Here is a 144,179-nt window from a genome sequence, read left to right on the forward strand (position 1 = left end):
TACCCTGGCTGCCGGGTAGGGCAGGGGAAATTAAGGGTATGCTTTGATTTAACATCATTCTTTGCTGACTCTTGTCTCCCCGGAAAATTGTCTGTGAGAAGACATCATGAGATACTCTTTCTGTTAACTCAGGTTTTCTTAATTATAGTAGTTGGGAGATGACTTAAATCATATTGTGAGGCTCCAGATTATTATTTTTTTTTTCTATCTCCCAGGCTGCAAAGGAATTTCTTGCAGACACAGGTAATAGTTTTTGCTGAATTGTTAGTTACCTCCTTTATCCTGTGTGTGTGTGTGTGTGTGTGTGTGTGTGTGTGTGTGTGTGTGTTTTACCTCTATTAATTAAAATCCTTCCAAGGTTGTGTGATTTATACATCATTTTAAATCAGCCAACCTTCCTTCCTTGAACTGTTACAGCTCCAATAGGAAAGGTGTCCTGGTAGTCAGGAGCCAAGGAATACAACAAAGTCACACCGCACAACAAACCTCGCACAGCGGATTTGTTGGGAAAGACAGAGAGGAAAGCCGCTTCTGCTTGGGTGAGAAGTAGTAGCAGGACCTAGCAGAAGGCAGGGTTTATATAGGGTTTCTGGGTGGGGGTGGGGGGGGCGGAGCTTTCCAGGGTGGGCTGGGATTGGAGGAATCATGGGAGGAGATAGTACTGTAGGGAGTGAAAGGGGAGGTGGGCCTTGAAACACTCGTTATAGACATTTAGTGCTTAACTATAGAAAACTAGCACACGAGCAACACCACGTGTACGCCATGGAACAAGCATGCAGCCACGCTGTAGTCACAGGGAAGCTGGTATAACTTCATTCATGGTTGTACAGGAATTTGTTACGCAGGCTCTGGAGGAAACTCCCTTCAGATCCAGTATAGAGAACAGTGGACTTCCTTCATCTAATAGCAATTGAGCCATCATACAGCCAAACTCATTTCCTTATTTCATGTCTCCCAGAATGCTTCAGGCCGTGGTTTATAGGCAACTGCCATTTATTCTTTTATTTATTTGTTTGTTTGTTTATTTTTGAGACTGTAATTTAACTGAACTGTTTCTGTTCTGCTGGCACATCTGCTCACCCTTGTACACACTGGGAAACCCTGTCTGCCCTGCTTCCCCAATCCCACCTGCACTGGGAAGCCTCCGAAAAAAGGAAAGGCAACCAGGGCTCAGTTCCTGCATCCTTGGCTGCTGTCACAACCTCTTCCCCTGACGCTGCCAGCCACCGAGATCCAGCTCTTGGTCACAGTTGAGCTTATGGCTGACGTCATCACCCTTCCCCTACAGTCCATAAAACGTCCCCGCCTTAGCCCGGCTGCTTACTGACTTCGTCAGTCCTGCTCTTTGGGACTGAGAAACTCCTCCGGGAACAGCGCCTAATAAGCCTGCCTTTATCCGCTTTTAATCTTGTCTAATCTGGCCTTATCTGCATCACCGAGAGAGAAAAAGCCCGTTAGTTTTTCTAGTCCCTTCCTCATACAAATAGTCCCATATACACCTTTTCACTCCTCTTCAAAATTCGTTGTCTCTTTTGTCGTTAATTGTTATTGCGTGATTTTGGTTAGCGTTTTTGCTCTGGTTGATTCACTAACACTGTTATATGCGTAGTTAGTTCACAGCTTTTTATTTCTGAATTGTACTCCACCACAGTCTGTCCAGTCGCCTGTTGAAGACACCTCGGCTGTTTCTACTTTGATATGATTATAGATTAAAAATAAGTTAATTAAAACTTAAAAAAAAACATTTACTCGTTCTCTCCTCCCCCCCCCCTCTCTCTCTCTGTGTGTGTGTACATACAGGCATTCACACATGCCACAACTTATGGAAGTTGATTCTCTCCTGCCATCATGTGGGGGCCCGGGGCAAACTGAGGTCTTCAAGTTTGGCCACAGTCATTCTTACCTGCTGGACTATCTCACTGGCTCAAAAATTCTTTTATAACTAAAAGGCATTAGAAGTGCTGGAGAGATGGCTAAGCAGTTAAAGAGCACTGGGTGAGCTTCCATAGGACCTGGGTTCAACTCCCAGAATCCACACGGTGTCTCAGAACCATCTGTAAATCCAATTACAGGAAATCAGATGCCCTCTCCTGGCCTCCTTGGGTACCAGGCGTCAAGACGGTACACATACATGCAGGCAAAACATCCCACACATAACATTAAAACAAATAACACATGAAATAATTAGAGGTATGTTTTAGTTTTTCTTAAGTATTTACAATTGGAATTGCTAGCTCACATATCAAACACTTTCTATAGTGGTTATATCATCTTATAGTCCCTCAATCAGATGCCAGAGTTCTGTTATTACCAATTATTACTGATTTTTTGTTTATTATTACTGATAGAGAAATGCCCAAACCGCCACCTAGCATTACAGAGTTCCATAATTTCCACTTAGCTCTCATTTTTTTGCAAAATAACATTTTTCTAATTAATTCTTTGGGAATTCACATCAGGCACCCCGATCATAGTTGCTTCCCAGTCCTTCCATGTCTGATCCCCAACTCTTGTGGACCACTGACCCCATGCAAAAATAAGCAAGTCCAATTTGTGTTGTCCATGTACTTACTGGGACATGGTCTAACTCCCAGTGGCCCACCTCGTAAAGAAAACTGAGTCTTCCCCACCTGCACCATGGCCAGAAGCCCTCAACTGCGGAGGCTACACTTTGACTCTCATTGTTAATGGAAGCATCTGGACTACTCACTTACAAAGAGATTGTTGAAGGCTAAAACTGTGCATAGTGTGTTATTTGAGGAGGCTGAACACATGTATGTCAAACCATCCATAACCTCTCGAAAATGGACATTTCCCACTATTTGTCTTTCCCTGGGCTCCTTAGAAATTAATATAGTCTACTCTTCCTTTCCATAAGCAGTCACTGATATTCTGTCATTACACATCAGTTTGTATTTCTTTTTCAAATCCGATTCCATAGCTGGGCTGGCCTCAAACCCCCGTGTCCCGCATCATCTCCTATGTATTGGCATTACAGGAATGCAACACCACATGGCTGGCTGTTTTCAGTTTCTAAGGTCCTATGTAAGTGGAACCATGGCGTTTTCTATGGGGTTTTTTGGTCATCTTTTTTCATCATAGTGATTTTGAAATTTGTCCACTTGGGGTATTTATTTTGGCCGTTTCTTTCCCCTTTTTATGTGTAGGTACTTGCCTTAGTTAGGGTTTCTTTTCTGTAATAAAACACCATCACCAAAATCGACTTGGTGAGGAAAGGGCCTTTTTAAGCTTATAGTTGTAATACAACATGATGGGCAGTCAGGGCTGGGGCCCGAAGGCAGGGAGGGAAGCAGAGGCTGGGAGGGAAGCAGAGGCCGGGAGGAGTGCTGCTAACTGTCTTCCTCACCATAGCTTGCTTGGCCTGCCTTCTCACATACCCCAGAACCACCACCTGCCCAGGGGTGGCACCTCCTAGAATGGTCTAAGCCTTTCTACATCAATCACAAATAAGAAAATGGCCAATAGGATTGCCCGCAGGTCAATCTGACAGAGGCATTTTCTCAATTGTGATTTTTCTCTTCTCAGATAACTCTGGCTTGTACAATGTCGGAAAACAAAACAAAACAAAACAAAACAAAACAAACAAACAAACAAAAAAACCACCCAACTAAGACTGTCGTACTCCATTGTGTGGCTAGATAGGAATGGCTCTGTGCCTTTACAAAGACGGACCTTTGGGTTTTGTTGTTCTACACAGAACCGCAATATATTATTACACAAGCTTGTGTATGTACGCATGTCATCTCTCCTGGGGAAAGCTTGGAAGAGGAGCCACTAGGTACTGCCTGCAGTGGGCACTGCCTTGTCTTTGATTGCCAGTCTGCTCGCCAGTGCCTGGTGACACTTAACAGTCTCCCCAGTGGTTCTGCGGGTGACAGTCTCTTCCTTTACACACTCCTCTTTGCAGCAGCTTGTGTTTTCAGTCAGTGCGTCTGGTGTGGTTTTCACTTCATTTATTTATTACCCACTCTTATGTCTTATGTTGTGACGTTTCTACTTGGAATTCTTGCTTCATTAAAAGAATTTGTCCTCTCACCCCCGTGCAAACCCCTCGCTGATGTTTTGTGGCATAAGCATTTTGGCTGCAATGGGGATTTTGTTTGTTTGTTTTTAAAAAAAATTCTGCTTATTATCCCTGTGGGTATGTATGATATGAGCGTGTGCGTGTATATGTGAGTGTGAGGAAGTGTAGATTCATGTGTGGAGGTCAAGGAACAGCTTTCAGGACTCAGTTCTCTCCTTTTACTGTGGGTTCTGGGAATCAAACTCAGTTCAGTAAGTTTATGTGGCAAGCACTTTTACCTACTGAGTCATGCTGCTGGTCTCAACCAACCAACCAAGCAACCAAGCAACCAACCAACCAACCAAACTTTCTTTGAAGTAGAATATTTTTTATTTATTTTTTGATAATCTCATACATGGAAACAATGTATTTTGACCATATCCCCAAACTCCCCTATCTTAGGTATCCCTGATACCCCTCACTGCCCATTTCATACCCTCTCCTGTTTTGTTTGTTTGGTCCATCCACACCAATTAGTGCTGCCTGTTGTGATGTCAGCTGATGTTGTTGGCTCAGTCTTGTGTAGATCACCATAGCTAGGGTGAGCTTGTGAGAACATTGGCCATGTCATATCCACAATTCCTTTTGCCTGGTCTCTTTAGAAGAGTAAACAGTAAAAAAGATTTATCTACTTTTATTTTATGTGTATGGGTATTTTTCCTGCACGTGTGTCTGTCTACCATAAGAGTGCACTGAATAGTACAGAGGCCAAAAGAGGGTGTTGGATCCTCTGGAGCTGAAGTTATAGGTAATTGTGAGCCACCGTGTGGGTGCTGGGAACTGAACCCTCGTCCTCTGGACAGGGTGTCAGCACTCTTCACTGCTGAGTCATTGCTTCAGCCTCAAGAGTAAATATTTATAAGTTCAATGATGTGTAATTACGTTTATGGATTATTTTTTACTATTTACTGCTTAACATGCTTAGGATCATAAGATTTTCACCTACATTTGTCTTAGAGTTTAAGAGTTTTAAGTTTAAGAAGTTTAAGACTTCAGAGTTTTAAGTCTCTATTCCATGTAAGTTAACTTTTGTTCAGGCTATAAGGTAAATATTTATTTTTCTCCATAGAGAATTTTGTTGATTTAGCACTATTTCCCCTCAAAGAAGACATTCCACTGGAAAATCCTATTTTTGTCAAAAATCATCTAGTGCCTTTATGTATAGACAAAACGATGCAGGTGTTATGGCTTGGCTTTGAAATTTACTGGCTCCTCAGCTATCAGCACTGTGTTGGTAAGTTGTGGATGATCTCGACACGAACCCGAGAACGGATCTGGTCTTCCTAAGCATTAAGCTGACCCCACCACAGACTGATCGAGCCCTCCATATGCTTCCTGATCCAACAAGATGTGGCAAGCCGTGCTGCCAGCTCCCAGGGCCAGGGACCAAGCCAACATCTAGACATTCCAGGATGGACCAACTGACTGCACCCTCTAAGCAGCAAGTCAAAAGGAACCTATCCTCCATGGTTTCTGTAAGATAATTTGTGGTGATCACGAGAAAAGTAATTAAGACATGAGGTGTATTCAGATGCTTTCTACATCCCAGTGTGTTATCTGAACAAAAGGGTGGGACATTAAAAGTAGTTATTTACCTGGTTAGGAACCTCTGTTTTTCTTCTAAGATAATTTGCTTCAAATCATTTCTGTATGCCTGTTCCAGAATGAATAAAACACTGCCTTTTGATGCTAAAACCACTTGAGTAGTCAGATTCACAGAATATAAACAGAAATCATCCTACGTGCATTATATGTGTGGGTACTGTACCCAGATGTGGTAGTTTACATCTTTAATACAAACACTCTGGAGCAGAGGCAGGCTGATCTCTGTGGTTTCAAAGCCTGCCTGGCCTACATAGAGAGTTCCAGGCCAGGTATGACTGCATAGTGAACCCCCACAACCCTGCCCCCGCCACTGTCTGTCTCTGTCTGTCTCTCCCCCCCTTTCTCTCTCGTACGTGTATATATATGTTAATGTATAGGCATTTAATACTGAAAAAAAAAACAGTTTCAGATATTTAATTTAATGATACCACATGCTCTAGAATTTTCTTCAATTCGAAGGTACTGGGGTAACACACACACACATGCACACACACCCGCACTTTCCTAAAAAAACAATCAGATCTATAGCATATGTAAATAAGTCATAATTTGACTTTCTATGAGCCAATATTTAATTCTGTGATAAAGACAGACACAAGGAAAAGAAACCCAGTGGCTATGAAGAGAAAGATCTAAAAATTTAATGGCTTGTATATACAAGATGGTAATGAGCAATACAAATTGAACAGTTTGGTTTTGACAATGTGGAGTGTCATCACTCAGGTTTGGGCAAGGCAGCCATCACTCAGCAGGTAGATACACATCGTGTAGTAAGGTCTACAAGCATTACCCATCGTGACTTCTTCCAGGGTGCTGATGCTGCAGGACCCCCCTTCATCCATACACAGTGAGCTGCATCCAACAGCTCAGCTGTTCATCTTCTGACAGTGTAGAACTTTGAGAATGACAGTTGTAGTTTGTTTTGAAAAGCACCCTATCTTTTACAACTTCCACTAATTAAAAAAATATAAAAATAAAAAGTCACACTGAGATCGCAAGTTCTTCTTAACCTCCCCCGGCTTTTGTAATTTGGTTGCTTAAAACAACATTAACTCAGTCAAGACATCCATGACAAATAAAAACACATTTCCAAATAGGCTGGAATGAAATCAGTTCCACAGAGAGAGACTACAAGAAACATGTTTCTCTACTTGGTCGTAAATGACTAGAGAAGAACTTTATCCGCCCACGATGAATCTGGTGGCTCCAGTGCCTGGGCTGCAGACACACAGCAGGTGTGAAAGGACAGACCACAGGATTGATGCTGTGACCATGTGTCACATGGTGATGCAGCTTATCCACAAGGTCCATGGCCACTGGGGGATGCAAAGATCAGATCTCTGCAGTGTCGTCTGCATATGTTAAGTTTTTAGAAGGGTGTAGAATATACAGAGCAATGAGAGAGCAGGATGGGGCCTGGTGGCTCCCCAGTTCAGTCGCTAAGGAGCTAGCCATTTTCTTTAGATAATCCAGGTAGAGAGGCCTTTAGTTAACCACTGACAGTTAGAAACAACCCTCCTTTTTGTCCACAATCACAGTTTTGATATATCTTCATGCGTTCTTGCTGCAAAAAAAAATTTTTTTTTAAATTTGGCTCTAAAAATATCCTTTAGAAAACCTCATGGCTGAGTCACTCACAAATGCAGCTCCAGGGAAACAAGTGTTCTCTCTTTATTGTCACTTCCTTTCAGAGTTGAAATAGCACAGTCACTGCTGACAACATGGCCTCTTAGCACAGCACATGTCCCTCGCCTCTCTCTAGCACCCGAAGCACCAGACCTTAGGTTAACATATACTTTTTGAAAATCTCTCTCTCTCTCTCTCTCTCTCTCTCTCTCTCTCTCTCTCTCTCTCTCTCCCCTCTCTCTCTCTCTCTCCTTTTTCAAAGAGAAGTGGAGTTTATTTGCTACTGTGTTAAAGACAGAAAGCTTTGGAAGAAGTTTCAGACATGAATAAGCCATATTGTGACTTGTTATGTAGGAGGTGAACACTTGGCAAATACACCATGAGTTCCAGATTTGGGTGTGCTGGGCTCAGATCACTACTACTACTACGTGTAGAACGATATTACAACCAAGTGGTACAGTTTTCTACACAACCCAAACAACGCAGCATTAGAAGGCGCTAAGGTGCTCCTTGATTCATGTTTTTAATGGAATGTATCAGGCACACATCTACAAACACAGATACATAGGCACACGCAAACGTGGACACATTTCTGTACAACTTACGTTTTAGATACTTATACGGTTATATAAGAACCACACAGGGGGAAAAAGATTTCCCATTTCAGCTCCCTGAATTGATGAAAATCGACCGACTCACAAAACATTAAAATATTTCATTTTCGTATAAAATATTTACAAAAATAGATAACATTTACAAAAACCAGATACTATTTCCAGTTTTCCTTAGTAATTAGGTACTCAGTCTCTTCTACCACCTTTTCTTCTCAGAAGGTGGCCATCTCCAGCAAGGAACGCTTGAACAGCTGAGCATTTCTGGACAGGTCTGTTACCTGATGCACCATCTCCTGCAAGGCGGTAGTGCTGGGGTAGTGGAGGGCGGCCATCTTGGTTGCCATCACTATCGTCTTGAGCTGTTCGCAGAGCTGGTTGCTGGAGTTCCTGACTTTATTTCGAATGTCCTGGGCGGCCACCTGCCTTGTCAGAGTGTCTCCAATGAACACCAGTTTGTGTGCACTGAGAATAACAAACTTGCTGTGTGCCACAAAGATCCGTGGGGGCTGGGCTGAGCTGACACAGCTGAAGAGAGCATCGATGGCGTTGAGGAGGGATATGAAATGGGTCTCACATTGGTCATAGTAGAAGCAAAGCAGCTGCCTATCCTGAGCACCCACGCTGTTGTTTGTGGTTGGGAGGCTCTGTGAGGGCTTCCATTTGGAGATGTCATTCTCCACGGGCTTGGTGATTTCTTGTTCCAACAGCTGGAACTGACTTAGCTGGAAGGAAGATAAGAGACTTCCTTAAGGGTAAGACATGCATTGTAAAGGAAAAGAAGTGTGGGTGTAGAGTCAAAATATACGTTTCCTCCTTAATAGATGTCCGGTACTTAGGAGCTATGAGACATTGGCCAGGTTGCCTTGCTTCCTAATTTGTAGAACATGGACACAGGGAAGATGATACTCAAGGGGTCCTCCAGCCAAGACCTTCTGTTATGACACCATTTATTCTTTTTTTTTTTTTTTTTTTTTTTTTTTGCATTCTGACTGGAAGGCGACAGCCTTGCCTTCTATGCCACTATAAGGGTTTGATAAAATACTGTTATTCACAATGTGAATGCTATTATTCTTCACAAAGTGCTTAAAATACATCTGGTGAATTGCAGGCTCTATGTAAGCCTTTTTTTTTTAAATGGTGAGAGGCAGTAAGGGAAAACCAGATAGAGTGACTTTTTGTCAAATAAATCACCAACAGTTTGCTACTTCATGGGCAAAGCCCTGCCTCCCTCTTTCTTCAAGATGGAAAATTTATGAAGACTCTCTCTGTAGTGAGAATTTTGTAGTTAAAAAAAAAAACCATGGCAATATTATAAGATCATGTTTTAGCTTTAATCCCAGGTGTGGGGATCCAGGGGCTTGCTTCTCAGCAGCTGAGTATGACTTGCCTCATCTCTGGCAGGTGCATGGTTTTGTCAGTTGCAGAAAGTTTCTGCGAGGGTATGATGTTTGGATTCTGGGGACTTTTCAGAGGATATATAAATGTTAGAGCCCTGATAGGTGTTGCTGGTTGTTGGTTGGATGCAGTTGGTTGCCATTGGTTGTGGTTTGTTAAGCAGTAATGCCCAAAGAAGAACAATAAGAAGAAATGAGATGTTCTGGCGGTGAAGATCAAACTTGCCCCAAAGAGCTCAACGCTCCTAATCAGCAGGAAGTAGTCTAATCATAACGTCATCCTCTTTGCCCTCTATCCTTTTCCTCTTCTATCTAGTACTAGGGGGTTGAAAAGGAAGAAGAAAAAGGGTGGAAGAAAGAAGAGGCCAAAGAGTAGCAAAAGATCTCTACAAAAGATGTACACATTACCATCCTTTAGCACAGGGAAGTCATAGAAATGCACACTTACTTAGGCAAAAAGGACACAGCAAGAGATCTGGGCATTAAATGCTTATCACAGTTTATAGCATGCATCTGTAAGTCCAAGGACAATTCATGGGAGTTGGTTCTCTTCTCCTATTGTGTGGTTTCTGTGATCAAACTCAGGCTGTGGGCTTGCCAGCAAGTGCCCTTACACTGAAACATCTCAGAGGCCCAAGAGACAGCTTTCCTGATGCTCTCATTAGGCATCCCTAGCGGAACTGCTCTTTCAAGTTGAAATGATAATTTCTAGCTATTTTCACTAAGAATCCCAAGTTTGGGACTCAGTTAATTTCTCGCCCTGATTCAGAGCTGAGTCAATACAGGGACAACGTCATCCTGATTTCCTGATGAGACGTGCATAGTCAGTGTGGTATTCCACAGAACCTACTTGCTTCCTAGGAATTACTTTTGTGTCTGCTAATTCCCTCAAACTCCACTGTCTTCCTGGGCCAAGTGCCAAGGTAAGCACAGTGATAAACGGCAGCGTTCCAGCATTATTTGATAGTAATGAGTTTGATTTCAAATCATGTGTCCATAGAGGGCAGAACAGTCCCATGTTATAGAGAAGGAATTCAAGTTTTGGCCTATGACGTCACGCTCAAGCCCACACAGCTGTTGGCTAGAAAAGAAGGCTTTGAACTCAGGTTTCCCAGAGGCCTCTTGTCACCTCATGTTGTGGTGTGCTATTTCATTTCATCTTCAAGGGCATATAAATCTTCACCTCGTTTCTCTTTGTTTTCAAGTCCTCCCCTTGCAATACTATCCTTACCTGTTGCACTCAGTAAACCTCTGAGTGAATGTCCCCTGCGCAGAGCCCTTCGTAAATGGACTCAGACGGGTCTCACAAACATTGGATCTTTCCCTTTGACCCGTAGACTTTACCGTGCAAAAGACAGGTGCAGAAGAGGGATGAGGTTGAGAGGAGAGTTACAGTCAAACTCTTTTGGGGATTTGATAACCAGAGGAGAGTTGACCATTAGCTAAGGAATCTCAGGTGAAACGCCCCCTACAGAGAAAGCTTTGGAGCTGGGCACAATGGCACACACCTGCAAACCCAGCACTCAAGAAGTTGAAGCAGGAGAATACCAAGTTTGAAACCAGCCTGGGCTACACAGTGAGAACCTATCTCAAACCATTGCACAATACAGCACAACCCAATAGAAAAGGCTTTGAGTGGCGGCTTTTGAGTTTTGCAAAGTTAGATGGGAACTGAGCAAAGAGGTGACTGGAGGAAATGTTGGACAGTGGAGGAGAACAAAGCAGATAACAGAGAAACAAGAAGAGTAGGCCGCCCATGTTCCTGTCAGTGTTGGCTGCATCTTCATCCTCCTGAATTCCCTCTCTATGGCCTCAGTGGAAAACCAATTTGCTTGGCCCAGCCTGACTGGGTCTTGTGTCTTGAGACCAAAAGCATTAGGTCCTAATGTGTTGTATCTTAACAGGCACAGCCTGTTTGGATGCAGCCCAGGCATACACAGCTGTGGTGACAGGCCACATAACCTTTGCTTTGTTCTTATGTCCTGTTCTGTGCCTGGGGGTGCTGGCAGGACCCAGAGCTTTTAAAGTTGTGCGTTCCCTGTTGGGTGGAGCCACTTCCACCATGGACGAGCCTTTGCTCTTCGTGAACCTACCTGATGATGCTCCAGCTGCGCCTTGCTCTGCTTGATGATGTTCTCTTTTTCCAGGAGCTCCTTCTGCTGTCTCTCAAACTCCTCCTTGCCCTGTCATTTGCAACACAAAGACCGTGTTACCTCACTGCTGTGAGTCACTTACATGACCAGCTTCACCAACATGTGCCCTCACATCCTCCCCATCCACTGGCCACTTCCCTCATGTCCAGTTAACACTGTGAAGCACAGACAGGGACTTCCGGAACGACTGTGGAGACAGGTTGAAAAGCCAAGCCTGTTTCCACACGGGCTGCCATGGTTGCTGCTCTTTCGAGCTTCCCATGGTCCTTTTTACACTTGCTTAGGAAGCCTTATTTTTTCATTTTTTTTTTTTTTAAATGGAGTATATGTGAACCATGAGCTTTCAAACAGAGGTTAAAAAAATGGGTGCATATTCCACTTCCAATTTGTTTGAATAACCCTGTTCTCCAGTGTACAGCATGAGAGGACCGGTAAAGATGAAGGTTAAATACCTCCTCTAACCCAGGCCATTCCTAAGGCTGAGCTGTGCCTCTGTTGATCCTTTCTACCCTCTGGTGCCCGGGGGTGTTTGGTATTGTCAGAGTTTCTAGTATAATTTGTGTCTCTCAGTCAAATGGAAAAGGATGGCAGAATAAGATACTAAGTAATGGATTATGATAGAGTGTTGGAACTCCTCAAAGCAGACAGGGAAGCTTTCACGATCCCTGGTCAATTGGGAACTAGCACAGTTTATTCTAATAGGAAGCCGCTTACAGAGTTTAACATATGTGGGCCAAGCTGTTGGCCAATTGGAAAATGATCATAGAGAGCTCCTCTGGGTCCGATGGAGCTATGTGTCTTTGTAAGCAGTTAATCTCCATCTCTCTCTGTCTCCATCTCTGTCTCTTTCTCTCAGCCTAGAGCAGTGGTTCTCAACCTTCCTAATGCTGCAGCCCTTTTTAATACAGTTGCTCATGTGCTGGTGACTCCCCAACAATAACATTATTCTCATTGCTACTTCATAACTGTAACTTTGCTACTGTTATGAACCATAATGTAAAAATTTTTCCAATGGTATTAGGTGACCCCTGTGAAAGGGTCATTTGATCCCCCACCCAAGGGGTCATGACCCACAGCTTGAGAACCACTGGCTTAGGGTGTACCTTAGAAACTCTCTAAGTACAGATATTTTTGACAGTTTTTTTTTTTCTTAACAGTGATACGTTTTTCAATTTATTTCTGTTATGATGGGCTGTTCAATGGAACGGTGCCATAATGTACAAATAGAGGAAGAATTGCTACCATGACTCAGGAACCCAGTGGGCCACACTGATGAGTCTCCTCCAGCTTGCCTGGGGTGTATCAGTGAGAATTAATACAACTCCTTCGAGCTAACACTTTCCAAAGTAAAATTAAGGCCCAGGGAGGTTAAATAAAAGGGCCTGTACAAGTATGTACGATCTCACGCTCCATTCTCAGAACATCCCAATTCTGTCCTTTGGCTGTCCAGCCCAAGGGCCTTCTGGACATCAGTCCTGGGATCCCCGCACGTGAATGTGGGTAGCTTATAGGTCTAGTCTCCTTACCTGTAGGTGAACGTAGTCATAATCATCCATCCAACTCCTCTCGGAACCATCACTGCTACTACAGTCTGGTGGCGGTTCCTTGCCTAGAGTGGGAGGCAATGGCTTATTGTGGACCTGGGCCTTGTAATCACCAGGGTGCAGCGGCTGTACCTGGGAGCCCGGGTGTGTATACTCGCTTGAGTTCATGATGCTGGTGGGCCCATTCTTCAGATGGGAACTACTGGCACCTGCTCTGAAGAGGGTCTCAGCATAGGTGCTGATGGTGGTGGTCAGTTGCTTGGCATCATCTGGCACTGTCTTGGCCACCATCACAAACCGGTCCAGATCATCACACTTATTTTGGGGCTTATTGATAGCTAGGATATTCAGGGACCAGCTGCATTCATTCAAATCATGGCTGGTCTGGCTTAGAATCTGGTGGGAATCTTCCACTCTTTGGAGTTCGCGCTTCATTTTGTTGTGGAGGACCAGTTCTGGGAGGCAGGAGGCGTTGGCTAAAGCTCCCTTGGCAAAATGGAGGTATTCCCGTAAGAACAGCTCCACCTTGTCCACTGTGGTGCGGATCTCATTGATGTGTCTTTCCATGTATCCGTAACACCTCCAGTCTGTGGTGACCAGGGACATGAGGCTGCAGACGCCCATCTCCAGGGTCTGCTGGAGCCGATAGAGCTTCTCAATGGCTGTGTCTGGGTCCAGCAGGAGCCTTTTGCCCTGAGATGGCGAGGCTGACAACGAGGACTCCTTTGAGGAAGTGGAAGATGTGGACATGTTACTCCTGGTACTGCCAGTGCTGGAGAAAGACAGCCGGTTGATTCCATCCACCAAGTCCCGAGAGCCTTTGGCGTCTGCTGGGTTGTGCAGAGGGACGTCGTAAACACCGTCCCTTTCTTCCAGGTTTGCCTTTTCACTGGTTTCTGTTGGTGCCTCCAGGAACTGAACTCCACGGGGTATGTCATATGCATCATTCTGAGTGCCCTCAGAATGTCCCAGCTGAGAGGGCGGATGGTGTAGGGAAAGGCTTTGGTGTCTTCGAGCCATCAGTTCTGCGGCTCCTGGAGCATCGCAGGTGAATTTGCTGTCGAGGTCCTTCCCCGCTGTCTTGGTGCTGGCTGGAGGGATGTCATAAACCCCCTCGGGTCTCATGCCTGGCCTTCCATCTTGCTTCATCGGAGGAGGGAAATCATATTCCTTTTCCCTAAGCCCTGCCTCATCTCGGCAAGCTGACGGTGGAATGGCATAAACCTAAAAAGTAAGTAAAAAAACAAAACACTTTATCTGTTCAGTTGGATCTTGGACGAAGGCAGAAAATGAACAGCCCATGAAGGTGTGGTCCAGAGTTCACAGACCTGTCCCTCCCAACATTGACTAACTTCAGATGTTCCCAGGGTGCAGCATGCTCTTTAGAGGATGTATGCCCTCATCCTTACACATGAGCATCCTTTACCATACTCAGTGCTGGATTGGGTGCAGAGCCTTCCTAGCTGGGTTGCAGTCTCGTGTTTCCAACCATTTACTGACTATCCTACCAGGCTGATCCATGCTGAGAGACACAAGACAGACTACAGTGGGCTGAGGGACCAGAGTTCTCTTCTTGGTCATCAGACCACATGTGTGACACTGCCTGAGTCTCCTTCATATTCAGAGGCACAGTTCCCTATCTGCTCAGAAAGCTAGCTGTACTCAAAGTGCAGGTATGCTCAGAAGATAACAGACTATCAAATGACCTACATCTTCTGTATGGACCAAGAAAGCTATAGAGCCATCTAGAAATATGTGATGTATTAGATACTGCCAAGCTGAATTCACTGTCCCCCTTTCCACTTGACTGTCACTATTGATGTCTCTATATTTTAGAGGACCCTCTAAATTTGTAATTATAATTTATTCCTTATGTCCCTTGCTTCCTTCCCTCTCTCTTTCCTTCACGATGATCTTTTTTTCCCTTTTAGAATATGCCATTTTTGTTTTATTACATTGAACAAACATATATTCCTCACCCTCAACCTCCATATACATAGAGATACTCATCCACACATTGTGCTTTGCCAGTTCACTTACCCCTTGGGTAGGGGGAATGTCATACACCCCTTGAGGTTTTATTTCTCCCACTGGAACTGAAAACACGGGGCCCTTCACTGATGAAGGAGGGATGTCATATACCTGAAGAGAAACACTTGAGTTACCCAGAATGGAAATGTCATATTTAGACTTGGTTTTTAGCAGCATTCTATGCCATCAGGCCTTTATGGAAGTTTTTTGAAAATAAATTTTTCATTCTTTGATTTAGGTTAAATATGAAAATGATCTTATATGAGTTATCTGTTCTATAATCTAGATCATAAAGATTGGACATTTTCAGAAATAAAATAACAAACTGATAAAGCAAATAAGACTTCTTAGATAACAGACTAGACTTTCTGATAAGGGAAACACTGACTAAAATGGTCCCCAGACAGGCAGCTTAGAGGTTGTGGCTGGTAGTCCTCTTCTCCTGTGTGTTCCAAAAGAGATGCTGCCCCCAAAGCCAGCTCCCATGGTGATGTCCCCAATGCCTACCCCTTGAGTGGTGTGGGAAGGAGGGACATCGTAGACATCCTTTTGGTATCTGGATGGGTACTCATACACATAGCCGTGGCCTGTCCTCACTGGGGTGATCACCTGGGGATGAAAATACACAGAGATGTCAAATGACAGCCCCGAGACCTCAGCATACCTATTAGCCTGTATTTAGGTACACACACACACACACACACACACACACACACACACACACACACACAGACACACACCTAACCAACACCCCATAGAACAGAGAGAAAAAGAAGGAAAGAAGGAAGGAAACAAGGGAGGAAGGAAAGAAAAAAGGGTAGAGGGAGAGAGAGAGAAGGAAGACACAAGGTCAAAATATGAAGGAAGTGTCTAAAATATCTTTATTTCCCTTCCTGAGGATTTTCCAAAAAGTCCTATTGAAGTTCATCAATAAGAGTATCAATTCTCTGTCTCCAAGGAGATATTTTTAATTCTGGAAGTGAGGCTGGAGAGAGGGCTCAACAGGTAAGGGTACTTGCTGCTCTTACAGAGGACCTGAGATTGATTACCAGCACCCACATGGTGGTGTACAACCATCTGTACTTCTGTCCCAGGGGAACTGATGCCCTCTTCTGGCCTCCAATGGCACCAGGTATATATACATACATGCCGCAAAACATTCATACACATATGTATAAAATAAAAATAAATTATGAAAGTCTTCTCTGATCCTTTTGGAGTGGCCAAAGCACAGCACTACAGTTTTTACAAGGCTTCAGAGCTTTTGTGAAGTACATAATACAAATAGTTTGGCCACTTAAAATTCTTCTCATACCTTCCCCGGTATACCTCTTCATTTGAAATTATTATGATTATAACTGAAATTCCACGGGTCACTAGTCCTTTCACAAAGCCACTGCCGAACAGTCCTGTTCTTATAACTGCCCGAAGCGTTCTCTGTAATAATTTTTGAACCGAGGGAAACAGTTTCCCTTGGTGTCTACAGGAGAGCGGTTCCAATGTCCTTGGCTGCTCAAGTCCATGGGGTGCAGTGTTTTGCATGTAACCTCCATACATCATCCGGCATACTTAAAGCCCTCTCCAAATTACTTTATAGTCTACAGTGTTTAACCAACACTACATCAATAGATGGTACCCAGTGCTGTTTAGGGAACAATGTCACTAGGCTACGCATGTTCACTATAGATGCAATTTTCTTCTAAGTAGTTTTGGCTTGCAACTGGTTGTCCCCTCTAATGTGGAACCAGTGCCGCAGAGGATGAACTGTGCTGGGGAGGACCTCAGGACTCTCAGCCTTGAAGTGGATTAGCTAATTTCTAATCATTTCCTATTTCCACTAGTGAAGCAAATATCGCCAATGGTGCCCATGTCCAGTGAGTGTCAGACATCAATTACATCCACCATGGACTTTGGCATCTGGAGCCAAGGTTAACAGACTGAATCTTACCTAGTGGGCTAGCCTGTTTACTTTCCATTTTTCCTCCCTCCCTCCCTCCCTCCTTCCCTCCTTCCTTCCCTCCATCTATTCTTTCTTTTCTATCCTCCCCTCCCTCCCTTCCTTCCTCTGTGTCTATGTGGATATACTTTCTGGAATGTGCACATGTAGAAGGCAGCAGTTGACCAACCTCATGTATTTTTTTCTACTTCTCTCCACTTTATTTTATTGAGACAGGGCCCCCTCACTGACCTAGAGCTCACCACTTAGCTAGATCTGGCCAACCGCTTAAGCTCTGGGATTTGCCTGTCCCCCTGCCCATACCAGCACTAGAGTTACAGGCATTTCTTTTCCATGTGAGTTGGGGATTTGAACTCAGGTTTTTCCATTTGTACAGCAAGCACTTTACCCACTGTACCTTCCTATGTTCACAGCTAGGCACTGATTGGTAGTTCTAGGCAGGGTAGAGACACTATTTCAACTTAATTAATTTAATCTTCTCGGGGCTTGGAAATTGCCTCAGTCTTATTTTTGCCCAGCCCTCCAAGTCCCAAACTATTAACAGTGTCCATGTCAAAAAACTGTCCACCACGTCTTTGAGAATCAATGCCCCAAATTTAGGAGGAGCTGTCTGTTCCCGGGAGGCCTTTATCTTTGACCCTTTAACGTGAAAACTTTGGCATCAGGCTGCCTACAAAACTATGTGAAAAATGTTCCACGTCCGTTTCAAGCTGAACTGAGTGGAACACAGCCAAGTGCACCAGTGTCCATACCCCAGGGGCTCAACCCCCCCACCCCCGTTCAATTTTGTTTAAAATTCCTGATGCTTGCAACTGATTACTTCTTACACTGAAGGTAAAAGAGATTAGTATGCCACGAACATTTCCTTCCAGTCTCTCCATTGTTTCGTGTTTAGAAAAGGAACTCAGGGCTTTAAGTTTGTTGGCATGGAGTGACGGAACCATTTTATGAAGCAGCCGTTGTACTGTGCATAGCAAATGTTTCTTCATAAAGCAAGGGGGCTGTTTGCTCAAGACCTTTAATGCCATTGCAAGGTTTTCTTTCTTTCTTTCGTTCTTTCTCTTTTTCTTTCTTTCTTTTTTTACACTTGCCTTTGTGCAGGAGAGAGATGAAGATCTTGTAGACTTTCTGTTCATAGCCCTCTACTTAGCTTTGTAATAGAACCTGCTCATGAGCATGAGCCAGCTTTTGCTGAATGTGGAAGCTTCTAAGAATGGGAGCTGTGCAAAGCGGTCGACTTAGGGATGCCACTGAACTAACTGAGACCAGGCTGAAGTCCTGCGTCTCTCTTCATCTTGGAGGGCAGGGAGGGAGGGGGAGCGGTGCTGGTGTCCTGCATCTCTCTTCATCTTGGAGGGCAGGGAGGGAGAGAGAGCGGTGCTGGTGTCTGAATGTGGGATTGGGGAAAGCAGGCAGGGCATGACCCCTTAAAAAGGGATGGGGACCAAGCCATCCCCTGCCTTTGCGGTGGTTCCCTGGCTAGGCACACATGGGCTTCTTGGCATTTACCATTCCACTTCCTGACAAATGTCATGGAACCCCAACTTGCTCTCTCTTTCTCATTTAGAGGATGCCTGTGGTCATCTGGTGTTTAAAACTTTGCATTCCAAACCAGTCATTTTTCCTTGTTTATGCAGTTAAAGAAACAGATGGTGAAAACCGCGGGAGGAAAAAGCCAATAAAATACAGCCTTCCCATCCCAGCATTCCCGATGGTAAACTCCAGCTCACATGGATCCACCAATGACATTTAAGTGGGACCAGAGCTTTGCATCTGGCAGGACGTGTCCAGAGCACTTAGAGATTCTTGTGTGATTAAGAAAGATGGACAAAGCTTTCTTCAGAGCTAGCTTTGCCTCCACCCTGGCAGGACCCCTCCCATGCCAATTGTGTGCTCTCTCTTTAAGGAAAAGTGCTCGGCCAGCCTGACCTGTAGGCTCTTTGTTCCTGCTTAATAGGAAAACATTAGAAAGCACTCTGTCGCTGCACTCAGCCTCTTAAAGCCACTGACCTTCAGGCCTAGAGGCACACCAAGAGCTCACTAAGACCATGAGTTGGGAAGAATTCTCCTGGTATTCATGGAATCACTACACAAGGGCATTTTTCAAACTAATTTTTCAATGGGATGAAGTCAGGTTTTTCACGTCCCTTTTCTCTCTGTTCGTTTTTTCTTTTCTGCATTCCTTTTATTCTATGTATTATTTATAGTTACAAAGGCTTAGCCCTAGGAATTACCAAGATGACCTCTGAATTCATTACTGCTTCCCAGGGAGGAGCTAAGCTGTGCGATGGGCTGGGGCCCTGAAGGTCCAGAGCTCCAGCAGCAGCTTCCCTGATTATGATCACCCTATGAAGGCTCTGCACACTCACATGCGGATCTGCCTCTGTCCTGATGTGGGGATCCTGTTTGTGTCAACTAACCAGAAAGCCCCAGGAGAGCTGTGAGGCTGAGAGCAGACTGCGATCACTGGGCTTTTTCCTCTTTTCCTTTAAACATTTAAAAAATATCAACTCTGATCAGTTGTTATGTGTGCGTGTGTGCATGTGTGTGTGTGTGTGTGTGTGTGTGTGTGTGATGTGTATGCATGTGTGTATACATATGTGCGTATGTGCTAATGAGTGTTTGAATGTGTGTGTAGGGCAAAGACTGATGTCAGGTGACTTCTTATCTTCTTCACACTTTTTAAAAAATATAATAAAAGATGCCCATAATCTGTTTGCATTACATATCAAGGTACTACTATTATTGGGTGTGGCACTACACATCTGTAACCCTAGCACTCAAGCTGAGGCCTGAGGATTAAAGCCAACCTAGGGTACATAGCAAGACTGTATAAAGACAAAGATGAAAGAAAGCAAGCAAGCAAACAAAAACCCACTCTTCCCCCGAATAAAACCTTCCCCCCCCCTTAAGTATGTCATGGTTTTGTTTAAGAAGTTTGAAGAACAGGTTAAGCCTTTAGCTTTGAAGGCCAAATTTATGCTTTAAATAATGTTTCACATGAAAGCTCTCTATGCAACAAGGGGACTGAAAAACATTTAATATTGTATATGTGCATATGTGTATGATGGGCATTCAGTACTCAGAGGCCAGAAGAAAGTGTCTCCCAGAATTGGAGAGATGGACCATTGTGAACCACCGTGTAGATGCTGGGAACCGAACCTGGCTCCTCTGCCAGGGCAGCCAGTGATCTTAGTTTATCTTTCCGGCCCTCATCTTATTATTTGAAATAGGAGCTCATCAATTTGGGTATGCTGGCCTGCCAGTGAGCTTGAAATCTGCCTGTCTCCACTTTCCTAGTGCTGGGGTTACAGATGTACAGACTCCTGTTTGGTTTTTACATGGGTGCTAGGCTCCTGACTCATGTCCTTATGCTCACTGACTGAGCCATCTCAGTAGCTACCACTGTACGTATTAAGGGGCCCCAGTGTGGCAGTCTCACACATGCACACAATACGGCTGACTGTAAACGCTCGCAAGGGAAGAGTGCACTGCGTCAATCTCTGGGGCTGGGCCCTGGCAGGTAGAATGAAAAGACCAAAGTCCTGGGGCGTGCTAGTCCTCTAATTAATGTGTTTACATTAGAACAAGGAAAGCACCTCAGCTGTTCTGCCTTGCAAGTCAGTAGTGTTTGGTTCTCCCTGCTTTGAGCCTGGATGCTGACTGCGGGGACTGCTTTTGAAGATGTTTCTAACACAGCCTGTCCTTTGTAGCTGCACATTCTGAACCCACAGATTTAGCCAAACTCGTGTGTGTGTGTGTGTGTGTGTGTGTGTGTGTGTGTGTGTGTGTGTAGGGGAGGTGCATGAAAACAATTCCACCTGTACCGAGCATATGCCAACTTTCATTTCTTTGTCCTTCTTTGCTAAACAGTACAGTCTAACAAGTACATGAAGAGCATGTAATTGCACCGGGTTTTTTAAGTTACCTAGAGATGATTCCACGTCTGTGTGCAAATGTGTGCAGGTTATACATGTATTATGCCATTTTCTGTGAAGTCTTTGGAAGTACTGGAGTGAATTCCCAGAGATTGTAGAGAGGTCTTCCTACTCTCATGATTCCTAATTTGGAAAGCTGTGCATACTGGAGTTAAAAGAAAAGTCCATTTGGACAGCAGAGGGCTAGAATCTGTGGACAGGAGGAAGGAACCTTGGGTTCTTTGTTGATGTTTTCCCGATCAGTTTGCCTGGGTTTGTTTCAGAGCAGAGCGAGGACCCTGCGCTCAGCTGCTTGAAGGCCCAACCTATAATAGGCAGGCTTTGTACTTGGGAGACAGTGCGCATGCTAGTGACAGGTAGGCAGCCATGCTTGCGTGTCAGTCCACTCACTGGGCTGTGTCGTCAGATCTTGCATGCTTTCAGAAGCCACAAGTATAGAATTCTGGTTTTCAAAACTGGCTCAAAAATTGAAAGCAGTGCATTGGCTGAATAAACCACATCTCCCAGCCCTAGATTGCCTGACTTGCTTTCACCTGTGTTTTTCCTTTTCTGTGTATTCTTTCTCCTTCCTTATTCAGGACCTTGAAAACTCCAAGTTCTGACCAATACCATCTCTATCAAGACTGAAAGAGGCTGGTTTCCTTAAATGCCCCAGACACCTGCACATCTGCACCTTCTTTGTCTATTCAACTCTTCCCTTATCTTCAGATTTTTATTGTGTTTTCAGAGCTGAATCTAATGCCTCTCTCCCAGGAAGTCTTCCCTGGAAGAACAAATCACCCCCATCCTTGTAACACTCCAAGTGCTTTATTTCACCTCTGATGCACTTAGGCTTTGACCCTCTCAGTGCATCTCATGTCTTGTTTGTTTGTTTTTGTTTTTTTAGTATATTGGCACCATTTCTTACCCGTTTGTTTAAATATAAGCATCAGGGCCCATCACTATGCCCTGGATAAAGTAGATTTTAAGAAAGATGGTGCCAGAAGGATGGCAAATAATGTCTGCCTACATAGGATAAGCTGAATTTCCAGGTTGGCCAGCTCTGGAGTGAATGCCACCCCAAGGCTAAAAGACAGGACTCCTCCGCCATGGGGATGGTGAACAAGTGAGAGAACCAAGAAAAAGTAAGTGTTTGACGTGGATGAGAGGTCAGCAACCACTGACAACCACATCAGCAGCTGTTCTGGGAGAAAGAAGGCGCTGGACTCTCCTGTGTCTTTGGCCACAGAAGGAAACCATAAGGCACAAGAACAAGCACTGTGCTTCAGTTCCTAGGGCATGTGGTAGCCTCCTCATAAGAACTGTACCAAAGGCTGGACAGCTCAGTGGCTCTGGAGAAGGAGACAGGCGATGGCATAAGCTAAGGGTGGGTAGTGCTGGACCTGGTTGTGGTTCTACTATTTAGAAGCCATGAGGCCATGAGCAGGGTTGGGACCAGGTTGTAAGCCTCATATGAGGGACAGAGAAGAGCATGAGTTTAGATTCACCTGGGCCTATGAGGCTGGCAGACAGAAAGGACATCCTCTCTGGAGATAAAAAGCATGCCACAGACCCCAAGTTATTTTTTACAACAAAGGAGATCTAAATGACAGGGTCCAAGTCACCCAGAGAACCATGGGAGATGACTCAATAGTGACAGGAGGAGAGCTGGTTCTTGCTTGCTTGCTCCTAGGGGTGTAGTCCATATCTCAGTTCAGAGTTTTCAAGGCTGTTGGCTTTCAAAGTATTTCGTGATTAAACATGAAGATAAAAACAAAAATCCCTAACTTCTATGTTTAAGCTAGATGAAAAGAAAGTTATCTTTACACATGTGTAAAGCATTGAAAAGGAGGCCCAAGAGGCACTGGGAACTTCAAAGCAAAGCCAGAAATGACAGGGGACTTTGCTTCTTAAGAGCCACCAGCAGATCTGCTCAGGTTATTATTATTTTATCAGTAGTGCCAGTATCATGATTGTCATCAACACAGGCCAAGATGCTTCAGTGGAAAGCCCCGCGGCGATGAGTGCTTTCCATAGTGATTAGAGATGAAGGGCTTTTCTGAACCGAAGGATGACGATGAGGGCCTATGCTCGGGACACGTGACTGAAATTATCATCAGTGGGGGACCACAAGCTGATGCTTTTCAAGAGTATCTTACCAAGAAGTAGGGCATGGAGCCTGCTCTCTGCAACGTGTATAAGCAAAGCATTGCCCTAGAGATAACTTCTCACATGACGTCACTGGGGCCAAGGCCTCAGCAAGCCTATTTGGGCTCTATCTTCCCTTGGGTATCTGCCTCACCCCCTAATGCAGAGCTGGAGTTAGGAAAACTTCAGCCTCTCATCCGCCTGCTGCTGGCTCATTGGAGCACCAAGCAAAGCAGGAAGTAGCCATCTACCAATCAGGAAGGCAAGTTCCCATTATCCCAGCCCCCAAATCGTCAGGTTCTCTGCATCTCTCCACCCTTCCTTCAGTGCAACGCCTCAGCCCTTCCCTACTTCCTCGTGCTACAGCAGCCACGAGGAACAAAACAGTGGAAGCTGAAAAGCTGATCTCGTAGAGGTTGAGGGTAGAACAATGATTAGCAGAGACTGGCAAACGGGTGGGGGTAGGGCTGTGCAGAGAGCGTAGCGGATGTTTACAGGCCGCCAGTTGGATAGAAGAAAACAAACTCTAAAGTTCCGTATCACAGAACTGTAGCTAACTGTAGTTGGTAAGCATTAAACGTGTATTTCAAAATAGCTAATAGAGAGAATTTCAAATGTCTCGAACATCAGAATTGGTGGCCAACCTACCCTTATCTGATCAAGTACAGAAATGTTCTGTAAATATGTACAATCACTATGTACTATTTTTAAATAATGTAAATTTGGTATATACACATATACAATAATATAAATTACACACACACACACACACACACACACACACACACGGCACAGAAAAATATTTGAGTATGAGAGAATTGAGTAGAGTGGAGAAGAGACATGGAGATAAGCTGGGAAGAGCTTAGGAAACTTCAGAAGTGCTGTTCATGCTCTAGTTGTTTTCTACTCCATTATTTATCTATATATTTACCATCTATCTACTGTCCTACCTGTCCACTCTTGTATATAACAAAAAGCTGGAGTTGAGGGTGTAGCTCAGTGGTGGGGTACTTATATAGCCTGTGTTCCGTTCTTAGCACTGTCAAAAAAAAATCTTTACAAAACCACAAAATATAATTCTAAGAAAAAATTTAAAAATAATAAATAACTCCACCTGGAAGCATTTTCTTCTAAGAGTATCATAGGGCACATGAAATCACCATAGTTAACAAGCCTAACTCTTGATTTTGCAGCTAATCCGTATCTCATCATTTTCTGCCTGAATCACTTTAGAAATGATTTAGAACTTTTCTAAATCAGCCTTAAAAATAGCACACATTGTGTATTCCTTTCTCTCTGATATTTAGATGTGGGCAGGTGAGATGGCTCAGTAAGTAAAGGTGCTTGCTGCTTAATCCTGAAAACTTGAGTTCAAGCCCTGGGACCCACATGGTAGAAACAGAGAACTGACTCCTGTGAATTTACTCTGATGTCCACACACGTACCACATGCTACAAATGTGCGCGCGCGCGCGCACACACACACACACACACACACACACACACACACATGATATTGCCTAAGCTACTCACCAGGATGAAACTGAGCAGAAAGCTGAATAACCAGGCTCTGATGTTTGCCCTAATAACTCTACCAGAACTAGGACACTCAGGAAATACACTGCTCAGAGAGCACAATAGGCACTAATGAGAGATTAAAACATGCCACTGCAAGGACAGGCCCACACTGCCTTGCCATTAGTGAGCCCTTAGATGGTCTAGTGACCAAGTGTATCATGTGACTAGCATCTATTGCTTTGACTTGGCATGGGTGGGAAATATAATTAGATTGCTCCCTGCCTCTCTAATCCCAACTTGATTTATTTATACTACACCTCTTCGGGGTTCACGCATTAACAAGACTATTTTGATTTCTAAAACTGCTTAGGAACTGTTTCACCCAGATGAAGTAAAAAAGTAAAAAAGCGCTAACAGAGACACCGCTGCCTTTGTTGGGTTTTATAATAACCCTTTGTTTTAAATGAACAATTTACCCTCTTCCATTTTCAAGAAAACCCTAGGAAAAGAAACATTACCACCATTGCCTGCCCACTAGAACTAAGGCTCAGCTTTCAGCAGCTAAGAGCTACAGTGGGCAGTCTGTTTGAAATCCAAGATTATGTCTTGAATTTCTATGAAGAAAGGAAAAGACACATGTTGTCTATTTTGGACTTATTAATTCTCTATAAATTCTCTCTGCCCAGCTTGGGTGCTGCAGTGAGCTCACTTATTTACTTGCATAGCAACAATATATTGAAAACAAAGTCTGGCCTTAAAAAACACTCCCAGGCTTAACCCAACCTGATGTTCCTCTTGTGTTCAAAGAGACCTTTTTTCACTCTATATTGGGAATGTGACTTAGTTTCCTTCAAGGACATTTGAGACTTGATTTTGTGCTTGAGTTAAACGTTTTGCAAGCTAAGACACAGCCAGTGTCTCCCTCAACTCGAGGAAAAGGCAAAGGGACGGTTCAGACTGGAGCAGTGCTCTGGAGTCACTTTCATTTGACATAGCTTTGTGTGACAAACCACTCAATGGAAACAGTACCCCAATTGTTAAGCCCTAACATGTCTCCCCTGCTGGCTCCAGGAAGCTCTTTGTACAGTGAGCACTAAAGCAATATTTAGTTATGGACGGACCAACACCAAAGAGCAGCGAGAAGCACTCAACATCAAACCATGGTGGGAAATGACGTCTGGGTTCCCCAAGTGACCGAGGTCTTTCATGGGACAAAGCTGAATACAGTCTGTGACAATTAGGTATTGAAAGCCAATTTTTATATCCCTTTCGGTTGACTGAAATGTTCCTTTGAATGAAAGCATAAAGGAACAGGCATTTGGATTCTTTTGATATCTAAATAAATTCAACAGGACCGTATGCATTACATCTAGATTTAGAAAGATGCCCTAGACTACCCTGTTGAACGATGGGTGGGAGGTGATGGAGAAGTAGTCTGGATTCCAAATGCCTGTGGGTATCATTCCTCTGTGAGTATGGAGGCCTTCACAGCTTAGCGGGAGGATGGATAAAATGGATGATATAGTGATGGATACACAATGATGGGTATAGTGGCTCACATGGCACAATGTCACGCCAGTTCTGAAGGTGGCGGCCATGCTGAGAGGCAGCCGGCCCATCTCTCTACCCAGACCATGAGGCTTACACAGGGGAAGATGGTGGAAAATAGCAATTGCAAGGAGGTAGGTAGGTGTCTCCCTGTCTTGTTAATAAGACACACAGGAGATTCTCCAAAGGAGGGGCTTCCTGGACGGTTTCATAGGTATATTATCTGCGCCTCCATCTGCCCTTGCCAGCTTCTGGAAGGAGTCGTGCCAGTGTACACAGCAGTTGTGAACAGGAAGGGGAGATGAGCCCTAAAGAAGAGGAGGAGCAAAGTGCCAATGTTTAAGGGTTAACTTGAATTTTTTTTAAAAAAGTGATTTTTGAGGGTAGGGCATTAATTGGAATCTTTCAAGTGATCCTGGGGGGGGGGGGGAAGGAATCTGATAAGGTCATCTGGTTCATAAAATTTTGGCCAAGGCCATCAGAGAGAATCTGGCTTCAGTGGCCATTTCACAGTTGAAAGAACTAGACTGAGGGGAGGTCAATGAGCCTGTCAACAGAGGGGCGGGCAGGAACCTCAGTGAGTGCTACAATCCTTTTCTCAGTGTCCTATTGCCTATATTAATGTCATATACCAGACATTTTCTAGAAATTTGGGAGGAAATGCTCTCAAAGAAAGTGACTCCCACATACAAAAGACACAGCTTGAAAGCTAGGTATCTTATGCTTTGGGGGTTTCCCTTGTACAACTAGTCCAATCTGGGAGACTTAACCCCATTTGATTGCATGAAGTTTTGCAGCAGTGATGTCTCTCGAGAAGATGTCCACATGACCACACTCTCAGTGGCACTGCAGATCTGCCATCTCCCAAAGGAGTGCTTTGGAAGTTACCAGCTGGGTGGCTGGAAACCTCTGTGGCCAGGCTTTCTTCTCAGCTTTTTGGCTGCTACGTGGCCTTCTGCAGCAACATTAATTCATCCTGGCTAACCCAGGCCTTCTTAGCTCCCAGGGTTCTAGTGAGCTGGGGTTGCTAATGAAGTAAATGCGCCCTCTTAATTTAGGCCTGGCAATCCCACCTATGTGTGAGCTGGGATATAGAACGCATTAGCATTGGAGTCAGACAGACAGGATCTCAAATAGCAGGCCTGCCTCTTGTAAGATGCTGTGAGTTAACTCTGCTAGATTAACTTCTCAGACCTGGGCCCTTCCTTTGTGGGGGGAAAGAAAGCTATAGTATGTGTGTTGCAAGCTGCCAGGAGGGTCAGGTGGCACAGAAGACACAAAGCCCTCAAAATGGAGCAGGAGCTCGGAGGCATTCTAAGGTCCGAGGCCACGTTGCAGAGTAAGATGGAGCAACTTCACAGCACCATGTCTTAGCCTCAGAGGTTCCGTGAGGTTCTTTTGAAGAGTGGACCCCTTAGGTCTCCCCAGAAGTTAACAGAGACTTCTGAGGAAGCCATTGTCCTATGTGTGAGCCACCTGCACCTCTCACACAGGTGGGCACACCGTCTAGTATCAGCCATGTGCAAACTGCAATCTGTGAGCTTCAGACAGCTACGAGTGTCACCCAAGATGGTTATACATGGCACGGACATGCTGCAATGTCAGGCTGGGCATGCCTGCTGGCTGTTACCCCAACATGATGGTTAAGATACGACTACTTAAAACAGAGTGCGTTTGGCCTCTGACACTCCTGCATTTTGTGCAATATGCCCTGACCAGTTTTCTTCCTTTCTTTTGTATCTTAAAGATGTTATTCAAACAAGATTATACAAATTTTATCATTAAATAAAATAAGCAGTTTTCCTGTCCTCTGTCCTCTCTCCCTCCCTCCTTCCCTTTTTCTCTTCCTCCCTCAGAAAGCATTATCTACCCAGCGAGGCATCCTGTGGCAGGCAGTATCTGACTCACTTGATAAGCAGTCACTTAACATGCAATCAGCGGGAAGGGAAGGCTAACCCCTGTTGTCTTGGTGTGGGTGTATGCGAAGTTATGAACATACCCTCAGAAATACGTATTATCTACAAGCGTTATGACAGAGTGCTGCTGGCTATGAAGATTTTGGCGTTGACCAAACAAAAAGGTCCTTTGTTCAGTTAGGGAGGTGTTAGGGTTTTCTCATTCCCTTGGCATTGGCGCCTGTCTGGGAACACTGCCTTTCAGAACAGGGTGAGCTCAGCAAGGCCTCCCTCTTCTTGGCTTGAGGACCTCCAAGGCTGTGTAAGAGGTAAAATGCACCTTGATTTTTCAGGGGTGCATTTTAGGTGACATTTCAGACCTTTGGATGGTTTTCACAAACTAGATACTTAGGAATAATTATTAGGTTTATCTTCCCATAAAATTGTACCATTTTGAGACATAATTGTACATTGTTGAGTTTATTAAGAAAATGCTGGGAGTGCCCTCTGTCCTGGAATAAAATTTTTAGCTGTAAGGGGGGGGGGAGAGAGAGAGAATAGGGAGCAGAGAGGCAGAGACAGACAGTCAGACAGACTTGACAGACAGCAGGAAACAAAAGAAAGGGAGGTGAAAAGTCAGAATTTGTCATCTCCAGAAACTTTAATTTCCTCTAAATCTACTTTTTGCTTGTTAGTAGACAGGTAATATTGCTTAATATATATAGCAGGTAGTTGGCTGGTATCTGAGGTTGCTATGGGCAACTGGATTTCAAAATGCCTCAGATGCCAACAAGGGAAATCTTTGGCTCTTAAGCCAACAGTCGTGTGTGTGTGTGTGTGTGTGTGTGTGTGTGTGTGTGTGTGTGTGTGTGTGTGTGTGTGTTGATGACTCAGTGTCTAAGAAGGCACAGACACCATAACTAATGCATTTCAGGATCTTATATTACCTTTCAGGAACTGGTCTGGAGGACGTATCTAAGCCTTTGAGTTACTTCCTGCCAGCAGCTATCTGCACCCTATTTTAGACCTGCCCATCTTAGAGACGACGTCATGGGGCTTGGGAAATGTCGACAATACTCGAGTTTCCTAAGCAGCCTCAACCAAACAGTGCTTGTCCCAGCCTAGACCATGATGGCAGCTCATCCCATGTCCATGAGCTCCATAATGTCGGTGAGCTGTGCACATACTATGGGATCTGAAAACAGAAGACTAGGAGACTGTGGAAGAGTTTACCAGTTTTGCTGTCTGTGCTAGGCAAAACGTCAGGCCTCAGACAAGCCCAACACAACATGTTTCTACTGTACCTTATTTTACTTTATTTATTTACTTTTTTTCCCCTTTGAGACAGTGTCTCATGGACTCCAGGCTGATCTTTCATTTAAAATGCAGCCAAGAATTGCCTTGAACTCCTGACATGATTGCTTCTGCCTCCCGAGTGCTGGGATTACAAGAACATGCCCACCACACTCGGCTTAAATGAAATCTAGGGCCTTGTGCACGCTAAAGCCTAAATTTATACCAATCATTCTTTGCTTTAATACCACATTTATTATTTAAGGACAGTCACGATTACAGAAAATGAGTAGTGCATCCTCCGAGGACTGTCTGGCAGTGCCACTCTGTTCTGTTGTCTGCCATACTGCATGGCCATGAGCTGTCGGCGAAGGTGTGAACAGGAGGAGACTGGGGCAGTGAGGAGGTCGGAATCACCTTCCGGTGGTCAGCTTTGAGGTTAACTGAACTTTAGTAGTCTGTTGCTTGCTCGCACTTTATTCATTCACTCATCCTGCTGACCTGTGTGTTGACACTTAGCTGTATAATGAATCTACAGCAGAAGTTGGTAGTGTGTCTCCTGCCTTTCTAGAGGCAGAAAGTAGCTCCAAATTAATCTTTTGAAGGAGACAAAGCCCATATCAGTCTTCTGATTAGGTTACAGCAGTATGTCTAAAGAACCATCATCCAGGGCTGGCGAGATGGCTCTGTGGGTAAGGAAAGGCACTTGAGGTCAAGGCTCAAGGAGCCACATGGTGGAAGGTGAAGACGGACTCTTTTGAGCTGTTCACTGACTTCCACGTGTGCATTGCATCCACACACATACACAGAAAATTAATATATAAATGTTTTTTTAAAAAACTAAGTTAAGTAAATAGTTATTTTAAGAAAAGAGTAATCACCTAGAGTATGAACTGGGTGTGTTCCTTGAGTGTGAACTGGGTGTGTTCCTCGAGTGTGAACTGGGTGTGTTCCTCGAGTGTGAACTGGGTGTGTTCCTTGAGTGTGAACTGGGTGTGTTCCGTGAGTGTGAACCGGGTGTGTTCCTTGAGTGTGAACTGGGTGTGTTCCTTGAGTGTGAACTGGGTGTGTTCCTCGAGTGTGAACTGGGTGTGTTCCTCGGCTGTTTGATGGTCACTGAGGCAGAGATGTGAGGCTGTCTGCAGACCTTTGAAGGCCTTTGACTTCAGCGTATTTGGGCTCTCCAACTCAAATCCAACTCCCATATTTTTTTAGTAGAATTTTTCCTTTTTAAAGACTACAAACTTTCTTTTTTTTAATTTGGCTTTTAAATTATTTGACTATGAGTAACTCGTTTAATTTAGAGTTGTCTGAGAATTCCTGGCAATCACAGTACATATTTACAAGTCTATGCAGAATGAGAAAGCTCTAGCTTACAAATTGTTTTCCCAATGTAATGGAATTGTTATGAGGCACACACATAGTTAATGAGCCTTGAGTGATGCTCTTTCCTAAGCGCTTGCCTGTGTGTTGGTTAATTTCTACTTTGCAGGTATGCTTCATGGGCAGCAGCTCAAAGTTTTCTTTTCTTTTCTTTCTTTTTAAAATTCAAGTTTCAAACTTTTGCACAGGCCTTGGGCACTCTGCCCATAAGGCCTGATGAATAAAACATCCCTGCACACAAAACCCAGAGTGAAGACCAATGGAACTAAGGCAAGGTATCCATGTGGGAGGCTTCCAGATAACTTCGATTCTTTCCCACCCTTCCCAGAATTCTTGCAGAACCAGGGAGAGCCCCGCATGCTCAGGGGGCTTGGCACATTTGCTGGGAATAAAGTATGGATACGCTCGACATGTACTGGGAAACACATGGGTCCATATAGTAGGCATGAACTTGGAAAACCGGGTGTGGGCTCAGACTCCTGTTATCCCATCACTGGTGGTGGGGGGGGGGATCAGAAATTCAAGGTCATTCTCAGCTACTTAGGGAGTTTGGGGCCAGCCTGGGGTCACTTGAGCCTTTGTCTAAAAGAATCAAAACCCAAGCAAAACTCTGAGCAAGGAGAAAGGAAAGAAAGGTTAGCGAGAGGACTCATCTTGTAGCTCCCACAGCGGTAAGCACCATGTAGGAGTGGTCTACCTGCTGTTCCGTCTAATTTTCCCAACAGCCCCTTGTGGCTAAGTCCCACTTTGCAAATGAAGGAGCAGACACTGAGAGAATACCTGCAATTTGCTGAGCACACAAAGCCACAGAACAGCCACGCTCTGTCCACAGTACTCCTGGTCTCCTTGGATCTTCATAGAGGCTGTGTGTGTGTGTGTGTGTGTGTGTGTGTGTGTGTGTGTGTGTGTTTCATTTGCATTCTCCTGCAGCTAACTCTGGCTGTTGATTAATATGGACGGGCTGCAGGAGGGTGGGGGTAGAGGCTGGAATTTCCCGAAGAGCAGAAAGGCAAGGTAGAAGGCAGAATTCATGATGTCGTGTGTGTGTATGTGTGTGTGTGTGTGTGTGTGTGTGTGTGTGTGTGTGTGTGTGTGTGTTTCATTAGGACTCAGCAGCGGATGAAACTTCTGAAGCCCACATCGGAGTAACACCTGAACTACGGAAAGTCCCTGATCAGTGAAACTGGAACACATCCAAGCCCGCCACTGTCCCTCTTTAGTGGTTCTCTAAGTGTAGTCCTGGGCCAACTCTAGCTGGACTATGCAAAGAGTTTGAGAAAATGTACGTTCCTGGGCCTTTTCTCCTAGATGCCCTGAAGGAAGGCTGTGAGGTGGGCCTGGGACTCTACCTCTGACTTAATATCCCTCTCTCTCTGGGTGACACTATCTTCACGTTTAGAACAATTTCCACTGTTTCCTTTGTTTCCATAAACAGCTTTTAAAGACCATAGCTAGAACTACTGGGAACATCTAGGCCTTAGTCTGTCAACATCTACAGGCAGGAAGTGAAAAGTTAAAACGAGTGAGTTATTTAGCCAGCCGGTAAGATTTCTAAGACAAGAAATAATAATTAACAACAAATGCTACCTTTGCTCTCCTGTGCACTGAGGTTGGGGTCTGACTTGTCATTAGGATTCCTTCCCACTGGGAGTTATTTCATCAGGGGAGATGGTGGTCATATTCCTGAAGCAGTTACTATTGCCTGGAAGGCTGCCATCACCTGTCACCTAAGGGGTAATTACTGTCATCTCCATCAAGAAAGAAAACTTAAGAAGGAAGAAAGGAGGGGTAAGGGAGGTAGAGAAGGAGGAGGCGAGGGGGAAGGAAGAGAAGCAGTGAATGAGGGATAGAAAGAAAGAAAAAGAAGGAAGACACAAATGCACTCCTTTGTGGATGTGAAGCAGCCGTTCAGGGGAACAGAAGCAGGGAACCTGCCGTCTCAAAGACACCTAGACACTCCTATGGGGCGTGTTTTAGAGGGCCTGGTGCACAGCAGGGAAGGGCTCGGTCACCTTCCCTGTCCTTTCCATCCTTAACCCACAGCAGTTAGACCCTAACTGTGCAAGATCAGCTCGGCTTTGGGTGCCTGTCTACACTGCATCAGGGCTGGCAGGGGTTCTTAGAGGTGTGTCGTCGTCCCCCCCCCCCCCCCCCTGTTGCAGGGCTTGCCTGCCCTTAGGTAAACAAAGAAGGCTCTTGAGTGTGGAAGTCACAAGACCAAAACAGTATGTGGAGTGGCCTGAGCCACCTGAGGGCCTCAGCCCCTGACATCAATGGAGAGGAGGAGAATGGGGGAAGGCTGACACAAGCTATATACAACATAAGCAATGGGACGAGGTCTGAAATGTCAGGCTTCCCAGACATGGAGCTGAAAAGGTTGAGACTGAAGAGGAAAACATGTCACCTCCCTGCCAACATAAACTATGATGAAAGTTTGGTCCCTCTACCTTTCAGCCAAGCATTTCCTGTTCTGGCCTCCTCTGTCTGCCTCGAACCAGCTCAGAAGGGGAAGCTATTTTTAAGCTGCAAGCAACTGAGACTAAGAATGAGAGTTACTTATTTATAGATACACCTTTCAACTGTTCTTTTCCCCTCTGGGGATGGAGACCAGGCTTGGCACTCCCTTTGGAGCTGAAGTCACTGGGGTGAGAAGGGCTTTAGAAGGTCACATGGCTCCATCCATGGCCTCCAGCCAGGATCCCTGTCCCAGGGAAGGACTGTAAGTAGGAAAGCTGTTCCCCACTTCCTAGAGAATTCCTCCTGTTAGACAGAGCTTGGGTCATGCGCCCTTGAGATGTGTTTTGTTAAAAACATTGTATATAATAGGTGATGAGGAAATGAATTCACTGTTAAGGAATCCGAAAGTAAATCTTTCTTCCCCTGCCTCCTTTAAAAAGACAGAGGTCCCAGGGGCTGGAGAGATGGCTCATTGGTTAAGAGAACTTGTTCTCGCAAAGGACTGGAGGTTTCATTCCCAGCATCTACATGGTAGCTTACAACTATCCTTCACTCCAGTTCCAGGGGAACTAACTCCCACTTCTGGCTTCCTTGGGTACCAGGCATGCAGGTGATGCACATACATACACACAGGCAGTACACTCATACTTACTTAGAAAAAAGATGCTAGCATCATGTAAGCAAATATTATCTAACTTAAGTAGGTTTCTAAATCCATTTACATAGAGTCACAAGCTCTTTCTGGTACCTAATTCATTCTTCCTCTTGTAATCTGGAGATATTTTCTTATTGTATGAAATTATTCTACTCTTACTAGCAAACCTTGAAGGGACCACTGGAACTTTATGATGAATGAAAAAAGGGAAATCCCTTCCTTTTAGTGGGCACAAAAAACATCATTGTGAGTTTGCCTGTTGCCCTATAAATCAGTGTCAATATTTCCTTCCCAATACCTATACCCATCTGACCTTGTATTTTATTGTTTCCCTCATTGCATTGTAAGCATTGTGAGGCCTCCATTTCATCTTTAACTCAGCACTCTATCCCAACTATCAAACCCACAAAAGACGTTCAACATTCGTCATTTAATGAGTTCATTTATATACATCTCAAATTGTTCTGGGTTGAGACTCTAAAATGCGGAGCTCCCTAGCCATGAAGTTGGGGATGGTCTGAGTATCCCCTCAAGAATCTGCTGTTACTAAAGGTGTGATCTGCAGGGAGGGAGACAGTTTCACCTCTGAGAGATGGGTGCTGATGGGAGGTCTGAGGTCCCTTGGGGAGTGTGCCCCCCAGGAAAGATGTGATGGCATCTGGCTTTTGCTACAACTGAGCTAATGCCAGAAGCAGACCTTGGAACTATCAAAAACTCATTGATAAAGAAATGTTCTCTCTTTATAAAAGAAGCTGTCCCAAGTATGTAGTAATAGTGATGAAAAACTGATGAATACATCACATGATTCTTGTATTTTTTTTTTAAGTTGACATTTTCCTAAATATCCAGACTCTGCTGTGTTCATCTACTTGGACATTATTCCAAGAACTATTTCAAGCGAACAGGGATTAATTCTAAACACACTGGTATCTATGTGTTTTGAATAAGTCAACCTTTAAGCCCAAAACTCTAAAAAGTGGCCTGGTAGGTTGGATGCACTTTCAGCCATTTTACATCCTCCACTTTGGTTTCGTTCTTTGTCCAGCCAGACTGGTTCGTGATTTGGCTCTTGGTCCAGGGAGAAGGACGCATACTGGGGCCGGTGTGCCTGAGTAACAACTGGGGCTACACTAGTCAAGGAAGTTGTAGGTAAGACTGCAAACCATTCATACACAGAATCCAGGCCTAGCAAGACTCATCCCACAATGGAAGAGATACAAGTGTATGCTCTAGTCTGGTCCAGAATGAAATACCATTTACACCAACTGCCGGTCAATAGTACTTGGCACATAGTAGGGTTTTGTTGTTGTTGCTTCTGGCCGAAATATCACATGCCTGTGTTCCCACCACTTGGGAGTCTGAGGCAAATGAGTCTCAAGTTCAAAAACAGTCTGGGATGTACATAGCGAGACTCTGTCTCCAAAAAAAAAAATGCTGTTGGTAGATTAATGGAAATTTGATGCAATAGTGATGTGTGGGGTAAGCCATTTAGTATGTTTGCTTTGGGGTAATTTCCTCTGTTATTCTAAATATAACAAATGGCATAAGAGAAGGAACAAGATTTTAGTTAATCACTTACCTTTTTGCCTAGATGGGGCCCACTAGTGCCTCCAATGTTTCTCTGAACAGACGGTGGTACTTGATAGACATCTTGTTCTGGGGTGCCGTGGCCAGTGGGTACTTGGTAAATTCCCTGATTCTGGTAGGGGGGTGGCACTTGGTAGATGGTATCACGAGATGCTGCCTGTGAATTCGGCACTTGATAGAGTTTCTGTTGGCCAAAGGTCTGATGCATGGGTCCAGGAGTAGCCTGCTCATGACTGGAGGTGTCTTGTACTGGACCAATCAGAAGTTTCACCCGGTTGCCTGGGACAATGCCTTGGCGACCATGTAGGGAACACAGCCACCATCCCTCTAGTCCTCCTGTGTTCTGCTCTATGACAGTCAAGATGTCTCCCTTGCGGAAGGCCAGCTCCTCAGCACACTCAGGAACGTTGTCATATAAGGCCCTCGCCATAAGATTCTATGAAGGGAAGAAGAAAGAAAACCGTGTTAAGATGTTAAATCTGCCAATTAATTTAGTACTTACATAGTTCACACTTCTAGGGACAGGCACAGTTCCTGGGAAAAGAGAAGAAATAGGAACAACAGTCTGTAAAGAGTGCAGGTGCTTCAGACGAAAGACAGACATGACCGGACTGTGCCTGCCATCAGTGACATCAGATGGACTCCTCGGACTCCTCGGAAAAGCTCAAAACCTCAGAGAAGATCTTCCCTCTAGTGGTGGGGGCTTTGCCAAGGAGCTGGGCTAGCATTGCTAACGGGTTAGGAAGGGATCAACAGGTAAAGCATTTTTTCTAACTTTTCAAAGGGAGCTGAAGGAGAAGAATGTTCCAGGCTGTTCATGCACCACAGTGAACTGCTCTCAACATTTTCATTTTCAAAAAAAAAAAAGTCAAAGAAAAATTCTAAATGACACATACTCCAAACAGAAATTTTATTCAGCATTGAAATGTAAATAAAAGTAAACATAATTGTACCTTGGCAGAGATCAGCACATCTTATGATTAAGGAGGCCCTTGGATGCAGGAAGGGTCTACAAGCAAAGGCATAGGGACATACTACGGTATTCAAGCAAGGACACAGCGTGATCGCAGTCTGTCTCACCAGATCTGACAGTAGACAGGCACCAGGAATGCAGCCGTACATAGGTTTGGTCTCCCTGAGGGCCCTTCCTTTCCCTGCCACATAGCCACCTACTGCTTAAATCTCGCCATTCACGTACGTATGTCTGAAAGGCTGAGCCTCCCTTTCATGGGCTCAAAACACTCTCTGTCTTTGTAAGGAGGCCTGTCTGGCACATTTAGTCCTCAGCAGACAGCTAAAGTAGGCACTGAGCAGAGAGTGGGCAGGCAGTCTGTGTGACATTCCTGGAAGGCTTTCAAAGGCTCTGAAGATTCCCAGCACACTGACGGCCAGTCCTGCGTGCCTGTCCCCTTCCCAGAGCGCAGAGAAGTGGGGGGACATAGGGAATCCATCGCAGGCATCGGAAAAAACTAAATGTGACCCCTCTCAGATGTCACTGAAGAGTCTGGATGCACTTAGTGTCACTGTGGTGGGGAATTGTTTAGGAGCACAGGACTGCTTGTTGGCTGAGCATGCTTGTGACTTTATTTCACACCATAACATATTTGTGGACTTTGGGGCTGCTTTTCTTTGGACTCTTGCCCCCATTTTCCTCTCCAGAAATGTGGACTTGATCTCTCAGTCTCATGCTTTTCATTTCTTTAAGACGGACATGTATTAATCATCCTCCCCGGACTCTGCCTGAAACCACAGGACGCCATTGTGTGTAGCTAACTCTCTTCTGTGGGGTGGCTGTGTATGGGGGGGGTTCTGCCTCTGGTCAGGAGTTTGGAAAAAGTCCAGTTCCACTACTTGTTGGTTTTGAAGTGATATAAAATTTATTTTGTTTTCATTTACATTTTTAATTATTTTTAAAATTTTTCATGCAAGATATTTTGATATTTTTGTTCTTCCCCACATTTTCTCAGGCCCGTCTCTTACCTAATTAACTTCATGTTCTCTCTCTCTCTCTCCAAAATAAACAAAACAAAAACAAAAGGACAAAAGCCAGTAAACCATAACAGCAACAACAAAAAACGCAACTTGCATACACACACACACACACACACACACACACACACACACACACACAAAACAAACCATGGAGTATGTTTTCATTTTGTCTTGGTCAACTACTCCTGAGTCTTCCTTTTCTTTAAATATATATACTTTAAATATGCGTGTGTGTGTGTGTGTGTGTGTGTGTGTGTGTGTGTGTGTGTGTACATATAATTGCTATACTGCCCAGGCAGGCTGGACTTAAGAAATCCTCCTGCCTCAGCCTCCTGAGTGCTGGGACTATAGGTGCATATCTCTACAGATAGTGAGTCAATCTCCTTTAATTGTAAATACATAATGTAAGGAAGAGTGAGAGAGAACCACAAATACCTACCCTCAGGGAACTTAGGACAGAGCGTTAGTCACTAAGGGATATGAGTTGTTTGAGGGCAGGTAGAGGGGCACTGGGAGCTTTTGTTTCAGGTGAGGGTTTTATTTAGCAGCTATTTGTTTTTGTTTTTGTTTTGTTTGTTTGTTTTTTTAGGAAGCATGGGGGTTCCTTCTAACAATGGAAAACTCACATATAAAATGATAAGGCCACATCCTTGCTTACTGTTTAGAGTCATTAAAAAATGTGCCAGGATGCTAAGATTTCAGTTTCTCTCTGCCCATCTTTTGGGTGGTCTAACACTGTAAAAAAGGGGGGCCATAGTGAGAATAATATTCTGGTCCTTTGTACCAAGTGATTTCAGGGTAAGGGCTCCACCAGGATTATGATTTTATAGCTTGGGGGGAGCTGCTGCCTCTGTCCTGTTTTCCTGGGCCCCTGAAGTAGGAACGGTTGTGAAGGAAGGCCCTAGATGAAACCAGAAGGAATAGAGTTGGGGCAGCCCTGTCGGAGCTGAAGATTGATAGCTGTGCAGTCATATTGGCTTCAAAGAAGAGAAAGAACAAGAGAAAACAGTAGACAGGCAAAAGGCTGCAGCTCACTCAACCGCAATCCTCTGGAGGCATTCGCAGTTGGGCCACTTCCAAGCCCTGGAGTGCTGTGAGGTGCTGAGTGGAGTGCTGGGCCGCACTTGATTAGAGACAGATACAAATCCCTGTGCGAGTCTGGTGGGTATGTGTTGTCTTCTGTCCCAGTGACTTTTCCACCATCTGGCAAGCAGCGCACTCATGCCTGCACATGAGCCTAAGAGATGTGCCTAGGATAGACCCAGAGCCTCCTCAGCCGTGTAAATGTAGGCACACCTAGTGAATTCACCTACCCCATTGCCCCACAACATCTCTCCAGGCATCTCACCACTGACAGAGAATGGGATTTGGAAAGAACTTGACCCAGTTGTTAGTGGGGAAAGACCCCTCACTGCCCCCAGCCCCGCCCTCACCCTAGGGCCAGGTTGACCCCCATTCATAGATATCAGCCTTGACGAAACAAGACTGAGTTCTTTAACCTCTATGCAATCTCAAGACAGCTGGTGTCTATAGCTAGTCACTCTCCTAAACAGGTCAGTATAGCTACACAACCCTAGAGAGAGCTGTGAGCTGGTGAACCTGTAGCTCTGTTTGGAAGATGAAGACACAGATCCGGTGAGGTCAACTCATCGGTTCTCCAAGGGCTATACTTGGGTATCGGAGCTGGCCATAGATCTCGGGTTTCCTGGATTAACTCTCCTCTCTGGGATGCTCCCTTAGCTTTCCCACCAAGGACCTGGCTGGGCTCAGTTCCATTATACAAGAAGGTCCTGAAGGTGACCTTTCTTCGCCCCATCTTTATGTAATAAAAATATTCCCAAATGCATTCCCAGGGCTTCTCCCTTGCACATTCTATCTTCCTCATCTCTAGGATAAGACCAAGGTTGAGACTGGGTACAATTGTGATTTTGCCACGAGAATGAAATAAGTGAATTCAAGTAAACATTTGTGCACTGCTGGACACTCAGCAAGCCATTATGGGCTTTTAATTTCATTTGCTGAGTGGCACTTGACTTCAGGCTTCCGACTCACCTCCCTCTTTTCGATTTCCAATCAGGAAATAATCTTATGGCTGGAGAGATGGCTCAGTGGTTAGGAGCAGAGGCTCCTCTTTCAGAGACCCGGGTTCAATTTCCAGCTCCCACATGGAAGCTTACAACCATCTATAACTCCAGTTTTAGGGGGTCCAATGCCCTCTTTTTGGCTTCTGATGGCACTAGGCATGCAAGTGGTATACAGGTACATATGTAGGCAAAATTCCCCTTACACATAGAAAATAAAAATATGTTGTAAAAGTCTTGGGTGAGAGGTGTGGCTTCTGTGTGTTTTCTTGGTGAGAGGGTAGTAGTCCAGTAAAAAGATAAAAGCCAGATCATAGACCCTGCCCCCTGGCTCTGAAGGACACTAACTCATGAAAGGGTCAACCAAGAGTTAATTCCTGTTGTAAAAGTGTGTGGTGGTGGTGGAGATTCTCTCCTTTATAAGAAAGGAGTGATTCCCTGAGGCCCCAAAGTCAGAAGCTCTTATCTGAACATCTTAAGAAAACACCAGAGAGGCCAGAAGTTGTCTATTCCAGATCTACTCTTTCTCAACTCCTAACCCCTTGGATATTTATCTCTGGGGGAGGGAAGGTCAACACAGAAACAAATCCAGGAGAGATAAGAGAGCTGGGTAGGTAATTCTATACCCAGCTGGATGCCAAGCTACCAGGGATTGGCAGTTACAAAGGCAGAGTAAGTGCTGTTGGGGCAGAGTTCAGGGCTCGAAAGCCACAAAGATCTTCAGGAGTTAGAGTCCAACTCTTCCACTTGACAACTAAGAAACAGGAGGTTCAAAAAGTTAATGATTTTCAAAGTCACCTGGCCAGCAAACCTTAAGACTTGGATAAGAAGCCAGGCCTCCTGCTTCCGGGCTCCTGGGAGGAGGAACGATGTGCTCAGGCCCCACTTGTGCTCCTCCTCTCTGCTCCAGACTATTGAGATAGTAGACCCTAAGAAGCTGGAGTTTCCCCAGGAATTTCATGGTGGGGGAAGGGAAAGGCCAAATGCCTGGTGCCAGTCAGAGGAGGACCTTGTCTCTTGGGTAGAGATGTCACAGTGTTCTGCCAACTTGTCAGACCATCTTGCAGGAGAGACTGGAGGCAGACCCTGATGGAGCAGTGATAGACAGGACCACACTTGGACCAGGACTGTTTAGTCATGCATAACTCTTGCCCTCTGTTGGAATTTAAATCCCTAAAAGATGAGCTGGGGGCTCACTAGGCCCTTTTATTTTTTCCTTTCTCCAGTGTGGCCATGTTGAATAAATCTCCTTTCTCCTCTCTCCACTTTTCACTATTCTGCCTGACTCCTTTTTTATTTCCAGAACGTGAATCCCAGTGTCTGAAAAAAAACAAAAACAAAAACAAAAAACTCATACCCATTCTCTACTAAATTGAAGGGGCTTCTGACCTTTGTATCCCTGGTTCTCTGCAGGGAGAATGAAATTGTTTTTCTTGAGAATTTAGCAATTACTTAGCTCTTTAATTGGTGGAAGGAAGACAGGTAGTAGCCAAGCCTGGCTTATTAAGGCTGCCAGGGTTTAGGCTTATGCCCCAAGAAAGCCAGTAGCAGTGACTCTGATGGAGACTGATATCAGTGTTATAAATCCCATCCAAAGGTACCTTGTTTGTTATTCCCATCTCATATTCACTAGAAATTCACTTCATTTGGCTTCTATGCTTCCGAGACCCTGTTTCCTCTTCTCTTCTCTAGATAACTCACTCTCTTTTTCCATCAATGGTCCATTCCCCTCTCATCTCATAAATAGTCACACTCCCGGGGACCTCTCTTTTGCACTTGCCTTCTCCTCTATCCCAATGCTCTCTACGTGAAATGTCACCCAGGGGATGGCATATGAATGTGCGTACTGTCATCATTAAAATAAATAGAGTGAGAGAGACACAACAGATCTGATATGAAAGAGATGTGGGAAGGGAAGAAGAGAGGAGTTACGGCCTGAGTGGGCCATCAGGGTAAAAAGAGATCTCTCAGAGACAGACAGTGGGAGAAAGAGAAAAGAAAGGGAACGGGGGGGGGGGGTGCCCTTTAGAGAGAGTATAAGAGAGAGGTAAGAGAGAGACAAGGTGGCAGGCTGGCTCTTTTATTGTCTGGCACACACCAGGCGGCAAAAGGCAATGATGTCATAGGTTGCTAAACAACCTAGAGGCAGACACCTATACGCTAACAGGTACTACACAGACTACAGTGCAGAACAGATACTTTGGCACTCTAGTTCTTAGCCACTTTTCTGAATAAAGGAGCATCTTGATCTCAAGCCCAGAAAATGAGAGAACCCTTTTCCTGATGTTTTAGCTCTCTTGATCAACACAATACGCAGTTACCAGCCCAAGTTGGAATTACTAACTGGCCATAATTGTCAGACTCCATATTCTATCACCCTGACTCCCCAGGTGTGGATCTTAGCAACAACTTGTTCTCTGTTTATTTCATTTTTCTGGAATGACATTTCCCAACTAGTTCTAATTCATTAAGCCCTTTCTCAGCTTAGAACCCATCTTCCAGATAGACAGAATAACTGTCTTTACAAAATCCATCTGATTACTTCCCATCTAGTTGCCCATCATACTGTTTCTTTGTGACTGTGGTCTGCAGTACGTGTGTGCGCATGCGTGTGGAGGCCAGAGGGTAATTTTCAGGCTCTGGTTCTCTCCTTCCACCACATAGGCATCACGGATCAAACGTAGGTTGTTAGGCTTGGGGATAAAGATCTCACTTGCTGAGCCATCTCTCCAGTTTGCTGTTTCTCTGTAGCAAAATTTTCATCAGCCCATTCCAGGCTGTGGACTTAAGCTCAGAGATGCTACTTGACTCCTTTTCCATTTCCAGAATGTGAACTCAGTGTTTAAAACAAAATGCATACTTATTTTCGACCTAAATGGAAGTAGGCTCTGGCCCCTGTGTCCCTGGTTCTCTGCACGGAGAGTGGAATCATTTTTCTTGAGAACTTAGCAAGACAATTAGTTTAAAAATTCAGATAGGGGTGAAAAAAAATCCAAAGAGAGGGATAAATGGTGTGTCCAGGTCACGCAATCCTGACAGGCTGAGAATAAGAGAGACAGGCAGCAGGAAAGTGCCAGCCCCTCCCTATTTAAACAGGACAATGACGCAAATGGGGGAGCCACCCCGCCCCCAGTCTGGTGTGTTCGCAACTACTGTGCAAACAGGAAGGCCAAGAGGAACTGACCATCCGGGCAACTCGGAATACAATGGTCTCTTTAAAGAGCCTCTCCTCCCTTCTGCGTCTGGTAGGTGACAGAGTGCCATTCACATACTTTACCAGAAAGTTTGCTTCTGCTGTTTTGGGTTCCCAAGCTATGGCTCAGGAGTGGGAAATTAAATGAGAACAAGCATGGCTCTATGGGAGAGCCATGTTTACATGACAACTTCTAGCCTTTTCTCCCCCACTGATTTTCCCCACTGCTATCAAAATGTCAAGAAAGCTTATTACTTCTACTGCCAGGGAAATTATCTGCTTCTCCCGATATAGAGAGTTGTGACGTGGAATTTCCATGCCCATTCTTGCTGTTCTTTGAAGAGAAATGAGACACAATGGCTTGCGTGTCACTCACTGTGACCGATAGCATCATCAATGGGCTGGCTTCCTCTTATTATTTTTACTTCATTCTATATTTATGCAGGAGAACCTGCCAAAGCCCCAGGGCTGCCTCATTCTCGATGACAAGACTTTCCTGTGCCCAACCCCCACCCCCCCCCCCCCCCCAAACGTTAGCCCAGGTCTTTGGTGGACTCCAGCACACGCGTGCATGCATGCACACACAGACCACTCAGAGACCAGATCCTGAGAAACAGACCCACTAGAGGAAATGGCCATCATCAAGGGAATCGGTGCCTAAAGGAAGCTGCTGAGAGATGAACATGGCCAAGGTCAGCCGTGGGGCACACTTGATGAAGAGAAAGCAAGGCTCTTGTGCCTTTGGTTCTGCAGACAAAATCAGCTCTGCTCAGAGAATAGTCCTACCATTTTGGTTACATTTCCCTTCCTACCTCTCATCGGCCCCTTGATGTGGGGTGTGTGTGTGTGTGTGTGTGTGTGGTGTGTGTGTTGGAAGGGTACTCAGACTTTTCCTAAGGAAAGCAGCCATAGTCTGAAACCATGGATTTTCACTAGTATTGAGAGTTTGATTCTTGGAAGCATGGCTCACATTTCTATTTTTGCATGTGAAAATACAGAATATATATTTTTTAAATTTGACACCTCTAGATATTATTAAGTGGCAGACATGATATCGTCAGGTGTAGGAATTAGAAGACACAGAATATTGTGATATGGATATTTTCTGAGATATCGCTCATTGCGTTCTGCTCACCTCCACTAGTTAGGCGCCTAGAAACAGTCACTGGAAACAGTCCACAGAAAGGCAGTACCAAGCTCCTCCACCTTGGAATGCTGGTCAAGCTTCTGACCGTGGAGGGGGAAGGTGGTGTTCAACATTCCCCACTGAAGACTACTTTTAGATGCTTCAACAGTTATGATATTAAAGGCTAGGCTCTGGCAGGTATGCTTTGACAAGGCAGGGGACAACATTAATATTCCTTGTGTGTAGCACTGCGTGTGTGGGTGCCCACAAGGCTCCCAGGTGTATAAGTCTATGTACTGGCCTATTCCTGTTTGAGGAGTGGTCTGTAACCCAGTGTTCTTTTGGTGATTTGTAAACCTAAGTGATGGTTCTCCTTGAAGGAGGCGAGGACAATCGAAGACTTTTCACATTCAATATATAGATCCCAGAAAGAAATTTCAGTCTCATTAGGTTTGTGCCATATGATCTGGCCAGCATACCTAGGGTACTGGAATGGGTCTTATAACGTTGGCTCCACTTCTTCCCTGAAACTGAACGACTATTGTAAATTCTCTTATAATGCAAGATTGATGGTAGCGTTGCGAGATAGTTCAGTGGATAAAAGCACTTGCCAAGCAAAACTGATAACCTGAGTGTCAACCTTAGAAGCCACAGTGGAAGCAGACAGCCCACTCCTGAAAGCTGTCCTCTGCCCTCCACAAACATGCTCTACACAACACCAAAGAAAACTGGATTTTAAAAAAAAATTAGTAAACAAAATCAGAGGACAGAAATAGAGGCTGAGACCTGTTTCCTATGTGAAGCAGACACCTTTGCTCTGTATAAGAAACATCGCAGGCTGGTAGATAGGAAAATATGCTTATCTGTGTGTAGCTTTAGAATGTCTTAAATCATGATGGAAGATGAATTTCACCACAGACAACATTCAAGAAAAAGGACTTAGGGTTTTTTTTTTCCATAAGAATGAACATATTGATATTTCTATGTCTATCCTATGATATCACATCATAGCTATCTACCAATCGATCATTCTTAAGAGTTCCGTTTTCCACTTGGCCACAGCCTTTGAGCTATAGGTAGGTGGCACTGAGGATCTTACAGAAGATGAAAACACATTTAGGTTCCTCTATATATTTTTAACCCAGTCACCCATAGCTTGACCAGAATCTACTACAGTAGGCGCCTTTGTTGTATAGCCCAGAAAGTCATAGATTAGATTAACAGCAGGGCTAGAGATCACAGCTGGTTATCTTCTCCCTCTAAAGCTCTCCCTAGCCCCACACACCAGGATACCCATCCTCAGACTGCTCCATTTAAGAATTTAGCAATATTGCTGTTAAGCCTTGGGATTTATAAGCATTTGTCCCAAGTTGCCTGGTTTTGATGCTTTTCAATATAGAGTACTGGCAAAGGATCAAAAACATGGGGCAAGCATGAACTCTTTTTAGGGTTCTGTCCCTAGATAAATCTGACGGGCGCCATATAATGATGAAGTCTTGACACCCACTCACCTAAAAGGTAGGTTTTATTAACAATAAAATGACATTTTGGATCTCAGCCAGCATTACAATGCTGGCACCAGCCCATATCTGCCTGCCTGCCTGTCTAGACAAATCTCCTAACATTCAGGTACTAGGGGAAGAGATATTAAGTTAAACAGGAGCACGAGATTTTTAACACACTCAATTATAGTATATTTCCAAAAATGATCCCTTCTCAAAACCCAAAATGCACATGCTGTAACATCTGTAAAGTATTTGAAAGTTTGAGAAGATCCTCTTATGTTTGCATCCTCATGCCTTTTTCTACCAACATATGGACCCAGGGTTACACTTAAATGAATTAATTCAAATACACCACCATCCTTGTCAGAGTCCATTTGCTGAAACTGGGATTTCGCCCTTTGCAGGCACTCTTTTGGAGGTTACTTGAAAGGGTGTGTGGGGATAGCTCAGTTTGTATATTGCTCACCTTGCAAGCATGAGGACCTGAGTTCAATCCCCAAGACACATATGAAAACATGCTAGCATGGTGCTACCTACTTACAATTCTGATACTGAAGAAATAGAGACAGGTAGATCCTTGGAGCATGCTAGCCAATCAGTCTGGCCTAACTAGTGAGCTGTAGGCTACCAATGATGCTGACAAAAGTGATGCCAACTTTTAAAAGGAAGGTTAATGATGCCTAAAGGAACAGGACACCTGACACTGGCCTCTAGCCTCGCCACACATACACATGCCCACATGAACATGAACCCGTTCACCCAAAGTCACTTGATCTGGGTTTTGTTGCCTTGTTGCTATTATCTATGCAACCTGTGAGCTCTCTTCAAAGGGTTTTAAAGCTTGGATACACACCCTTGGCTAAGAGGCATGTACACTCATATAGTGTCAGCACTGCCAAAGAGCAGCGGTCACAAAGCTCTGAGAAAATATAGCATTTCAGTTTGTTACTGAGAACAATCAGGGTGCTATAACACTGAAGTCTAGACACACACTCCAACACTCCATAGATACTCAGGGAGGGATCCAGACTTGGGAGAAGTGGTTGTCATGGAGATGGCGTGGAGGCTTCACACTTGGCCTTCAGGAAATCTTATGCGTCTAAGTATTTTGTGTTACTGTCATGGACAAATGAGGGCTAATCCTATAACAAGGAAGTTAGTTTGGGGTTAAGATCTGTTAAGTTCAACTCCAGTCATTGTTACATGATGGTAAACACTTCCAAAAGCGGAGTTCTGTGCTTCCATCACATAAAGACAAGGCCATTATTTTTAAGCAGAAGGGAACAGAAGGGATGGAATGGTAGCTTAGAGTAGAGGAGATCTTGTCCAGCCAATGTACATTCAATCTTCAAAGATATTTTTCGTTGTTAGGATGTGTGTGTACATGTCTGCATTCCTGGAATCTAGACCTGGGATGCTGCTGGATGTACAAACCAGCCGTCTACTGGCTAGAGAAATGGCTGCTAAACTTCATTAGGAAAGTCTAGTTTCCAATCCTTGTGCTTAAGACTAGTGACAACTGCCTCTGTTTCCCCAGCTGCGAAGATGGGATAATAAACAAGTCCTACTTGGAAGTATTATGAGAGCTCATGAAGTTACATATGCAAAGCACTCTGATTCCGTAAGGAGAAAGATGCTCTGTGAGGTGGGATGGGAGCAGCTACTGGTGCACGATGCCTAACCACAGTCCTCCTCCCTGCACAAGAACAACTCCTCCAGGAAAAAAGAACACAAACCAGGAGTGATCTCATCGTGACTATGCCTGCCACACCAAAGCAGGCACAGTTCAGAGAAGGAAAGTCTTCCCCTTCGGCCATGAACTAAGTTGCATCTGTAATTAAGATCTTAATAAGAAGGATGGGAGGATGGCTAGAGATGCCGCAGGCTATGAGGCGAGGAGCTGCCTGACCAGGTTTAAAGTGAGAACAATGGAAACACAATCCCCCACTCAGGTGTGCCAAACAAGCCCACATTTCAAAATGAGCTATTCCTGCGCGAAGATAGAAAATAGCACATTATTTATGGCTAGATGTTACTTTTGACTCTTTATGAAGAACCCAGCCAAATTCCCCCTTTTAAAAAAAATGCTCTTATATGTTCCTGCAAAATGCTGCCATAAGGGAAATGGGACAGAGCCTTGGGCAGCTGATTGATCTCTGGGCAGCTCATGTTGACCGTCTGTAGAGTGGCCATGTGTTCCTGAACTTTCCAAGACAGTTCCTCAGTTTCAAATATCCTTCTCATTGTCAGACCATATGTCCCATTTGGTTTGTGAAATGTGGATAGGTCCTTGGAAATATATATATATATATATATATATATATATATATATATATATATATATATATATATATATATATATATATAATATCTCCCCAAACAAAGGATAGTCTTGAATATATTTCTTGCTAAGGGATCTCTATTAGTTAAATTAAGGATTCAAGAGAGAAGCAGGTGCAGGTAAGAGCCTGTGAAAACAAATGTTCTCGATTGACAAGATGACCTTTAATAAGGGAATAGGATATGTTCCTGGGGCCTCCATGCCCTCTGGGATATTGTGTAGGAAGCAGCCTCACAGTGAATGGGGTCAGGAAGACAAAGCTCTTGGTCTTTCTGTTGTTCCTGTCCCTGTGTCCCATTCACATATCACACTGAGCTTGGCTTGGAGTGGGACTGAGACTCATAGCCCACACTGGAGTTCTAGCCCAGGAAGCTGAGGCCTTGGGTCCTACTGCCTGCATTAGTCCTGGGGCCACGTTCCTGCCAAGCTCTAAGCTATGTTCCAAGTGACCAGGAACAGCAGCACTGTTCAGCGATGGCCAACAGACCGACCAATGGTCTTTAGGAAGGCTACATGTGCACAGACCTGTGCGTCTGCCCTTTCTGCGTGATGGCATTGGATGTTCCTGCTAGTCTAGGAGGTGGTTGTCCTTGGTGGCTAGAGAAGCCCAGACCTGTCTTTACTGGTAAGGAGCAGAGCCATGAGGACAGGGAAGCCAAGATGAGTTCAAGCCAAATTGCATATGGGTGCTAAGCTAAATTAGGCACAACAAAACCAACAACTACTATCAACGAGCTTAGTTAAAATGCAGGAGTCAGCAGAGGATTTCTACCTAGCAAAAAGAAATGAGGACAAGTTCACAGGACACATCACACTGCCGAACACACACAGCAACGGGGGAGGAGACATGGGTCCAATCTGAGCGGTTCATGTGTGTTGGTCATTGCAACTTTCCGCTGAGCTTCACAGATGAACCTTGTCCCTTCACTGTTCCCAATAAGAATAAATACAGAATTAAAACTGATCTCCAAAGGGGCTATCAAGCATTTTTTGTGGTCAGCATGGCTTGTGTTTTTATACATCCATGGTTGTACTATCCTGGTTTCTGGTGAGAGCAAATGTCAGCACTTCACACAAGGAACCTTTTCTTTTTTTAATTATAATTTATACCTATTACCTTGACATATTAGAAATATCAGGAGGAATTCAACTTTGCAATACCAAGATTTGCCGAGAAACATAACATCTTCCAACTTACTGCTCCCCCTCTCCCACCTTGAAAGATACATAGAATTTAGTAGATAGAGCAAAGCCCAGGCAAAGGAGGAAAGCATTCCAGTGACAATTTTGTGTGCATGTGTGTAGTTAGTTGTTCATTTGTGTTTGCATGTGTGTGTGCCAGTGCATGTGTGCTCAGAAGGTAGCTTGTCTGGCCAGCAGAGCTGCAGGGATCCTCTTGTGTCTGCGTGCTAGGGCTCAAACCTGGATTTTCATGTTTCCGCTTTCCTGACCAAGCCATCTCCCCAGCCCTTCCGCTGACAATTTTAATATCTTCATAATCAGCTGTCCCAAGTCCTCACCTCAGCAACGACAAACCGTTGTCACACACCTCAGTAAGCAAACTCTGTAGAGTACCAGTTGCACTGCCAATCGATGATGGGTCCTCCCTCAAGTCACCCAGACCACACTGTCCACTAAAGGTACCCTCTAAAAGAGTCAGCATTTCCAGTTAGGGGTGGAAAAGGTCTCCTACAAGACCACTTATCTTACAGTGCAAATCCTTCAGGAAGAGTCCTGGCATGAGACTGCAGCTTCCCTGGCATGCAGAGCCCTCATTAGCCAGCAAGAGCTACCGCAGGGAGATGACTGGAATGTTCAAAGTAAATAATACGGAGGGGGTGTTGTTGACGAAGTCTAAACAGGGCTTTGGGGATTTTTGTCTTTTTCCATGCCCATGCTCCTTGCAGTCAGCTATTGCCTAGGAAACCAGCAGCGCTGGCATTTTATGTTGGAAATATTGTATTTGTTCCCAGGGGCCCTGTACATTTGTTTTGGCAGAGAGGCCTGGTAATTAAAGTCTATACGTTTCTGAGCAGAGTGCCCTGGTCCTAGGGGCTAGCATTCCAAATCAGTTTGTCTACTGCTTTCTAACCCTGAAATGATCTAAAAATAGATTACCTCTTACATTACATTCACGTCACTGGGTCTGCGGCAGGATAAGAAAGAGTGAATCACGAACTTCTCACATAACTTACCCCAACTCACTTTCCATGGATTGCACCTCTGTAAAGAAATGGCTTTTTCTTTTCCTCACTGACCTTTTAGTAGAGGCAAAGAGTCTCCCCCAGCCCCTGTGAGGTACATATGTGGAATGTATGTGTGCATGTGTGGTGGAAATGCATGTAGTGTGGTTGAAAGAAGACACAGGGCGTCCCGCTGTCAATCTCGGTCTCATTCCCTGAAAGAGGGTTTCTCACTGAACTTGGAGCTCACCACTTTTAAAGCTAGGCTACTTGGCAGCAAAGCATGAGCCATCCTCATGTAGCCATGCTCCCTTTAACACTGGGGTTCTAGGTGCGAGCAATCACAGGGTGTGTGTGTGTGTGTGTGTGTGTGTGTGTGTATATATATATATATATATATATCTGGGGAATCTGCATGCAGGTCCTCATGTTTGGAAAGAGAGCGCTTCTAGCCCCTGAGCCATCTTCCATCCCAAGAGAAACAGTTGTAGAGGATGCTTCCCCCTTAAATCTTCTACCACGTAATGTTAATATCTCAATGTGGCTGCATATCTGCCTAGGTATACAGATTTCTCCATGGCCAGTGGCCCTGATTGCACCTTAGCTGTGACAAACTACTACACTAGCCCATCACTATTCATGGATTTGTGTGTGTGTGTATCTATCTATGTGAAATTTTATATCATATAATGACACAAATAGCTGTCAGTTATCAGATGCCTACCATACGCTGGGAACTGATGACTTTCATATATTATTTTCTTGCAGCCATCTAGTAAGATAAGGGTCTAACGTAGTAGCTGAAATTGTACTGTCAGACAGGAGCAAAAGTAAGCATACTTTTTTTGAATGTGTCATGGAACACTGGAACCCTTGTAAAAAGCTGTTGGCATGGGTGTTTTCTGTAGTTCAGCACTGAATATATATGCTGAGTGTCCATTAGGAGGCAGGTCCGGTAATTTCAAGAATTTCAAGTTTTGTTAGTAACAGTGAAGAAGCCCAGCCTAGCTGGCACTGGCATGTGGGGGCTGTGTGCTACAGGCAACGTTGCTGGGTGTCACCATGTACACACCTACTCATGGTAACACTCGGCAACACTCCACCAGCTTAATTTAGGAAAAGGCAAGACATAATGCTGTCATAATATTGTCATGAACCCCACCCCAGCCTTTCAAATATCTACTGAATATATGTTCTACAAGGAGAGATGGGCCAGCTAGCATTCATTGTCCACTTCCTGGGTGCCAGGATCCAGAAAAAGAACTTTATGCATTGGCCTAGACTTTAGAATAATAGTATAAATTGGTTAATACTGTCTCAAATTTGCAGGTAAACCTGAGGTTCTGGGAATTTAATTTGTCTTAAGTCACAAGAAATGGAAATGTCTTTCTCCACACTCCATCTTGTTTCTATTATAAGAGCATAGAAAGCCAAGTTCCTGCCGGTTCAAGGCTGACAGAGACTATATTATGCTTTCGACAAGCGCTTGTCTGTTGATCTGCCCCTTCGTATCAGTAAAGGATGGGCCTCTTGCATTCAATGTGGCTTCCTCAGAGCTGAGTCTACTGCAGGTATAATTAGATAGTGGTTTGGTTGGAAGAAGTTAATAAGTAAGGCAGTGCTAACAGAATAGGGCAGAGGTGAAAAATGTAAGGTCTGTTTCAGGGATTAGAAGAGACAAAGGTTTAGGCTTTGATTGCTTTATGGTGTGGATAGATGTGGAGACTGTATTAGTGGAAATTGATAGGCTTGGAGTCACACGCCCATGAAAGGTGCGGGAACCCCCACAGCAGAGTCCAAGGAGCAGCCAAGGCGAGGGGTAGAGGGTGTGCACTAGGGTGTTGCGTCCATATGGGTAATTCAGTGGCAGTGAACCCCACAAGTATCTGGTATGAGAGACACACAGGACCGTTCATTTGAAAAGGCAAGATGTGATGCTGCCATAGAGACACAAAGGAGAAACAAATCTTCCAAGGCTTCTGAAAGGTGTCGAGGCAGGATTTTGTCTAGTTTTGTTTTATTTTGTTGGAGACTGGGGGTGGAGGGCACAGGAAGGCACTTGTGAGGTTCTGAGCTCAGAAATGATGTGTGGTCCAACCAGAAGGAGACGATGAAAGAATCAGCCGGCACTGTACAACATGCTAAACTTGCTATTATCAGGACACCTGCATTTTGACAAAGCCTCATCTGGGCAGGTAAGTCCTTTAGATCTGAAATGGGTTTCCTAAGTAAATATAGAACCAAAAATAATGGGGCTATGTTTTTCAAAACACCTTCTGGTGATTTTAAATTTACAGACAGCAGACAGCATTTTAAAAGCAGGTGGGAGTGGAAGGCTCCTAAATGTGACTTGAATACCACAACCATTTATTGAGAACGATTTTAAGGCCAAAACATTAAAGCAAAGAGGGGACTGGCATGTGTGTATGCCATAAATGGCCATATTAGCTAAACCAAAGGCCTGTTATAACTTCTCCCATAAGACAGCTTTGGAAAAATAAAGATATTTTCCAAGTTCCTTCCCAGAAGCTTTTTGTTGTAGGTTTTTCTTTTCCTTGAATTACGTGGTCCCATTCAACTGGACCACAAGAATCTGAATTCCAGACTGTAGGTTTGGTTCATTGTTGTTGTTGTTTTTACTATATTCCCATGCTCTACCATGCTTTGGTCTTAAAGTCAAAACATTTAAGAGTGATTTTTTTTTTCTTTATATTGAGTAGAAGACAGATTAGACTTTGACTATAGACATGTAGGTGTTCTGAAATTTGGCAAATCACAAAAGCGCCTCAGATACAAGTGTTGCACTTGCTGAATGCCTTCCAGGCTGGGCATGAAGTGGGCGGGGCCTCATTCCCAGCCCACTGGAAGTGGGCAGGGCCCTTAGGGTTCCTGTTAAAAAGACAAGGCATTGGAACTGGTCTCTCACCTTCAGGAAAAAAGGACAATACCCACCTTCAGGGCCTCAGATGGATAGCCTATTGGACAAGCAAGCCAAGGCCACAGAGGCATGAAGAGCACACGTCATACATTAAAGGGCTTTTACGCAGAACGTTTTGTCATGTCATCGTCTTTGAGGTGAGGAGGTCTCATTATGTAGCCCTGGCTGGCCTGGAACTCATAGGGATCCACCTGCCTCTGCCTCCTGAAGTTCTCTGATTAAAGGCGTGCACCACTAATCCTGGCTTCTTTATGTCGAAGCTTAACAAAGGAAGCTTTTACCATTTGCTATCACACAGACAGACTCTGCTAAGAGAAGTGCAACATTAAGCACTTACGGCAGCCTTCCCATGAACAAATGAAAACCTAAGTAAAATAAAAGCACACTAGATATGCACTCAGCAGAAAGATCTACCTAAAGTAATAGCTTGCATTCCACAGCCCTCATAATTGTAAATAATTGCTGGCCGCCTGGAGCTGTGTATTTTGAGGGCAAAATGAGTGGAAGTTGATTGCTCCCTAGTTATGAACTCTGAAATAGCTAAACAAGACCATCTGGTTAATAACAGGAAAGAGAGAGAGAGAGAGAGAGAGAGAGAGAGAGAGAGAGAGAGAGAGAGAGAGAGAGAGAGGAGACCTTTCAAGCCTGACTTATAAATCTCACAATGATCCATTTTTAAGCCCATGCTAAATTTATAGTTTATGGTGCAACATAGTGTTTAAGAGATAATTCCAGACTCCTGGGCTTTACAATCTAATAATTATCTGGGTTTACTGCTTAAGTAGTCCAAATTAAACAAATAAATGCCAACTTTGTATTTCACTTTGTGGAGTTACCACTGAAACAAAATAAAAGAAGACTATTCTGAGGGCACACTTGGGATAAGATGGTTCTGAGCTTTCTGGGACCAGAACATACCAGTTAGAGGGGTGTTTTAGGGAGTTACAGATGATTTCTGTTTTAGTGTTTTTTTCCCTCTTGGTAGTGTTTAAATCATGAGTATTTGACTAAGATCATTTGTAACTGCGCTCCTCAGCTGGTGTACTGGAAAAAAAAATCACTTAGCCTGTGTACGCCACAATTGCTACCTCTGTAAATGAATGTGCCTTAGAGCTGCGGGGAGAGGTGACTATGGCAGTGTTGTAACTCTACTCATCCTGCCTCTACTATAGCATCTCCTACACAACATGACTAATTCTCTCCTGAACAACAGTTATCTTTCATTAACTAAGTTTATGACAGAAAGAAAGCGGCTCACTTCTGCTAGGGTTAACCCATGGTGCCTATGTGTTGCTTGTTTACTTGGGGAGCTCAGCATTTTTGCTAGTGATGTTGCATACAAACAGCAGCAAACAACCAACAACCAACAACCAACAACCAACCACCAACAACCAACCAACAACCAACCAACAACCAACCACCAACAACCAACCACCAACCACCAACCACCAACAACCAACTACCAACAACCAACAACCAACCACCAACAACCAACAACCAACAACCAACCACCAACAACCACCACCTCCACCTCCACCACCACCACCACCACCACCACCATGTATTTCCATTACTTGGCAATGTGTTCAGCTCTGGGCAGAGCCATCTAAGTGGAAAGCTTTCCGCAGGGACGTTTCTCACCTGCAGTCCCCATGACATTTTTCTTTCCATAAAGAGCAAAGCTAAACATGATGAGGTCACTGAATCAAAGTGACTTTAGACTTTGTCACTTTCTAGACCGCAGCACTCGACGTTCACATGAAGCCATTTAATGCTCCAGGACCAGACGGATGAAAGCCTTTTCCTTTACTCTATAATACAGTCCTGATTCAACAACATGGAGGAAGGGAGAAAACACAGTCTTTCCGGGCTGTATACCATGTAGCCCCATCAGTTGTGAACAAGGAGACGTAGCAATGGAGAGAAACATTTCTAAAAAGAACCTGTTCCTGCCAGGTAAGTAGCTGCTTTTCTGACAGAATCCTGGAGCCATCCTTTTGTCTGCATGCCCCCCCACCCCCCACCCACCCCCACATTGATGTGGAAAATGGAAAGCTGATAGTGGGGTGATAACGGATACCTGGTTCTTCAGACTGCTGGAACTTTCTCAAGAACTCGTGCTTTGGTTCACAGCTTTTGAACAAGATTTACAGACACTTGAACCAAAGATGGATGTTCACCAGTGGCTGTTAGCTACAGCAACTGTTTACAGCCTTCTACCCAAAGGGAAGGGCCAGAGGTTACATACCTCAGAGGAAACAAAGTTAGCCCCTCGCTAGGTCAGTTAAGAAGATCTGTTAAGCTACCTTACCAAATAAAATTTTGTAATAACACTGTCTTTTAAATGTCGAGGGCTCGTGTCTATTAAAATAAAAAGGAGTAATAAATAAACATGACCAAGTTATTGCGAACTGCTACTGGGGCAAGTCCCTTGGAAACTGCCTCCTTAGGCGGGATGTGCTGAACCAGTCAGAATCATTTTGCCAAGAGTAACCCCAGAAACCGTGGCGCAAAATGCAATGGAAAATAATGCTGCCAAAATATGAGCACGGCATTCTGTAAGCGTCAGGGAAAATAAGCCAGCCAGAGCCGTCATACTTTCAGACCCATTCAAACCCCAATAAAGTGTTATCCAGAAATGACTAACACTCATTTATTCATAAAACCAAAATATCTACGGATGTAGGAATTCTCCGTCATCACCCTATGATAGTGTCTGGGTTTTTCATTTGCTTCTACCAAAAGTGCCTAGAGCAGACAGCATCCCAGATAGAGTGCTTAAGGCAAATCTGAAAAGGTGCTTTTAAAGACCGCCAGAGACTCAGGAGTTCTAGGGCTCCCGGGGCTGCCTTTGGTCAGAGACCAGCTACGTGCCTGCTGCGATGCGGGTTAGACACTCTCTGATCTCCTGTGACCACTGCCTATGCTAACTTTCCTCCACTGCCTTCAGCTACCCTCAGCAACTTTCAGATCATTGTACTAAGAGCTAGTAGATCTGAAAGCGCAAGCGGGGTAAACCCTAGGGAACCCTGGAAACGAGATCAGACGCAGCTCAGAGAGACCAGACACAGAAGGGAGCCCTGCACAGCTTCAGGGTGGGAACCCGCAGGCACAACTGTCTCCAGCTTCTCAGGACACCTTGTGTGAAAGGCACCCTTACCTTATATTTCATCTCGGCGGTAGTCAGGTGAGCCCTGGTCCTATCTCGTCACACAGTGAGGTACTGCAGTGTCAGTCTCTCCATTGAGCACAAGGCTGGATGGAACTGAGAAGCTCACCTCCGGGTGCACTGCGGAGTCTGAGTGCAGAGCTTAGACCGAGATCCGCAGAACGCAGACCTCATTTGCATACTTCACCACCATTGGCTGGTGATCGGAAGGTAACGCCTCCAACCCGCCCACCTCCAACTTCTGAGACACTCCGACAAAGAGCGTGTAATATGATCATTTCTTTTCACATTATCAAAAGGGCGGAGGAGAAAACAGAAAATGGGGAGTCGGCCCAACCCACCGCACGAAATAAAAATTTAAAGAGGAAAGAAATGGAAATCAGACAAAGCAGATACATTCCTTTTGAGATTAACCTAAATTTTAAAGAATCAAAATTCACAAAGCAGTCTGACGACCATGCTTCCTGTGACCTAGCAACTAGTTCATAAACCCATTTCAAAGCCATTCACCTTACGATCTCTACATGAAACGAACTGCGGAAACAAAAGGTTTTCTGTCTCCAGCCCCCACCCCCTTTTCACTAACCACCCCTGCTGATAACTCTCTTTCTCTGTCCTTTCTCTTTGCCTTCCCTTTTCTGTGGCTGTTTGCTTTTCTCTCTCTCTCTCTTACTCTCCAGTGTTCAAAGCACTGCAAAATCAGCCTGCTTAGGAGCTGGAAAACACTTCTCCCTCAGTGAAAAGGAACCTACAAGCACCAGGCTTTCCAAGACCATCTAACTAGTACCTTAGAGAAGATAAGAGTGTCAGAGACATTGGCAGACGTTGGGGATAATGGTTAGATGGGACACCATGCAGGTCCTATAGGACACACCCTACACATCATCCCGGTCCCTCCCGAACTCTGTGTGTTGACTGTTGGCATTGCCAGATCCAGCTCTGAACACTGGAGCCTTTTCCATCTGACCTCTCTCCCCAAAATGACCCTTTAACCTGCTCACACTTATTATCCGGGGAGAACCCTACTGTTTGGTAAGCCTGTTTAAGAAGGACAGATTGTCTCTGGCAAAAGCACGGAGCATGATTTGTATAGCGGTTCCATTTTGAGATTTCTATAGAGAAAGAGAATCACTCTGGAGAATGCAGAAGTTCTTTTTCCTTGGGCCCCCCAGACTTGGAGCATTCAATGACTATCCCATAGTTGGGATGCATTCCAGCCAGACTGCATGACTTGAGTGGAAAAAAAAAAAATCAGCTAAGCTGGACCAGAATCAGTTTTGCCTCCAGCCTCCCTCTCTAAATTCCCAAATGGATTAAAACTTTTTTTGGGGGGGGGGATTATTTAAACAAAAAGCACAGGAGAGCAGATGCCCCCACAAGAGTGGTTTCTGAGTGTAGGGTTTACTTTTATAGTTGAGTCCATGTTCGCCTTTTTACAGGATTACCCCAGAAGCCTTGGTGAAATTGATATCCCTGATCAGGCCTCTTCCAGGCCCTGGCTTTTGCTCCTTGGCCTCACAGTAGAATTGAACCTGTGCGCTTTGCAAGGTCTTTTGGACACAGATTAGACATGAAGCTCACTGTGGTTGGAGGATTGTCCTGGGAGCCCTGCAGACTCACAGTAGTGAGACGTGTTTGCGGTGTGTCCTGCGTCCATGGGGGCATGGGGAGGCACTGAGTCAAAGGTCTTTCTCTCTGGAGGAGGTGTCCTGTGCCGCAGGAGATGGAGATAGAATTCCTTTGGCTTCTTCAGCAGCCAGGCTAAATTGTCCTTTGATGAATACAAGCAAGGCTAACCTGGACATTGCAAAACAGTGTGGTGCTAGGCATCTGTGACATTGCGTTCTCAGCTCGAGGGCTAGATTCTATCAGGTGATCCTCTTGTTTTGCAATCTCCTCATTGCAACCTTACCATTGCAATTTTAGTCTCTTAAAGTATAAAATAGGTATAAAATAGAGAACATAATAGTACACACCTGTTGGGGTTACAGTGAGGATTAAGTGAAACAATATCCATACAAATCAATGATACTAAGTATGGTTGTTTGTCCCTAATATTATTACTTTACTATCATTGTAAGTTTTAGTGGATATATATGTGTATATGTAATTAGTGCTGTGGATTGAATATTTAGTTGTTATATTAATGGCAGCTATTGCTGATGTTAAGTTGCCCTTTGTTATGAGTATTGGAGGCACTCACAAATGGGTAGAGAAATCCCTCCATTTGTCTTATTTTTTATATTTTATTTAATGTATGTAAGTATTTGGCCTGCATGTATGTCTGTGAACCAAGTGCATGCCTGGTGCCCATGGAGGCCAGAACAGGGCATTGGATCCCCTAGGTCTGGCATCAAAAATGGTTTGTGAGCTGCCATGTGGTTGCGAGGAATCAAACTAAGGTCTTCTGGAGAAGCAGGAGATGGCTTCACCACTGAGCCATCTCTCCAGCCTCCTTCATTTGCATCTTTTTATAAGTAGCAGTTTTCTAGTGAACAAGTCTCATTCGAGTGCCTATCATGGGCCAGGTACATGTCTAGGAGGGAGGAGATGGAAGTAGCCTAGACAAAGTTGCTGTCCCTCATGGAGGAAAATAATTGAGGGAATATATGATACAAATTGAAGTGACAAATGCTATGAAGAGAATATTAAGTAGTGGAAATTTCTAGAGGAAAACAGACCAGTGTGTGTGTGGAGGGCGAGTGGGTGTCTTCCTTTCAGTGGAGCCAAAAGGGAAGCTCCCTGAAGGAGGTGATAGTTAAAACCTGAATAGCACGTGGGATGTAGCCACTCCCAGATCTAAGCAGAGAGCATTCCAGACGGAGGTGACACATGAGCAGGACTGCAGGAGGCATGAGCTCCGTGTATTAGGAACCACAATCAGTGGCTGGGGCGAGTACACAGGACACGGGAGAACATGAGCAGAGGTCGGGGGGTGGGGGCGAAGAGGGCTAAGGGTTTTCCTCGCGTGACAGGAAGCCATTAGAGCATTTTGAGCAGAAAACAATTGATTTCCCTGTTCTCTCTTTTAAAATATTATGCTGCGATTACAGCTCAGCTTAAGTAACCCAGGTAATTGTACTTCTTCTGGTCATCTTCCCTTCAAACGCTTTATAGAAACACAAATTCTCTCAGGGAATAAAGAAACAGCCCTTTCAGTATCTATTGCCTGAGATAGTGGAGGTGAAAAGAATGTTAAAACTGGATTATATAATTGAATCATGCAGGAAACCTATGGGCTGGTACCATCCCAGAATGGACAAGGAGCCTGGGTCTCAGGCCCCACCTTGCACTCAGCAGCATTTTTTTTAGTAGCTGTCTCTTTAGCAAAAGTCATGCCTGGTTAGACCTCGGTGCCTTTAGGAGTCAGGGGAATGGCATCCAGTGCCACCTGGGAGATTTTATGAGTAGCCATTGGACATTGGTAGAAACATAGAAGAAACAAAGCAAATGCTGGCACTGTCCATCGCTCAGGCAGAACCTACCGGCTGTTCTGTAAGAAAGAGCCAGGGTCTTAGAACTAGAGCCTGTGAGCGAGAAAGAGAACCACTTGGGAAATCATCTAGTCAGAGGGATGGGGTCCTCTGGGTGTGGCCCTACCAGCGGCAGTGATGTGTATGTTCAGCTACTCTCCTGAGTCTCCATGCTACTGATCTCATTTGAGCTTCCTTACTCAAAATCCCTCTGTGTCTCCATTTTCAGCATTACTACCTATTTACTTCCTAGAAGAAGGAGCAGACGACATTAAGATTGTGTTCCACAATCTCTTAGTGATATGTTAATGGCTTAGGGACTGGACTTGGGACACTTTGGTGTGGACTACAGTGAGAACTTCACCCCTCCCCACTTCAGTTTCCTCCTCCACAGAACAGGCTTAAACCTTCCTGGCTTTGCATAGAGGGGGTCTCCCTGCAGAGAATGCTCTAGCTAGCTGTCTGCCATTGGGTCTAGCTTAACACACTAAAGCCTTTGTGTGTGCTTGACCACAGCCCCCACCCTGCCCACCTCGCCCTTTCAGAACAGATCCCTCCTTCCCCTGACTGTGCCCCCATTGTGCTTGGAACACAGACCTCTTAAAGCACGGTTGTCATGTTTGGGTACTGCTGGGGTACTGACACTCTGTTTCTCCAGCCTTGAGTGGGTTCAGGAAGAAGTGTGACGGCTGGTTGATCTCTGTCTCTTTATACCTTGTAGGTGCTCAAGTCATTCATTGCCAGATGTATAAGGAAATAATTCAGAGAACGCCTGTTTGCTTCCAAGTTCGGCAAAGTGCCCAGGAAAGGAATAGGAAAAAAAAACAAAAACAAAACAAAACAAAACAAAAAAACCCTTGCATCTGAGAACATCCTCCACTTCACATTTATTAGAATAGACACAGGATGCACCTTTTCAGAACCAATGCCAGGCTGCTGTCAGTTCTGTCTCTGTGAGCTAAGAATAGCATTTACATTTCTAAATGGCTTGGGAGGAGGCTGAAGAATAACATTGTGAGAGATGTGAAAATTACGTGCAATTCAAATTTCTGTGTCTATACGTAAAGTTTTTTGGCACACAGCCATCGCTGCTCATTTACATACTGTCTGTGGAACTGCAAAGGTTGGGCTGAGTGGTTGCCCCCAAGTTGGTAAATACTGCAAAGCTAAAGAACGTATTTACCAAAAAAAAAAAAAAAAAAAAACAAACAAACAAAAAAACAAAAAAACAAACAAAAAAACAACCCAATACAATAGCCAAGCATGCTAGCACATGTCTATAATCCCAGCTCACCCAGGAGCACTTAGTGACTTCAAGGTCAGCGTTGGTGAGCTGAGATCTCCTCCTCCCCGTCAAAACAACAACAAATCCCACAAGAATAAAATAGACACGACAAATAAAACAACATGATCTGATTCTCCGCAGAAAATGTGCTACTTATGTTCGAAAATAGTACTCAATCATTCTGGCTTTGAGTTTGGATCCTTCCAGATCAGAACCAACCCGGAAGCTGAGTGAGTGGGAGACATCCTAAGCAGAGGCACACTAGGACTGTGCGTTACCATTTCTAGTTCGATGTCACTCTCAAAGATCCGTGCATAACAAACCATCTTCTAGAAATATTATTCACACCATTATCCCATTCTATGTCAAGTCTATAGAACCTGCCAAAGGCAAGCCACTGAGAGTTTTCTCTTTCACTCCAGTGACATTTGACCAGAGCTCTCGTGAGTGCTGGGCTTCAAAGCAGATGTTTAGCCATCAGCTCACTTAGCATCTGTCTTCTGTACCAAATCCAAGAGTGTAGTGTTCTTGGTTCATATGTCACAACATGGAAACTTTGGAAAGTTGTATAGTTCACAGAGAGTTACAGGGTAGATAGATGAGTGACAGGCTTGCAGTAGAAACTCAAGCATTCTTCCTGACTTGGTGTGGCCTTAACCACAGAGCTACAGTGCCCACTGGGCTTTCTCTCAGCACCATTACCTGAGCCCTGTTGATGTTTCTTTGAGGGTAAGTCTACAGGTTAGTGGAGGGAGGACTAGGCATATCTGAGAAGCAGAAGGTGGTACTATCAAGCAGTACACACACACACACACACACACACACACACACACACACACGCACACGCGCACACGCACACGCACACGCACACACACACACACACGCACACACACAAGGCCCATTTCAATTTTCATTGTCCTTTACATCCTCTGCTTACCTAGCTCTCACTTTGCCCCAGCTTGCAGCCCAACTCTGTCAGAAAATTTTTCCTAGAAAATTCACTGTTGCCTACATACTCTCTCATTCCAGGCTCCCATCCTTTCTGTGTCTTCCACCATCAATGGCCAAGATCATGGCTTCTCAAATCCTACTTCCCTTAGGAAACAGCCATGACTGTTTGACCTTCGTCTCTCTACATGTTGAATTCAACAGCTCCCTCACCACTACCAACCCCTTTAACATATTGTGGCTTAGAACATTGGTCGTGGGATAAGGGCTACTCAACCCATCCCACCAACACAGCCTATTAGCAGCAGTGAACTAGGAGTAAATCACATTTCCTGAAGGGGTTGGTAAGGAGCTACTTCTTTAACATTTGACTCAGATAAGGGTAGCATATATTTAAAAGGCTTGTTGGTTTGTGATCCCTGGCTTCCTTTAGACCCAGTTTCTCTCTAACTCAAGGACATGCCACCTGGGGCCAGGTGGGGTTCTGAATTACACAAGTTGACAACGACATCTCTTATTGCATGGCATAATAGAACAAACTGCTCACAGGAACGAGTTCATGGAGTCTTACATGCAGCCAACCTTTCACCACGTGATACTGTATAGTCTTCTTTAAAAAAAAAAAAAAAAATCCACCACCTCTCCCACCTGTAGCTTCTGTCCCGAGAATGCAGTGGTAGTCCCTGGGCACACTGTTGTAAGTGGAGTGACTGTGGGCAGCATCTGGACTTAACACTGAAAACCTGTGCAACTGTGAAGTTTTGAGGTTTAATGCTGTTAACTTGGGAATACTTAATTACCACCCTTTCTCTTCCCAAGGAACTAAGGAAGGTTGACAGCTGAAATTACACACTAAGTGAATTCACTCAACCCCAGTGAAATATGACAAGCAATTGTGGGCCTCCAGTCAGCAGTTAGTATTTTCTTTCTTTGAAAACAGGGAGAGACTTAACTGAGGGATGAAGTTGTAAGAAAAAAAAATACAGACATACACAAAAACATGTACATTTATTGGTTCCATAAATATGCAAAAGGTTTCCATTGCTATAGTCTATAGGTACCTGGACGGACCAAGGTATAGTGCTCACCAGACAGAAGGAGCCTAAAAACAAAACTGTGCAGGCTGCCTGGTAAGGATGCATGGGTGTTTTCTCTTGTTTCAACATGTTCTGTTCTTGCAAGCTTTACTTTGTCCAACTTGTTACATAAAGCTTCCACGGAAACCCCTTCTGCGGGTAGGTAGAAACTTTAGATTACAGATTTTTACCAAGGCCAAGGTGATCTGCCAATACCAAGTAAACAGGAAGCCCATGATTGGATGGAGCAGTTTTGCTTTCCAGCACTGCCCAACGTAACAACAACGCTATAGAACATGTTTTAAGTGATAAAGAGAAACACATTTGTTTCTGTCCCTTGCTAATCCTTCATACAGTGTCACGCTTGCAAAGCACTTCCTTTAAACACTCTTCCATTTTTTAAATTAAATTATTTATCTGTGTATGCATGTGGGTATGTGTGCTTTGTTTGTGTTCATGCATGTGTGTATGTGGATATAGGCAGAAGTTGGAGGACAATCCTGCATGTCACCTCTGGGAATCATCCACCTTAGCTTTCAAGACTTATTTTTATTTTTATTTAGTATGTATGTATTTGCTACATGGATGAGTGCTCACAGAAGAGAAAAGAGGGCATTGGATCCCTCCCACCCTGACACAGCTAGAAGCTGGAGTTATAGGCAGTTTAAGCCACCCAAAATGATGCGGGAACTATTCTCTTAACGAGAACCATGCACTCATGTCCATAGAACAGATAACTGCTACTCTATCTCTCCTGCCTCTGTCTATCTTATTACTTGAGACAGATTCTCTTAACAGGACATGGATATCACTGTTTTAGACTGGTCAGAAAGCCCCAGGAATTGTCCTGTGTCACCTGCCCAATGCCTGTGTTGGTGGAGTAAGCTGAACAAACTATGCACTCTGGGCCCTGGCTCCAGGGTAGGGCTGGATATTCTGTTTTCAATGTACTCAAGAGCTTTGCCATTTCCACAGCACAGTGGCTGTTGACAGCCATTTTCAGCATCTAGTGTCTAGAGTAACTCCAGACGCCAGTGGTAGTGGGACAATACGGGGAGGCATGGGTTGAAATCCTGCTGTATTCGCTATTTCTGTATAGGTTGGAGGTACATCCCTCATCCCAGCAGTGCCTCAGAGAAAGCCTTTCCTGTGTCCTCACATCAGCAGAAAACATCCACCGACCCATGGACCACAGGCCTCTTTGTCCAGCCCCATTCATTGCCAGCTGCTGCTGCTGAGCCAGAAGAAGGAATCCCAGCCATGCAGGGCCTGGTGGAGGGGGCAGGAGGGGAAGAATGTGTGTGGGGGGGGGGGGTGGGGAGGTGGAGGCACAGCATGCTGTGCCCAGGTCCAGCCTAGTGTTTGAAGAGTTTGGTTCATTTTAAAAAACAGAGTGTTCCAGCTATCAGCAACTTCTTGTTTTGTCTGCTAGAAAGATGCCTGCCAGGCAGAGCCCAGAGCTTAGGCAATGGCAGAGGCACCCTCTCCTTGCCCAGTGGAGTGTAGATGGCGCATTCCTTTTTGCCTACAGAAGCTGAGAAACAAGGGGCAGCTCCCTTTTTTATAGGAAAAGCTGAAGGGAGGCTGTGCTAACGCGCAGGCCCCAGCTGCTCTGTCTTACTCATGTGTGCCGCTGAGGTTTATGCAGTATGAGATCCCTCAATTTGCTGAAGTCTTGGCACTCGGTGGTTTCATCACTGAAGATGTAGACAAGTGGGCGTTACAAGGGCTTCCTCAAACTTTGGTGCTTGGCGGTTCCCATGACTCATGCCCTAAACTTGAGCTTCTGGTCTTAGGAAGGGCAGAAAGTAGTGTCTAGAAGTGACCTGGGCCTCTGCTGACCTTTGGTGGCAGAAGCCACAACTCTTAATTTGTCACCCCCAAATCACCCTACATAGTCATCCGTTCTTCAGTATCTGTGGCGGGGCTGGGTATAGGACCTCATATGGTTATCAGAATACACAGGTGCTCAAATCTCTTGTATGAAAATGCTCTTCTTCCTGTATGCATTAAATCTTCTCTGGACCGCTCAGGCATTAGACCCAATGCAATGTAAATGCTATGTAAATGGATGATATAGGGGCTAATAACAAGCAAAAATATCTGCGTATGTTCAAGAGACATGCAGTTTTCCCCTCAAGCATTTTCAGTTCCACAGTTGAGTGAATGGAGAATGTAGAACCCACTATATTGAGGGATGACTCAAGTCCACTGAGGGACTGAGCTCCCTATCTGCCTTTCATGCCCTGGTTAAATCCAGGTCTTCACCCCTGTGTATAGCCTCATAGCTCCTTGTCATCCTAGAGTGCAATGCTCCCGTAGGGTGAGATTCATTCACTCATGAGCAGATTCATTCACCTTTCAGAGGGCTTGTGGGAGAAATGAAAAAGACACAACCTCGGGCCAATCCAAGGGGGTTTGGGGGCCAAGTGCTCTATGTAAAAAAGTTCTAGAATCTTGTACCTTTATATTTGTGGCAGTCTAAATACATCCTCAAGTCTTCAGCTGTGGACCCTTTCCCAGTGCCCACCAATCTCTGTAGCCAGAGCGCGAAGGGTCTCACATGCTAGCCTCCTAACTGTAGCCCCATACCTCTGCCTCCTGGCCGTCAGCAAGCATCCTAGGCAGAAACACTCAGTGCAGCACTAATGTTTACACTTCTAGAACAAGGAGGTGGGAAAGGCTCGTGAAACGCAAGCTTATACCAACGACAGTGATGGAGAATCATTTCAGCCCATGTAAAATGGCTCTTGTAAGAACTGCTGTCAGAGTTTCAGAGAATTGAGAATGAACACACTCTTAATTTCTGCCCCTGGCTCACTGTGGCTCTGTCTAGTATACAGCCCAATGTGAGTCCTGCATGGTACATTTGACGATGGGCCGTGCTCTGCTGAGAACCACCAACTTCTCTACTGCTGAAGCTGGAGGCTCTTCTCCATTTGTTAAAACCTTTAACTCTCCCTGGGCCCGATGAGCACCCCCTGCCTCTGCTTGAGCTAGATGCACCTAATGGTTTCCAAGAAGGCAGCAGGCCCTCTTATTCTCTCCCACTTCTGCCCAATCCTTTCTTGTTTTCTTTTCAGGCAGGCATTCCCTGAGTCTCTGTCCTCAGGCACTTTTGCCTTCTGCATCTGCCCCCTTCTCCTTATGCTCTTGTTTCTACACCAACAATAACCAGATTTCCTGACTTAGGTTCTGAGTCTCAAACTCATTTTCTACTATGTCCACATATTCCAGGGACATCTCACAAGGTCTCTGTGCTCACATGTTGTGATTAATTCTATATATCAACCTGGCTAGGCCATTTCTCCAGGTATTTAAGAATATTGGCACACTAGATACTGATATGAAGATAATTATATAGATGTGGTTAACGGTTAACGTTAACATCAGTAGCCAATGCATAAAGCAGCTGACTCGGTATCACGCAGGTGGGCCTCGTCTGAGCAGTTGGAGGCTTTAGCAGAAAGCAGGTTGAGGAAGATAAACTCCTGCCTACGATATCGATCTCAGGCTCAGCTGCTTCACCAGCTTGACAGGTCTTTCTTGAGTCTCTAGTCTACCAGCCTACACTGCCTATTTTGAACTGCGAGCCATTCCTTAAAACACAGCTATACTCTCCTATCTGTCTCTGCCTGCCTCCTCCTCATCCCTACCCATCTCCTCCTCATCCATACTGTTATGCTTCAGACTGGAACTTCCCAACCTGTGGGTCACGACTCCCTTGGGGTCACATAACCTGCATGTTAGATATTTACATTACAATTTATACCAGTGGCAAAATTACAATATAAAGTAGCAACAAAGAAATTGTATGGTTGGGGTCAGCACAACATAAGGAACTGTATTAAAGGGCCACAACACGAAGAAGATTGAGAATCACTAGTCTATTGGAAAGTAGAGGAGTCTTTAGGAAGTAGACCACATCAGGAAGGAGTAAGATTACTGGAAAGGGATACTAATCTCTTCCTTCCGTGGTTGGTACCCAGCCCTGAAGTGAGTGCTTGCCTAGGTCACATATTCCCACCATAATAAGCTTCCTTGTCACAGGCTCCAAAGCATGAGGCTGACTGACTATAGATGGAAAAACCTCAAGGCTCTGAGCCCCAGCAAACTTTTGTTTTTTAAGTTAATTATCTGAGGTGTTTTGTTACCATGGAAAGCTGACCCCCCCACACACACCACCACCACCACCACCACCACCACCACCACTCCCGCCACCAGCAGCAGTTCTGTTCCTCATAATAGCACAAATGTGGAATTCTCACAAGTGAGCCTTGTTTACTTAAAGCTAGTCTTGTTTTGACACTACCATTGCCTCAGTTGCCTAGACCCCAAACCCTCACCCTGATTGTACTTCCTGCACACAATCATTGTCCAAAGTCATGCCAAATCTATACCCACAGTAGTTACAGCCTGAACTGCCTTCTCTCGTCCAGCCACTAGTATATGTTCTTCTGACGAACAGGCCTGGCCAAGCAGAGGCTTTACTGCTTGTCCACAGTGATTTATCAAAGAACTTGGCATGAGTCAATCTCTGAAATTTTGTATATGCACCATGAAAGAATGGCTGCTCCATCCTTAGATCAAATGCTATAAACTATGCTTAATGGTGAATACCTTTTCCTCCGCAATGTGTGTTTATGGGGAGAAAGGATGAGTTTACAAGCAAAAGGAAGCAGAGGCACGGTCAGCAAAAGAACAGAGAGAGTCCTATTCCTGCCTGACATCTGCTCTAAGACCATCTAACTCGTAAGGTTGTAACATGCTGCTTGGGTTTTGTGAACATGCTACAAACCTAGACATACTGGGAGGAGGGAATCTTAATTGAGAAAGTTCCTCCACAAGATTTGCTTGAGAGCACATCCATGGGGGCATTTTCTTGATTAACAATTGACCAGGGCACAGCTCAATGGTACTGGAGTGCCATCCCTGGGCAGGATGTCCTGAGTTGTATAAGAACCCAGGCTGAGCAAGCCAGGAAGGGCAAGCCAGAAAGCAACATTCTTCAGTGGCTTTTACTTCAGTCCCTGCCTCCAGGTTCCTGCCTCGAGTTCTTGCTTTAACTTCTGCCAATGATGGACTTTGATGTAGAACTTTAAGCTGAAGTAAACTCTCTCCTCCCCAAGTTGCTTTTGTTCATGGTGTCTTATCACAGTCACAGCCACCTAACTAAGCCAGGTAACAGAAATATTTTCCTCTAAATCCAATGTGAATCTGGCTTCTTTCCATTGCACTGTCTTCATTAACCCTCTACCAGAGAATGTGGGCATCTCCCCATTCACGCACACTCCATGTGTCCTCTCTATAGAAGCCTTAAGATCAAAAACAACCAGTCAGTGCGTCACAATGGACTCCTAGCTTAGCCTTGAGGCACCAGATACATTCTAACATTGTATAACGAGAAGAGGGAGAAGTGGCCACTGAGGTGGCAGAACAGAAAGGAGAGTCAGGTATTAGGAAACTGCAGGGTGACAGCACTTTAGAGGGTGGTATCACAGGTCCATTGGCTGACTGGGACACAGCTTTAGCAATGAAAGGGAAAGCACGACACAGGTTGAGTTAGGTTCCGGGGAGCTGGGGTTTGTGCACCTGCAAGTCCGTTTAGATGTCAGCACCACATTTCCTTGCTGATTATTTTGTCCTTGTTAATAGCTGCTGAGATCTCATTCTCCCCTCTACCAAACCTAATTGCTCGATATAACAGAAGGCACCGTGGGGGCCACTGAGATAAACAATACGCAGACAGTGCCCTTACTTCTTAAATACCTATTATAGGAGCAGCCAAGGTGACTTTATGAAGATAAACTTATGCTGGGGGAAAAATCACACCATCGAGTTATGTAAGTTTCTATTTTAAAATCATCTGGTTCTAATTTGCTAAAGTTGATGCTTTCTAGCCAATGCCAAGGCACTATGTTTGATTTATGGAAATACTTTAGCACATTTTTCCATCGCACTCTTGTACAATATATTTACCACCCCTTTTGTTATGGTTAGAAAGATTACGGACCTTAAAACAGCCTTCCTTATGAGCCTGCTGATATTTCATCATAAAATTCCATAAGATGGAATTAAAAAGTCTAGTAAGCTGCACTAGTCAGAGATCATTCCACACAGTTTAACTTTATTTTACTTTTTTTTTTTTTTTTTTTTTTTTTTTTTTTTAATTTAACAAAGCGAACCATCTGGAAAATGGATGCTTAAAAAACTTTCACTATGCCAAACCACTACTTTTCAGGGCAGACAGTATTTTTTTTTCTTTTTTGGGGAGGGGGGAGTGTAGGGTGTAGGGAGTGGGGAGTGGGGAATGGTGGGTGTTATATAGGACACCAAGTTACACTGCCTGACCACATAATGGTGTCAACACCGAAGGATGAAGACACGCACAGACCCAGACTTTCCTTATACCACAGAGGGCATCCCAGGCAAATGGAGTGAACATCAGAAGATCTTACAGGTACTGTTGGTGTCTGTGGTCAGGACCGCTCACCTGGCAGGGAGAGGTCAGCACAGAGCATGGCTCAGGCTGATGGGGCCTCAAGACTATGTGCCTGCCCATGCTCCATGCCATACACCACCATGACCATGGGTCTAGGGAGGGGGAAAGGCAGACCTCTCAGGCTCTGGGGATGAAATGTCTTGGGTCTAGTTTGTGATGCTGATGATCAAATCCTGGGCTTTCTGTATGCTAGGCAACTCTCCCACTGAGCCACATCTTTAACCCTTCAATAAAGAAATTACACACACACACACATGTACACACACACTGTGCACACATATATACTCACTTGCATTTATAATATACACATGTATATATTATATACACATATAACAAATACATGTACATATACACATGTGTAACACATATTTTTTTTTCTGGTACTTTGAACCTAGGGCCTTGTACAAGCTCAGCAATGCTCTACCCTTGAGCTCCATGCCCAGTAAGAAGGGGCCATTTTTGAGTGCTTCTAGTCTCAAGATCAGCTACATCACTCAGCATGGCTGTTTGTTCACTCACCTCAAAACAGCAATCGCAGACTCTGAGGCACATTTTGGCCTGAGTCTCCCAGACCTGCAGTGGTCCAGCTAAGGGAGCCATTCTTAAAGGTCACTTCAGCCTATTGGGCTCAGTGTGCTCCTTCTGTTTCTGCTCTCTGCAGGAAGTGATGGTTTTCACTTCACACCCACATAAAACAAAATGGCTGCCCAGGAAGCTCCCCTTCCGCCTGGCTCATGCTAGTTCTTTAAAACTAAGAGGTTTCACTTCTCTTACGTGGCATTCTTCACGATGACAAGCTCCAAAGGCATGGTGAGTCGAGAAGCTGTCTTCCCGAAAGTTCTCTGCTTGGCTCTAGTGCTGAGACTGAAGCTGGAGGTGATTCTGCTCCCTCTGCAGGGAGGCATTCCAACCCACTTCCCCGCAGCCCTGTGCCCAGCGTGACTGTGACAAAGGGGATAGGGCCATAATGGGTGCCATAAGGTTCTGCCCCCATTCTCTCTCACTGGAAAGAGCTAGTCTTTGTAGGACTTCCACTCCCTTTTCTCCCTGCTCACACCTACCTACCCTCTGCCTTTCTTCCAGAAGCTGAGCAGGGACAACCACCAGATCTTGGACTTTCAGAACCATGATCCCAACTCAACCTATTACTTAAACTCTCTCCTCTCCCTCTCTCTCCCTCCCCCTCTCTCATTCAGTCTCAGATATTCAGCTATAGCAATATAGAACAGATTAAGGTACCATTCTTTCCATCTGTCTCTGGAACCAATGTAATAAGACATGAAAATTTAATATAATAACCAAAAGAGAGCACTGTGACCTCTTTTTCCTCCTGGATTTTTCTTTGAAATGCCATTCGGGTCTATCTGCCCCACGGACTCCTCATCTCCAGTTCCACCTCCTTTGAAATTTCAAGCATCCTCTGTCAATAAGTGCTGTGCTCATCCTCAATCCCACCGACTACGTCACCGGAGCACAGCCATGCTGTTTCATTGTAAGCCCCATCTATGTCTTTTTGCCAGAAAGTTCTTCATACAATAGTTGACCAAAAATGTAGCCAATTCCCTGCTTGATGCAGGCAATAGCAAATTATCTTTTAGTGAGAGATGATCTACATGCATAAAATCTACCTTTGCATAGCATGTTTCAGTTATTCTTGCAGGATCCACAGAGGTAGATCACAGAATTTCAGAAACATTTTCTTTTTTTCACAAGGAGACTGCTTAGTGGTCTGGGACTCTCCCCATCTGTATCCCAAGACCTTGGCAAGTCATCTAATGTCTGTTTAGAGGCAGCTGCAATTTTGCATTCAACCCAGTTTCAAAGCCAAACACAAACACGAGGTTGGCTGTTAATTTTTTTCCCTATGTACTTAAAAATATACTTCAGAATCATGAATTCACATATCCATCTAACACTTGACAAAGAAAATGAAGTGAAACAGCCCAACCATGCCAATAAAATGCAGAGAAGGAAAGCAAACTTTGTGGGCAGTGTGGGCAACGTTTTAAAGGGTTTTCAGAAAGAGGAATGAGGTTCTGCAGAAACAAGAGGATGGCTCCTTTGTATTCACCAAGGAGATGCCCCTGAGCCAGGTGTAGCTAAGCGGCTACCCAACTTCCATGGTGACTCACCAGATAGGAGTTAATTATTCTACATGACAAATACAGAAGGAAGTGATGGCCTAAACCAAGACCACATGGCAAGGGCTCCACTGAGGGTAGCCTGGCATGAAGTTCCATGCCTAATAATTTGGTATTGCCCTTGAACTCTGTGGATAATCAAACAGGTGTGTGTGTGTGTGTGTGTGTGTGTGTGTGTGTGTGTGTGTGTGTGTTGTATAGTGTTGGGGATCAAAGCCAGGGCCTTGCATATACAACAGAAGTCTTCTGCCATTAGCTACATTTCCACACATCTTCAAACTGGTTAAGAAAAACAGTTCAAGAAGGAAATTGCTATTCTACAGTCACTAGGAAAATAACAACAGGTATTATGCTTCCTCCTCTGACACAGCAGGCTAGACAGCACAGGGGGGCTGTTTTGTTAGCCTATTTATGAACTCTGCAACCCTCTGTTCTTCACTGTGGAAGCTACAAGAGCCCTTGGCCTGTCACAGGCCCCAGTCCAGGCTTATACTGGAGCTGATGGCCAGGCTACAGAGGACACTGAGCCTCCCTGGGTGCCAGAGCCCCTTTTATCTACTTCCCTTGTTCTGGAAACTTCCTTGATGGTATGCTGAGGTCTCACTGTGGTCCTGGGAGGCCCATCTTTCTGTATCTGGATCTCCCTAGTACTCTGGTCTCTGGGGACTGGCCCAGTCTCTTATGCCAGCTTCCTGTCTCTCTTCTAGTTGATTTTTAAGCTGTGATCTCATCTGTATTCCACTGGCCTCTGTTTTATAATTAAGCAGTTTCTTCTAATCCAGCAGTCTTCCACAGTCCACTGTCTACACAGCAGTGACTCTGTTCTTGAGATCATTACTATGTCTTGGGCCATGGTCCTAAGACATTTGGTTAAATGTTATTCTGGATGTTTTTCTGAGATGCTTTTGGATGAAATATAGACAGGTCTGCAGACTTTAAACTCCATCATAGTAGTGGGCCTTATCTAAACAGCTGAAGGTCTCAATAAACCGAGCACCTACTGAGTCTTAGAGATTTAGATCTGACCAGGAATGACAGGAAAATTCTAGAAGACTGGGCTTAAAGGCAAGATGAAAGTGAATTCTCTTCTCATGTTCTAGAAGTCTGAGGTGCCAAATAGCTCTTTAAAGACAGACAAGGCAGTGGGTTGTATCATCAGGTTATGAAGGGAGCGGGCCACCTTGCTGGAGAAGGCATTCTGAACTTTCCTTGCTATGGAGTACTGCCGGGTTTTAGGACTTTTTCCTCACCCATGTAAACTTTTTTTTATATTGAAGTGGCCTCAGTGTTTAACAGGCTACGTGAACAGACAATGCCCAAGTAGAAGGGTGTAGCTGAGGGCAGAATCAAACAGGCACCTTGGAGTAGAAGTTACATAGAAAGGAGGCGAGAAGGGAACAGTGGACATATGAAGAAAACAAAGAGCCCTGGTTGTACATGTTCTGTCTGTCTGTCTGTCTGTCTGTCTGTCTGTCTGTCTGTCTGTCTCCCCTGGAGGTCACGGTCTCTGTGAGGTAAATGTTCTGAGTTGCTGGCTCACAGAAGAGTTGCGGAAAGTGCAGTAGCCAAAGTCTAATCTAATTTGACACGCCACGGATGGAAAAGAGATGCTGGCTTAGCCGGGGTCACCACATGCCATCCTCCATTAGTCTCCTTCCCAAGATGGCTTCCAACATCTCTTCATCAGTGTCATTTACACTAAAGGGAAAAATCCAGGTCTGTACAGTGTAGCAGGAAGGGCAGAGCTACTAACTGACAAGAATCTCACTCGGCACCTGCTCTGGAGGAATTCTGCTGCAGATGCCACAGCCAGGGAGGTTCGTGGTGTCCCCTCCCTCACCTGCCATTCACTCAATGAGATAGCTTCTCCACAGATCCCCAGCAGAGATCTATCTGCTATGTCAAGCCACCATTTTTTCCCCCAGCTTTATCATGACAGGATAAACACACTGGGAATGGATCGTGACTTCTACCCTGAGATTCCAGAATGAGACCTAATTATCCAGACGCCAATGTCTGCTTCTTTACCCTCATCATCCCAGAATGTTCTAATTTGTCAGTTTATTGAGGCCCCTGAAATGGGCATTCCTAGTAGAGTGGAAAATAGAACCACACACCTGCAAATTCCTTCAATGCCTTCACCTCTAATCCTGAACTTCAAACCACTTAATTTCTCTAGGTATTGGGCCTGGACTTTTCATGTGTGAAAATATCTCCTGAAGTTTGTTGTTCTAAGTCGTCTTAAAGAAACATGGGGTGTGGGGCAAAGAGCTATTTAATTTGGGCTTTAAAAATTACATAACCTACAATGGAAAGAGTAAGTCCAATGCTATAAAACAAAGTCACGGGAAAAGTGGTGGCTTTCATTGTGTTCTCTTGATCCTGATTCTCTTCAACATGACAGAGTGATTTAAATCGATGTAACATTCAGTCCCATGCCGACATTTCAGGAAAAACAGTGGTTTGGGGGACCATAAAAATGAGTTGGTTGTGGTGGTCCTTATCGTTCATTTAACTCAACTTTCTCTTGTCCTTTGGCCTTGGTTATTGGGGTGCCTATGTTGGGGTCCAAGTGCTTAGCTTTAATAGGCAGGAGACTTTGGAATCCAGGGGGAGTTGAGTAAGTAGTACCAACATAACAAATCACCATCATCCCAGACAATCATTCTGTACTAAAGCATTTTTGTTTTACAAGGTTTACATGTTAGTTTTCTTTTCTTTTTCTTTTTTCCCCCTCTTTCTATCTTAAAGGAGAGTAAGGCCTATGACAGAATTCTATTCGGGCTGTGAAAGGGAGAGTAGCCAGTCTGGATCACACTGCAAGGTTCCCCAATCAAATTCTACTTCCTGCCACTCACTGCTGACACCAGGCACTGATGCTCGGTTACACTGGGGCCATAGGAACAGTCTGGTGAGACAAACTGGAGCACAGGCAAAGCTGAGCTGATGGATGCTGACCTTTCCCCTTGGTGTCTAGAAGACGACGACCCCGTGAACTCTAACTGCCCTTGATGGCTTGACACTGAGGACTTTGTACTGATTTATGCCTTGGCCTGAGTCTGTGGTCCCTTCTGGCCCTGCCTGCTCTTCTCGTTAAATGCACAAGTATAGCTATGTGCTTCTGCGTCTGCCCCAGGGTCTAAGCCTGCATGCTACTTGACTCCTGTCAAACACTGATTGTATTTTGTTCTTCCTGTGCTGTTCGGAGCTTGCATCTCCTAGCCTGAATGCTGCAGTTCTCTTTATCTCTCCATTTTGGATCTCCCCCACTGTTCATGTGTAGAGGCCAGACAATCTACTTGCAGGTGGCAGTTTTCCACATGACTCCTGGGGAATCAAATTTAAGTCCTCAGGTGGTAGCAAGCACCTTTACGCACTGAGCGTTCCCATCAGTCTTGTCCCAGGACTCTGCCCAGTGTCTGGGAGGCTGGGTCAGAGATGCCGGATGTTCACACTTTCGCCCAGCCTGAGCATGTCAGAAACTTTCCAGTTCACCGGCAGCTAAGAAGACAGACAAACAGAAAACCCAAAAGGCCTTCAGCAGCTCTAGAGGGGGTGCCAATCAAGCAAAAGAGAGCACGTACCCATGGGACCATTTGAGCCAGTGTTTGTGTCCCCGTTTCACGCCAACTCATTTCCGATTTCTGCTTACATCTAGAGCGCCTTTCCACAATCTGTGTCCACAACCTTCGGCGGGTCTGGGTGGTCCCTTCCCCGCCTTTAAAGAGGAATATAAATAGTCAGCACACACAGCATATATCCTCCCCCCACTGATAGGCACTGAAACATGAATCACTGCAAATGGGCATTAAGGACCCGGACGTTATGGTTGACCTTTTCCCACGCCTTCTGCATTTACCCTGCTCCATGGTCAAAGCAGCACTGTAGAGATGAGGAAGAAGTGACGGGAGACATTCATGCTTGTTACTGTCACCACTGGCTTGAGGAAAGTGCTGCTGTCTTAATATGTGAGTTGGAAATGACAAACTGAAGAAAGCAACGTCTCAGAAAATAAGAAGAAAGAAGGTTCACATTTAAAATATAAATGTTTACTAAAGTTAATAAAATAAAGTTTATTTTATGAGTAAATTGGTTCTAGGGTAAAATCATCCTAAGGAACATGTACTGTCTAGCAACCCTGGAAACTCCCAACCTGCCTCCACTCTTGACTTCATGTCCTGTTTTGCTGTTATCATTAATAATAACCCCTAGACAAATTACAGGTGTAAATATTCCAATAAAAAAGTAGGCACAGACAAAACTGCCACGAACACCTCACTCTCTTTCTCTTTTCTTTTCTCCTACATCTTCACCAAGAAAGCTTTCCTTTGGGAAAATAAAATGAGCCTGCTGGGCCAGGTGTTCTCATCCTGACTGTCGCCTAGGAACCAAACAGTATCTTCCAGGGAGGCTGCGGGGACAAGAGAATGTTTGAGCTCATCCTAATGACCTGGGTCTTGTAAACTTCTACATTGTGAGGAAGCAGGGTGTGTTCTCTCCAGACCAGGCCAGATTACAGTAAAAAAAAGAAAAAAGCAAAGATTTCAGTGTGATGGGTTCATGCCATTTGCTCATTCATGGGAGGAACCCCTGAGCTCACATAAATCTATCAAATTAGGCCAAGCCTTCATGCGTCTCAGCTGAAACGTGGTGGGGAGATTGGGGGTGGGGTGAGGGGGTGGGGGGTGTTCCCTGCAGGACAGTGGGAGAGGAGATGTTTAATGATGTCCAACAGGCCTCCTCCGGGAGGTGGGGTGAAGGGTGTGTCTTGTAGCGGCTGCAAGTTGCATTGTCTGGAAGCCAAGCCACATTAGGGCCTTCTCTTTTAGTTCATTCTGCTTGAAACAAACATCTTGTAACTTCTAAGAAAACTGCTGTGTGTATGTGTGTGTGTGTATGTGTGTGTGTGTGTGTGTGTGTGTGTGTGTGTGTGTGTGTGTGTGTGTGTGTAGGGGGTAATGCCTTTCTTTTAGGTCTGAAGCCTGAATTTCCACAATAAAGGATTTTAGAGGTTCAAAACCACTTTCTACTTTTCTTAATATTGTTGCCATTGCTCAAATACAAACTTTTAAGTGTGGAAAACCAGGGTATGGCTTTGAAATTTAATTCTGTCATGGGAACATGCTAAAAGCAGACCTCCACCCCTGACCCTGCAAAGTCTATTCCTTCTTCCTGGAGAGCACAAACAGGACTCACAGATGCTTTAAGTCCAGCACTCCACATTCTAGAAAATGACAGGATAGATCCAGCACCTCCCCCTAAGACAATAACAACGACTCGGGCACTGTGACCAGGAACAAATAAGCAATGGAGTAAATATCATGGAAGAGTTATACACAAGGGTAATTGCACACTGATATTCCAGGGACTCTGGGGTTGGGGGTCATTAGTTTTAGTTCGTGAGATAAGGTCTCCCTATGGAGCCCAGCCTATCTTTGAACTTGAAGAAATCATCTTTTCTTATTAAAATATTTTTATTTATTCATTGTATCCATGTATTTTGATTACATGTACTCTCACTACTTGTCCCCCAACTCCCCTGGGATCTCCTAACTTGTCTCCTTCTTGGCTTCATGTCCTATCATCGTCATCATCGTCATCGTCATCATCATCATCATCATCTCCCAATTACTGTTGACCATGTATGCATGGGTGTGGGTTCATCTAATAGGTCATGCGCAGCCGACCAACAGCCATATTCCCAAAGAAAAGTGCCTCTCCCTCAGCAACCATTAATTGTCATTCGCTCCTTCTTTGCTAAAGTCAGGGTTCCTATCCATGCTGGAATTTCAGCTGGCTTGACCTTGGGCAGGCAACCACAACTGCTGTGAGTTGCTGTACATTGGCCATGTCGTGACTAGAGGACAACATCTCCCAGCTCTCCCCCACATCCTTTGGCTCTGACATTCTCTCTGGGTCTTCTGCTGCCGAGCTGGATGAGGTAGGTTGACATTCATGACGCGTCTGTGGTTGGGCATTCACACTGACTCTTGGTGTAAGGATTACCGGTGCACACCACCACATCCTTGTCAGTGATACTTAGGTTTTGAGACATGTCATCTACAACCAGTAAGTTAACGTCTTGGCACCATCAAATATATGGCATAAAGCAGGTGGTTAAAGGTGTGGGTAAAAATGCAAGATAGCCTGTCACATTTGGATTTCAGATTAAACTATGACTGGATTTCAGTATAATTATATCCCACTAAATATTTATTTGTAGATTTATTTATAGAGAAAATTATTCTTCCCTTGTTTAAAATTTGAATTTAACTGGAGTCCTGTTTTTTTTATTTGCTAAGAATGACCACTTCACATATAAAGAATAGTAACCTCCATAAACAACTGAAGAAGAGAGGTACCTGGTGCAAGGTATTTGATGTTTGAACCCATTGTGAACCCTGAGATTGTGAGCTGTAAAAAACTCTTTCTTGTTTGGTGTGGTTTAGCCCTAACACAACCTTTAATCCAAAAACTCTCCATTTATTGTAAATAGGTGATCATGGTGTGGCTCAGCCCTAACACATACCTTAAATCCAAGCACTTTCTATACACAGGATTTAATAAAGTTAACCATGGGTCAAGAGGTGGAGCAAGTAAACAGATGACAGAGATTAAGGTAAAAGGAGGGACTTTGAGAGAAGGGTATTTAAGACAGCATGGAGGAGGATAAAGAGCTTTTTGGCTTTCAGCTCTTGCCTTTTCCCTCCTGGGACTTGAGTTGAGTAGGAAGGTCAGCTGGGTGCTTTCTTTGCCTCTCTGAGCTAGCAGTGTTTCACCCCAGCACCTGGCTCCAGAGTCTTCATTGGTAAAATCAAACGGTTGGGACTTTCTTTCTTTATAACAACAGGTAGTATTCATCCCCAGAGATGACAAGGACTTACTGCTGATTACAAGCTTTTCCCAGCATGCCTGTCTTCTTCCCATCTGTATTATGCATCCTCTAAGAAGCCCAGTCGGTATGTCAAGGTGCTGGTATCACCTTCAAATTGCCACCCAAGGTTATATCCCATTAGCTTTAATTGATGGCATTTCAGTTTAACTGATACTTACAAAGCACACACTATTTTAAGAAAGAGTATGCTAGGTCTCTGTTTGCAAGAAGTTCCTAAGTTCAGGGAAGACTTGCATATCTCCACTTACAGAAACATGGGTGAAAAGAATAAGATGTTACAATATGCCATATGGATTTGGAGATGAATAGGGAGTTAATGGAGGAGGGGTCAAGTCTGGAGTGATGAGAGAGGTTCTTATGGACAACAATATCAGCTCACAGCTTGCTAGGTTGAATAGTCAGAACCATTAAGGAGACAGAAATCAGAATACGTGGTCGAAAAAAGTTTCCGTTCCAACCTTGGAGAGAATGGTTCATCCATTCATTTGTGTGTTCAATAGATACATATTGAACTTTGAAGCATAAATTAGTATAAAATTTTGAATGTGAAAAGAGCCACGAAGAGATTCATGGTGCTATGAAGGTATATGAAAAATGCAGTGGGGTTGGAGACGACCAGTGACTGAGTCACACTGTGAATGGAGAACAGAACCAATCAGATGACAAGGGAGTAGTGAGGGCCTTGGGGGGGGGGGAACACAGGGCAGATGAACCTGTATTTGGGAAGAACCTGGTGCTGACAGGACCAGAAGCATCCAAGACCAGGGTGCTTGGAACAGGGATAAAGGTGGGAGAGTGGATTGGAAGCTGTGAGAGCTGTGAACATTTTAGCAACTTCTGAGAACTTTATCTTAATTTTTCTGGGCACTATGGAGCTACGGTTTGCATAAAATGGGGGAGGTACAACATCACCTATGCGTAGGAGAGGCGGTGATGTAGGAGGGTTTGCGGGACATAGGGAGGCAAGAAAAGGGAAAGAAAGATCCCTATAATGGTGCCTTCTTGTTTCCAGAAGAAACTGCAAGAAGAAATGGCAAGAAGACATGGGGAGGGGATGGTGGGTATCTAAAAAGGACCAAAAAGAGAAAAGGGCAGCCCCAGGATCCCTATAAGATCCCCAAGCCAGCTTCCAGCCTTGAGGCCCCTATCCTACAGAAAGGATCAAACTGCTACTTTCCCTTTCTCTGCAGCTTGGTCTTCTGGTTTGTTTGTTTGTTTGTTCCTCGAGATGTTCTTTTGTCTTTCCTAGATGTTCAGTTCTTTGTCCATGAGCTTCTTGATCTTACACTGACCACCAGCATCCCCATAATGGAAAAGGAGTCAGATATCTGAGAGGACAGTTTTCTGGCAAGGCAATATGCTGTCCTTCATCTTTTCATACAAAGGAGGCAGCTCCATGGGGCCCCTGATCAGGTTGCACATGAACCCTGGGTCTTGGCTCAGCAGAGTAAGCAGGATTTCTGGGGGTTGGCTGGAGGGTGATAAGACACGGAGCATGGAACAGCCTGAGTTCAGCAGTACCCACAGGGCTATGTCAACCTCAGCGGGCCAGGGGAAACGAAGGCAGGCCACCTCACAATCCAGTTGCCCTGTGCTCTTAAGAGTGGTCCAAACCCTGGAGATAGAGCCTGAGGAAGAAGCTCAGCAGCTGGATCTATAATGTTCCTGGTGAGATCTCCTTCACTGGTCCCCTTTCTGCTAGGTGTGCTTGTAGTGCTGGGTAGCACAGTTCTCTAACTATTGGCCTACTTGTGGCAATTCTCTTGCCCATGCTAACTCCACGGAGGCTCTTCTGCCCTTGCTGGCTGCATTCACAAAAGGATAGCTAAGAAGTGTATGTTCTGGGGTGTTTGGGAGGGATGCCCCTATATCTGTGTGTTCATGGGTATAGGAGTCAGAAGTCAACCTTGGGCATTCATTCTAATTATAACATGCCTTATTTTTGAAAACAGGGTCTATTATTGGCCTAGAACTTGCCAATTAGGCTAGGCTGGCTGGTGAGCTCAGAGATCCACTGGTCTCTACCTGCCCAGTGTTGGGATCACATGTGCATGCTGTGCTGTGCTTTTTTGTCCAGATTTGGGGTATCGAACTCGGGTCATCATGCTTGCTCAGCAAACATTTTGCCAGTTGAGCTACCTTTCAGCCCACCTTCCAGAGTGTTTTGGTTTACTGAGTCTTAGATCATGTATTAATACTTCGTTACAGGCCTGGACTCAACAGAGCCTTTGCCATGGATTTCTGGTATCAAGAAATAGGACTTTATTTGGGTGGCATTCTATCTTTTATGCAAACTCAAAGAAACATCCCCCTCAGTGGACAGCATAAATCTATGGTGAGGCACAATGCTAATATTCCTTCTCTGTCTCTGTAGTTGTGTGACACGGAAAGCCATCTTGGTTTACTCCTTACCCATAAGTTAGCTGTCCTCTTAGACTTGTGTTAGACTTGTGTCCCTGAATCTATCTGACAGCAGCATGTGGTCCCTTTGTGACAGGTACGGAGCTTCACTCCCAGCAAGCCATCAAAACCAGCTCACAGTTCCACCCAGTAACCATCAGTGGAGCTGGGTTATTGGGAGACAGACAGAGCCCAGAAGGCAGAGACCCCGTGACAGCTATGGAATCGTGAACCACTAAACACCCTTTCCTAAATGAACTGTGTAAAACCCAAAGTCCATGGTGAAGAGAGACTCAGATATCACGCCAGCACTTTTTTTTGCACACACATAGCCAATTTCCTGATGTTTCTAAAGTTTCAGAGACTCCAGAGCATCAGACTGTGAGACGCTCTGAGGTGGCACCTGCCAGGAAGGGGGAGGTTTAGAGCTGCGGCAGGCCACATGTCTTGAACGTCAGCATTTTTTTCTTGAGAGCATTTAGGTCCTGGTACCTCAGCTGGCTCTTCTGGAGAAGGTGTGAACGCTTTTCTCTGAACTTTGCTTAAACTAAGTCTTACTTGACGCTCTCATGTTCAGTATCAAGAATTGAAAGGGAAGTGGGTTTGTGGTTTCTTTCTTTCTCTCTTTTTTTTTTCATTGCAATTTCATGTCATTTGAAGATTGTTTTATTTTTACTTTGTGACCTGCTTCAGAGGGCATTTCACTACTCTTCTTAGCAGGACTAAAGGTTGCAGGGTCTGTAGCACCAGAGGTCGCAAAGGTCACGATACATTGGTGCCTCTGCAGGGCCATTTTTGTCAGTGAGGAGGTTGGAGGAGACGAGGAAGCCTAGTGAATGCCCCAGAGGGCGATGGCCATTAGGTTGCAGAACTCTTTAGAGCTGATTATGTCTCAAAATGAGGCGAAGCTCATCAAAGAACCCACGGAGAAAGATGAGACATGCAAGGCTGTGGTTTTCTTTGGGGTTGAGTAGACTAGCTGTGGGCAGGACTGAAGCGTCCTCCTAGAAGGATCCATGAGCAACTCTGAGTATTTGCTGTTAAGGAGCAGATCTGACTTCAAGGTGAGGAGGGAACCTGGCCTTGAATTCAGGCTGAGCCTGAATCCTTGATGAGTGAAAAAGGTTCCTTTCTTTTCCTCACTCCAGTAACTCCAGGCAGACTGAGAAGCCTTGCAAAACAGGAGCCTCAGGCAGCATGATGGCTTCTTGTGCTGTCTCTTACCTCAGAGATTACTACAGGAGAACTGCCTGAAGCTGGCTTAGTCAGACACTTGCTGTAGCTCACCTTCCCTAGAAGCCCCAGCACTCAGTCTTTAAAGCAAGTAGTTTTAGAATCCTATATATTGTCTGGAAAAGCAATGGGACAATACAAGAGCTTTGCACACGCACACACACACACACACACACACACACACACATATACACACACACATACACACACATACACACACGCACACACACACATACACACACACACACACACACACACACACACACACACACACACACACACACACGGGGTGTATGGAGTAAGCCATGTGTGGTCCTAAACATATCCTTTTACATTAGAACCAGAAAACCAAATCATCCTCTTAGGAATAATCCTCGATTCTTTCACAACAGAGACAGCTGCTATTGGAGGGAGACTTCTAACAGCAGCCACCTATTTTACATCTAGGGTAAGGGTGAAGAGAGGAGTACCAGTGATGTCAGAGCTCTGGGCACACTCAGAGCAAATGGCTGCTGGGACGGTGTCGGGTGGGCAGGAGAGCACTGACACCCTAACACGAAAGACACCTTACCACATTCCCCGCTGTGCTGTATCTGCCTGCCTCACTGCTGCAGTTAAACCATTAGGGTCCATTCATTTGGTTCACAGCATGCAACTTTTCTTTTAAAATACAGACAACCTCAGAAAAGAGAACTTACATTCTAGTATTATTATTAATTTTTATTCTAGCATGCCCAGTATAATGAGTCCGTGTATAGAAACTGGTTCAGAAATATGTTAGTAGGTTTGCAGTAATGCATAGAGTACCAAACATGGGTTGAGGAGTTTAGACAAATCCCTCAGCCCCTGCCTGGTTTCTATCCCGCAATGCACCCAAAATTCCTATAATAAAACCACCTGGGCAGGCAGTACAGTGAGGTACTTAACGCATAGATTTTAGATTTAGGTGGGTTTGGTTTTATACCCAGACACTGCTGTAGGAAGCTGTGTGCCTTTGGGAAACCAGCTTAATCATTTCCTTAGTGTGCCCTGGTGTCAGGTGGGGTTGAACTTTAATAGGGTGTTGTCCAGACTGAAAAATACAATGAACATAAAGATCTAGTAAATAGATACTAATGGACAAAGATGAGAAAGGTGCTAAGGAAAATAAGGTTTTCTTGCCCCACTCACTATTGACAGAGTTCTGGGCATTTAATGAATGGCATTGATTTACTAAATATGAGTGACAGTCATTTAGAGGGCACAGATGAGGGTCCTACATAATATGAGCAACCTCGGCACCTTAGCTGAGGACAATACTGAAGCCGGAGGAAGAGGAAGAAGAGACACAGAAAGTTTACTGAAAGAAGAAGAAAAACTATTTCTGCTTTTTAAGGGTGTGTTTTCACACCTATCAGAATCACTTTTAGTGCTGAAAGGTCATTTGGTGGCATGTGTGTATATGCATGCCTGAGTGTGTGTATGTCCTCCACATGCATGTGAGTGAGTGGGTGTTTGTGTGTGTGTGCATGAGTGGGTGTGTCAGTGTACTCACGCATGTGTGTGTAGGGCTGAGTGTGTGTGTGTGTGTGTGCATGGGTGGGTGTGTTTGTGTACACATGCATGTGTGTGTATGACTGGGTGTTTGTGTGTGTGCATTAGTGTGTATCTATGTCCACATGCATGTGCATGAGTGTATGTGTGTGTCTGTGTACTGTGTATGAGTGGGTGTTTGTGCGTGTGCATGAGTGTGTATCTGTGTCCACATGCATGTACATGTGCACGAGTGTATGTGTGTATCTGTGTTCACATGCATGTGTATGTTGTAAGAATATCCCCTATGAAATTTGCACTCTCTAATATCCAAATTGTGATCATGCCTTTGTTGGCTCATTGTGATGACAAAACCCAAAATGTTATGAATTATTTTATAATTACTACAAAATCTAAGCCACTTGGAAGAATAAGTGCAGATGTGGCATGTGACTTGTGGCAACTTTTTTTGGCAGGGTACAGGTGGCTGAACCCCCAGAGTCCTAGAAGACAGCATTTAACAATACTAAGGATTATAACACAAATGTTCATTCATGTAGGTTCCCTTAGCTTACCTCCTTCTTTTAGATTCATCATTGTCCTTGCTTTACGTAAAAAGCTCATAACATTAGCAAAGCCGGGGGAGTTAGCCTCATTTTCCAGATGGCAAAAACATGAACCTTTGGGAGGTTTAATACCTTCTTCAATGGCGTTGCATGGCCAGGATTTGAACCCAGCTACTGGATTTTTGTTTTGTTTTGAATTTTAGAGGTAGGGTCTTACTAGCCAAGACTGGCCTCTAATTCAGAGACCCACCTGCCTCTACATCCCAAGTGCTGGGGTTAAAGGCTGTGGGCCACCATGCCTGGCTTGAACCCAGGTTTTTGCCATCTTAGTTTATGGTAAAATCCAATAATGAAAGGGAATAACATGACATAAAATAAGTCAGCTTCCCATCTATCTCCTGGTCCACGTTAGCTGACTCATTTTTCAGCTTATTCACTTTACGTAAGCTGAGCACCTTTTATTTGGCACGCATCACAAAAGGTGTTAGGCATACGAAGATAAGCATTGTCCTCACGGAACAGTAGACTTGAACCTTGTTTTAGAAAAGTATATCTACTTTATAAATTTAACTTTCCTAATTGAACATTGAGACAGAGCCAGGCATAGTGGCACACACCTGTAATCTCTGCACTTGGGAGGCAGGGGTCGGCGAATCTCTGTGAGTTTGAGGCCAGTCTGGTCTACAGAGTGAGCTTCAGGCTGGCCAAGGCTATACAAAGAAACCCTGTATCAAAACAAAACAAAACAAAACAAAAAAACAACAACAAAACAAAACAAAACAAAAAACGAGCAAATACACAGCAATAAAAAAAGAGTTGAGATACACATCCTGGACAATATTACGACTTTTATGACAATAGGCAGAGATGCTAAGAACTCAAATCACAGAGAGTCCAGGCTCTATGGTTGCCATTAGGACCACACTCATCATTTTTACCTCAGCATCTCCAGTATCTTCAGACCTGTGAATCTATTCAGGGAAAGACCATCCTGGCCAAGTGCCAGAGTGCACAGAGGACCATGAAGTCATTATTGCAGTGTGAACATTCTGTGCCACCTCCAGGTCATCAAATTCTCAACTCGTTTTTGGAGAATTGCTCCTTCTGGGAATTCCTACTTTAAGAATCTCTCAAACTCCTAAACATTATCTCACTTTCAGATGGATGTGGTGGTACACACTTTTAATCCCAGCACTTGGGAGGCAAAGGCAGGAGGTTCCCTGTGAGCCTGAGGCCAGCCTGCTCTGCAAAGCAAGTCCAGAACAGCCAAAGCCACACAGAGAAATCCTGCCTTGAAAAACAACAACAACAAAAAAACAAAAACAGCAAAGACCAAACCAAACAAAGCAAAACCAAACTAAACCAACCAACCAAACAAATCTATTATCTGACTCTCAAGCATTAAACAAACAAACAAACAAGCGGAACTTTCCCCAGTGAGGGATATTAGACTATGTGTCTAGATCAGATCTAGAAAGGTCTGTGGTAGTGGAACCCTTTGTTTTGATGGCTCACATTCTATTTGCTGTGAACCTGGGATGTGTAAGTCCCAGCTCTCAAATTGCCTGGGAAGCTGAGGAGAAAATTAAGAAATCTCTAAACAAAACAAAACAACAATACAACTGAAAAACAAAACAAAACTAGCACCAAAGAAGTTTTGCTTTAAAAGCTTACTTTTTGTTTTGGCATCTTGGAAATGTTGGCAGCCACCAGGGTGACAGATTGGTGACCACATTCTACCTGCCTGGCTACAGATTTGATCTCTCATGGCAGTCCAGTCTTCTAGCTTGTGCAATCCAGAGTTTATGGGTCTCAAGCCCTTCCCTACCCTGAGGTGTAAACACACAGCTTGTCCTTTCTTTCTGGGGGGGAAATTCAGACTTTGTTGACTTCCCAAACCTTCTGGAAGTTTGGAAGCAAACTGCGGAATTTATATGTGGCTGAAGTGGGGATTAAGACAGTCCTGGAGTCTAGATATCAGCACGGGGCCACAGCTTCAATTTGGCTTCAGTTGTTACCCTAGGATAAGGTTCTCAGAGGAAAACATTTCTATCCACGCATCCCAGGAAACAAAACAAAACAAAAAAACTTACTTGGGTTCTATACAACATGGATTTGTTAAAAGAATAAAATCAGAGAAAGCTGGAAAACACTGTAGAAAGGGGAGGGGAGAGTATATAAACAAAAAGCCACAATAACCAGGCTTCAGGTAGGCATGGCTTCGTAAATTATCATGTCTGCTTCATGTGAAGGTCACATATAAAACCAGACAGCATTTAAAGTGCAAAACGGTAACATTCAAGTGTAAACTCCATGCCAAATTCTCACTCAATAAAATTTGATAGAAACTGTCTTACAGAAAAACAATTCTTTTGTTTCTATTAGTATTCCTGATGGCAAAAACTTGGGGTGACTGATGCTTTAATGGGGGGATGAAAGGAAATGAACAATAAGCCCTTGGCTAATTCTTAATTCTGATTTCATGATATGCTGGTGAGTGTAGTTTTTTTAAAAAGTCCATTTGAAAGCTATTAAAATAGACCTTCGGTGTGGGTCACATATTCCCTGTAAACCATCATTTGAAGTCACTTAACTCAGCTAACCAGGCTGGATTTTGTAGCTTTGTTTTGGTAAGGAGGATTTTGAATGTAAAATGATTCAAAGAGGTTCAAGAGTCTGGCTTGCATGATTAATAGTCTGCAGGAGATATTAGGAATCCAGACAGACGGAAGGCAAAATGCCTGTGCCTTGTAGACAGTCTGTATTCTGCCCTCCAAGGACTCTGCATACTTAGTCACTCTTTCAATCCAACTATCTTTGCCAGGCCAGGCTTCATTGGATTAGAGAGTAGTGGAAAAATCTCTCCCCGGAGTGTGCGTATCAGATTCCCTTAGTGTTTAATCCGTCTGGCACACGCACATCCCTTTGAGCTGCAGAGAGCTGGCCTTGGGCTGGCTGGCCTGAGCTCGGAAAGTGAAAGCAAGCTGTTATTTTCACCCCCACTCCAATGCACATTCCTGGCCTTTGACATCATGAGATCAGGGTTGGGTTGGACTGGAAGTCTGTTCCAATAGGTGTCGTTTTTGTCTGGGACAATGACCCAGGGAACTTGTAACCTCTCTTGACAGATGCAACCCTATGTCGTGCAAGCAAGCAAGCTTGATTCTTATTCCCAGCCTGTGGTTTAACTTATGCTTCCATAAGCTCATGTCCCTTCAAACTTACTCAAGATGGAGAGTAGTCTATCATAAACAGTCTATATCTAAGGATGGTCTCCTGTCTTCTTAGAGAACCTCTGGGTGTGGACTCCACTTTAGACTGTATCACTCATAAAGTGGTACAAATATTTCAACTCCAACGTGTTCTTAAAACAAGCATGAGGTACTACTGCCTTCCGAGGGTCATCATGTGATTGAACAAAGCCATATAATCGAGTGCCGTTCACAGGATCAATGTGGTGGGATCCCATCATATCATATGGCCTGGTGATACCATAGACACTTTAGCTTGTGTGTTATGTTCCCCGCACTGTTCCTTTGGTGGTATATTTCTTAGAATGTGTCCCCCATGCTATGCCCCATGACTGGGTTCACCTTTCATTTATTTTTGTATTTTTTATAGGCTTTCCCCCTGGAATATAAGAAATATGTATAGTGTTCCTGATCCATGCCTCTTATTAAGACACTGTACAATGCCACCTTGTCTAGGGGGCTACTCTAAGGTGTTGTCTTAACATCACCTAAAGAATGACAGCAACCAAGCAGTCTGGTCTCTTCATGCACTGTGAACGTGGCCAACATTTAGGGTGATGAGCGCATGTGAGAGTAAACAGGATGGTGTTCTTGCAGAGCATGGAGATTCTCCTGCCTAGAAGGGGAAGATCCAACTCAGACCAGAGTGCTTGATATAATCGTGAGAGAAAGAGAGAATTCTCTAGTGTCTAATAGGGTCCTCAAGGGTAGAGAGACACTGTGGGGCACTAAGGCAGAATGGAGACAGAAATGGGGAGATGGTGGCAGGGATTTAGGGTGCTTTGTCTTCTCCATTTGATGGGAAGAGAATGGGAAGAAGGAAATGGAGGGCTACCAGAGTCCCCTGGGTACAGAAGGAAAGGATTTGTCCTGAGGCTGTGGCACGGGCATGTGTCTGGATACGAGGTCCTAGCCCAGAGATACATCCCGTCACCTCAGCTCTTAAGAGGAACCACTGGAAACCATCTAGTGAGACTCTGAGGTCACTGCTGGAGTGACACCGGGCTACACTGTGGTGGAACAGGGACCATAAAGCCTGAAAACAGGTAGTCACGAGGAATTTGATCCCCTGCTGAGTTGTAAGAAAAGCACAGGCAGTTATTATCAAAGTTCAGCAGCTCATGAAATAATGTCTGTGGGGCTTACTTGCCAATACCGTGTCTTGAAAACCAATTGAAGTGGTTTAGAAAAGAAAAAAAAAAAAGAGTCAAAATGAATTCAGGACTATAGTTTCACTTAAAATAGAATTGACGCGAAACAACTGTGGGAAATGGAGCTAAAGACAAAAGTGTAAAGGCCACGTGTAAATATAGGCTGTTCTCAAACTAGGATGATTTGACTAAAACGTTTTGCTTTTTAGTCATGTGATAAACGTTCACTAGAAAACTGTACTTCAAATCTGCACTTTGAATTTTTTTTTTTTTTCCCCTGCATGGACTGTTTTCTCTTGTGATTCTCACCAGAGGTGGGCACAGCTTTTTAGAAAGACTCATCAAAGCTGGGTCATTCATCTCTGTACTCAGGAGGGAGACCTTCAAGAGTGTGAGGCCAGCATGGTCTAAATAGTGAGCTCCAGGACATAAAAATATCCTACCTTAAAAAATAAAGGACCAAGAGAGGAAAGGAAATGAATGGCATCCTGTGTCACTGTGCAGCTCAGCTGTGATGGCTTATGGGGTGAGGAGCAGTCAGTGCCTGTTTAATTTATGGTGTTTTCAATTTCCAGTGGGAAGACTGGTGTCTCTATTACAAGGTATATAATCCCTATCAGTAACCAAACGTCATTCTTCCTATCAAGACGCCAATAGAGAGCCAGGCTTTGTGGTGCCCACCTGTAATCCCAATACTCAGGAGGCAGAGGCAGGCAGAACTCTGTGAGTTCGAGGCCATCCTGGTCTACAAAGTGAGTCCAGAACAGCCAAGGCTATACAGAAAACACCTGTCTTGAAGAAACAACAAACGAACAACAAAACAGATGCCAAAAGAGTTATAACACTGCAGTAGTTTGAATGAGTGCTCCCTCCCCCACCCCAAAGGCTCATATATTTGAATGCTAAATCACGAACTGGGAAGGATTAGGAGTGTGTTGGAGGAGGTATGTCAAGGGGGGCGGGGTAGACATTGAGATTTCAAGAGCTCACGACATTCCTAGTTACTTCTCCCCTCCCACTCTCCCTACTTTAGGCTTGTGAGTCAGATGTAAGCTCCTGGCTACTGCTCCAGGACCATACCCACCTGCCTTCTGCCACGCTCCTACTACAATGGTTATGGTCTCTATTACCTTCTTGAACCATGGGCCCCAGACTGAGTGCTTTATTGCTTGCCTTGATCATGGTATCTTATCATAGCAATAGAAAAGTAACTAAGATAAACATTGAAAAACTACAATTTAAAAGTTACAACCAGCAAGGCTTCGTGGTCTGTGCTTATCTTCCTAACACTCAAGAGGTGGAGGCAGAAGGATTTCTGTGAGTGTAATCTCTGCCTAGGATCCATCCTGAATTCTGGGCCAGGCTGAGCTACAGTGTGAGACTTTGTTTCCTCAAACTGACTACAAGACAAAAGCAACAACAAAATGAACAAAAAACTCAAACAGCCAGTAGATCATGGAGGCTCACACCGGAGCTCCCAGGACTGGGGTGGAGTCAGGATTACATGGTTGAGGCAAGCTTGGGCTATATAGGAAGAAATTGTTTCAAAGGAAAAAAAAAAAACAAAACAAAACAAAAAAAAAAAACAAAAACTACAATACTTTTTTTTGTATAAATATTTTCTCCTTCGGGGGGAAGGGGTGTGAACAGTTAATATTGTCACCTGGTTAGATAAGGAAGGGTTTTAAAAATATATCTCTGGGTATGTGTCAAGTTTCTAAGGAGTATTAATTATGACTGTTCTTTTTTTTTTTTTATATCAAAAGTGACTAGCCCAAGGACCAATATGCCACAAATCTTCCTAGCCTTATAAAACCTTTATGTAAAATAATCTTTTAATCTTTCCCAATTTTTATGCGAAGGCCTGGCTGCCTCCTCTAAGCTTGGTGGCCTAGAGCAGCCTCCCCTGCCATCCTTTCCTTTGTGTCGCTTTCTAAATCAGCCAATCAGGAATCCACTGTGAGGCTGAACCTCAGCCAATGAGGAGCAGCCAAGCTCTATCTTGAATTAGGGATAAAAGAGGCTACCTTGGCCACCTGTGCTGCTTACTAGCCTAGTTTGGGTTGTGGCGATCCCTTTTTTTTTTTTTTAAAGGAGATTGTTTTGCCAGGTTCCTTTCTTTCCCTTTGTTTCTTTGTGTGTGGAAGAGAATATTCTATTCCAAGAATTGGAAGACCTGCTCTGAGTGAGGCGCCTGTATACAGGTATTCCCCCTGCCTCCTGGCTGTCACGGAGCTGCTCAGCTCTGACACACTCTCTCTCCTAGGATAGATGGAATCTCTAAAACCACAGGCCACATATACCTTTCCTCTCTTCAAGTTGTTCTGTCACAGCAATAAGACAAGCACCTAGCTAGGGGCCACTTGGTAGCTAATTTCTTGAGTTGTGCAGAGATATCAGCCCTTCTTCAAGTTCAGGCTAGCATGAGATGAAAAGCTGAATGCCAATCGTGTGATAATAAGACGCTCCACCCTAGAGTCTTAAAAAAGGAAGCTATTATAGAGAGGACCAGTCTATTTATAAGGCTGAGCTTAGAGGAGGGGATCCCTTATCAGATATGACAACTCTTTCAGAGCTTGTGGGTTTTTTGTGTGTGTTTTGGGCAATATGGAGGTGTGCTGTTACTTATTTGTATATAGACAGGGCTTTGCTCTGTGTTATCTGCCTTGAAGCTACTCTGTGGTGCAGGCTGGGCTCAAATTTGTAGAAATCATTCTACTTCAGCCCTTGAGAGCCTATCTAAGTATATTTATTTAAAACATTTTATATAGGCCTGACCTTATGAGCCAACTCAAAGTTTCAGGTGAAGACAGAAAATGGCGGTTGTAACCAGCTGTGCAAATCTAACCAAGGGCCACTGTTGTTCCCAGTGGTAACTTGGGTGACTTTGACTCAGGGGGTCTCTGACTTCAATTCCAACTGGCCAAGGACACCCAGCCATGCTGTTCGAAGTCTCTGGGAAATAGACAGTTACATTGATCAGTAAGTTAGTAGAGAAAGACTGAACCTGCTTGGTGTGTGTGTAGGCAATGACCTCACCTTCATTCCCTGTAAGGACCACACAACACTTCGAGTCAGCAGTGAAACCCCAGATATAAAAGGAGAAATGCCTGTACTCAAGAAGAGATTTTGCTGTCAGCCCAACAAATGTTATAGCACTTATTCCAAGAGAGACTGTACATGGTAGAATTTCCTGTCTGATTTATGACTTCACACAGACTCCATACGAAAACTCCAGCATTTTCGGGTACCACCTTCAGCTGCTCCTTCTGAAAGCAGCATCCCTTAATGTCTGTGATTGCATTTCAGCTAAGTCATTCTGCTTTATATCCCTGCAAAAAAAAAAATGACTCTTAAAGAAAACCAAGCCTGGAATTGGCTTGTGACATGCCACTTGGCCCTATTCTGTAAAGAACAAGTGTTTCTTATGCACATTAAATAGCAGATGATTTGAGTTCTTGGTCTGTCTCTCTGACAAGGTCAAAATCTTTGCAAATATAAGAAGCTATCCCTTCCCTGAACATGTGAATGAGGTTCTCAAATACAATCCCATAATGCCTTAGGAATTACACTTTGGTTTAATGGATACAGCTTAGGTAATTTGTATTACTTAAAAAATGGTAGTACAGTAACACAGAGTACCGAAGGGGAAAGCTGTGCTTCTAGGACTGTGAACAACCTTATTTTTCAACTAACTATGATAATTGTAGCATATATGACAATTTGCAGCAAAGATCCACGGGAGCAAGGGGGTGATCACATGTAATCCAACAGATGTGGTGCTAATCAGCCACAGAGAAAATGTGGAGCTACATCAATGTGCACATCTGGGTCTTATCTGAGAAGACCAAACAATGGCCTCCTCCTGCTTCGACATAAGTAAGTGTATTTAAACATCTAAAGCTAAAGCTTATAGTAAAGTTGATTCTAAGTATATTCCACAAGTGTACGTTGAACTTAAGAAAGGAATCAAAGGAGACCCTATAGACCCTCCGGGTTTCACCCTATAGCAAGCTTAGACCGTTCCAAGTTGAGCTCAGTTTTATACAGCATTAGTTCATCTTGAGCTTGTGTGGATCAGAAAGACAAACTCATATGTATCCACATCCAAAGGGCTGACAATAGTGGCATGTGGCATGACAATAAACTTAGGAGTAAGAGCATCAGTGGGGAGATGCTCAGGGCACCGGGCACTGCAGGCTTAGCATTCTCTTGGGCCCTGGAAACAAACCCCCATGATTATGGATGGTGACTATAACTGTAAGAGTTGAGACTATTTGCCTGATGGAATTTAGGTGTTCCCCAAACCTCCTTAGCATACATTTATGACCCTAAAAGATGAATGTTCTGGAACAGGAATGAATCCGTCTACCTGGTGCTGATTACCGCCAACTACTCTAGCAAGATAACCCTCCTCTGTATTATCCCAGATTTGGATTCATTCCAACATCCTCATGACTGGTTCAGCATGGGAAGAAATATTAGCTTAGTATGAAGTACACAAAAATAGTTATGATATTTGAAACAGGTATTTTATAATATTAACAATGACTTCAGCTATCATCCATTTTGTCACTCTTGAATAACACTCTATTGTTGGCAAAGGGTGCTGTGCAGTAGTGATCTGATCCTTGCATTATAGTGTAGGACTCCAGTGAGGAAGGGGACAAAGGGTCTCCCATTGCTTCCCTCAGGCCTGGTGTTTGTAATCAGGCAAAATATCTGCCGTCAGATCAGGTTGCCACGGCATCTGTCTTAGTTTGGGTTTTGTTGCTGTAAAGAGACACCACGACCATGACACCTCTTGTACAGGTAAGCCTTTCACTGGGACTGGCCTACAGTTCCAGAGTTTAGTCCATTATCGTCACGGCAGGAAGCATGGTAGCAGGCAGGCAGACATGGTGCTGGAGAAGGAGCCGAGACTTCTACATCTTGATCCACAGGCAGCAGAAGGAGACTGTGCCACACTGGGCCTAGCGTGAACATGAGACCTCAAAGCCTTCGTCCACAGCAATGCACTTCCTCTAGCAAGGGCCACACCTCCTAATGGTGCCACTTCCTAGAGCCAAGCACTCAAGCTCCTGAGTGTCTGGGGGCCATGCCTATTCAAACTCCCACAGCACCCTAAGGCTTGCACACGCACCTGACGAACAGACACCTCACACATCTTTGAGGTGTTCTTCCGCCAAGCTGTGGCATTTCAGTAAGTTCAGCACCTGGGAGGTTGACAGGGGAAGGTCAGGAATTTGAGGCTAGGCTTGGCTATGTAGGGAGAAATGGTTTCAGAAGATGATGCTGACACACCCCAGACACAGGCACAACCGTGTTTCTAAGAGTTCCCAGAATAGAACAGCTTCCAGAAGTAGCATGCTGGCTCCGCCTCATTTTCCTGGCTCTGTCTTACTTTCCTGACCATTTTCTCTCATTTGGTTCCTATGGCTTATCCAGCAATGAATTTGATTGGGCTGAGTTAGTTCTAGTGAGAAGAATAATATCCACTTTTCTTTTCTTTCTTTCTTTCTTTCTTTCTTTCTTTCTTTCTTTCTTTCTTTCTTTCTTTTCTTTCTTATTCCAGGGATACATCCTGAAATGTCATGGAAGTAAGAGGCCTCTCTGTTTCTTTGTAATTAAACATGTGGCAAAAAAAAAAAAAAAAAAAAAAAGTGAAGCATATTATCTGTAACATGGATGGCAATAGAAGTGGTTATTGTTTCACCTAACGAAAAAATGATTTATATCACACTGTCTTGGTTGCTTTTCCATTGCTATGGCAAAGCACCATGGCCAAGGCAACTTGTAGAAGAAAGCAATTAACGGGGCCTTACAGTTTCGGAGGGTGAGTCCATGACCACCAGGGCAGGGAGCACGGCATCAGGCAGGCAGGCTTGGTGCTACAGCAGTAGCTGAGAGCTCACATCTGAGCAACAAGCATGAGACAGAGCATGCTAACTAGGAATGGCATGGGCTTTTGAAGCTTCAGCACCCACCTGCAGTGATACACTTCCTCCAACAAAGCCATACCTCCTAATCCTTCCTAACTGGGGACCTAGCATTCGAATATACGAGCCTATAGGAAGCCATTCTTGCTCAAACCACCAAACACAGTTACTATGTACAATGAAGAATTTTCTGATTTTTAAAGCATCTGGCAGACATTATAACATTGTAAATCTGAAAATCAAAGCAAACAGTAGAATCAATATACCTTCTCCCCTTTTCCATTTGTGTGTGTGTGTGTGTGTGTGTGTGTAAGAGAGAGAGGAGAGAGAGGGAGGGAGGGAGGGAGAGGGAGGGAGAGAGAGAGAGAGAGAGAGAGAGAGAGAGAGAGAGAGAGAGAGAGAGATATGCAAATGTCCTCAGGTTGATGGACAGTATGTACTCCATTGCTCCTCTTCTAGCTTATTTATTGACACAGGGTCTCTCGGTCAAACTGAGAGCTGGTGATGTAGCCAGTCTCTCTAACCAGCTTGCTCTGCGAATTCTGTGCTTTCTAAGGCTGAGGTCACAGGCAGGCTGTCAGGCCACCCTGCATTTTATGTTCAACGTGGGTTCTGGAATCCCAACTCTGGTCCCGTAAACATTTAAACCTCTAAGCAGTCTTCCCTGACAGAATCACTATACTTATAAAAAGTCATTTATTAATAAAAGCTCAAATAACACAGCTCAAGTTATTGGCTCTCAAAGACAATAAAGAATTTGCCAGTGCCTGAAGAAAGGGGCTAAGATTATATTTATTTCAGCTGACTAAGAAGGGAGCCTTATATCTCATCCTGGGCTTTCAATCTGCTTCCAGGGAAAATCTAATCTAGAAATTGGAAGAAGGAACTTTACTTGTTTATAAGAAATGTCAGTAAAATTAAAGATTGAAAAATTGGGATATTTGGACTTAGAAGACTTAGGTTCCCAAAAGCATTTCTCATACAAAAGTGGTGATGTCTTCTAGCTTTGAAATATGTAATGACAGGCCAAGTACCTCTGTTTTAACTAATTGAGTGAATGTAGGGAGAATGTGTTCAAGGCAGGATTGAGGGAGATGGCTTGCCACATAACCCTGAGGTCCTCAGTGTGACATAAAGCACCCACCATAAAACCTGGATGTGGCTGTGTGTGTGTGTCTGTATTCCCAGAGCTGGGGAGGCAGGGACAAGAGGATCCCTGGGGCTTGTTGGACAGTGGGCTGGTCTAGCTGCCTCAGTAAGCTCCAGGCACAGCGAGAGGCCTTGCTTTAAAACTAAGATGGCGAGTGCTTAAGGAGGATCTCTGGTCTCTGCATGTGCACATGTCTGCACATATGTGAATAGGAATGCACACACACACACACACACACACACACACACACACAGTTTGGTGCTGGATTGTCAGCGGCAGTGTTACAGGATTGGCCTTTGATCTCTGCAAAGGCCCTTCTATGAAATATGCACCTATCTCAGGTCTGTTCTTGGCTCTGGGGCAGGAGGGCAATAGGTCACTCTTACTGCTAATTGGCAATGAAAACAACTCCACTCTAACCTTGGATGCCTCCGGCCCTCCAGAGGGCTGCTGAAACTTTAGGGAGGAGGAGCCAGAGAGAAATCCACGTTGTAATGGTAACATGGCTTCCCTTTGATCCGGTTTGTGCCAGCTTATGTTCTGAGAGGGTACTCACTCTCAGTGACTCGGCTTCCTCCCCAGGGACTTTCTAAGAATAAGCTCTTAACTTCCTCTGAGTTTAATCTAGAATAAGGCCTAAGAAATAAACACCCCTTGTTGATAAACAAAAGAGAAAACAGAGTCCAACCAAAGAGGAAGGGTTGGCCTGGAGCTCTCTCTAGCAACTTGCCAACTTCAGCTGAGAAGCCAAGCTGCCTGCAGCGTTCATGACTCTGCAGTAAGGATACTGTGGAGCACTTAACTTCAGCAGGAGTAGACTATGGCAGGAGGGGGGGGGGCAGTTTTTCTGAGCATCATGTCTGCATGCAGGAGCTGGCAGGACTCCAGGGAATGGGTCTTCAGAATTGTCTCAGCAAGGGTCAACATGGTGCCGGGATGGAGACCATTCACCCTTCAGGTTGTTGCCCTCACTAGTCACTTATACCCCTAGAGATGCTTCAGAACCCCAAGGCAGGCAGGCAATATATTAAGCAAGAAGCAGAGAAAACAGAAGACTGGAGAAGGGAACGGGTGGTATCGGGGTGGGAGGCTGGGTGGTCCCAACGAGGGCAGCAACACAAAGGCTAACTCTGGAGCAATGGCGGCAGGGCCACACAACCCTGAGAGCTCAGGCTCCTTTCCTCATGTGTTTCCTCTGCTTCATAGGACAGAGAAACCCACGCTGGTGGAGCGGGCCAGTGTTTGTGGCAGGGGACTTTGGCACCATGCCTGAGGGTGGTCTTAGTGAACAGGCTTACATGGAGCCCTTTTACTTCTTAGAGGGCAATGATCCGAAAGAAAAAAGGAGGAGAAGGCACATTCTAAAAGTGTCATGGTTGGATCCACAGAAACAGAGAACATTCTGAGAGTGAATAACCAACAGACTTGAAAATAGAAAGGTAATCAGCTGTAGGAGTTCATCAGCTGTAGAGGTTAGAAGGATCCAGAGGGTCCTAGAATCCTACAAGAAGAACATTATGATGTGCGGATCTGGGCCCAGGGGTCCTGCTCAAACTATGGCACCAGCCAAGGACAATACATGCAATAAACTTCGAACCCCTACCCAGATCTAGCCAATGGACAGGACATTCTCCACAGTTGAGTGGTAAGTGGGGACTGACTTTCACACGAACTCTGGTGCCCCATATTTGACCATGTCCCCTGGATGGGGAGGCCCGGTGGCACTCAGAGGAAGGATAGCAGGCTACCAAGAAGAGACTTGATACCCTATGATCATATACAGGGGGGAGGAAGTCTCCCTCAGTCACAGTCATAGGGGAGGGGAGTAGGGGGAAAGTGGGAGGGAGGGAGGAATGGGAGAATACAAGGGAAGGGATAACAATTGAGATGTGATATAAATAAAGTAATAAAATATATGTTAAAAAAAATAGAAAGGTAAAAAAGTCTGTAGCTTCGCTAGGTGGGGCGATTCATGGCTGTAAGTAATCACAGTGCTGGAGGAATTAAAGCAGGGGGACATTAAGTTGCAGGACTTTGTAGTGACATCTTATGTTGCTCTGCTTTGTTTTCACTCCACCCCTCCTTTCTCTGTGAAAAAAACAAAAACAAAAACAAAAACAAAACGAAAAAACCAGAGCCATAGTCCTGCCACCCCAGTTGCAGGTGGCTGAAGCTCAGCTCATCAAGGCCAGCCTGGACTCCCTGGATTCCTCAGCTCTCTCCTCCCCCATGTCACCCACCCAGCCATTTCCCCAGCTGTTGTTGGCAAGGGGATAGACACACACACACACATGCACAGGTGAGGAATGACTGTATCACGCCACACTGCATTTGTGTCACTGCTCTGTAAACTGGGCTGGAGGACTGAGAAGCCACAGGACGCATCTTTGCCCTTGGCTCTTATATACTGCTATATTTTCCCCAGCACTTCTTAGGTGGCCCACCACAGGGGGCAGCTGCCCTTTCACAGGCTGGGCCATGGCGCAGCTAGCCTGCCCAGCCAGGAACTCTTTCCTCTCCATTTTCTCCTTTTGGATCCTGAGCCCAGGGGCTTGCCTTTCATTTGTCTTTCTAAGGTCTCAAAGGACAACTTGTTATGTGATGAAAACAAAGCGATTTTGCTATTCTCCTCCATTGATAAATCTTTTTTACTTTTAAAAGATGGGATCGCATATATGCCAGGCTAACCTCAAACACTAACTATGTTTACTACCGCTTCTCCGGCCTCTACTTCTCAGTCCTCACTGGGATTAAATAAAGGTCTGCATCACCGAGTCCTGTCTTACCTCCACCCAGGTCACTCTTTAGTCTCATGCTCTTTCTCCTGTCAATGCCTCTTCTAGGAAGGGACAGGCTGAATGGAAGACGCAATGTCATAAATGCTATGCGCTCAAAACCTTCAGATATAACAAAACAACCATCCTCCCCTTTTATAGTCTCTTGCTGTGTACACAGTTGCATTGGTCCAGGTTTGTGGTGAAAGTTTCTCTCCCATAGGACTAGGCAAAATGTGCCTGATAAATTTACTTCAAGGCCATTAACTAGAAAAAGGAGAACTCCCCCCCCCCTTTTTTTTTAATGAATAGCAGCCAGCATTTCTTTCTTTCCTCCTTAACATCAGGATGATTGGTTTCTTGCTGTCCTCTCCACTGTCCTTGGCTTACACAGCCCCTAGAAATGTATAAAGTTCAGAGCCAAAAAAGTGAGACTACAGAGGAGTCTCTGTGTTCAAGAGGGAATAGCTTCGAGCTGCCCTGGGAGGTCCCCTTCCTGTTAGCAGCTTCATTGTAGTCACACTTCACTGCACACTCCCTCAAGTGTGCAAAGAGCATTTCATCCCATACACACATTGGATTGTTTTAACTCCTTTTTGTCTGTTGTAACAGGCTGTTTGCTTTTCCCTTGTCTCCTGGTTCAACTCATTCTCTCTGGACCCCAACAGAACGGCTGGCCTGTCCCTACCTGACCCTGCCTCCCACAGCAGCAGGATCTGGCGAGCGTCAGTCACCAGGCTCCATTTGTTCTTGTCGATTGATTATTAACAACTCTTCAAAGGGACCACGGGCTTTGCGCTAGCCTACGGCAAGAAGAAGATTCTATTGTTTAACTGTTGCCTAATTTCATTTGGTTCCTTGAAGGTGGACAAGGTGACATTGAGAATTATATAGGCATATGATTACCTACCATTTCATTGTGTACTTAAACATAACATGTATTTTTGTTTGATCTGATTTGTTCTTTTGTTTTTGTTTTTCATTTTGGATTTTTTGAGGCAGGCTTAGTAGTCCTTAGGCTAACCTCAAACTTGCCAGATAGCTGAGGATGGTCTCAAATTTCTGATGCTGGGATTCTAAGTCAGAGCCTCTATGTCCAGCCCTAACAGATACATTCTTGAAACTGTTTACCATTATATACACATATATCAAATATATACAATCTAACCCATATATATGCATATATATAATCACATACTTATAATTCTAGAAGGATCACCACCTTGATCAACATAGTGAGCTCTAGGCCAGCCTGGACCACATAGTGAAACTTTGTTTCTAAAGTGGCTGAACAATAATAAAAACATTAAACATTATAATAACTAACAGAAACACCGGTTTGTGACAAACGAAAAACAAAGTTATAAATGTATAACGCCTATTTAGCTTCTACAAAAACAAGTCCATACAAAGGAGTTGAGTTTGCTTATGGTGAGGGCAAACCAGATCATGACAAATACCGCACACAATGCCACGGAGGCTGAGGCTTGTGACTGCATCTGTGTGGACTCCCTCATGCCGCCCTTTACACTGTCCCGCCCTGGGCTGAACTCCACACTCCCTTTCCAGCTGGCAGAGTTCATTCTGCCAGTGACTCAGTATGACTTCATTTATTTCAAAGTTTTGAGTCAATGTTATCAAGATCCACATTACTCAAGGCATTGTTTGCACAACTGGAGGCAGAAATGGACACCCAGTAACTCGCAGGGCATCTGTGTTCTTGGAGCATCACCTGGTCTGGGCTTGCTCTTTGGGAAACACCTCTATCCACCCAAACTGCCTCCCTTCCACAGGTGCCCCGATGAGTGAACACTCCCATGGGGGCGACTGAAATGTTCTGTTCTTTTCTGTATGACTGGGTCTTTCCTCACTAGAACTTTCCAAGTTGCCCACACAAACAACTCCTCCCTATCCAAGTTTGCTTTACCCCCTTCTTAATGGTGCCACTCAGCCAAACACTACAGTGAGAGAACAACCGTGGGCTCTTTTGTCCTGGTCATTTCTGTAAGTTTGTTTCAGAGCAAAGCCGTGCTGCTCTATTGAGAGTAAAGTTCCAAGAGTTCACTCCACACCAAGCCCAAGAACCAGGTTAGACCTGAAGTTGCTGGTTGCAATGAGCTTCACTTGAACAGTCGGGTTTGCGCACGTATCCTTGTCTCAAAGTCTTCACAGGAGTAGTAAAGGTGGTTTATTACCACAGATATGACTTAAGACTGGTGACCTGGGCCCTGGTCCACCTAACCCCATGGGCAGGGAGTATCCCTGGCATCTGTTCTTACGGGTCACCCAGGCTATGCCCTTAGATCCTTGCTCAGACTTGGAAACAATGCCCCAGTCATGTGTCAATCATCAGCCCTTGGCACAAGGTTCCTTCAGCAGGGGTCATACATCCTGGGCTCTTCCACCAGGCAAGAGTGCGACATTGTAGGTAAACCTCACTTTGTTGTAGTCATCTCTATGTGCGCTTCTTGCTCTCCAGGAGTATGACTATCTGTAAGTTTCCATTTCCCAGTGATAAGTTACGTGATCCATGCCTCTGTCTACTTGCCCCTTGGGCCCGCTGGGTTTAAAGAACCATGCTCCAGGTTAGGTAGCACTGAGCTGACTGAAGCCCATTGTAGCACAGGGAGAACCACAGCACATCTACCCAGATGGTTCTACCCCAAACTTCCCAAACATCAAATGCCAGTAAGAATGTGAAGACAAGGGGATCTTTGTACATGGTTGGACAGAATGAAACTGGTGAAGCCATTATGAAAAATGGTATACAGGTGTCTCAAAATATTAAAAACAAAACTAGCATATGATACAGCAATCCTTCTACTAGATATTTGTTCACAGGAAATGAACTTAGCATGCCAAAATTTTATCTGTATCCTCATTGCCTTGCAGCACTGCTTGCAACAGATGAGATACAGAAACAACCTATACATCTGTTGATAAATGAACTGATAAAGATGTGAGCACACTTACACACACACACACACACACACACACACACACACACTACACACACACACTACACATTCACACAGACTGTTATTCAGTCATGTGGGACAATATAGACAAAACTGGGGACTTTATACTACGTCAAATAAGCCAGTGACAATAAGACAAATAGCCCCACAATGTCATCTTCTATTAGCATTAAAAACCCTGAGTAGATGGGGCTTGTAAGGAGGAGGGACTAGGTCTCAACGGACATGAAACTGTAGACAAGATACAAGTTCAAGGGATCTCTTTTGTATATCAGGTGACTATGATTAACAGTAAAGGGCTATATTCCTAAAAATTGCTGACAGATTAGATGTTAAGAGTACTAAGGACAAAAAATGATCCGTATGCTAATTGAAGATAATTGATATCTTAATTAACTTGACTGAACTGTTACTTAGTGTTATTTCAAAGCATCATATGTTATACCACAAATATACACTGCATATTCCTCTCTTACTGGGGAGATGGATGAGACCATTGGCAGCAAGCTCAGCAGTCATCAAAGGTGCTGGGACAGATGTGAAGACAGAGACCCAGGTAAATATAACAGGTGTTATCATGACAAGTTTGCTTATATTTGAGTTCATCTATATGAACTGGGAGCTGAGACATCCTTTGGAGTCACTCAAGATTGCTCAGGATTAAGCCTTGTTTTTCCTTGTCTGGTGATGCAAGAGACCCAGTAGGGGAAGGTGTTTGGTTTGATGAAATAACACCACACCAAAGGAAGTGAGAAGTGGAAACAGGAAGTGCAATCTCCACTTCTACCTGTGCCAATAGGTATACTTTCTACTTTATAATGTTATAGCTCTAAGCCATCTTGAGATCCATCTCAGCTATTGATAGGTCAGTATTCCGTATGCATACAATACTGTCATGAGTTCAAAACGTCAATCAGCACATGAGATTTCAAAGTGTCAGCCATCTCTCAGCCACCTAAATTACGCAGTGAAATAGAGACAAAGAAATCCAGCAAGAACTCCACCATTCTTGACTAAGAAATGGGTCTTCATTCATGAAAATGCTAATGTCACAGATTTGGTGGGGGGGGGGAGCACAAGGCAAGTTTGCTATTATTAGTGTTCTAGTTAATCAGCACTCATCCTGTATGAGCCCCAATGATCACACAGTGTCTTCTTGTAACCAGGATACAAATGTGTATGGCGTTGCCACAAATGCCAGTGGAGGGTCAAGCCTTTAGGGTATACTTTATTCAGAGAACTTTGATCTGAGAAGGCAGTGGGTTAACACCCTATGAACACTGTGTCCCGTCTCACCTCCAGCTCTCCAGCAAGTGGAGCGTACAGGGAAGGGTAAATGTAGACAGTGAGTCATCTGGACCCAGGCTTGCCCTGTGGCTAGGTGGCCGACCACTCCTGAGATGTGTGATGCCGGCTCCTCTCCCATCACCACCCTCTGCATTCCTCCCTCAGCTCTGGGTGTCCCGCCTTGGACACTTCTTGGAACCACCGTCTACCCTGTGGCTGGAGAGTAATTCAGAACAATCGAACCATTCACTGTGATGTGCTAAGGTCTCGGTAACACCAGGCTCCCTTTACAACATGGACGATAAGTGGTCTCTATAACATAGGCTATAAAAGCTCTCTCTAACCCTCCTGCCCTGTCACCCTTCTCCTGATTTAAACAAGTCTTTGAGATCAAGGGTGGATTGGATCCTTGGGTTTGGATGAAGAACTACAGGGAACAATTGCCTAACTGGTACTGCTGGTGTGGCTGCGGAGGCTTTGGGCCCAACCAGCATCCAATCTGTGGTTAAAATCTCACCAAATGCAAGCTCAGCAGGACTCGCTGAACAACAAAACCCCACGTTGTCTGGAGGTCTCTCATTATGCTGACAGACACCAAACACAAGATACCAGGGAGGCACCAAGAGTGGGCTCCTATTTTTTTTTTTTTTTTTTTTTTTTTTTTTGTGAAAGCAGCTCTAGACTTGCGAGGAAGAAGAGGTCAGGATGAGGGCCACTGGCAAAGCACAATGTGTGTGCACCGGAAGGCAGGGGCCAAAGGGATTCGAGCGGACCTTGGTAAGAAGCAGAGATGAACAGTTTAATCAAATCTGGTAAGGGCGTAAGTGGTAGAAGGATCTGGAAAAGCTTAGTGTCGGAAATGAAGCAAGACTCACGGCAGGAAACTACTGTTAATCATTTGGGCTTGCAGACTAGGTCAGTTGCAAAGCCTAGAGGGAGCTGGGGGATGGCAGGGCCACCTACTGCAAGAGCCATCTCTTGCACCGACACCTACCACCTACGACGGAGGCTGCCAGGCTTTGGCAGGTGCCGAAGCACCTCAGAAGGCTTTGTAGAGCCAATGTGAACAGAGCCAAGAATGGCTACTTGTGTAGAGAGTGAGAGGGCGGATGGCTGAAGTCTCCATTGTACTAAAGGTCAACATTCATGAGAGAGAAAAAAAGAGGAGGCATTTGGGGACAGGGAAGAGGAGAGGGAGGGCATTAGGGACAATGCTGCCAGCTAGGCCCTAGGATGCCTGAGGCAGGAGCAGTGAGCAGGAGGAAGGTCTGCATTTAGATCTGTGGGGCCAGGGTGGAATAGGAGCACGTGATGGAGGTGCGGAAAGGGGCGGGAACCAGTCCACAGGGACGACAGGATATGCTTGGGGTCCTCAATACCTGAAGAACCTGCGGCATGTATAAAAACAACTGGATTTCTGCTGTCAAGGCGTTGGCCCGTCTTAGTTTTGGGAATGAATACGGATGAGGGGCCAGTCTGTCTCAGGCACATGGGTGTCAGTCGGTGCCATGTAACCTTGCTGGCTCCTGAGGAACTCACCAGGTCCTTCAGTGACGAATGCAGCTCATTGTGCTGCTGATTGCCTCTTGCCTCTCCAGCCACCAGACTCACCCTCCTGTCCTCCGCTTGTGGGGTCCGTGTTCTCTTTGGCTTCTGTGGGTAGGCAGCCTGTGCAAGCCTCCAGCGGGAGCATAGAGGCTGGAAGGAAAGAGGTAGGCTGGGGGATCTCTCTCCTCTCTCAGTTATAGTGTGTGTGTGTGTGTGTGTGTGTGTGTGTGTGTGTGTGTGTGTGTGTGTGTGTGTGTGTAGGAAGGGGGAGGAGGGGACAGGTTGGAGCTTGAACTTAGCATCTTGCACACACTGAGTGATGTCCCCAGCTCTCTGCCCTTTTTAAAGACAATGTCTCATCCTGCTGCCCAGGCTGGACTTAACCCATCTATCCTCTGGCCTCTCCATCCTGAGAGCTGGGATGACAGATAGGTTTGTGCCTGGCTGTGCCTCACCTGTGTCAGTTGCTGTAACTGCACACACAGCCTTCACTTGCCCTAAGGGCTGACAATCCTCTTTCTCCTCTTTCCTGCCTAGATTCCAAGATGCTTCCAGCAGTTGCAAATCTCTGGAGCCATAACACCCCAGAACTCTCATCTGCTGCCTACACCTGTCTCTTCTTTAACCACCCCGGGGCAAATCCAGCTCCCTGAAGGGTCCGGAGCACTAACAGTTTGTCACATGCTGCTCTGCGCAGGCTCCCTGACTCCTTCTCACACTTTATACTTCCTGAGGCACAGGAAGGTTAGGACACTTATCCAGAGTCACACAGAAAGTGCCACAATGGAGGTTTTAAGCTCTGCATTCAGGAGCATCTAACTACTGACTCAGTCTGTCCCTCCCTAAAGCTGAGGCCATGTTCTGGAGCAGCAGGAAAAATAATGCGAGACCCAAGAGCTCTAAACACACACCAGGAGAGGTTCATACACTCAGCTTATTTGTAGAAAAGTCTCAGACCATGTTAACCTACTCTATGCACTTTTCTAACAGATAGATTATCATTTTCCTATTTCCAGTGGTCTCCAGACTGGACCTCTCAGCGGAAACACCTACAGAGGTTTACAGCATGTCAGTGCCCAGGCAATAGCCCCATTCCGGTAGATCCACAGCTCTGGGGACCCAATCCAGGAACACATGATCCCTGGGGAATTTCATCTGACATCCACACCAAGGAACCACTGTCCTCACTACAGTGGCAATTGCTAGAATGCAAATGACAGATGGATAAGTCTGGGGCTATAGGCAGAGTCCTGGCCATACACACATAGGGAAGATAAAGATGAGCTTGCAGAGTTTATGTAAGACCTAAGAATGACATTAAATAAAGTAGCCATAGTCAGGGATCATTTAATGCCTGGACAAACTGTTTCTAGGTCTGTGGACGCCTTACTATTAATTATTACACCACAGCCATTGTACTGACTCACTTAAATAAATAGAACAATCGTCCGTATGCTTGACCGAAGTAAAGGGAATGTATGCCCTTTACAAAGTTTGTTTTTCCTGAAAGGTTACATCAGGTGAGTTATCCTCCACACCCACTTTTAAAAACCAGTTTCCAGCTGTGGAACCCAGGCTGGCTTTGAAACTCCTGTTCCTGCTACCTCTGTTTTCTGGGTACCAGATAAGATGATGAACAGCAAATATTTGTAAAACGCTTGCACCTGCCGACCGTCAGCAGATCAGAAGTGTCTTTGCCCTTGATTTAGGGTCACAGATGACATCTCTGTCCTTTTTAGACAGATGGGAGCTCATCAGGTCACGGTGCTGGGAGAAGGTGAGGCAGTGGTATGCTGTCTTGCTGTCTTGGGAGTTCTCCACAGCACCAGCGAAGGCGTTACAAGTGTGTGTAAGTGTGGGCCGCGAACTCTCCCAGTGGTTAATGCTGGGCTTTCCTTTTGGACTGGGCTGTACTGCTTCAACACTGTCTCCTGAACAACTTTTCTTTCCCTCTTGTGCTTCTCCAGGCCAGTCTTCTTGTTGATATGCCTGCTGAGCAAGCTGATGGTGTGATGTGAAAATGGCTGACAGCTGGCTCACTGATCCATCTACCGTGAGCTCAGAAGCCAGGGCTCCATGCAAGGGGAAATTCAACAGGCATCATGCCTGACACTAACAAAGACTTCCTCTCGTCCCTCCACTCCTGCAAGCTCCTTTCCTCCAGCATTCTGACTTCTTCCCTTGTTGATCACCAAAAAAGCAAAGGCTTTCTTTTCTGTATCAGCTCTCTTCGAAAACAAAGACGTCAGCTGGGTGTGCAAAGGAGCTTTGAGGGGGAGGGCTTCTGGGAGGTCCTGAACAACAGACTGGCCAAAGCTGGTTTCTAACCTTGTCTCTGTGAGTATTTGGGGCCAGGTCTTGGCCACCAGAAGTAGCCAGTGCGGTAAGTGCGGCCTCTGGAACCAGTCTCTAGGGTTGAATCATCCTCTACGGGAGTCAGGCTTTCAGATTTCAGGAGTAACAAGGGGCAATAATTAGTGAACCCTCCTCCAGAGCCTCAGACGTCACCAAGGGCAGCGAGTAAATAAAGGAGACAGTCATAAAGTGAGCCACGGATATTTGCCCATCACAGGAGGATCCCTCAGCACCTATGCCACACAATCTGAAGAACAGCATTTCCTTCTGGAAAATTCTCGGTCAGCAGATAGTGGTCAAGGCAGGCGAGAGACATACCGGAAGCTGTTAACTGAGTGGTCCAGTTTGCTTCATAAGGCAACAATACCTTCTTTCTTGCTCTGATGTGCTATTGATAAGAAAGTCAGTTGTGATTGCTAACTTGTATTAGGCGCTTTTTATGTGACTGGAATAGTTCTGAGTGTATCGTGAGTTTTATCATCACAGAAGCGGTCCAGGGGTTCTGGGATGCTCTGCTTTGGGGAGGCTGAATCTTCCAAGTGTGAGCTGTAAGTCAGAGATGGGATTAGAGCCGTGAGGTCTCAGACCTCATGGCCTTGATCTTTCTCTTGGTACCCAGAGCTCTAGGAAATGGGCTCTACTGCCCCCTCCTTCCTGTCTCCATAGTGTGCTGCTGAAAGAAGCCTAAGAGTCTGGGTCTGCAGCTCCTGTGGAGGAAGAGGCTGCTTGCTCTCTTTCCATTCCCAGGCTTAGGGCTCTCAAGAGTTCTCTGTGTAGCCCTGGCTGTCCTGGAACTTGCTCTGTAGACCCAGCTAGCCCGGAACTCGGAGATCCAGCAGCCTCTGCCCCCCAAGTGCTGAGATTAAAGGTGTGGTCCACCCCTACCCATCAAGGGTTCTTCATACACCGAAAACCCATGAAATGTCACAGAGAAAAAGATGAAAGAAGACAGAAAGGAATGGGGACACACAATGTGTTCAAGAACCAGAAGATTTGATGCTAGTAAGACAGCGGCCCTCCTGTAGCCAAGCGTGGTGGCACACGTCTTTAATCCTGGCACTTGGGGAGGCAGAGGCAGGTGGATCACTGTGAGTTCAAGGCTAGTTTGGTCTATGAAGTGAGTCCAGTAGCTAAGGCTACACAGAGACCCTAGTCTTGAAAAAATAAAACAAACAAACAAACAAAGAGAGATGGCAACCTTCCTCCCAAGCAAAATCCTAATGCAGTCTTTTGGAAGAGATCGAAAGACTATTTCTTACTTCATGCACAAACATAGATGACCCGGACTAACAAAACAAACCCCAACAAGCTAAAGGCAAGACTCCAGCAAAGCTAGTATGAATACTATGACCCAGCGACTCACAAAACCATACACATCATCACTGTAGGACTTGTGGGTGGACACGTTAGAGTTGCCACCCATACATACATGGAATACTGGTTTGACAATGGAGCAAATAAAATGGAGCGGAGGAACAGTCCTTTCAACAAATGGTGTCGGTTCAATAGGTTACCCACATAGAGATGGATGGACGTCAGCCCTTGGCTTTCATCCATAGACATCAAGTGATTAAGTGTAAAGCCAAAAACTATAAGCTATATGCATGTCTAACATGCAACTTCGTGTTAGGCAGACATTTCTAACCTTGGGTATCCCACCAAATACACAATCCACAAAATAAAGTAATGGATTGGTCTTCATCCACAATAAAACACTTGTTCCTCTAAAGACATTGTTAACAAAATGAAAAGAAAAAGGGAAGAAACAGTCCATAACACATCAGTTTGACCAAGTAAGAACAGGTAAGAAACTCAATCTCTGTAACAAGAAAGCAATGCTCTTTAAGTGGGTAAAATGCTTGAATAGACATTTTATGAGAGAGCACAAGGGGTGGAGTTTAGGGGAACTGGGTTGGTAAAGTGTTTGCCGACCAATCACATGGACCCAAATTAGAATCCCCAGTACTTAAGTTAAAAAAATAATAAAAAAAATTTTTTTAAAGCTGGGCACAGTGACACGGGCCTATAATTCTAGACATGGAGAGGCAGAGACTTGTAGATTGCTGGGGCATGCTGTCCTGTCAGCCCAGCCTGTTGCCTGTTGGGTCAGTGAACCCTTGGCCAGTGAGGAATGCTATCTAAAAAACAAATACGGACAGTTATTGAGGAAGACACATGATATTGACCTTTGGCCTCCACAGTCATGTGTACACCACCCAAGAGAACATGGGGTTCAAACAATCACATGAAAAGAGGTTTTAACATCACCAATCACAAATGAAATCCAGAAAGTATCACTCCATCCAATTTTAAAATGGTTACATTTAAAAGAAAAAAATCTGACAGTACCAAGTGTTGACAAGGATATGGAGAAGCTAGAACTTTTATATATTGTTGATGGGGAGACAGTTTGGCAGTTTCTTAGAAAGTCAGGAGTGGACCAGATACATAGCCTATTCCCATGTATTACTTAAGAGAAAAGAAGGTATATTTCCAAATATTTAAACATAAATATTTGGGGGACTTTATTTCTAACAATCTCAAGCTGGGAACAACCCAAGTGTCTATACAAAGAACACTATGCAGCCACAGTGGATAGAATGAACTGCTGATATACCCCAAAACATAGACAGAAATCAAGTATATTGAGTAAAAGAAGCCAGCATGTGTACACACACACACACACACACACACACACACACACACACACACACACACACACACACACACACACACACACACACACACCGCCTGCATAACTATGCTTCTTTCACAGATATTTCTAGGAAACCCAAATAATAAGGAGACAAGTTGTCTAGGGAAGGTGGGAGAAGTCATGAGTTGATGGTGTTGTCCATTGTTCAGATAGCTGTTTCACTGGGGTTTGCATATGTTACTATTACAAAAGTCCAGCCTTTTATTTATTTTTATTTAACTTATTTTCTTACACATCCATTACATTTCAATCACTCTCTTTAAAGAAACCAAGTACCTAATGTTGGTACATAGGTTGGTATGTGACAGTCTGGCATGACAAGGGCCCAGAATCTTTCTCTTAGGCACATATGTAAAGCTATTTTTTTTTTAAATTCATGGGCAATGTTTTTTGAGAATTCATACATGTGTATAATCACATTTACATCACTTCCACCCCTCCCTTTCCCTACTACAACTCCTCCCGTGGCCCTACCATGTCCCATCTCAAATTCATGTGACTTATGGGATATTTTTGTTGTTGTTTTGGTTGTGAGATAGCCTTTAACCAATGAGCTATCTCTCCAGCCCAATAGGCTATTTTTAAATTGACATATACTTGTTCATATTTATGGGGGGGGGGTAGTGTGAGGTTTTGGTACAAGTATGCAAGTGGGTCACAGTCTTATCAGAACAGTGGGCTTGCCTACCTCCAAAACATCAGTGTGCTGGGTAAATCCAAAACTGTCTCTACCATTTTTTTTAAAAAAAAATTTAGTTATAAGATAGCTCCGTACTGTGCCGTACACCCTCATGTTATTCTTCCTTTCAGCTGGTTGTCCCTTCCCATCAACCATCTTATTACATCTCTCCTCATTGGACTTTTGCCCTTCCAAGCCTCCACTGGCCAGTGTTCGACTTTCCTTCCCTGAGATCAGCTTCTTGGCTCCCTGATGAGTGTGAAAGGTGCAGCTGCTGTCTCCGGGCCCATCTTGTTTTACCCTAAGCCTGGCTTGTTTCACTCCACACATCATCTTGCTCTATTCAGATAGTTGTAACAGCTGTATTTTATGCATTTCTGTGGTAGAGTACTATACATGTGTGTGTGTGTGTGTGTGTGTGTGTGGTGTGTCTGTGTGTCTGTGTCTGTGTGAGGTCATAGTGTTCTCCGTCCCCCTCATCCACTAATCTTTATGTACTGCCTTACGTATTCCTACCTGAGACTCTGTAGTCATCCTTATCACTTAATTTTTTTTTCCCTCAGGTTTACAGATTTTGTGTAAAATCTGACATCCAGATGGAGTTGGAGTTGCTGGCAGAGTGGAGAAAGCACAAGGGTAAGACTTACCACACCTGCTGCCTAACAGGTGAGAGGAGCCATGTAACTCATCTTGGAAGCTGGACTTTGTGATGAGGTGTCACTGTTTCTCACCTAACAGCCACTATAAGGGAAGGCAGTGTGGAAAAACCTGGAAAGCATTATTCTGTCATTGGTGTCACTGCCATTGAAGGAGCTGTCTATGGTGGAGTGACAGGTGCAATGCCCTGTGGAAATGGCCTTGGATATTTTCATCCTTTTAGCTTGCAGCCTGTTTCTAGCCTGTAATACAGTAACTGTCCTGTCCAGCCACTGAAGTCAGTTGGAGCATTAGAATGACCTTTGAATGTGATGATGTCACAATGACCCAAGTCTTATTCAGAGGAAGGGCTGAGGAGTTGCTAAGCAACTTTCTATGTGCTCAGGTGGATCCCTCCCTCCCTGTGCTGTTGACCTTGAAGAGTACACAATGGCCTGAGATCTGGTAGGCTCAAAAAAAAAAAAGTGATTTTGTTGGTATGCTTACAAAGTAAGCAGCACCTAGCATTAAAAGAAGGATATTAACTTAAGGTAGTAAGTACAATTGGTAAGTAGACCAGCATGCTTTGCAGCTATGGTGACAATTCTCTTGGGATAGCTACAGAGTCAGAAGAGAGTTCTTACAGCCTGACTGTTGAAGTTTGAGACGCCTCCCCACCCAATCTCTCTCTATTGACAGGGCCTTGCTATGTAACTTAGGTTAGCTCTCACTATGTAGCTTAGGTTAGCCTTGAAGCCGGGATCCTCCTGCCTCAGCCTCCTGTGCACTAGAATTACAGATATCTGCCACCAAGCCTGGCTCTGTGTCCTTCTCTTTTACATAGAGATGGGTGGCTTCGTGGCTTCCTTCCATAACTGGCTAACTGCACCAATGTTGCTTTGCCAGATGCTTTACATTTTATACAAATATTTTATGGGATTAACTCTGCAAGCTCCTTGTTTCCAAAGCATGCTTTGTCCTGTCATTTGGGAAAACAGGGTGACCATTTCTTTAGCAGTCATTTTGAAACCCACACGATGAATGGAGTTTTCTGAGCATGGACCGGCTATGGCAAAGTCCAAGCTTGAGTCTTAGTTGCCAGGGCAGAAGGCATGAGGAGAAGGCAGGAGGATTAGATATCCTGAAAGAACTTGGAGGCATGTGCACATGCATGCATGTGAACAGTTAGCACAGAAAGAAGAGAATGAGGTGACAACCCAAAGAAAGAAGCTGGCTGACCTTGAGATTTATAGCTTTGCTGTTTCTTATACCTCATCTGTCATCTAGGAAGTAGAATTATAAATATATATATAAAGATAAAATTGGGACATATACAGTAAAGTAACTCGTTACTACTACAGATTTATTTTCTATTATTATTATTATCATTTGATTTTTGTATATTTGTTTTGAGAAGGGCTTCACTTTATAGGCCAGGTAAACCTCAAACTCATGGCAATCCTCCTGCTTCAGCACCTAAATATTGAAATCACAGGCATGTGATGCCATACCTGGATTATTATTTAACTTAATGTTTAAAAATGCACAGGTTGTATTAACATTTTTATACAAGCGGCAGATACTGGTTTTTAATTTATTTGTTCCTCTCTAGTTGTTCAAGAAAAGAAAGGTCAGAATGTTAAATAATTTCAAGAGCCTTAAAAATAGTGACATTATAACCAGGTCCTGCCACAAATGTGTGCTCACAATCCCAGAATTTGGGAGACAGAGGCATGGAGATTGTGAGTATGAGACTGGCCTGGGACATATATTATGACTCTGTTACACACCACAAATGTAACACACACACACACACACACACACACGCGCGCGTGCACGCACACACATGGATTAATAACATGTAGGGTTTTGGTCAGGCTGAAGATACTATAGATGTGGCCAGTGAGACAGTTCAGTAGGCAAAGGCTCTTGCCACTAAGACTCATAACTTGGGATCAATCCAAGGAACCCACAAAGTACAGGCTCCTGCAAGTTGTACTCTGACCTCACATGTGTGCTGTGACACACCACCCACCCTGCTAAATAAATAAATAAATAAATAAAACCAATCAAATGGTGCTATAGATGTGCAAACTCTCTGACGGTCAAATGAGAATTCATAAATGTTCTTAAACACAGGCATGTAACTATCTTCCCGGACCCCACGGATATGAGGGCGAGACGTGAATGAGTGGATCTTCACTCCATGTGAGGCCTCTCTGCTGACAAGATACCTCTCTCCCAGGCCTTTCTCAGATCCACCGGGAGACCCTGGTGACTCACACCCATTTCTTCATTTTTATCCAGTGCTTTTCGGAAGCCTGTTTCTTTTCACATTTCATCCGACCCGAGGACAACCCTTCCAGACTCATTTTCCCCAAACCACATGATGGCTGCAAGCCAAGCTCCCTTCAGAACGCCTTTCCCATAAGCTCCATCTCCACCCTTTTAAAACTTATCCTGAAAGAATCAAGTTCAAAACATAAGCCTTCGGGGGCAACACAGCCTCCGAGTGAGGCATGACACGTATTCTGTTTCTATTTTTCCTCAGCTTTCCCCACAGTAATTGTATCTCCCGTAGGAACCAGAATGGATTTCCCATAATTAGAGATTGCTACTGGCACTTGCTCCTTGAAGCACGCATCTGTCCAGCTCTCAGACCAGCAGGCTGCCTGGGAACTGCGGGCTTCAGGATAGAGTAGTCATAGACTTCCTCAGCCTAGCCTAGCGATTAAGATCTGGAATGAAGGGTCAAGCATATTTGGTACTTTATGAGCACTTTCATATATTGATAAGAATTGGTCCAGGCAGCTAAGATGGAAAACAGAGTTGTCACCCTTGTCATCTGTGTGCCTGCTCATTTCAATACCTTCTGAGTTCAGTTTATAACTTAATTCTCATCAACAGGAAGCTAGTGGGAACAGTTTCTTCCATGTCTCACCTTCCTTGCTATGTTCTCACCTTCACCAACACTTCAGGAAGTAAGGGACCCAGAGAAGCCAGAGCCACATGGTAAAAGAAGCCCAGTTTTCCATGGCTAGCTGACCATGAGAGTCATGGGCAGCCCCACAAGAAAGAACTCCCTTGTATTGTGAGGAGCCACTGGGATTGTTTCCACAGCTTACCATGGCATTATCCTGACTGATGTGCCTTCTAGCTGTGCTTAAAGAACGAAACAGGATGGGGCAAAGAGAGAAAGAAACTGGAGTGGGGGTAGATAGCACTGTACATAAACTGTGTACAGCAAGATGCTTCTCTGAGAAACCAGTGAAAACCTGACAGGTCTGAGGGTGAGACAGGGAAAGATTACGTGCAGTCCTCTTTAATGTAATGATGACTCTATGTGTGTTACAACACAGGAGTTATATCGGAATACAGTTTTAAAAGAGAATAAAGTATGAGGAAATGACACTGGAAACCTCCGTTACCAATCAGGAGAGGTTCAAAGTCAATCTTGTTATCAGGAGTATAAACCCAAAGAACAAGAGAAATCAGCTTCCCCCGGTTTAGATGCTCGTATAGGGATGATGAGCATGAGGCCACTGTAGAGTTCTCAGTGAGTATAAACTTTTTAATTGCTTCTAGGATTTTTTTAGGTTTATGAATTCTTATTTTATGTGTATATGTTTTACCTGCATGTATGTCTGTATACTTTGTGGTTTGTAGTACCCATGGAGGCCAGTAGAGGGCATCAGATCTGCTAGGCTAGGTCACTGTGAGCTTGCCACATGGGTGCTGTGAACTGAACTAGGGTCCTCTACAAGAGCAGCCATTACTCTGAACTGCTGAGCCCCTTTGGGATCTTTCCCATCGTGTGCAAAGTAACTTAGGCCTGGGCGGCTACAGATGGATCAGGGAAGTGGTCAACTTGAGTCTGTTCTGCTTTTTTTTTTTTTTTTTTAACTTTTATTAATTTATTTATTTTTTATTTTTTTTGGTTTTTCGAGACAGGGTTTCTCTATGTAGCCTTGGCCATCCTGGACTCACTTTGTAGACCAGGCTGGCCTTGAACTCACAGTGATCCGCCTGCCTCTGCCTCCCGAGTGCTGGGATTAAAGGCGTGCGCCACCACGCCCACGCTGCTCTGCTTTAGGGCTTCCATCTTCCCTTATTCTGACTTGGAGTAAATGTACCATTTTCAATACATCCCTAGAGCTTCATATTTTAGAATGAGGCTTGTTTGCAGGGAAAGGAAGCCATGGAGGACACTGCGACCTCATGGGCTGTTAAATCAAGGGAAACCTTACGGAGAAAGGGAAAGCTTACTGGCACTTCAGGGTCACTTGCTGCACCACAGACCTTGCTACTTTCCTGGGACCAGGGTTTGTCTTCCTGACGAGTGATTTCCACAGCTGGTCTTTGTGAGTCATAATGAGACATAGAAGCCCTTAGGCAGTGCCATCTGAGGAGAAAAGCCCGGATCCAGATGTGCCTCTTTGCGAGCTACTTTCACCCCTGCAAGGCACTCCATTCGTGACCATGAGTCTTATCCCCCTACCTTGCTGCCAGAGGAGCCCAGGTGATCCACATCCCTAAATAAAAGTCCTGTCTGTGCTAAATTGCTTTTCAGAGCTGACTTACACCTTAGTAAAACTAGAGGACCAGGAGACATGGCTTCACTCCGTAACTAGCATGGTCTACTATACATGATTTAGTTTGGGAAGACATGATAGTTGTGCAAGAGGAAGAGGTCGTCAGGATGTGCTGTGATGATGCACAGCCACCCGCAGTCACAGCATGGCACTAAGGAGAGCAGCGGCAGCAAGTCAGCATGGAACTAGCCGAGCTTAGACAGTGTAGTGTAGTGATCGAGAGTAGTGCCCACGACCATGGTCAGAAGGCCTTCAGAATTTCTGCATATTAGAAAACCACACTAAACTTGCTAAGATGGTGTGTTTCTGGGCCCCGCCCCGGATGTTATGAATGAGAGCTACTGAGAACTGGGGATCTGTGTTTCAACAGCCTTTACGGGTGGTTCCGAGTACCCTCGAGTTAGAAGATTGAAGCGTCTGTTTTCTGCCTCAGCTGCAGCCAGTTGCTGCCAGGGAGCTGTTTGAGACACAGGGAGAGCGTGCATGGATGGGTACTCTTTGTGTCACATATACTGCTTGGTTTAACCTTGTAAAGGTCCCATAAAATTGGATGGCCTTCACTTGGCACAAGAGAAGCTGGAAGGTTAAAGGGAGCAGGGTGGTAATTCTTGCCAGAAAGCATTTCCACATCCCTTGAAGGATGTCAGAATAATTATATTTTAAAGGACGATTAAAGAAGATGTTAGCAGTCACCTGTACATGGTATGTGAGGGAGCTGTTCACAGAGTTAAACATCTATGGTTATACTTTGTCATTTTTTAAGTATAGGGAACAACACCAAAAAGAGGCATATAAGCAGCAGTGTTCCCTATGGGGAGTAGCTCACTATTTAGCTGTTTTAAAGCGCACAGTTTGGGGGAGGGGTTGTTTTATTTATTTTGGGTATTCTGTTGTTATTGTTATTTTTTTTCCAGATTAGGGAGTGTTTTATTTTATTCTTCTCTTTGTCACGGAGTCACATGGCCAGCTTGAGCCATGTCAGAGATTTTGGAGAGAACTTTGAAATAAATGTGCTTGGGTCTGGAGAGGGAAGGCCTTACCCAGCTCCAAAACCAGCTTTATATAGAGCAGAATAGCATGTGACAATATTTCACCCTTATCCATACCCGAGAGACATTTGAATCTCTGTAAAACTGAATCCAGTGGTCAGAGAAATGGATTAGAGGAAGTGGAGAACACAGAAGCCTTGGAGATGTGAGAGTGTCGAGGATGAAGAGCAGGGAAAATTTAGAGATAAGGGCGTTTTGAGATCATTTGCTTGTGTGGTGGCCTAAGTTGCTACTCTTCAAGAATCTGGAAATCAAGTGTGCTGTTTTTTTTGGCCACTGAATTGTACTGAGGCCAAGCTATTTGCAGCAAGACAGTGAGTGTGGCCCTATTGTAATCTCTGAGTCTGGGGAGGGAAAGAGATTAGGGAAGGCAGTGAGTCAAGCTCCAGGATCAACTGAGAGTCAGGTGGGGGGAGAGAGCCAGGTGCAGAGCAAGGGTTAGATGGGTCAGCCTTAGGGAATAGTGTTTGAAAGCAGGAATCTTAGGGTTGGGGATTTAGCTCAGAGATAGAGCACTTGATAGAAGGCCCTGGAGGGGGAAAAGAAAAAAGAAAAAAAGAAAAAAGAAAAGAAAAGAAAAGAAAACAAGAATCTTGCCAGAGGAAGGATTCCAAAAGAGAGAGAAGGGCAAGAGTCTTAGCCAAGAGATGCAGGGAGGAGTATACAGCAGACTCCTGTCAGTCAGTGTGAGACGTAGCCTTTCCACATGATGGGCACACAGGAGGTCGGAGCTGGAGAGACCTGAGAGGACACTTAGTGAGTGGGCCGGCGAGGAGAGATGTGTGGCTAAGACAGGGGAAAGAGAAGCAGCTGAAGAGGCGAACTCTAATATGTGTAGTTGACTACAGTGAGAGTCTGGAGCCAGCAGAAACAAATGATCCATGCCTTAGGAGAGTCAAATCCCCAACTTGGCTTGGTTAGGAGAAGGGGGCCCTTGGAAAGGGGTCAATCTGTTTCTCTCCCGGGTTTTGCCAACAGATGTATGTGAGCGGGCACTGTAAAGAAACCGCCAACGTGACTGCTCCGTGATATGGTTAAGATTTTTATTGTAGGTATGAGAGAGAGAGAGAGAGAGAGAGAGAGAGAGAGAGAGGGAGGGAGAGGGAGAGAGAGAGAGAGAGAGAGAGAGAGAGAGAGAGAGAGAGAGAGAGAGAAACTGCCAGAGGCATCTGGATGAGTCCAGAACAGACAATGAAGCTGACTGAATATGGCCAGGGCCAGGGAAACAAGACAGAAGAGACCAGTGAAGATAGTGAGATAGCAGGAGACAGAGTTGGGGGGGGGGTGCAGGAAGCACAGTGAGAATTGTTGGTTTATAAGAAGAATGAGCAGCTATGGGGAGGGGAGCCCATAAGCTGAAGGAAGTTTGGGGTGAAGGAGGGGATGAGAATGAACCTTGACACAGGTAGCAGGTACTTGTGACCCTGGGGGAGCCAGGAGGCAGCACAGGCTCTGATATCCTTATAGGTGGCCATACGTCTTCTGCCAAAGCTAAGTGAAATGACTCTTTTTGGCAGATGGGAACTGATTTCACAAGTTGTTGGGAAATGCTGGCTCTTCTCTAACTGGCAGAAATGTCCAAATATTTAAGTTGTTCTAAAAGGTGACATTTTTACACGACTCGAAACAAAGCCTGAGTAGTTGAACTCATTTCTGGACATATGGACTGCCCTTTGGAGTCTGGGGAGTTAGTTTCCTTCGGACTTGACATATGTCACATCTCCCTGGTAAGCAGACATGGGCTTACAGAGTAGACGCTGACCCTGGCCCTGCACTGAACTTGTGTCTACTAGGGAGGAAGGCACAGCATCCGTGGTCTACTTTAGTCTTTGTGAAGTATGGTCTGGCTTTTTGTCTCCAAATTAACCACAATTCTTCACTCCAAGGGGGCGGAGCATAAATGCCAATGGAAGCAGCCCGGAGCTTACTGCACGCTGAGCCAGCCTGTCCTCGCCACCAGGTGTGCCTGGGTAAATGTTTAACTCCCAGCTCACTAAAAACAGATCAAAATCAAACAACTCTGCAAAGGGTGCCTGGCCCTTCTGCAGCCCTCAGATGGCCTAGCAGGTGCGACAGGACCTCTCCACCACCTGCTGATATCTTATCTGAATGGTGACCTCTGGGCCTGCTTTCCACTACTCAGCTTTTAAAAAGAGGCTTACTCTTGAGAGTGGGTGTGGCCTCAGCACAGGTTTTCCCCGAAGGACCGCCCTGACCAAACGTGCACCTGAGTAACTGTCCACTCATGTTGGTCTTCAACTTTAGCATGACTTAAAGCGGAGACGATTTTGTGTCTGGGAAGCTTCACTGTGGCAGCAGAAACCAGGAAAGCCAGGAGGGCCACCAAGATGTGCGGAAAGCAGACCCCGCCCTTCCTCACTCCCCTTGGGAGTGTGCACCTGATGTAACTCAGCTGTCATAGGGTGGCCGTGAGGGCCTAGCGCGTGGCTACCGTATTAGAATCACTTTACCTGCTTAATCATCGCAGCCACCCCTCCAGCTGGGTGCTGTTCTCATCCTCACTTTGTGGGTGAAGCAAGCTCAGCACAGAGCAGCTGCTTCCTTTCGGAGGCCCCACTACTTGATAGTGGCAGAGCTGGGATTCAACCTGGCGCGTATGAAAAAGCCAATGCCTCCTCTGCCCCACAAGTGTTAGGAAGAGTTGCGTAAGAAGTAGGCACAGTGATGGATAAATGCTCCGGTTCCTCGGGTGATGATAATAAAATTTCCAAATATTTAAGCTGTTCTCAAAGGTATCGTTTTACATGATACATAATACTTTCTCAGTGTGGAGTGTGTGTGTGTGTGTGTGTGTGTGTGTGTGTGTGTGTGTGTGTGTGTGTGTGTGTGTGTGTGTGTGTACATGTGAGGGATATTGAAATAAATTCAATGGTGAAGGAAAAAACTACCCACCAGAAGCCTTGGATTTATACTCTCAAAAGATAAATTGATTAAAGCGCGCTGAAGAGTCCCAGCTCAGTGTCACATGGCACAGCTGAACATCAACATACATTTGAAACAGCGCAGCGCCGATGTTTATCTCAGGTCTCACAGGGAAGCAAACACTGGCTTGTTGCAGAGACTGCTTCTGGTGTGTCTTTCTTTCTAGGTCTGCTTTTGTCTCAGTGGAACTTGCTGAATAGATATTAAAAAGCCAGAAGAGCTAATGTTTGGTTCCCTGTCTATAAAGAAACGGATGCTGTGTTGAAGAGCCTGGGAGTTTGAGTATAATTCATTCTCATTAGGATTTGTAATTCAGCCAAACGAAAACCTCTGAAGTGTCCAGTTCCTAGCGCCCCATCTCTGGGAGTTTTTTGTTTTTAAAACAGGGTCTCACTAGATATCCCTGGCCGGCCCATGTAGAACTATGGGGGCTTATTATGAAGTCATTACTTTATCTTAAAACACCAAGGTAGTGTGAAAATTCAAGTAGTTTTTAGTGACTTCCAGGGGAGTCTTTTTGTTTGCTGTAATAGCTAACTTACAGCCTTTGCTCCTGCAAGTAAAACAGATCTCTCTACATTCTGTAGCTGCTTGGTGGTTTTCTTTTTAATCTGTAGTTGGTGTTTCTATGTGCGACACAGAGAGAAGCTGTCTGATGTTAGAAGAATTAACTTTTCCTTTAAAGTGCATCACCTTAAGCATTTTCTTTGCAGCTTCTAGCTAACCATCCTATAGCCATTTTGTAAGGTCTGAGCCAGGGATCCAGAGGCCAAGTGGCTGGCTCTTGGCTGACACTACTAAATAAAAGAGGGAGGACCAAAATGCAGGTCTCTGACCCCAGTGCCACTATGCCTTGCCATATGTTGCCATAGTTAATAGGATAATTACACAGATATTTTTCTATTTATCTTTTAGAGCCTTTAGGAATCCATATTTAGATATATTAATTGATTTTCATGTGAGTCTGGGTGATGTGTATGTATGTGTGTGTGTGTGTGTGTGTGTGTATGGTGTAGTTTGGTATGTGGTGTGTGTGTGTGTGTGTGTGTGTGTTGTAGTGTGGCTACAAAGGCTACTTCCTTGCTAGGCTTTGAATAGTTCTAGTGACTTCTAGGTTTGAGCAGGAAGCACCTGCTCTCCTAGGTCCCACTTTACGAAGATGAAGGCAACAGAGACTTCCTGCTGGAGGAAGATTACCTGTGCACATCAGCATATCTGTGTGAAAAACCACCAAGTAGGGCAAAATCTGATGGCCTAAAACCAGTGTTTTCCCCTCAGACATCAGTTCCAGGCTTGGAACACCATTACATTGTTAAAGAGGAGCAGGTCCCCATGACACCAGAGAAAAGAGAACCACACAAGTGCTTTCTGTCAGTACTCACCCTCGCCCACATTTTTCCTTAAGGAGCGTTGGTGCTCTGCGTCTGCCGGCCTGTGTCGTCCTTGTCATAGCTCCCCTTGAAGAACGCTGCCGTGCCTCGCTGCCAGTGTCTGATGCTACAGACTCACCGTTCACTAACCTTGAAGACACAAGTTAGAAACAGAAAGGTGTTTAAAACTCTGAGGGTCACACTTCATAGTAGTTGGGGTGAAGTCAAGTGCACAGGGCATTGAATGGAACTCACCATTCATGTATGCACATGTGCACAAAATCATAGGATGTCCTGGCTTCATTTATGCAAATGTCAAAAGATCCATACAACACAGTCCTGCCCGTGAGTAGCTCACACTCTCGTCGTGCAAAGTGAAAAGTGCAGTGACAGGCACCTTGGCCACATTATGCAGTGGGTCAAGAGAGAACACAGAGGGGGAGAGGATGGAGATTCCATGCATCCTGAGCAGCAGGAACAGCTACAGGGTTTCTCATCAAGAATAGAGGTCAAAGGGCTATTCACCAGCTACAATCCTTGGCTTTAGTCTTGGACTTAGCTTGCTTTCTGCTTTCCTACATCTCCTGCCTCATCTTACAACCCTCCTTTAAACAACTTTACCCTGTTTCTGGTTCTATCTATTGGAAGCCACCACTGCCCCTCCCCCCAGCCCTCCACCCCCAGTTCCCACTTTACCTGTTACCACCAGTAGCTTATGAGGCACACTCAAGCCATGTGTTTTTCATATTTCCACCACAAACTGGGAAAAAGTAGTATTTTGGAAGTGTGGCTTTTAAATAGCTTAGAGGCAAAGCTTGAATTTTGAATTTTTATTTGGAAGAAAAATTAACTGGGCTTTCAGAGGGCTAATGCTGGCCAATATTTTGCTTTCTTTTCATCTCCTCACAACTGTAAATTTCATTTGTGTGTGTGTGTGTGTATGTGTGTATACTAATACTGAAACATATATTCTTAGAAAAACCCTGGTAGTTAAACCCTGCATGCTATGTGGAAACCTTTTTGAGAGCTGGCAATCTGAATGTTTGCAAGAGGAAAGAGTTTCCTTTGTCAAGAACAGACTCAAGATGAAGTAGGTGTTGGAGCAGAAAAGTGAGGAATGGTTCTGGCCCACAGTAGCTGGGAAGCTAACTGTCTCCCGAGGCCACGCAGCTGCCCCCATGAGCAAGACCAGCCTTTCCAGAGCTGCATTCCAAGCAGAGAGCAATGGGGGCCTGGTCTCCACTGCCTCTCCAAGGATGGGAACAGCCTCCTGCAAGTTTGGTTTCGTAAACACAGTATTTTCTCATCTTGGCAAGGAGGAGGAAAAGGAATTTTCCTCTGAGACACTTGCAGTGGCACAGCAAGGGGACAAGAGGCCTTGTCTCATTTGCTCTGCTGAACCTATGCATGGTTAACCAAGCTTCCCCACCTCCCAGAAGCTGACCCAGCAGGGAACTACAGGTACCCTTCCCAGCATCCTGTTCAGCTCCCTGTGGGTCCTCACACCTGCATGTACTTTAACTGCCAAACTGTGTTTACAAGGCAATCACTTGGGGCTGAGTTCTGTTTGGGGAAATCACAGAGGACAGTACTAGGAATTATATAATTCTATTTGTACATGGAGGTATATGCATGTGTGTGCGTGTGTATGTGTGTGTGTATTTAATTGTAACATATATGTTGATGATCCAAAACAAAAGTAGAGTTTAGTAGATTGTAAGAAATGTACCAGACACCCAAATAAAGGCATTCAACAATTCTGGAACCATGGGCAGTTTTAATGAAATCCCCCTGGACATACTTTAAAAATTTTTCTTTCTAGTACTGGAGATTAAACCTTGGGCCTGATGTATGCTAAGGACATATTTTACTGAGAAGCTCTATTTTCAGATGTCTTTACTTCTTACTGACCCAGTCCTCTAAGTTCCTAGGACTGGCTTTGGGCTTGTAGTCTGTTTCTCTTAGCCTCCTGCACAGCTGGGACTATAGACATGTGTCACTAGGCTCTCTGACTCCTTTTCTTTTTTCTTTTTTTTTTTTTTTTTTGTTTTTCGAGACAGGGTTTCTCTGTGTAGCCTTGGCCATCCTGGACTCACTTTGTAGACCAGGCTGGCCATGAACTCACAGCGATTCGCCTGCCTCTGCCTCCCGAGTGCTGGGATTAAAGGCGTGCGCCACCACGCCTGGCTGCTCTGACTCCTTTTCTTTACAGTTAAAAGGCAGTGCTGTCCTTCATTCCAATGTAAAGCTGCAAATGTCCCAATAGTCCTAAAGCCAGATAGAAGTTTTGTTTCCTAACATTTTGGTGTAAGCTATAGTTATTAAGTATATAGGACTATAATTACACTCCTTTTTTTTTTTTTTTATTTTTTATTTTTTAGGTTTTTCAAAACAGGGTTTCTCTGTTAACAGTTCTGGCTATCCTAGACTTGTTTTTGTAGATCAGGCCGGCCTCCAACTCACAGCTGTCGTCTTGCCTCTGCCTCCAGAGTGCTTGGATTAAAGTCGTGAGCCACCACAACCTGCTATAATTACACTCTTATCATAAATACTCCATTTTGGGGTGGGGGATGTTCAGATTTATTACTGGAAAAAATGTACTATCTGGTGTAGTAAATTTCATAGCTCGCAACAATGTCAGAAACACACACACACACACACACACACACACACACACAAAGGGGGAGGGGTGGGGAAAGACAGACAGAGACAGACAGACAGAGAGACAGAGGAAAGGGAAATTAATTACAGAAGCAAAACAGTATTAGAAATATATTGAGTCCCCAATTTTCAGTTTGATTTTTTTTCCTCAGCAGCAGGCCTGTTGAAAGGTAGCTGTCCCAGCTTGCAGTCTCTAGTCCCTGCTTTTCTCTATGTGTAATTTGGCAGGAATAGCTCAGACATGACAGGGTTCACGATGATGCGGCTCACTGATGCTGTTTCTGATGGCTACAGCTTGTACCTGCCCTTGTAGTTATTCTAGTGGATGGACACAGCAGCCGTGTCCATCCCCGTCACTGTTGGTGCACAGTGCACAGTGACATCTTCTCCACTGCTGGCCCATTGTGCTGCTATTGGGGACCTTTGTCTCTTTGCATTGTGCGTACACTGAGGAATGGATGGATGCACCAGCTAGGTAATGCAACTGTTTTCCAGAACCCCCCCACCAGCATAGTACAGTATTTATATCGACATGTACTTCTTTCTTAGCCCTAACTACTTTGTAGCAGGAGTGACTTTAGGGTGTCATCACTCTTCGGAAAAGTTTCTGGGCTCCTCATCTCCAGATACACTCCATTTGTGAGAAGATCAACATGACAAGAGTTACTAGGAGACACAAAGTTGCTGGTCATGATATCAGTGTGATATAAAATAGCAACAGCAACGTTTACGCTAATAGCCATGGTTATTTGAAATGTGGCAGTCTTGGAAGACGGCTGCTCTTAGTTTAAGATATGTCCTAATGTTTATTATTAGGCTTATAATTGTTATGGTGGTGTTATCTAACCCGCTTTTACAATCAATAAAGACACAGACACCTGATGTATTTTTAATGGCCTATTTTCACCTGGGGCAGGCCAGCTAGTACCTCCTAAGCTATCTGCATTTATATCCCAGCCTCTATCCTATGCCATCAGCTTCTAATAATTTCTATTTGATTTACGCACTCCCCGCCCCCCACAATCCATAATCCCAAAATACTTGCTAAGGTTGCTCACTTGGGCCATTTCTTTCATGTGGGACTGTAGAGTTCCTCCTCTGGGCCCACGTGGCTCGTTCCTATCCCATGGCGGTTCTCCTCCTCCTCCTTTCGGTCTCTTCTCCTACCCAAGATTCTCTTTGCTCAAAGCCCAGGCACCTTTGCTCCTCCTCTTCCTTCTGCCTTTTATTCTCCCAGGTGTAGGCCTTTTATTCAGCCAATCAGGGAGGCAAGGTTCATGGCAGCAACTAGATCTTTCAAGCCAGTAATTAGCATCAAAATATATAGCATCAGGCCAACCTCCAACAGAAGGTCGAGGGGATAGTCTGAGCTCTCAGCCGGTCAGCTGGTGGTGTTTTTAAGGTGCCACAGGGCACGTGGACCTCAGGGATAAACCATTATGGAGATATTCACAGGATTCCTGCCAGCTTGAAAGTTAAATGTGCCCCCCCCCCCACAAAGGTCCCCAAGCAAGGGATTGGTCCCCAGCACTGTGCTACTGGGAGAAAAGGGAACCTCTGGGAGGTGAGAGGGGTGGATTGTAGAATGTTCTCAAGTTATTGGGGATGCTCTCAAGAGAGACTGTGGCACCCTCCCTTGCGGCTTTCTGGCCAGAGGTGTGAGCACTTTTTCCAACCCAATTCTTCGTATATGAAAGGAGGATAGAGAAACATTTGCCTTGTGAGAGTTTTGTGAGGATTAAATAAAAAGGCGGATAACACTTTGACCATAATGCCTGGCTATATTAGTTTGCTTGGGTTATCAAAGCAAGATCATAGGATTTGTATTAACTTGTAACTGGGTCTTTCCATGGGTTAATAGCAAGATTGAAGAAGGTGGTTCTCAGCATGGATTGTCTTAAATTCCTGGATTCTTAAAGCCCATATTTCCTACTTCATTGCTCACAGATACCAAGTAAACATTTTTCCTCTCTCTCCCTGCTTGTCTGATCTGCCTGATGGCTGGTAGCTGACGGCTGATGGCTGATGGCTGATGCTTACTTTAAGGTCTTCAATAAGATAGACCAACAATAGCTGCTAAGTAGGCCATGTCCTCTGACCTTCCATGGTCCTTTTTCTGCCACTGGCAGATATGTGAGGCTGTTCACAGTAGGAGAGTGAGTGAACTACAGGTCTGTAGGCCCTGGGTCTAGCCCAAGTATGGGTCTTAGACAATGCAACCACTTCTGGGCCTCAGTTTTGTCATATGTAAAATAAAGGAGCCTAATAGTGGTGGTACACAGCTTTAATCCCAGCGCTTGGGAGGCAGAGGCAGGTGGAGGTCAGCTTGGTCTACAAACCTAGTTCCAGGACAGCCAGGGATACACAGAGAAACATTGTCTTGAAAGACTTAAAAAAAAAAAAAAAAGGAATGAAAAAGAAGAAAGAAAGAAAGAATAGAAAAAATTGTTCTCAATTCTGTATCTGGATACATAATTGCTGAAACACTCGCACACTAGCAAGCATCATTAGCTAAGAGGCCCTCTCTTTCCCTCTCTCTCCAATCCCACTGTATCACGGGGCATCCCATTTAAACAGCATAAGTCAAATGCAGCTCTCTGCTTCCTCTGCCTTTAAAGAATTGGTATGCCTTAAATCCCAGTACTCGGGAGGCAGAGGCAGGCGGCACTGTGAGTTTGAGGCCAGCCTGGTCTACAGAGTGAGTTCCAGGAGAGCCAAAAATGAAAAAGAAAAAGAATTGGTATGGTAAGGAAATAAAGTCTGACCTGTGTCAGGTTTCCATCAAAGCTGTCAGAAAAGACTATCACCCAGGATCTGTAGTGTTCCCCTAGGAGAGTAGGGGGACCTCCTCACTGTAGCTAACACGGGCCTTTTGAACCCTACATCGACTGGCTTACCTTCCTTAGCAATTTCATTCCTGGGTCTGTAGAACCCAGCTAAGGTTTGTGCCTGCCAGCTGATGATGGAGTACTTCTGATATGTTGGGATTTGCACAGTATATTTTGGTAGGTAACTAAGAGAGAAAGACAGAGGTAATTATCCCCGTCATAAAACAGTCCATCAGCCACCTGCGTGCAGAGCAGAAAGTCAAAGCTTGAGCTGGTCTTTGGCAGGGAAGATCCTGCTCAGGGCTCTCTTGGGGCCCATTCAGCACTCTAACCTAGTTACCTGTGGAAGTTTCCTGGTTTTAGTGTAATTTTTTCCATTTGTATAAAAAAATAATAAGTAAATACCAGTGATCCTGTCAGGTCACGCCAAAAGAGAATGTGTTGAGGATTTAGTATTCTAATGCATTAGACATACTTGAATTTGGCAAAACAATCACAATGAGTGGTTTGGCTTCACTTAAATGAGCTTAGGTCTTGTTGGTACCCAGCTCTCCAAATGACCTCAGCTCTTACAGATGGGGCCTTGGAGACCCTTGGCTTTTCAGGGACTTGGAAATGCTCAGGAATGTTTTGAATGTCTACAAAACAAGGGTTTCCTTTGTTGTAACTGGGGAAGATTTAACAAAGTAAGCAAATGAAGGGGGCGGGGCTCTGCCTGGGTATCTGACTGTGGACCCGAAGGTGTAGCAACAAGACACTTCACATCTTAACATTCTCTTCAAACAGCAAAACATACGGGTAAGAGGAAACTTGCGGTGGACATGAAAATCGGGCAGGTGAAGGTCACCATTTGCTGTTAAGGTTCTGAGGTGGTGTCTTGCTGGGTGCTGGACCTGGGCTCTCCTCCTGGTCCTTTTAGGAATCTTGTAGAAAAGAATACAGTCATGGCACCTTCCACTCCGGTATAGTTCTTGGATGGTGACCTTTACCTCCCTTGCCCATCTGCTATTAATTTTTATTTTTTCTTGACTGGGCCTCTGACTCATCTTTGCCTAGACCTTCGGGTTTCCTGAAGTCCCAGCTGCTCCAGATGTGTGCCTCATCCAGTACTCAATCCCTGGAGTGGAGGTTGAGATATCCATTACAGAGCCCCATGAATACAGCTGTCTTCCTTTACCCATGGTGTCAGTTAAAGTCCTAAAATGTTAAATGGAAAATTCCAGAAATAGACAATTCATGCGTCTTAGCCAAGTCCCCTTATGGCATAATCATTTTAGTTCATCTCCTATTGTGTCCAGTTTGTGAGTTGAGTCTTAGCATAGGCATGTGTGTATGAGAACAAGCACAGTATGAATAAGACTTGGTACCATCCATGGTGTCAAGCATCTACTAGTATTTTTGAAATATTTTCCCCATGGGGACAACTTTCATCCAGATGAGAAGAAATAAGAAGGACTTAATTAAGCTGGTGACAGAGACATTGAAGAAGAAAAAAGGAAGATATTAACAAGTCGAAGAGAAGAGGCCAGAGTCTGAGTCTGAGTAGAAGGAAAAGAAATGTCACCCAAGAGGAAGTTCAGGAGACTGGGTGAAGTCTCTGGTATCACAGTGAGAAAGGAAATTAACAAGCCTATGAAACAGCGGTAGATGTAACAGGACATGTGACTCTCTGGTTTCATGTGGGGATGTCATGTGGGAAGAGTCAAAGCAGTTATGCATACGCATCTGGGATCTAGAGAGACGTGACTGAGGGAGATGTAGACTTTGGATTCTCTGAGTTTAGTGACCATGATTCTGAAGGAGGCGTGTTTATGATGCCAGCCAGAGGTGCTCGTAAAGTAATAAAGGGAGCTAACAGTCGTAGGGCTCTATCAGAGGGTCCTGTCATCTTCTGGGCCCTGGCTGGTCTTAACAAATAAGATTAAAATATTGGTATTCCTTCAGCCATTTTATCCACGTTGGCCTTGGCCCTAAGCCTTGGCTGGTGAACACCCAACAGGATACTCTCACTAATTTAAAGAGAAAGTGAAGGATTTTGGTGTCACATTGAGGTTTGGGTTTGTCGTTGCTGTGCTCTTGTTGTTGTTTGTCTGCTTGGTTTTGTTTATGACGATTCAATTTCCCAAGGAGTTAAAAGCCTGATATACTTGGCAGAGCTTTGAGTTGATTCCAGGAAGGCACAGCAGAGAAAAGGCTGGAGGAGCAAGAAGCTCAGAGTGACATAGCACTGCATAAACCTCAAGAGGGGAGCATCCCACGGTTAGATTATGGGTGTTCTTAGGGAGGACCTCTCTGTAGGAGAGTGGGGACAGATGTGAGATGCCTCTGGGCTGAACAGTGAGAAAGGAAAGAGAAATACCCCTACCCAGATCTAGCCAATGGTCAGAACATTCTCCACAGTTGAGTGGAGAGTGTGATATGACTTTCTCACGTACTCTGGTGCCTCACATTTGACCATGTCCCCTGGAGGGGGGGAGACCTGGTGGCACTCAGAGGAAGGACAGCAGGTTACCAAGAAGAGACTTGATACCCTATGAGCAGATACAGGGGAGGTAATCGCCCCCCCCCCCAGGAATAGTCATAGGGGAGGGGAATAAGGGGAAAATGGGAGGGAGGGAAGAATGGGAAGATACAAGGGAAGGGATAACCATTGAGATGTAACAAGAATAAATTAATAATTAAAAAAAAAAGAAATATGGACCCCATTGCCGGTGTAGCGTAGGACAAAAACTTAAAAATATAGCTCAGCAAAGAAGGGAGGAATGGTGAAAGAAAGGCGTGTGAGGGTGAGGGCGGGAGCTTGCTGGCTTTGGGAAACAGGGGCAAGGCAAGTTGCTGCTCAACTGCCTGTGACCTGGTGACATGGGGGTCTCACACCTGTTATATAATTGGTATTGTCTTCTGGGGTTAGAGAAGCTGAGATTCCTGACTTGGCTTGCTTCCTTGTACCCAGGAGTGGTGGTTAGCATAAGGTCGCATTTAGAAACCAGACCCTTGGTAAGGTTACCCAGAGACCTGGCAGCTACTTTTCCTGCCAATGCTGCCCTTAAGCTATGAAAGAGAAGAGCCCACCCTTCTAAACTGACATCACCCGTCAGTTTGAAATATGTCCCCTAGACCAGCCCTGAAATCCATCTTTCTGGACACTATGAAAGAGATTTTTATTATTTTAATGTAAAAAAAAAATTCTGTGGCCTATCATGGTGGTTCGCACTTGTAATCCCAGTGATCAGTATACTTAGGAGGGGGAGTTCCTGTGAGTTTGAGGACAGCCTGTGTTATACAATGAGTTCCATCCTGGGCTACCAATGAGACTTGGTTCAAAAACCATAAGCAACAATAGCAAATCATTGTTTTCCACTAGAAAGCTTTTCTGATGACTTAGTTTATAGGAAACTACCTGGAAACAATAGCAGCAGCAGCAGCACCACAACCAACAACAACAGTGAGCATCTGTCCAGTTTCTACCTAACTTATTTCTGCCACGATAATATGATACTATGAAAATCACCAGAGTAGTTTAAACAACAGTGTGGTAGTTTAAATAAAATGGCCCCCATAGGCTCATAGATTTGAATAGATGATCATGAGTGAGTGGCACTGTTTCAAAGGATGAGGAGGTGTGGCCTTGTGGAAGGAAATGTATCACAGGGGTAGGCTCTGAGGTTTCAAAAAGTCTATTCCAAGCCCAGAGTCTCTCTCTTCATGCAGATCTGGGTGTAGAACTCTCAGCTAATTCTGCCTGCATGTCACAATGCTCTCTGCTGTATTGACAATGGACTGTAAACCAGCCCCAGCGAAATGGCGCTTTGCTTTATAAAAGCTGCTGTGGTCAAGGCGTCTGTTCACAGCCATGGAACACTGGCTAACACAGATAGGTTGATTGGGCAGTTGGACTGCGTTTTGTTTCTGTGCTGTTTTTATTATCTTTTTTTGTCACCATACCAAAGTAGCAAAGATAAACAACCTCATATGCCTGTGCCAATGCCGTTTGGAAGATCCACCCACATCACAAAGATTCGCCCATGTGCTTGGTCTATGTAGAGCTGTGGGAATTCTCACTTCCACTTGAACATCTTACAAAATAAACTCTACTGTTCACACTCCTCTGGCCCGGGGTGGGCACTAGCTCCCCATTCACAGCCAAAGCCCTTCTCTAGAGATGGGGGACTGTAGCAAGAAAGACCCGTGTTTACAGGTGCAAGCGTGTACACACAGCTCTTCACTCGTTTCCTCTCCAACATGACCTTGGTAGCTGTGAACTAACATTTGGTATTGGTGTGAAAGGTTGGACAAAAGAGGACAAAACATTTAAGAGCAGCTGTGTTAAGGAACAGCATTCTGCAGACTTCTTCTGGTCCCCTGGCTCTTGAGTGCTATCCTTTTTTTGGATAGCCTGGCTCCTACAATGGCACCATAAGATGTATTCTTGTCCCTGCAGTTACCACCTCTTGCTTGTCCTCCTTTCCTTCATACCGGGCACCATATTGAATTAAATGTATTTTATTATTTTCAGCCAAAATAATAAGAGTATTCTGTTATATTTTAAAAATTAGAACAGCTGCAGATGCTTGCCCAGCACAGATCCCTGGGTTCCACCTCTAACATCAAATTCCTGTTTGTGTTGTACAATAACAACTCTGATTTAAGGATTTTTGAGAGTAGCAGCAGCAGGGAAACTCATCTTCTCATTAAACAAACTTGCACGCACTCTCATTCCCTCCTCAGGCCAGGAAAGGTTGGGGAATCAGTCCCAGGAGGGATTGCCACACCCTGTCAGATTGTTGTTGAAAAAACTGTGTGTTCCTGTCTATCGAGATTTCCCATTGAAAGCACTGGCTGCTCTTCCAGAGGATCTGGGTTCGAGTCTCAGCAGCCACATGGCAGCTGACAACTGTCTGTGACTCCAGTTCCAGTGGATCTGACGTTCTCTTCTGTCCTCAGTGGGCAGCAGGCAAGCAAGCGGTACACAGACTACATCTAGACAAAACACCCATACATACACGTGTATGTGTTTTCCACAATGTGGCAGATAAAACACAAGGCACCCAGTAAAATCTGAATTTCAGAGAAGCAGAAAAGATTTCCTATGTTAAGTACACACACACACACACACACACACACACACACACACACACACACACACACACTCTGAGGGTGGAGGGAAGAAGGAGGGAGTGGTAACCAATGGTTACCACCAGAGTTGATACCTCTGTTTTCTCAGAAATGTGGTTCATCAGGTGAAGAGTCTAAATAATGTTTATGAGACTGCTTCTCCTTGAGCACATACAGGTGAACACAGAAGTGTCCTGTCTGCTGCCCCTAACCACCCCACCCCCCCCCCGCCCTCATCAATCCCCTATGCAAGTGCCATGCAGACCTGGATTCTCAAGCGTCTCCAGCTACGTCTTCCTCAGCCAGCAGCTACCATCTCTTTGAGGAAGGGAGGAAGCCAAACCAACCCTCTGTGGAGCATTAGACATGAGACAGGATATCCTTTCCCTGACTGTCTATAGAGCCCTAACCCTTGGGGTTCCCCGGTGCTATGTCTCTTGAAATAGATTTCCATAGTGTGCATTTCTTACCTTCATCACAGAATATAGAACTTGAAGAAAAAAAAAAGTCACATTTACTCTGGACTGCCCAGAGACCCTTGGCAGATAAAACACAAGGCGCCCAGTAAAATCTTAATTTCAGAGAAGCAGAAAAGATCTCCTATGTTAAACACATTTTATAAACACTATTCACTTTTTGCTAAGCCCAGTCACTCTGGCTCTAGGATCTGGATTCACATAGTGAGAGCTCTGACTCCAAAAGGTTGAAGTCCCTACTGGGAGGCCCCTTTGTTCTTGTCATTCCAAAGAATCAACAGTATGGCATCCTCTCCTCCAAGGGCCAGATCAGCACCCTGGTGTCCAGCTACCATGATGTCTTTAGTCACAACACAAGAAGACTGTCTCATTCCAGGCCGTGGCCAGTACCCAGAGATGAATGTCGAGCTTCTTTTGTTGTTGTTACTGGGTTTTGTTTGTTTTTCAGAGTCTCACTATAGCTCAGGATGATCTCAAATTCTCAGCAGCCCCTCTGACTCAGCCTCCTAAGTGTTAGGGTTATAGGCATGAGCCACAGAATCCAACTCTCAAGATACAACATGGATGTTGCTTTGAGTTTATGCTTTGCCATGGTAGGACACTGGTTTGTGTTTTTTTAAACAGAGACGATGCAGTTGCCCACTAGATTTTACTGCCCAGCCTTTCTGTTCTCAGGACTCACAAATGCAGAGGAAGTATTTTATTGAGCCAGGAAATTGTCTAATAAGCAGAACGTGGCTTATACTGCCCCTCCCAGACATGGAAGGCTGTTCAGATGGCCATGTGACAAGTGAGGAGAGGGGTCTGAAAAAGCCGTCTCCTTGCTTGTGGAGTGGTCTACACAGATGACCTGTGAAGGAGGTGTGAGCCAGGCCACAGAGATAAGTCAGCTCTTTGCTTATACAGAGATGTAAGACACTCATTATGGCTCTACAGTTTCTTAGGTTTCCTTCTTCATTAAAGAAGAACATTGTCGTTCTCTAGCATGTGAGAGGCTCAGGGTTTGACCTGCAGCACAAGAGGAAAGGGTGGGGGGGGGGGGCGGAGGAGAAGCAGGAAGCAGAAGAAAGAAATTCTCCAATGTGCAAAGGCTTCTAACGCTTGAGTTAGATGGAGTCCACATTGCGTACAAAGCATACTCAACATAATGGCATAATGACAAAGAACTTAGTTCCCTGCTTCCTACCTCCCAGGGACAGAGGAGATATGCAGACACCACAGATGGTGGGGTTGTCTCTTCAGAACCTCAGTCTCCAGGGCTCTAGCTCTGAGTGAGTCAACAGTCTTGTCTTTCATCTGAACGGCCCGGCTGGGTTAGTGGCACAGTTGTGAACAGGATTTGGCTTTTTGGAAATGGTAAACTGGTGGAGGAACAATTAAGGACAGCAGCAGCTGTGCTCCAATCTGGGTCACGGGGAGTGGCAAGCAGAGCTATCCCAGAAGCTGCAACTCACCAAATGAGAGACAGAATCACCAGCAGCGATGGCTGGGCTGGAGAAGAAAAGAGCGATGCAATCAAAAGTCAGAGACACTGAACTCCCCAGCAAGCTGGGAGTGGGTGAAAGGCTGCCTGTGTCACATTACAGATGCCTATTTAAAAGTGCCGAGACCCTGGGGAGTGCTGCAGGGCAGACACACAATTGCTTGCAAACAAGCAGTGGGTACCAATGAGCAAAGGGTTTTATCTGTAGGTTTTATTTTATGTCTCTTGGGGTACTTGGGAGAGCTGGAGTCTGAAACAGAAGCCTGCCTCGCTCATTCTTTTCCCTTTGGCTAGATCTAAACCATGAGGGAGTCCCTAGATGATCTACTGAATTCTAATGGGCTCTGAGCTCCAAGTACAGCTATTGGTTCTAATGCTCTTCACTGGAAGGCACATCATTACATGGTATCTCACGCCCCTGGCTCTGCCTTACCGATTAAAAGCTGAAATGACTAGACCAGACATTCAACTGTGGGGCCCATGCAGGGTTTTTTGGAGTTCAAACAGGAGTCGAGATTCCAGGGAAAGTCTCTATGGAAGGCCAAGGATTTCTTAAAGCATCTTTGGACAAATGCATTGCTATGGGGCTGTGTCCAGTAATGAAAGTAAGCCAAAAAAAAAAAAAAAAAAAAGAGTGTATTGGAAGTAATTGTCAGGGATCTGACAGAAGCCTGTGTTTCTGCTGGAGAACCAGCCAGCTGACCACATGGGCTTGGTTGCAAAAGAGTAGGGAAAAGCAAGAGGCATCTTCCAGGGGAGTAGAATTTGGGGCATGGCATTGCCACTGTCAGATATTGGACTGAGACTGCCAGGATGAAGCAGAAAGGAGAGCATCAACTCCTTTCTTTAATCGGCATTGCCTGAGGAGTGCTCCTGGCCTTTCCAATCTCATCTCCTCTTCCCTCACTCTGTTTGCCAGTGGCTCCCCAAGACTTGCCATATTACATAGTGGAATAGAGTCTGGGTCTCCTGCTATCACCTCTACAGACCACTTGCACCAGAATCGAGGGATGGGTGTGCCCATGTCCTGGCTCTTAGGGGTTGTTCTATGCTTGCTGGCCCAGCATCTGGGAGTGAGACCTGGGGATGTGCACCATACACAAAATGCACCCTTAGATGACTCGCACATGTACCCAACTTCAGAAGTGTCCATAGAAGTGAAAGGGTCTTAGATTATCAGCTAAAAACTCAACTTGAAGGGGCTGGAGAGGTGGCTCAACAGTTCAGTATACTGGCTGCCTTTCCAGAGGACCCAGCTTCAATCTTCAGATCACAATTACCTGTAACTCCAGTTCAGCTACCCTGAGGCCTTCTTCTTCTTCCTCCACAGGTACAAGGCATTGCAGGCATAAGGTTATTATGTAGTTTAAATGCTGATCTCTGTCCCCCTCCCCCCATGACTGGTTGCAAACCTTGTTCGGAGAATTTGCTATCTAAATGTTGTATAAACTCTGCTCCCCAATTGTACCCCTGATATGTTAATAAAGCAGTTTATAGGCAATTGATGAGCAGGGGAGAGACTAGGCCTGGACTTCCTTCCAGCTAGGGGAGGAGGAGGTGTGAGAGGAAGTAAGGGATTCTGCCAGAGGATTCAGCCATGGATAGTAGTCCAAGGAAAATCAGGAGGAAGGAACTGGAAAGGAAAGTTACAACATGCATGTATCACTTGGATGTTTGCTGGGAGGAAGACAAAATAGCATAGATGGTTAAGAACAGACTTAAATTGCTCAAGATTGTGTTGTGAAGCCTGGTATTATGCAAGTCTCAATTACTTGTGTAATAGTCAGGTTAAGAAATAAGCTAAGAGAAACAAACACTGTGTTATAAAAATAACTTAAACAAGGCATGCACTTGGTACACATACACATACAGGTAGAATACCCATATACAGAAAATAAAACTGAGAAAAATAAAAATCGAAGTTCAAATTTATTTCTACCTTGGTGATCTTGGACAAGTTATTCCTTAACTCCTGGCCTCATTTCCCATCGATAAAAAGTGGACATGCCACTTTATTGGAGTTATTTTTCTTTCTCCTTGAGAATTAAATGGTACAAGACATGTGACAAGGTTGATGAAATGTTACTCCATTGCCAAATATTAATATATGCTACTCTAGAGAGTTAGAGAAAGGATAGTGTGTTAACAAAAACCTTTGTAACCTCCGAGAGAGAGAGAGAGAGAGAGAGAGAGAGAGAGAGAGAGAGAGAGGGTTTGAATAAGAAGAGTAAGAGCGGCCCCTATAGGCTCATATATTTGAACGCTTAGTCATCAGGGAACAGCACTATTTGAAAGGATTAGAAGGATCGGGAGGTGTGGTTTTGTTGGAGGAAGTTGTTACTTTGAGGTTTCAAAAGCCCATGGCAAGTCCAGTCTCTTTTCTCTCTCTCTCTCTCTCTCTCTCTCTCTCTCTCTCTCTCTCTCTCTCTCTCTCTCTCTCTCTAGAGCAGGATGTAGCTCTCAGCCTCTGCTCCAGTACCATGATGTAAGTAAGTCTCCAATTAAATGCTTTCTTTTAAAAGAGTTGCCTTGGCCATGGTGTCTCTTTACAGCAATAGAAGTGTGTGTGTGTGTGTGTGTGTGTGTGTGTGTGTGTGTGTGTGTGTGTGTGTGTGTATGTCTATTTTAGGTGCTGATATAACCCTCTTTTTGTGGGTGGGCCCAGTGCAAGGAGACTTGCCAGTAAGTAGTAGCTTTACTTCCTACTAAAATCTCATTGGCATACCCAGGAGTGGGGACTGGAGCTATAGGTAATAAAAAGACACTTTCAGAAAGCAGACACTGGCTACTGTAAAAAGCATTGATGTCCTCAGCTATGTTCCTGAGCAGCATAAACACTTCTCTGTGGGTTTTACACAGGGTGACAACTGACAATGTTCAGTGACATGACTGTCATGCAGTCGATGAAAGATTGCTATTGGCATCTGGTGCATAGATGCTGTCCTAGTTTGCTTTCTCCTGCTGTGATAAAGACCATGAACCAAAACCAACTTAAGGGGAAAAGGGCTTATTTGGCTTATTCTGATCATAATCTATTATCGAGGGAAGTCAGGGCAGGAACTCAGGCATGGCAGAAACCTAGAGGCAGGAACTGAAGGATAGACCACAGAGAGTTGCCACCTACTGGCTTGCTTTTCATAGCTCACTCAACTTGCTTTCTGATACCACACAGGACTGCTATCCAGGGATGGTACCACCCATAGTGGGGTGGGGGCCCCACCACTTCAATCAAGATAATGCCCCACAGGCTTGCCTATTGGCCAGTATAATTAAAACATTTTCTAGGCTGGGATTCCCTCTACCCAGATGACTCTAAATTGTGTCAAGTTGAAAACAAACAAACAAACATCCAAGCAGCACAGAGGCCAAAGGTGCTGTACAACTTTTTGCAGTACATAGGACAGTGTCTCTCAATAGTTTTCTCACTGATAATGTTAGCAAGGGTGAGGCTGAGAAGGTCCTGTTGAGAGATAACTCAAGCAACTTGTCTACAGGCAATGATGGACAGAGCCATCCAGTGGTGAAACACTCTAGGGCTGCTGTATTGCAACACCTCACAGAAACACAAGGTAAGTTGGTCACCTTCAACCACTGTCCAGGTAGCATGTTTCCTGCCTGTCTCTTTAATGACAACTCAGAGAAGGCAGAGGTGGGATTCGCCACAGGGAAAGAAGGAAGTGGCTACATTCTTGGCATTATTTTGGTTTCTTACCAAGGATAGAGCATGGAAACAGGAGTGGGGGTGAGGTAGGGGCAGAGAAGAGTTGTCCAACAGGATTGACACTGAGAAGTCACATTCATGCTAACACACCTTAGGAATTTGAGAGATGTCCCAGGAAGTCCTCAGTTCTTGCACACATATCCAAATGGCCATGAACTGCTGAAAATCAGTGACCAGTCCAAGAGAAGCATCTCTTACTTGAACCCAAAGTCCCAAAGATCCACCGAGAAACTTCTGGGGGCTAAGATACCCCACACTGTAAGTTTTTGTTTTACGTTCCACGAAATTATTAAAGACATTGTACAAAGCTACCTTCAGGCCATGAGTTTAAGGAGTATAGAAAGCATAAATAAATTTGTTGCTTGGACTTGGTTCCCACCTCCAGAGAGATACCCCACTAGACAAGTATGTACAAATTGATGAAAAGTACAAAAATACGAAACGCTTTTGGTTTCAAGCATTTTGGGTTCAGAGATTTTTCAACCCAACCTATGTCTTTCTTTTCAATGATCCGATGATCAATTTCCCCTGGAATTTCAAGGATAGAGCATCAATTAAGCCATTTCTCTAGCTATTCATTCACTCTGATGTCCCCACCTCTGCATGTGTCCACTCTACTGGCAGGGCCTATATTGGGGCTGTTGTTCCTCTGGTGATCAATGCCATTGGCCACCTAGACTCTACTGTACACACCCCTCTGTGTGAAAGGTGGTGGCTGCTAGTGTTTCTTCTACATATACCTTCCACATTCCATGGTTGCTTTCCTGTTTCCATGCATGCTTCCTTCCTGTGGGCAGAGCCAGCTTCAAGGTAGGCCACCTGTGCTCCTGTATATAGCCCTTAAGTGGGCTTAAGGTTTTTCTGCCATCATATCAAAAGTCTTATTTGGGGGACTGGAGAAATGGCTCTGCGGTTAAGAGCACTGCCTGCTCTTAGAGAGACCCAGGTTTGATGTTCTAGCATCCACAAGATAGTTCAAAACGACCTATAATTCCAGTTCTATAGTCACACTTGTCTGGCCTTTGTGGGCATCAGGCAAGCATGTGGTACACAGACAACACACACACACACACACACACACACACACACACACACTCAGAGGTTTTCTTTTAAAGTAGAAAAAAAAGCTTTACCTCTCTATTTGACCTTGTATATAGAAAGTGAATTTGAAACAGTGCAACATGTGCAAGAGCAGGGAACTCGTACAACAGGCGTGCCTGTGCTTCCTCGTCACCCCATTTACGGAGACCATTCACCATGAGCACCGTAGTGTGCGTGTCCACTATGTGTGGGAATCCACCGGCTTTAAGGGGAATTCAAGATACGTATGTTTTGTCTACATCACAATTAACTGAGAAAAAGAGGGGCTGAAGGCCCCAGGAGGCCATCCTTTCCCCCACAGTGATGAGAGCCTTTCTTCAGCATGGAAGCCAGTAGTTTGCTGAGAATCAAAGTGCTCTATCTCGTTCTTACCGCTTGCCTTTGTGAAGGGACAGATCTGGGAATGAAGGCACGAAGGGCAGCTCATCCCTTGCTCATTAAGAAGCCAGCGGCAGAAATGCTGCTGCTGTGGTTGTTCAGATTGAGAAGTCATTTTTATTGACCTGTTTGTTGAGAGGGGGGGGGGAGGAGGGGAGGGAAAAAGGGAGAAATAAGGCATTGGAGCTGGATGGTGGGGAAGTGGGGAGGATCTGGGAGAGATGGGGGAGGGAAAACTGTGATGGAATATATACTGTATGATTTTTCAATTAAAAACAAAAGAAGTGAAGCAAAGCAGTTGATTGGTTCTGAGCAGTTTTTATTGTTCCAGTTAGAATGGAATATGCAAATCATGTATTTTTGGCCACTTAGCATATGGGTTCAATGTTCCTTTGTTTGATTTGAGCTGAAACTGTAGAAATAAAAGGGAAGGTTCATGCTAACAACATTTTGAATTCTCTTTTACTTAGAGTGGCATTAAATCACAAGTAATTTAAAAAAAGCAAGAGACTGTGGGCAAAAGGAAGAAAATTTTATATTAATGCCTTTGGAATATATTTTTGTACCTTTGGCAAAAGGCATCCTACTTTCATTTTGTGCCATCCCCATCTGTATGGTTAACAACTAGGGAACCCCCGCCCCCAAGAGAACCTGTGTGTCTTTGCTGGCAGAGTCTGAGAGCCCACCTTGCCCAGGACCCCGGGAAACAAACAATGGGAAACAGATAGGGAGGTGTACGCATTCCAGCTCCTGGGTCTCAGCAGAACAGCCCTGATGTGGCCTGCCTGGGCTTCAAGCTTCCCTTCTGTAACTGTTCACTGTGCATCTTCACCAGCTCCTTCCCTGCCTGATCCCAATTCCTCACTCCACACCTATGTTTCCTGAACAAGCAGATTCACTCACCTGAAAGCTCCCTGACTCTACAGAGTTCCAGGGCCTTAACTAGTGGAGTGATTTGAGTGACGGTCTGAACAAACTCATTATCCTGGCGAGTTCTATGACCCATTTTGACCAAGACAGTTGTTTTTGTATAAGAAGTCAAAGAAAATAAAGATCAAGTTGTGGGGCAGAAACTTCAACATGAAGAGATTCTTACGTGAAGTTTGGGCTTTATCTAAGCCTAGTATTGCACAGCTACTTGAGAGCCCGAGGCAAGAAGATCACACAACACAGGCCAGCCTGGACTACAGAGCAAGTTCCAGGGTGTCCTGGGTAACTTAAGTGAGACCTTTTCTCAAAAATGTAAGCTACAAAAAGGGCCAAGTTACAGTTCAGTAGTAGAATTCTTGCTGAGCATGCCTAAAGCTCTGGGTTTAACTCCAGATAGAGATAGAGACAGACAGACAGACAGACAGATGTACGTATGGACACACAGACAGGTTTTAAGGCATATACTGAGACTTCTAATACAAACATCATCCCACTCCCATGAGCAGGAGTCCTGAGAGCAGCCCAAGGAGCTGCTTTATCATCGGCAGTGTTCTTGGTAGACTCTGGCCACCACTGATGAGGCGAGCATAGATCAGGGGCCTTGGACCCAAGGAAATCATGCTTCACAACTCCATGGTGGCCCCAGCCCTGCTTGTTTTGATAGGAGAGTGGAGGAGAAAACTAAGCAACAGTAAGCTTCATTTCCACCTCTTAGAGTTAGTCATAATGTGTTCCTCAAGAACTGACCTGGAGCCAAATGGTTGATCATTTCTTCCACTCCATCGGAGTGATCTTAGCATAGTTTCCCTCTGGATACAGAGACCTTTTTATCCATGCTTCAGAAGTGGACATAAATAACAATAGCTAAGAAAAGTCAGTGTCATCTCTCTAAACACTGTTTCTCTTCCCATAGTACCTAGCCTCATTGGAGGGATCTTTCTGGGCTAAATGCTCTGACACCAATGAGAGTGCAAGAGAAGAGATGTTGGCAGTGGCGGAAGCCAGGATGGCTCAGGAAAGGCTTCAATCCAGGCTGCGGGTTCTACTCTCATTTTATACTCTAAAACACAAAGTGGGGAGGGCAAGCAAGCGAGATTTTACCGAGGTGTACATGGCAGGCAGCAGGTGAAGGGCAATGGCCCATTGTTGCAGCCGTTCCTCCGGGTCACAGGCAAATGAAGTCACGCCTGGCAAATAGGCAGTGCTTTAAGTAAATCAGTAAATGAGTAAACAAATCAATAAATCATTATCTGAAAATTGGTCTTTTGTACCTTACTCTTCTTTGGAATCCCTATATAAATACCTGTGTGCTTATCAGCCGCCTCCCCTGGGCTACAGAGATCTTCCAGACAGACCTTTTGCCTCACTCATTTGTGAGGCCCCACTGTCTGGTGCAATCCTTGGCACTTGATCTCAAAGGTTGTGGTTGTTTAAATAGTAATAAAGGTGGCACGTGAGCTAGACTCTATCTGAGCAATTTATGTGTATTGTCTTTCCCCCTTTCCAATAACGTTGTAGTACCCACTGGCGAGGACCAATGTTTTCATTGTGCAGTTGGAGGGGTGACGCTAAAAGAGGCTCAGAGGTTCACTGTCACCTCCTCCCTGTCAGGAGAACCCAGTCAAACCCAAGTTCACTGGCAGCCCAGACTGTGTTCCTGAGCCTGGAAGAAATCGTGTTGGCTGTGTAATTGCTTCCAAGGCTGTCTGAAGAATGCTCATTAGGAACAGGCTCGTCTGTACAACACCTTTTAATTAAACCGCATTACCAAGTCCCTTAGGCTATAAAGGACTTATTTGTAACTCCTAGCTCTATATAGAACGGGTTTTCATTTTAATGAGTTGCTCCCACGTCCGATGGAACTTGTTATCAAAAGGTCGGCTTGGTAGGCACTAGCACTGGTGTGAGTCAGGTGCACAGCTGTGGTCCTCCCAGCCACAGCTGGTTCTTCCTGGCTCATGATTACAGACACTCCACCACCACGTTACAGGACGTGTAGGACATCCATTCGGGTGGTATTAACAGACAGATTCAGGTCACTGGTGTCTTCCACTCCATTGGGCAGCTAAGAAAGGGATCTTTCCCTCCCTTTCTATCTTTCTTTTTCTGGTGTATATGTATGAAACCCTTCCTTTCTTATGCTTAGCTTTTATTGTTCACGGAGGGATTTCAAAGAACTACTAACCTATGAGTTTCATATTGAGTCATCCAGACATTTGGGATTTACAGAACCTAGTGGCTGGGATTTTATATTGCATTTCTTCTTACTCCTGTGTGCATTTCATTCAAAACAAAACAAAACAAAAAATATATAAAATTCTACTGTCTTCCCTTTTGTCCACTCAACCTAGCCTTGGTCACTGAGGATGTAGGCACACAGGGATGATTGTGGAAGGTTGTCATGGCTGTGGATTTGCTGGGTGCCTGGTTGATCCCACCCCTGTGGTACCTTGTTTCTTTATCCTCTCAGGAACAAAAGGACCCATGGTTTGGGAAGTGTGGATTTGGAGTGTCACTTACAGCCACCCAAACTTTGAGAATGACTAATTTGCAAAAAACATAACAGATGGACTCAGACTGGAGGAACCATTTTGAGAATGTGAGAGAGAGAGAGAGAGAGAGAGAGAGAGAGAGAGAGAGAGAGAGAGAGAGAGAGAGAGAGAGAGAGAGAGAGAGAGAGGGAGAGAGAGAAGGGGCAAAGCTGTGTAAAGGGAAAAGTGACAAATCCATAGTTAGGAGGTCTTGTGTTTGAGATAGTGACATCAAACTTTCCCTCCAAGCTAGAACTCCTTCTAGAACGATAAAGATTAGTCTTGATTTATGCCAAGATAGCAGGGTCCAGTGGGTACATACCCTGGTCATGGCATAGTCATGGCAGTCACAGGACTTGGCTTATGTGACCTCCAGCAAGCCAGTCAATGCTGCTGGCTCTCAACTTCTTTTAAAGAAAAAGACTGAATTTTCACTAGCTTGTCTGTCATCAAGGACCTTTATTATAATGCCCTTACATAGTCTCTGGGTTTCAAAACAATCACATGAAGTAAGGCTGGGTGGCTTATAACAACAAGTTCTGTTAATCGGAGCCTTTGGTCACCGTAAAATGATACACACTGCCCACTTCTGATGTTGTTTTAGGTAAAATAAACTAACCCAAGCCAAACCTACACAGAGAAACATGGCACTTTAATATATGTGGTATCCTTTATTAAAGTAAATCTAATAGCTCTACTATCATGTCGGCAGAGGTTGGGAGTTTGAGGATCCTTCCCAATATATTTACAACCAATAGGCTTCTAAGTCTTTGAGGTTGAAAACACACTAATGGATGCTGCTCTTCTTACCTCTGTGTGTGTGTGTGTGTGTGTGTGTGTGTGTGTGTGTGTGTGTGTGAGAGAGAGAGAGAGAGAGAGAGAGAGAGAGAGAGAGAGAGAGAGAGAGAGAGAGAGAGAGACAGACATAGAGAAAGTACTAGAACAGACAGAGCCAGCAGGGAGGCGGAAACACTTGGACCAAGTGCCTGTGAAGGCTCAGGAAGCTCTGCCTTTGGGGTAATTTCCTTCCTAAGTAAGGCTTCTTGCCCCACCCCTGGGGAAATTCTTAGGGTGTATTCACATCAGGATGTGAACGAGGGGCAGGAATGGAATATCTGTGCCATTGCTCATTCTCTCCTTTTTCCCACCCATATGATCTCACTGTAGGGCAAGGAATGAGCAGCCTGGAGGGGTATCTCCACAGAGTTAGAATAGCAGAAATCAGAGAGCCTATTGCCAAATGCCCCATGACTTGCACTTGTAACATTCTAGTTTCTAGGGCAATAAACTTTGTAATGTGCTATCCACCCAGTGTGTTGGGAAATGTGGTGTGTCTATGTGTGTGTGTGTGTGTGTGAGAGAGAGAGAGAGAGAGAGAGAGAGAGAGAGAGAGAGAGAGAGAGAGAGAGAGAGAGAGAGAGAGAGAGAGAGAGAGAGAGAAGGACACCACTTAGCAACTTCTGCTCACTATCTTGGGAAGCTAAATGACACCCTTATAAGGAAGACTTATCCCATTCAAAATGCCATAAGCATCTCATATGAGAAAACAAAATCTAAGAATCACCTTTAATTGTTCCATAGAGGGAACTAGCTGGGCATTCTAAACTGGCTCAGATTATACTGGACCACTTTGTATGATGCTGGACACTTTGGCAGTGGAGCATGTTACCTCCCACAACTCTTTGATACAGAGATAAGTAGAAGTCACTGAGGAAGGCACCCAGCAACTCATCCTCTGCAGGCTTAAGTACATACAGTATGTTGTGGGGTGGCTTCTCTTTTATCTCAGCATCATCACAATTGTGAGATCACTGCCATTGTCCCCCCAAATCGGGAGAACATGAGTTCAACCTATGACTCCTGCATGCCACTGCCAGGGTGGGCCTTCAGCATGTTTTAGCTTTGGCCCTGATCTGGCTTTGGTTCCATTCATTTCAGCTAGGAGCATATGGCAAATAAGCTTTTCTGCAGTCTTCCCACAGCATGGTTGGCTCCACTGGGCTGTGAGTTAGTGGTCCCACGGGGAGCAGGCCAATGGCGCTCCTTCTCTAAAAGATGCCTCCTGAAAGGAGAGGTCAGCAAGGCACCACAAAGGGGGCTCTGACTGTAAATATTTCAGAATCCAATTTCCTTAAATCTTAAATAATGAAAACCATTTGCTAGTTTAAGACCGTTAAGTCTTCCCTACGCCTTGCTTCAGCGTCCCATGGCGAGATACATCCATGACGTCATGATTGAAAGGAATGCATAGAGCATAAAATCTTGCCTGGGTCAGGGAGAGGTGCTAAGCTCTCTAGAGGGCCAGGGGACAAATGCACACGTGGCCCAACCCATGTCAAAGACCCATGTAAGGACAAATACATTTATTACTTTGTTCCTGGGAAGAGACGCACAGCATGGGATTTAGAATTTATAGCCCTTATGTTGCTGATGAGGCAGTTATAGCTGTTTCATGTGCAAATGGCTATTTGGGGATATGGGAGCTTAACACACAGGGGTGGAAATCTCAGGGTGATGCTGAGGGCAAGTCTTTTCACCTTCACTGGAATAAGATGACTCACCCTATAGCC

General features: G+C 44.8%; 1 protein-coding gene across 2 annotated transcripts; it reads right to left on the reverse strand.

Annotated features, from left to right (window-relative positions):
• Positions 1-7,460: 7,460 nt before the first annotated feature.
• Positions 7,461-120,536, reverse strand: Nedd9 (neural precursor cell expressed, developmentally down-regulated 9). Of its 2 annotated transcripts, none has more exons than XM_051170404.1 (7): positions 120,398-120,536; positions 35,401-35,844; positions 15,559-15,660; positions 15,061-15,162; positions 13,003-14,244; positions 11,417-11,506; positions 7,461-8,651 (listed from the first exon to the last, which is right to left on the reverse strand). In XM_051170404.1, the coding sequence occupies exons 1-7, from the start codon at positions 120,407-120,409 to the stop codon at positions 8,142-8,144; spliced, it is 2,502 nt and encodes an 833-aa protein (XP_051026361.1). In that variant the 5' UTR covers positions 120,410-120,536; the 3' UTR covers positions 7,461-8,141. The 2 variants fall into 2 exon arrangements, with proteins under 2 accessions (XP_051026361.1, XP_051026354.1); XM_051170397.1 differs by lacking the exon at positions 120,398-120,536 and adding an exon at positions 55,928-56,081 and having other exon boundaries at positions 7,462-8,651.
• Between the last annotated feature and the right edge of the window lie 23,643 nt (positions 120,537-144,179).

Source organism: Acomys russatus, chromosome 3 (assembly GCF_903995435.1).
Source record: "Acomys russatus chromosome 3, mAcoRus1.1, whole genome shotgun sequence".
Lineage (NCBI taxonomy): Eukaryota > Metazoa > Chordata > Mammalia > Rodentia > Muridae > Acomys > Acomys russatus.

Coding starts and splice junctions, on each gene's coding strand:
- Nedd9 (XM_051170404.1), bottom strand. Junction 15,163..15,558: donor CTTCCCACACCACTCAAGGG/GTAGGCATTGGG, acceptor GTTTCTCTTCAG/GTATATGACATCCCTCCTTC. Junction 11,507..13,002: donor ATGACTACGTTCACCTACAG/GTAAGGAGACTA, acceptor TGCAAATGACAG/GGCAAGGAGGAGTTTGAGAG.